The sequence below is a fragment of the Bos mutus genome, chromosome 8 (assembly GCF_027580195.1).
Source record: "Bos mutus isolate GX-2022 chromosome 8, NWIPB_WYAK_1.1, whole genome shotgun sequence".
Lineage (NCBI taxonomy): Eukaryota > Metazoa > Chordata > Mammalia > Artiodactyla > Bovidae > Bos > Bos mutus.
Window position 1 is genome coordinate 2,385,379 of NC_091624.1, and position 144,179 is coordinate 2,529,557.

The 144,179-nt window shown below is 41.6% G+C and overlaps 2 protein-coding genes across 10 annotated transcripts; one reads left to right on the forward strand and one right to left on the reverse strand.

Moving 5' to 3' along the window:
• The first annotated feature begins 2,321 nt into the window (after positions 1 to 2,321).
• Positions 2,322 to 22,057, forward strand: RAB14 (RAB14, member RAS oncogene family). Its single transcript, XM_070374985.1, has 8 exons — positions 2,322 to 2,607; positions 9,986 to 10,044; positions 11,054 to 11,107; positions 12,408 to 12,585; positions 15,424 to 15,490; positions 18,327 to 18,414; positions 18,767 to 18,797; positions 19,782 to 22,057. The coding sequence occupies exons 2-8, from the start codon at positions 9,993 to 9,995 to the stop codon at positions 19,957 to 19,959; spliced, it is 648 nt and encodes a 215-aa protein (XP_070231086.1). The 5' UTR covers positions 2,322 to 2,607; positions 9,986 to 9,992; the 3' UTR covers positions 19,960 to 22,057.
• Positions 22,058 to 22,366: 309 nt separating this feature from the next.
• Positions 22,367 to 112,151, reverse strand: CNTRL (centriolin). 9 transcript variants are annotated; one of them, XM_070374978.1, is made up of 44 exons: positions 112,025 to 112,151; positions 105,391 to 105,638; positions 104,185 to 104,315; positions 97,840 to 97,970; positions 96,319 to 96,460; positions 94,233 to 94,419; positions 91,113 to 91,306; positions 84,408 to 84,527; positions 83,277 to 83,505; positions 81,919 to 82,028; positions 79,600 to 79,794; positions 75,436 to 75,589; positions 74,206 to 74,426; positions 70,901 to 71,077; positions 67,518 to 67,652; positions 62,604 to 62,749; positions 61,802 to 62,012; positions 60,928 to 61,107; positions 58,208 to 58,387; positions 57,360 to 57,476; positions 56,925 to 57,057; positions 56,354 to 56,502; positions 54,586 to 54,766; positions 52,962 to 53,275; positions 51,223 to 51,428; positions 49,090 to 49,282; positions 46,222 to 46,352; positions 45,944 to 46,084; positions 45,715 to 45,841; positions 44,673 to 44,837; positions 43,680 to 43,839; positions 41,863 to 41,978; positions 41,565 to 41,782; positions 37,959 to 38,116; positions 36,024 to 36,097; positions 34,813 to 35,001; positions 34,000 to 34,225; positions 32,355 to 32,560; positions 31,174 to 31,314; positions 29,620 to 29,892; positions 29,391 to 29,453; positions 26,516 to 26,722; positions 24,535 to 24,621; positions 22,367 to 23,795 (listed from the first exon to the last, which is right to left on the reverse strand). In XM_070374978.1, exons 2-43 carry the CDS (start codon positions 105,605 to 105,607, stop codon positions 24,562 to 24,564), a joined length of 7,008 nt encoding a protein of 2,335 aa, XP_070231079.1. In that variant the 5' UTR covers positions 105,608 to 105,638; positions 112,025 to 112,151; the 3' UTR covers positions 22,367 to 23,795; positions 24,535 to 24,561. The 9 variants fall into 9 exon arrangements, 8 of the variants coding, with proteins under 8 accessions (XP_070231079.1, XP_070231081.1, XP_070231080.1 ...); XM_070374980.1 differs by lacking the exon at positions 22,367 to 23,795 and adding an exon at positions 23,802 to 24,260 and having other exon boundaries at positions 104,185 to 104,312; XM_070374979.1 differs by lacking the exon at positions 22,367 to 23,795 and adding an exon at positions 23,802 to 24,260 and having other exon boundaries at positions 61,802 to 62,009.
• Between the last annotated feature and the right edge of the window lie 32,028 nt (positions 112,152 to 144,179).

The following is a 144,179-nucleotide window of genomic DNA, read 5'->3' on the forward strand; positions in this document are numbered from 1 at the left end:
AATTTGATTTCAGAGATGTTAAACTGTGACCACAAACAAATTATACTTATTGGAATTAAAGAATATAGTAATAGAAGCATAGACCTACAGGGCTGGAATGGATTTCAATATTACTTTATATTAGATTATCAAGTATAGTGAAATAGAAAAATGGCTCAGTCGTGTCCAGGTCTTTGCGACCCCGTGGACAGTAACCTGCTAAGCTCCTCTGTCCATGGAATTCTCTAGGCAAGAATACTGGAGTAGGTAGCCATTCCCTTCTCTAGGGGATCTTCCTGACACAGGGCTCTCTGGCATCACAGGCAGATTCTTTATTGTCTGAGCCACCAGGAAGCCCCATCATGCAATAACAATCCCACGTATTAAATTCTCATATGCCAAGCATTTTGCATATATTATTTTACTTTTCACAAAGACTCATGTGATATATTATTATTATTATTATTCTTAGTTTTGAGGAGACTGAAGACCTGAGAACTCAAGTAACATGCCCAAAGACATGATATCATTAGTAAGTTGTAGAGCAGAGATTCACTCTCAAGTCTTTCTAGGGAAAAAAAAAGATACTTATAAATTCCAATACATTTTTTTCCAATTAAATCTTGCTTGCCCATGACAGAACTAGCTTATAAAAGGTTTTGAATGCCCAAAGCAAGCTTGAACTTCATTTTGGTGGACTGAGGCAGGGCCCTCTTATCCACAGTGAATAGGGTCCACCATATTTTTAGGGGGTCTACAAAATCTTTTAAATTCTTTCAAAATCAGAAGAGAAAAACTAACTTTTAGGTTGAAGAAAGTGACTTGCTATATAACAATTTATTCATCTGTATATCAATGCAGTTATAAAGTATGAACTATATATTAAACAAATATTACATATTACATAAATACATACGTCCACAGTTCAGTTCAGTCAGTCAGTCATGTCCGACTCTTTGCGACCCCATGGACTGCAGCACGCCAGGCCTCCCTGTCCATCACCAACTCCAGGAGTTTACTCAAACTCATGTCCATTGAGTTGGTGATGCTGTCCAACCATCTCATCCTCTGTTGTTCCCTTCTCCTCCCACCTTCAATCTTTCCCTGCATCAGGGTCTTTTCAAATGAATCAGTTCTTCGCATCAGGTGGCCAAAGTATTGGAGTTTCACCTTCACCATCAGTCCTTCCATGAATATTCAGGACTGCTTTCCTTTAAGATGGACTGGTTGGATCTCCTTGCAGTCCAAGGGACTCTCAAAAGTCTTCTCCAACACCACAGTTCAAAAGCATCAATTCTTTGGCGCTCAGCTTTATAGTCCAATTCTCACATCCATACATGAGCACTGGAAAAACCATAGGTTTGAGCAGACAGACTTTTGTTGGCAAAGTAATGTCTCTGCTTTTAAATATGCTGTCTAGGTTGGTCATAACTTTTCTTCCAAGGAGGAAGCGCCCTTTAATTTCATGGCTGCAGTCACCATCTGCAGTGATTTTGGAGCCCCCCAAAATAAAGTCTGACACTTTTCCCATTGTTTCCCTATTTGCCATGAAGTGATGGGACCAGATGCCATTATCTTAGTTTTCTGAATGTTGAGTTTTAAGCCAACATATATCCACAAGCACAAAGCAAAAGTGTCCAGGGCCCACGAAAGTCAGAATGCGGTCTTGCACGGGTGTGCACTGAACTTTCGAGTGAGGTGATACAGAAGACTAAGCTGGAAGAGGGTAGGTGGTGGACAAATTCTGAAAAATATCACAAGTTCTCTTTCATTAAAAGTACCCCTCAAAGGGAGGCTGTAAGGGACAGAGGTGAAACTGAGCACAAAGTGTAATTTCCTAGCTGCATGATCTTGGACAAGCGACTTGCTCAGTCTGAGCCTCAGTTTTACCATCAGTAAAATCGGGATATGCACATCCTGGGGCTGTTGGACAGGTACCTAGCGTGTTCACCGTTAGGTACGAATCGCTCAATACATACATGTTGAATGAGTGCAGTAAATGTGTGCTTAGCATAGTGGCCGGTGTACGGCAAGCGTCCATTAAGTGACAGTAAAAATAGTAAAAAGTCCCCAGCACAACAATCCTAGACACGCAAGAACCAGAGGTACTTCAGCAGGTCCTACGCGAACCTGCGCAGTAGCTCCCCCAAGAGGGGAGGACACGAGACTGCGCTTGCGCGTGAGTGCTTTCCTCCGCCCCTTTTGGCGCGAGGACCAGTGGGGCGGGCTCGGCGGCGTCGCGACGAGTGCAGAGGGCAGGACTGAGGAAGGGGCGTGGCCAACAGCCCGGGCCCCGGCTACCCTCTTCCGGGCTCCCCCAGCTGCGCGCGCATCCTCCTCCCCCCCTTCTTTTGTGGTCCGACCCATCGCGAGGGTGACAGGAAACCCTGTGCAGGGAGCGCCGCCATCTTGGACCAGCCCGAGGAAGATCCTGAGGGAGCCGCGGGAGCAGTCGCCGCTGCCACCGCCACTGCCGCCGGCGCGTCTGCAGCTCCTCGGCCTGCCCGCTGCCTGCCCGGGCCCCGGCCGGCCGCCCCCGCCCCTGTCCCGCTGCGCCCGCCCTCCTCTTCCTCGTCCTGACGCCCCCCTCCCGCCCGGAAAGCTGCCCAGCCACCAGCAACCCCCCAGGTAACCCCGGCCTTCCGCAGGGGCCGGCCGGCCGGTCTCCTCGCCGGGCTCTCCCGGGGTCAGCGGTGGGGGCGACGGCGGGCTGGGGGCGCGGGCGCGAGGCGCCGCGGGGCGGGCGGTGTCGGGCCGCAGCGAGCCCGGGGTCGGCTGTGGGCTCCGCGGCGCAGGGCCTGACAGGCGTCCGTGCGGGGGCGAGGGTGTCCCCGCGCGGCGCCCGCCGGAGCCCCGGGCCTGCCCGCCCAGCGGCGGGCTCCGGGCGCGGCGTGGGGAAGGGTGGGTGCGGCGTCGCCTTCCCCGCCTCTCCGGCCGGCCTGGGCCGACTGCACCTCCCGCGGGCCCCGTCTCCTTGCCGCCGCCGCATCTGTCCGCTCGAGCCGCGCCGCCCCGCAGCCCGCGAGCCCCGGACGTGGCGGCCCCGGGCCCGTAGGCCACTCTGGCCCCGGGCACAAAAGCCGGCCGCCCGGAGCCCCGCCGGCGTCCTGGCCCGCCTCCGGCGTCCTTGCCGGTGGGGGTAGACCGGCGTGGCCTCGGGCTGGGCGGGGGTCTGGGGGTCCGTGCGGCGAGGTTCTGGTTTGGGGGAAGCTCTGTAATGTCTGTGCGGCCTCGTCCGTCGGTAGCGTGTGGAAATAACGAGGACAAAAAGTTTTTGGCCTTTCTAGAATGTAAGCAAAGAAGGCGGAGCCAAGTGGTTTCGGTGGTTTGCTCTTTGCCGCGTGCTAGACGCGGATTTCAGGTGTTTAGACCCGCAGGTTTAGCTTGCTTCACGTTGCTCTGGGTGGTGAGTACAGGATCTTCGTCTTCCAGGTGAGGAAGCTTAGGTGTGGAAGTGCGATGTGGCCGATTAACGATGTTACATGCACACTCAGGTTAGGCCAGGGGTACACACATGACCATTGAACATGTAGCTACAGTCTAATTCCTTTTTTCCTATGTTTGCGTTTGGATAACAGCTGACTTCTCCTTTAGGACCCAGTCTGTCTGCCACTACACTGCTGGTTCACATTCTTACAACCCCAGAGGATAGATGACAAGATTTCCGTTTTCAGTTTGAAGAAGAAACGAGTTCCCAGAGAGCACATGCTTTCCTGGTGGTCCCACAGCAATTCTCGAGAGTCCAGATTTGAAGTCTTGCGAAGTCCTGCTCGCTTCGTTACTGTCCGAACTGCCTAGTATTTCGGTGTGGTGGTCGAGGACAAATTTGACCTTGCAGTAACCCAGCTCCCACCCCACCATTCCTCAAGACGTTGCAGAGTTTTTCTTCAGGTTTTTGCTTACACCCATTTACTTGGTCATGCCTTTGAGGCTTGTAGTGGTTAGGAGTTTTGCAGGGTTCCTGCCCCAGTGGTGCACTTCCTAGTGACTTCAAGCAAATTCTTCACCCCTTCAGACTAAGGGTCCTTATCCATTCAAGGGATAACTGTACCTCCATTTTAGAGTTGTTGTGAAGATTTAAGTGGGGTTTAAAACCCTTAGCACATTGCTTAAAGTTTGGTCAGCTTCCATTGTCTCTGACAGTGCCAGGCTAGTAGGGAGTGTCTAAGGTTTGTTGAGTGAGTGAGAGGAACATGGCTTTGGAGAGCTATAGAGTTAGATCTGAGCCTTAATCTTAGCTTTCCCTTTAGTGGTATATGACCATGGGTGTATCTCCTCTCTTGAGCTGGCTTCCTTATTTGTAAAGTGAGTTTTTAGAATTAGAGATTGCTTATAAAGTAGCTGACATATATTAGGCACTCAGTAAATGGCAGTTACTGTAAAGATGTAAAACTTTTAGAATTTTAATAACCTAACAAATTCCCTTGGAATTAAAGCTACACTTAAAAACTTTTTTTTTTACATTTCATGGTAAACTTCATTGTTGTGCATACTGCAACCTTACAACAGAATGTGGAGTGTTTTTACAACTGATTTTTATCAGTATTAAAAATCTTTGCGTAATTTTAGTAAAATATTATACAATTAGAGGAAACTTTGTGTAAGGCAAATAAGTTACTTTAAAACTAGGTCTACTGAGATATGTTTCATTTTTTTAAAACTTGAAACATTTTTTTGTGATTAAGGATGCTGTGCATTACCGGAGACAGCAGTGTACATACAAGTCGAAGTATCAAAGATACTATACTTTTAAGAAACTTTTTCTCCTAGATAGTTTTAAACGTATGCAGAATAGAGTAGTATATTGAGCTTTCATATACCCATTATCCAGTGTCGGCAGTGCTCAGTCTTATTTCATCTATATATACTTGTACCCTCTCCACCAAATTGTTATTTTTAAAAAACTTTTCATTGGAGGATAGTTGGTTTACAATGTTGTATTAGTTTCTGCTGTACAGAAAAGTGAATCTGTTATACATACACATATATCCACTCTCTTATTTTTATTTTTTATTTACTTTTAAAAATTGTATTTATTTTTATTTTTGACTGAGTGGGTGTTCGTTGGCGTGCACAGACTTCTCATGGCAGTGGCTTCTCTTGTTGTGAGGCGCAGTCTCTGGGGCACTCGGGCTTCAGTAGTTGTGTGTGGGCTTAGTTGCTCCCAAGTATGTGGGATCATCCCGGAACAGGGATCGAACCAATGTCCCCTGCGTTGGCAGGTGGATTCTTATCCATTGCGCCACGGGGAAAGTCCTTCCACTCGACTTTAGATTCTTTTCCATCTACCAAATTATTTTGAAGCAAATCTCAGACATCCTTTCCTCAGTAAATTTTTCACTGTTTCTGATCCTTTTAATTCTAAGTGCAGGGTTTTAGTTTTGTTTTTTCTCGTGAATACTTTCCTTCTGTGGACAGAGGTACAGTATTACTTTATTTCCTATTCACAGCGTGCCATCATAATTAGCAGAAAAATTTTGTCTTTCTCTTGACACATGGAGAAATCAACTCTTTTCTTACCACATTAATTTATAAAAAAGTGTGACATTAAATATCTTGTCAAAACTGAGGTGATTTTTAGGTGGGTCTCGGAAATGAGTGGGTTATTTTCAGAGGTTGCTTTAAGGTTGAGGACAGGAAATTGACCACAGATTTTGATTAGTTTAATAGCTTACCTCCCAAAGTTCTGTGTCCACTCGACTGACAGATCAAGTAGAGACCTGCAGTGGTTTCAGAAGCACACCAAAGCGCTTCTCTTCTTGAGTTGTATGAAGTGAGGGCCCATGCTATGCTAAGTCACTTCAGTCGTGTCTGACTCTGTGCGACCCCATAGACGGCAGCCCACCAGGCTCTCCCCCATCCCTGGGATTCTATATGTGTATTTTTTGATCATTACTGTATTGTCAAAACCTAACATAATTTAAAAATTTTTATATTGGAATCACAAAAGCAGTTTATCTTGGTTCAGGTGTTTTTAACAGCATTTTTCATGTATAAAAAAGCCTCACTTAAACTATAAGGGTCAGAATTTAAGTCACCCAGAATATATTTATTTAGGGGTTGCTTTTTTCCTTTGTTGTCTTGAATCGGTTACATAGAAATTACACAGTAACACCTTATGTCCTAAGAGTGGAATAAAATAGCTGTGTAACAGCTGTGAAAGGATTAGACAAGCCTGTAAGTTAATACAGCAAGGAGTCAAACCATAAGAAAATGAGAAAATGGACTCCATTATTGGGAATTAGAGCTGTTTCTAGTTTTTATGTATTTTGTTGTTTTTTGCTTTGTTTTTATTTTTGGCAGCACCAGGGGGCTTCTAGGGTCTCAGTTCCCCGACCAGGGACTGACCCTGGGCCCTCAGCAGTGAAAGCAGAGTCATGGCCGCCGACGGCCGGGGGGACCCCCCCCTTTTATTTGTTTTGACTCTGATCACGAGACACTTCATATGCTGTTCCCCATGTTATTGGTAAATGTGGAAGTAATGTTGGAAATATGGCTGGGGTTTTTTTGTTCTTGTTTCACATTAGAATTATATGTAAAATGCTTAAAATATTTTAACAGTCCTTTTTTTTTTACTTTTAATATTTTAGAGTATATAGTAGATGCTTATAGTGTTCTCCCAGTGATATGTAAGGGCTTCCCTGGTGGCTCAGGGGGTCTGCCTGCAGTGCGGGAGACCCAGGTTCGATCCCTGGGTTGGGAAGATCCCCTGGAGAAGGAAATGGCAACCCACTCCAGTATTCTTGCCTGGAGAGTCCCATGGACAGAGGAGCCTGGAAGGCTACAGTCCATAGGGTTGCAAAGAGTCGGACACGACTGAGCGACTTCACTTTCTTTCTTTCTTAGTGATATGTAAAAAAAAGTTAATAGTTTTCCCCTTCCTTTTTTCTCTTTGATTCCATGTGTTAATTTTTTAGTTTGGTGTGTATCCTTCTATATTGTATCCATGTAGGATTGAGTGTGTGTATGTCTTTAAAAATGGGTATATGTTATCTCATGGAACTCTGCAGCATGGTTTTTTTTTTTTTTCACTTAAAATCATGAACATGCTTCCAGGTTAATGCATGTATCTAAATGGTTTTTCAATTAGATGTGTATCATTTCATAGGACTGACGTACTTTATTTAATCAAAATATTTTGGCACTTCAGATTCCCACAAGCGCAGTATTTGAAAGTACCTACCTTCCTCTCTATTTGTACATTTCAGAACTAGTCATTTATATGTATAGTTCTATTTGGAACACTGTCTGATTCAGTAGATGGAGACAATGTGATTCTGTTTTGGCACAACAGTGATTAGTGTTTAACATGCGTTTAGTAACCATTAGGTCTATACGTATTGGCCTGGAGATTGATCCGTGCTGTTATGAAGTGAAAAAAACAAAGCACCCGTTGTAGAGTTTCATTCAGTAGCATACTCCATTTAAATATATTTCTTACCTTAATAGTGGTATATGTTTCATGTTCACAAGATGAGGTTGAGAAGTCCTTTGCTAAAACAGTATTAATAAGGGCAAGTGTTCAGTCCTGTCCAGCTCTTTGCGACCCCATGGACTGTAGCCCCCCAGGCTCCTCTGTCCATGGAATTCTCCAGGCAAGAAGACTAGAGTGGGTTGCCATGCCCTTCTCCAGGGCATCTTCCCAACCCAGGGATGGAACCCAGGGGTCCTGCATTGCGGGCAGATTGTTTACCACCTTAGCCACCAGGGAAGCCCCAAGCATAGTTACAGGGGGCCCCTTGAACATGGTTGTTGCAAATACGAAATTCTGAGTGACCTCTGTCAGTTAACTCTGGGAACCTTTTTAAACCTTCTGTTGGTGGCTACAGTGCTTGGTAGTTTTTGCCTGCCTGTCTACTGCAATTAGTTTGACTAGTTCTCCTTTAACTCTGCTTTTTAGGATTTTTATTGTAATTTTTAAGAAACTTAACCAGAAAATTGGGTGAGGAGGTGGAGAACAGGGTGCTGGCTTTCAGTCTGAAATAGTGATAATTCTCTTTTATTGGTAAATAGCTTACTAATTAATGGTTGGAAATAAAATTTCAAAATCAGTCATCTCAAATATTAACAAATGCTTGTATGATTAATTAGCAAGTACACAAATTAGTACAACTAGAACTGGTTTATAATTTCATGATTAGCCTTTAGAGCCTTTCAAATAGAAACTGGGATTGTTAAGAGTCCACAGTTTTAACATAATAAAATGAAAGGAAGCATACTATGTACAGCTATAACTAAGTTAGAAGAAAGAAAAGATACAGCAACATCAGAGGAGACCCACGAGAGTAGCAGTCATTTAAAGATGACTACTTACTTTCCCCCAAGTTTGAATGGGGAAAAAGAAGTTTAAAAGAGAAGTTAAAAATGAGTTAGAAGAGAGGAACCTGAAGGGAATGCAGCCCAAGAAGAAATTAATAACCTTTAAATATCATTCTTATTGTGAGAGATGATTCCTTTCCTTGTCTTCAAAATTTGGTGAATAATACAGACCAGTTTGAACCTCGGGACCAAGGTCATTCTTGTTTCTGGAAAAAGGGAATCAATCATACTCATGTATGATGTTCAGAATCACAGTTACTTTAACTAGAAACACTTTCTTTTCTAAATGAACTGGTCAAGGGAGTTTTCTGTGATGTGACTGATGACAAATGTGTTACAGCATGTCCCAGTTCTGTTAAATGTATTTCATACAGCTAAGCAGGAAGACTATATTGTGTGACATGATTGTCTGGTAATTTACTATAATTAACAGCTTTCTCTTCCCTAATAACAATAATTCACTTATTTTAAATATGTACTCTTTCTGCAAGTTAAATTTTATTAGTTACTTAGAAATTTTATTTGAAATATAACATATAGTAAGCTGTTAATTACAGTAAATGAGTTTCCCCAATCCTGTTAAGTATCTGGCTTGCGTATGTGACAGTTGGCTAGAACAGTAAAAACCAGATTAAAAAAAATATTGGAAAATCAGTTTTTGTAAAAATGAGGTTAAACCTTCATATTTATAAAGAATTTTCATCTTCAGCTGAAAACTGCTTTGAGAATAAATTTTTTTTTCTTTCAGTTTTATTGGGGAATAAAGTTTATTGTAAGTTATTACCAGTATTAGAATTCACCTCTTATTTCTCTAGGACCTAGCACAGTGTCAGACACAGTCAAGGCATTCATTTGAATAAATTGGAGAGGTTTTTTTAAAGTTATTAAAAGTAGGAGAGAAATTAGATTTCTTTAGGTTAAAGTCTTCTGTGGGGGTGAGAAATGAGCTGTGATCTTCAAACATATCTTGTAATACATAAACTTTCAAATTTTACAACTACAATATGTCATTATTTCTCTTAACTCCTGGAAAAATATATAGCAGACATATTGTTAACCTTCAAATGCTGTATTAGGAACTGTATGAAATGATCAATAATTGACTTAAAAAAATCTACAACAAAAACAGTTTCATGTGGTTCTATTTCTGACATTTCACTTAGAAATAATATAATTACTTTTTCTTTGGATGCTATGATTATTTCAAGTAGAGTGAAAAGGTTTTTTGTGTTTATAAGTTGGTGGTTACTTTTTATGACATTCTATTGTAAAATCAAAGTGTTCCAAACAAATAGATCATTAGACTTGAGTTAACGGCTGCAACGGAGACCTTAACAGGGGAGGAGGACTATTTATAATGATACTATTTAAACTTAAATTTATAAAGATTTCCTTGATTGAAATTTTCCAGAGTAGCATTTCTTATCTGGTATTTCCTAAAGTGAAATATTGGAATTGTTTTGATATATGTTCTATTTCTGTGGATAATACATGAGAGTGTTGAAAGTGTTCATTCAAGAGAATTTGTGTATTTGATTAATTTGGGAAATGCAATTTTTTCTGCTATTGTAACCTACATTTTGTTTATAATCACTGTGGTTAATTTTATATATCTTTACAGGATACACGGCTTGGATAACTTGAGCATACTTTTTCCCTGAAGTAACTCAGTTTTCTTTGTTTCTAGTGCCACCATGGCAACTGCCCCGTACAACTACTCCTACATCTTTAAATATATTATTATTGGTAAGTTTGTTTAACTTATACTCTTGTTTGTTCTCCAAAGGTTAAAATGCAAAATGTTTATATGCTAATACTTAACATAGTACCCCAGAGGAAGTGAATACTTGTCTTTTTCACTGCAAAGTTAAAACTCCTTTGGTAGGATTTATTTTTTATCAGTGACCTGTTACTTTGTGACCCTGGGTACAAAGCTGGCTACCTTTGAAGTGACTTGAGGGCTACCTGAAAGTTAATACTGGGAATGAGATTAATTTCCTAGGAGTGTTGATACATTCCAAAAATATCATGAAATTTCTCAGAGCCCCCTGGATTCCAAAAATTGATAAAAATTCAGAATAATTGTGTAAGATACATGAAATAAATCGTAGTTTTTCTCTTGCTGTTTATCCATATGTAAGAGTAAGTTGAAATATATGTATTTTTCTTTTAATTCTTCCTGTTAGTTTGGTTTAATATTGAGCTTATGTGACTATATTGTAATGCTTCCTTCACCAAAGGTTAAATTGCTGTCAGTACAGTCAGAGATGATACCTGTTCCATTCGGATTTTCATGTGATGCACATTCTTTTGTGGAATTCTATAAGAAATATGAGATAAAATGGGATCTAGTGAATCAGATTTCCAAAGCTTATTATTTCTACTTGTTCTGTGCTGCCCTTTTGGTCACTCCCAGGAGTTTTTGGCTTTTATGCATGGGTTAAGGGAAAAAACAAAAAGTTGTAATAGTTTAAAGTAGAAAACACTGTTCAGTTTTTCTGTTAAAAAGCTTTTCCCAGCTGGTGTCTATTTATTGACATAATTCATAACCAGATTCTACCACCAGTGAAGGTTGGGAATAGTCAATTTATATATCACAGTGAAAACCTACCTTTAGGATCTTTTGAACTCATTATAAATGATGAAAATGAAAATTTTTAAGTGCCCAGAGGTTTGTGATGTAATATGGTAAAAGAGGTATAGCAATCATTGCATGTAATTATAAGAGGATAAAATTGGAACTTTTTTTTAACAGGGGACATGGGAGTAGGAAAGTCCTGCTTGCTTCACCAGTTTACAGAGAAAAAGTGTAAGTTCAGTGTGTAAGACAAAACATTGGTGGATTCTTACTGTCACTTTCCTGCCTTTTAAAAAGTGTTCTTTTCAGTACACTCTATGCAATAGAATATAACTTTTCCCTATGTATATGTACTTTTGTCTTTAGGAAGTGATTTTTTTTTTAAATAGGTACAAATGAAATATACTTGTATGTATGGTGGTGTTTTTTATGCCATATATAGTTTGATTGACTAGATTTTTGATAATACAAACTTTGGTTTTAAATATATATGCTATTAAAAATAAAAATATATAATTTCAAATTTAAATTATCTTTTTCTTGTTCTCTGACTTTCCATTGTAGAAATTATCTTATTAGGGGGAATGTGCTTATATATCATTTGCTAATAAATAATAATAGATTGGAAATATTTAAAATGGAATTCTTTCTGCATTCATGACTGGTCATTTTAGATTCAAAGTGCTACTCTGTCTTGTGTGGTAGGAGAAGGGGCCATTTTATTTTATGTAACCGATAGGCTAAATATAGTTGAAATTGTTTCCAATAGTTAAGATTATTTCTGTGGCATTTTTTAGCTTAATGTAACGTTTTATGAAGTGTTTAGCAGTCTGTGTACTGTAGAGGAGTAATGGTGGATATAGGTTTTCAGTGGCCTAGTTATAAAGAAAGGATTAGTAGACTTGTCCTATTGGATTAGACTTGCAAATATATAATTATAAATACTAAATTTCATGACAGTCTTTGAAGTATTGATAACATTTTACAGAATAAATACTTGTTTGATTGAAAACTCCTAGAGTCTTAAAACTGTTAATTTGTTATTAGGTAAGAATTGTCAGAAGGCTAAATAGTATAATGTTGTTATGAAGAGTTTATTAAAATCCTTATTTTTAATTAGCAGGTAGCCCAGAGGTCAGTAAATAGTAACCTGTGGGCCAGGTCCTGGCACTGCTTGTTTTTAGAAGTAAGGTTTTACTGGAATGCTGTCATGCCTATGTTATGTATTGTCTGTGGCTGCTCTTGTGCTTTAGCAGCGTGGAGTCCTTGGAACAGAGGTCTTTTGGCCTGCAAAATGTGACATATTTATTATTTGGTTCCTTGCAGAAATTTCTAAGCCTTGTTCCAGTCACATCCCTGTGACTCCTTAAGGGTTTTTGCTAATTTTTTTCTTTTCATGCAGGCTTTAACCTGTTTATAGCCTATAAGCATTAATGAGTCTTTTGGTTGTCTAGTACATCATTTTCCCATTGATCTTAATTTGAAGCTTTCTGCAAGTTGGAATATTGTTATTTCTTTTCTTCCCTAACAGTTATGGCTGACTGTCCTCACACAATTGGTGTTGAATTTGGTACAAGAATAATTGAAGTTAGTGGCCAAAAAATCAAACTGCAGATCTGGGATACGGCAGGACAGGAGAGGTTCAGAGCTGTCACCCGAAGCTACTACAGAGGCGCGGCGGGAGCACTGATGGTGTACGACATCACCAGGTGAGGGGCCCGTGGTTCCCAGCCTTCATACTCGAGCAAGGAAATCTACTGCAGGCAGTGGGTTTTTTTTAAAGTTGTTAGGCATTCTATAGTTTGTAATTGTGTATCTGTTAAATGACTTATTATTCGGGTTTTATGGTTTTTTTTTTTCTCTAAATTGCTATGTGTGAGATTTTCAGATATATTATCTGAAAGTGGGTAAGACTAAAGAAAACTTTAGGAGATGCTGGTGGAGCTAGTGAAAGAATACTCTTCTGAAAAGCAGTATCAGTTGAATTCTTTGAGGTGAAATATTTCACACCAAATATTTTTACTTCAGTAGAAAGCAAGCAAATCTTTAAGAGTTACTCTGTTCAGCCTCTTGCCTGTGGACGGAGGAGCCTGGTGGGCTGCTGTCCATAGGGTCACAGAGTCGGACACGACTGAAGCGACTTTGCATGCATGCATGCATTGGAGAAGGAAATGGCAACCCACTCCAGTGTTCTTGCCTGGAGAATCCCAGGGATGGAGGATCCTGGTGGGCTGCTGTCTATGGGGTCGCACAGAGTCAGATACGACTGAAGCGACTTAGCAGCAGCAGCAGCAGCAGTGTTAAAGTTCATGTCTTTTCAAAATAAGGCCAAGCAAAGGAATTAAGTAGTTTTGCTAATCCAACGTGGTAGATTATAAAAAATTCTCATACTTGAATCTGAAATATTAAAATTTTTTGTGTCCTAAAATGGATTGAAGTAGCTCATGATACTTCATGCTGCAAGATTAAATTTATTTCAACTCTGCTATTTATGGAAACTCAAAAGTAATTGATACAGAATAACAAAACTGGACCTTAAATGTTTGATTTGGGAAAATTGAGCCACTTTATTAAACGCTGTGCTGTTTGTCTGCTCTAAGCTAGAAAATGAACTAGACCACCTTTCATATTAATGCAGAGTGTCTAAAGCAGAGTGACTCTTGTCTCACCTTCGAGCGGGTAGGAATCAGTAAGTGGGACCAAGTGATAGACTTTCACGTGTATTTCCTTTTGGATAATGCTTTGCCCTGCTTTTGAAGAGTCACAGTGAGAAGTTCTGTAGTAAAGGGACTCTGCTGCTGCTACTGCTGCTGCTAAGTCGCTTCAGTCGTAAGTTTGTTTAATTTAGTGTTTCCTAAGGTTATTCTCGGAGAAGGCAATGGCACCCCACTTCAGTACTCCTGTCTGGAAAATCCCACGGATGGAGGAGCCTGATAGGCTGCAGTCCATGGGGTCGTGAAGAGTCGGACATGACTAAATGACTTCACTTTCACTTTTCACTTTCATGCATTGGAAAAGGAAATGGCAACCCACTCCAGTGTTCTTGCCTGGAGAATCCCAGGGACGGGGGAGCCTGGTGGGTTGCCATCTATGGGGTTGCACAGAGTCGGACATGACTGAAGCGACTTAGCAGCAGCAGCAGCAGCAGCAACAAGATTATTTTATTTATTTAGAATAAAGATAGTGGATGGTTATGATTATAGTCTTGTAGTTTTACTAAATTTTCGAATTGGGTGGTCTCAGGGCAAAACAGAGGGAACAGCCTTAAGGCTCTTCACTGGAGCCAGGCAACTGGTAAATAGTTTTGTGGGAAGACAGGTAAAGAACCTGGCCATTTGTACGGACATCCTTTTATGTGGGATGCATTCCTGAAGGCTCTGCATAGTTGAAGACTGCATTCATTATTAAAATCTAACTATGGTGATGTGTACTTAAGTGTATCTATAGATTGTAGATTGTTTTGCTTTTCTTTGTGTGTTCTTTAATTCCAGCCTATTGAGATATGAGTGATAAGGCTTGTGCTTTTTAAAATTTATATTTGATCACTGTTTACTTGGACAAGTTGAAAACACTGGGAAAAAAATTTTTATGTGACTTTTTTGACATGTAGGTGGTGGTTTGTGTATAACATGATATAGTACAGTAAAAAGAAATTCTGAGTAAGGAATTCTTTTCAGTTCTCTCTGGGAAAGGAATATATCAGATTCTGTTTGGTATATCAGATTTTATATGAACACTGGCAGCTGGAGATGATGGAATATATTCACTAGACTGAACTCGAAACACTTCAAGGACACAGTGTCTGTAAAAGGTCCTGCACCTGGCTCTGAAATCATTTCTGCCTCTTTATGGGCCTCTGTTGCCTCACCTAATAGATTAATGTTCTATGAGTCTGTATAAATTAGAAATATTTTTAACCATCAAAATTTTAAAAATGTTTTGACCTTTTTGGTAAAGTCTAATAGTGGTAGTATATTCTGTATTATTTTAAAGTATTTGGATTTGTTTGCTGTCTTAGGTCCTACTTGGCTAATGCAAAGGAGCCAGGAGTTTTTAAATTCTCAGATTGGAGAAAATGAAGAAATAAGGCATGAATCCTCAAATGATTTAGCTGCTGGTAAATGAGAGTGTACAGTTAGGATAAACTCACCCTCTGATATACCTGGGGACTTCAGTTTCCAGTCAAATGTATTAATCTTCTTAAAGCCGATTTTTAAAATTCAGAGTTCAGAATTATTTTCCATTAATTTTTTATCTTGTTCTTGCTTGCTTATTGGTCTGTTTATGTTTTTAAATGTAAATAATTTACTCCTGATGTATAAGTCATTAGCAAAGTTGTTGACTATTGAGTTATTTAAAACAAAAGGTTTGGCTAGATATTTGAAAAGTGTGTGTTTACATTCCACAATTCTCTAGGGCAGCAGTCTAGTCAAATCAAAAATATTTTTTAAGTATATATTTAAAATATATTTGATGAAGTTTCTTTTTTTCCTATTGAAATGGCAACTGTATGTGGCAGTCACAAAAATAAACTTTAATTTTTGCAGAAGAAGTACATATAATCACTTAAGCAGCTGGTTGACAGATGCAAGGAATCTCACCAATCCAAATACTGTAAGTTAAATGATGTCTATTGTACAAAAAGCTTAAGATCTAAGTTGACCCAGAAAGGAAAGCCATTTGCTAAGTGGACTTTTTGTATTTGGGTACTAAGAATGAGAGAGTCTTTATTCTTAAATTGAAGAAAATGTAAAACCTTTTTTCGAATATGGACTATGCCAGGTTTCACACTTACAGTTGGTTTTTGTTCATGTTTGTGGTTTAAGAAAAATGAAAGTTACTAGTGGGGTGGTGATCTCATGTCACATGGAGACTATGAAATCTGAAACTTTCACTTTAATCTGCATTAATTTCATAAAACGTTACCATTAGAGGAAACTGGGCAAAGTGTACTGGGATCTATTATTTCTCACTACATGAGTCTCCATAATTTTATTAATGTCAATTAAAAATAAAAACTGTTCTGCGTATTATAAAAAATTAGCCAGTCTGAAAAGATTTATTTGAGATTTTAAAGACTAGCTACTATGGTAGGCTCTGCAGTATACAAAAAAGAATGTGGGTCTTTGGCCAATACAAGGTCATCGTCCAGCAGGGAGATCACCTGTGGGGATACAGATAACTACTGGGAAGCAGAGTGAAACAGGCTGGACACAGCGTGGCCGGGGTAGCGCTTGCTAGTGGTGTGTTTGGGGGCAGCCAGTGTGAACAGTGCCGTCTGGAGAAAGCAGGTTGACAAAGGAGGTGTTGTTTGATCTGGGACTTAGGAGTAGAAGGTTTTGGTAGATTCTGCGGAGGGTATTCCAGGAACAAGTGAGGGAAGGCCCTGAGCAGGAACAGACTGAGCTTTGTGAGAGTAAGGCCTGGGTCTCACTTAGCTTTGTGCCCCAGAGCCTGGCAGTGGCCTGGTTTAGTAAATATGTAATCAGTGCTAAGATTGGCTTTCATCAGGGAACAGCAACTTAATTATTTTTAAGAGTCAGTTAACATGGTTTGCCTTTTATGCCAGGGACTGTGTCTGGGACTTTCCTATCCATTTATCACAGTAAACCCACTGTAGGTATACATGCAAATCTATAGGTGAATGTTCATACAGCTTTGTTTGCAGTAGTCAAAAAAGCAACCTAGATGGCTGTCAGTAGGTAAACGGTGAAACAATTTGGTGCATCTGTTCTTGGGAATACTCTCCAGCCATACAAGGGAATCACCTGTAGATAAATAGATCTCATGGGCGTTGTGCTGAATGAAAAAAGTCAGTCTCGAAAGATTACATTCTGTATGATTCCGTTTATATAAAACATTCTCAAAAAGAAAAGTTCTGAGTTGGAGAGCAGATTTGTGGTTGCCAGGGGTTAGTGACGGGGGTGAAAGGTGTGAGCTGACTGTAAAGAGGGCAGCACAGTCCAGTTCCTTTGTAGTGAAGAAGCTGATCGTGGGGACACAGATCTATACCTGCAGTAAAACTGCATAGAGCTATACACAGTAAAACTGAACTCTCAGTGAGGACTATAGATTGTGCCAGTGTCAGTTCCCTGGTGTTGAGAGTGTGTTAAGATCCTAGTATTGGGGACGCTTGGTGAAAGGGATATAAGAGCTCTACTCTTCTGTAAACTTTTGTGATTCTTTTGTTATGTAAGTAAAATACTAAAAACATCAAGAAAACAACTTATTGTAGAGAGTCATTAGAGGAGCATAATAAAAAAAAATTAGCCATGTCCTTCTTGTTTCATTTATGCCTCTTAAAATCTTACCAGATCTCATTATAGAAGAAAGAAAAAAAATCTGTTACATTTTCTGTAACTTTGCCTTTGATTTCTATGTGCAAGTTGCATACTTTCTACTTTTGTTGATAGTGCTGTTGTACCTGTCTTGTTAGCATGCCACCTTGTGCCTCCCCTCTCACGAAGATGGGAAGTGTGGTTTGGAAATGCTTAAGGAATGGAGAGCAGGCAGTGTTGTCTCCATTAAGCAAACATTTCTTAAACTGAGTGCCTGTGTTATAAGGCCCTGTACTACTTAGCCATTGTGACTTTACCAACTTTGACTTTTTAAAAAACTTGATTTCATTTTTTAAGTGTAATTGCCTTACTCTTTACTGGATAGGGGGACTGACCGTATGTGAAAATGTTTTCCCATCCTCAGTTGGCACCTGTCCACACTGATTGAAGAACGCTAAAGGTGGACATTTGGGTCAAAATAGTTACAGTTCATGGACACCATGTTTTGAAAGGACAGCCAGGGGCTGAAATTTCACGTGAAAAAAAGTTAGTGATGGACAACCCTTTTAGTTGAAACCATCCATTTCTAAAGTATCTGGATTTACCACATCAGTTTTGAAGGGGAACATAATTTGCTTTGAATATGAAGTCGCTGTACAGACGTTCTCCCACCCCCGCTGTCCCCTCTCCTGGATGCAGTCATTGTTATCAGCTGCTACAGACCTCGTCTAACTGAGGGATAGTGTAGGGGAGGACAGGATTGGAAGGTCACAGTTCGGGTTTTCTGCCTGAATTCTGATGTCCGCCTACCACGGACTCTTGAGTGATCTTTTAACAAGTCCTTGTTTGCTTTGAGTATCAGTTTCCTTACTTGTAGCCTCAGAAGTTGAACTAGTAGTTTTAAAGCTTTCTGTGGATTCCAGGAACTTAGGAAAATCTAATGAAAGGCAGAACCCTTCTCTTCCAGGCAGTGTCCTGGAGACACCCTCTGTGCCTCTTCATAGTTACACCTTCACGATTCTGTGGTCATCGTCCGATGGGTAATTGGTAGTATTTAGTTTCCTTTGTAGACCTGCATGTTTTTTTTCTCCAGATTTTTGGATTTTAGAGTTTTCATGTCTGATTTAAAGGTTGCTTTTGTGTAAGACGTCTCTCTTTCGGTTACAATCCAGGTGATAATCCTCATAGGGAATAAAGCAGATCTGGAGGCTCAGCGGGATGTGACGTATGAGGAAGCCAAACAGTTTGCTGAAGAAAACGGTGGGTTTCTTGTGAGGTTTAATGGCGTTCGGTCACACATGCGAGATTTCTAAGGAGAAGTGGGGTTTTGACAATGCAGATGATTTGACAGGTTTTTCTTTTCTTAAGTGCAAATTGCTCAAATCGAAGAATGAGGAAATACAAAATGCGTTTGTATTTGGGATTCATTTTGAGGGCAATAGAATTATTTAATGACATAAAGATTCCTTCCATTTCAGACTCATAGTCTTTCATAAAATACTGTGGTGGTAGTACTGAAAGCTGATGGGAACGTTTTACTCAGAAGTCACTTAAGAGAATGTCCTTGTGAGTTAATTTGAAATGTCTTTCATAGTCTGAATTTTATTTTTAGGTTTATTGTTCCTTGAAGCAAGTGCAAAAACGTAAGTATGACTAAAATCAGTAGATCATTTAAAATTATATTCAAATTTCTCAAAGCAGAACCACATATATATATAAATGTATAATGTATATGTACATATAGTGTATAATATGTAAATGTGTAATGCTTATGGCAGGGAAAACAGCAAAAATCCCTTTGCTTGTTTCACATTTCAAAATAATGTTTTTTGTTACTTTCCCTAAAATATTATACCTTGATTATACTCATTGGTAATACAGGTTAATAAATGAAATTGTGTTAACACAAATTGTGTAAAGGCTAAAAGTGACCTTTACAACCAAGGCTGAATTGGGCATCTTGGACTCAAGGTTGTTCAACCTGTTGATTTAATACTTGTCATTTTAGTAAAAGCATGACTTTAGGAAATATTCAATGTCTTAAGAGTAATTAGAAGCATAAGTAACATTTCTAATTGTTATTCCACGTTCATTATTGAACCCCAGCACTCCTGTCATAGTTCTTCATTTATTAAGCCAAATACTCCTTGTAGTGCTGAGAAGCTGGCCCCTTTTTGTTTAGCCTCATCTGTACTGTTGGTCCTAAAAGGGCCAATATCAAACGTGAACATGGCTAAGCATGATAAGAACAGTACAGTTTATGCTTGGCTAATGAGACCATACAAATCCTGGAATACTGATTGGAGATAATTTTATTTCGGTTTAGAACACCCCCTACTATGGCCTGCTTAATTATTGTTATATATTACTATATAGCATTTTAATGATTAGAGCACGTACAGTTTCACATTGGGTTTGTAGAAAGAGCTCTTAGTATTGTTGATATGCTTTCCAAAGAAAATATTTTCCCATGTTGTTCTTTAGCTCAGTCTTCTGGTAATCCCTTATTAGATGACAGTGGCTAAGTTGAAGACATCATGGCAAAGGTTAGCAAAAGGTCAGTGTGTAATGTCTTATGTTTTGTAGAAAGCTATGGTTTGCCAATAAAGTTGTTGATTGCCTCTTAGGGGAGAGAACGTAGAAGATGCTTTCCTTGAGGCTGCCAAGAAGATCTATCAGAACATTCAGGATGGAAGCTTGGATCTGAACGCTGCCGAGTCGGGTGTACAGCACAAACCTTCAGCCCCACAGGGGGGCCGGCTAACCAGCGAGCCCCAGCCCCAGAGGGAAGGCTGCGGCTGCTAGTGACCTCCTCGCCGTGGCTCTCACTCGACCTTTCACCTCTGTCTGTTGGAAGCAGTACTTTTTACTGCCTCACTGTCTTCTGTACATCTTACTGGGTTTAATTAAAAAGAAAAAAACAACTCTGTTGTAAAAACAGTTTAACACAATACTAAACTGCTAAACAACTAGATGTAATCAGGTTATCAAAGGCAAGTAGAGTAATCCGTCTCTCCTGCATGGCAAATCGAGACTTTCCCCCCGATTGTCCTCGTGATAGGTGTGTCACCAGTCCACGATTTAGACTGAGCACTGATGCTGGACTTGATTTTTTTGCCCCTCCCTCTTTTGGCAAGGCTTTGTCTCATTGTACGGTTTAATTTGATGGTATCTTAAGCTTTCTTCCCATCTTTAACTGTTCAGGTATGTCTGTTGTAACCCATACATTTATTGCTGTGAAATGACTTCTGATGATAGAGAAAGGGTTCTTCAAAGCCTTTTGTTTTTGTCGGATAAATTCCCTGTTGTGTGGGTGGCATTTTTCTTAAGGCGGTTTGCTTCTGTCTTAGCCTTGCGCAGGGAAAATATCCATTTATCTTTTTTCTTATGCTTAATTAATAGCTTTATCCTTTTTTTTTACACCATTTTATCTTTTTCTCTTTAGCAGAAAGTAAATATGTATAAAATTTGAAGGAACCGAACTAACAATACATTCTGTGTATATTATTTTAATGAAGAAAATAAATTGATTACTGGCCTTGGAACAGTATAAAATACCAGTTTGTACAGTAGGACCTGTATGTGACCATGTTACTCCCTTCCATTTCACACGAGGAAACAGACACAGCTTCTGTGCACACGATGTACTGGCTCCGCCCTTTGGTGCTGGCAGGGTTTGGGGACATCACGCTGGAGAGCGTTCCCGGCGCGAGACGATTCACACTAGCAGATTCTGTTCCGTCTCTGCGCTGTGGCTTACCTGCTGGTTTTCTTAACTATTCTCGTGCAATCAGCAATGTGCTAACCTGCTTTTCTCTTTTTGTAAACATTTTGCATTACAGGCTGCATTTCTTGCCTTACTGTATAGAAGAAGAAAAAAGGCTGGTTTCTTATTGCACATTTTAAGCTTTTATACCTGTATCTCAGAATGGTAAGATTCTGAACCAGACAGCCAGAACCGCAGGTCTGCTGTTAAGGGATTTTAAATAGTGCATTTTTAACACTACAGTGAAATAATTTAAGATACCGCTTGTATTCTTAGTGTATTTATGTCATGTTGGCATAAGTTGTTCTGTGAAGGGGAAGGTGTTTCTCACCCTGTTTCAGTGTTTGTACTGATAGAAAGTAAGTTACTACTTTGCACTAGGCGGTGTGGCCACTGAAGAATACTGTACTGCAAGGAAACGATCTCATTTCTGTAGACAGCAAACTTACGTTTTACCAAGTTCTTTACTTCTGTTGATTGATTCCTAATTGAGTTTATGGTTCAGGCTGGGAATTGAGAAGTTATTTGAAGTAGGATAGGTAAAACCTCAGTATATTATATAAAATGCACCCTCAGCTCAACTGCTGTGTTTAAAATACACATTTTAAATCCCTATTTACAGACACTAAAGTAAGAAATACTGCTTTCTGGGTTGTAAACGCGTGGTAGTACCAGAGTCTTGTACAGTCAATGTTAAATAAAAGCCACAACTGGAATGTGCAGAAAACAGGATTTGGTTAATTTGTGGACTCATCTTTATTTTTGTCTTTAACTTTTTTAAAGAGCAAGATACCTGGAGTGTATCGGGTATGTTCTGGTAAGGACGCACAGTGATCTGTTCTGCTTACACTGTTGCATCACGAGGGACTCACCCAGGGACCATGACCTGCTGGCGTGTGTGTGTATATTTACAAAATCAAAACAAACGAACCACCCCCCGGGTACAAGGCAGCCATCCCAGACCGAAGTCTGTGGCTTGTGTAGGTGCAGTACCCTGGTTCCGAGAGTCAGCTACAGTGGGTCTTAATTGTTCTGTGACAGATTTACTCAGACTGCTGTACTCTTCATTTGATGTAACAAAATGCTATTAATCTAAATATTTGTAAATAAAGTACCTGTATCTAGATTAAAGTAAAATTGTTTGCCTTATTTTCTAAATTATAACAGGATTTCATATTTTCTTCAGGCAAATAGCTATTTGGCATTAAGTTGCCAGTTTTTACTGCAGAACTGCCCTTAATTGTTGTTTAAAAAGAGACGTCTGCGTAAATAGTATATAAATCCACAGCACTCGGTAATGGAGCTCCGGTCTGACCCGTGCATTCAGATCCCACTCGCGGTGTTCTTTGGCCTTTTTCAGTGTGAGGTCAGCACGCCTGGTGGCTGACACTTCTCCCTTGACTCTGCTCAGGACCAGATTCTGGTATTTGCATGTGTGATCCCCTGTAATAAACCTGGGTGCTCAGAGAGAGGCAGACTGTTGTAAACATCTGTGTGCCAGACATTGGGCAAGTACCTTGGGAGAATGTGAAATTCTTTTAATTTTTAATGCACAGAGAGCTTATTACTTGTGTGGTCACCTGCTTTTCTGGGTTCCTCGTTGCCCTTGCACCTACGAGGCCCTCCTGAGTAGTACTTGGTGCTCGGTTCTCTGTGCGTTAGACATTCCGGGATGATGTTCAAGTATTTTTCATGGACAATAAAGTGTTTGATGCAGTGATTTTGATTTTTTTGGGGGCGGGGGGGTGGGTGGCTGGTGATTTTTACATAATCCTAGTTGGAGGGAGTAGAGTTTCTTTGGAAAGACGTCTTTTGAGACCAGGTGTTTGGCTTCATACACGAATCACCTTCTAGGTCAATAAGACTGTAGTTTCGGGAACTTCTCCACATCTGTTGTTTTAAGTGTGCTCTTTTCTTATAAACATGTGGCTCAGTTCACAGCCTTAACAGAAGACCAAATGATTCCTGTTCACGTGGCAGTTTAGGAAGAAAATATTTTACTCTCATTCAGCACATGGACAGACCAGGAAACTGTCCTTGAAGGATTTCAATAATTGTTGAATTAGGCCAGGCTTCTAAGCATTTTGCCAAGACTTGTGAAAATGAAACAAAGAATGTAAGTAAAAAAGACACCATCAAATCAAGTTTACATCGGAAGTAGATGTTTTCTAGAACTTACTGGCTGTTAGTTTTATGACATTTTCACTGTCTTATATTCATCCCATGTCAGTCCCTAGCCCAGATCTTAATGGTCCAGCTCTAGGCAAACAACTTCTTAGGAATATAAACCTCAGCAGGTGGTCAGAGGATAGTGCTGTACTATATATAGTATAACATGGTATATAATACCTGTTTTGGTTCAAAAGCTGTCTAGGAACCTAGAAAATAGGATTGTTTTAAAATATTCCCAAGTCTGAACACAGTTTGAATTTACCACTGGGTCAGATTCTCCAAGGGCTTCCCAGGTGGCTCAGTGGTAAGGAATCTAGCTGCCAGTGCAAGAGACACGGGTTCGATCCCTGGGTTAGGAAGATCCCCAGGAAGAGGAAATGGCAACCCACTCCAGTATTCTTGTCTGAATAATCCCATAGACAGAAGAGCCTGGTGGGTTGCAGTCCATGGGGGTCGCAAAGAGTCAGACGTGACTGAACGACTAAAAATGCGTGTGGATTTTCCAGAGTTCTATTTTTCCACCAAAGAAATGTTTCTCGTTGAAGAAAGGCTTCTGAAGTATATACTACAGTTTTATGACAAGTATTTTCAAAGCATTGACAGATACAACATACTTCAACCTGCAGACAGAGACGGAAAGCCATCTGAAAGACTTGACGTTCTCTTGAAATTAGGGTAAAAAATTTATGGCTTTACTGTAGATCTGTGAAATGTAAAGTCAGATGTCAGACCCACATTTATTTTATCTTTTATTTTCATATGAAAATAGATTTTAAACAAAATCCAAAAATAACTTTTGGCACTATAAATAAAGAGGAGCCTAAGCATGTTGTTTTTAACCTAACTATAGATTTTACCAGTTTATAGATTCAGATCAGCACTGGTCTTATAATAATGCATTTCAAAGGTTAAAAAAAGAAAACCCTCAGCCATGTAAGACCCTGGTTTAAATAGTATACGATATTCCCATATGTACAGGTGACTTAACAAAAATGCTGAGAGCCGCTGTAGAAGTGGAATAAGCTACAGTGGAGTTTTCAGCATCTGAACTGACTGGATCTTGATAAAAACCAAGTGGCATTCTAATGAAGTTAGTGAGGTAGTGGAGAAAGTTATTTCCTCATATTTAGGCAAGACAGTCTTCCTCCATCTGGCTGAGCCACTCGTCCTACAACAGGATGAGAAAGGACTAAGGGTGAATTTCTGCAACAGTAAAAACAGGTTTTAGCTAAATTCACAGAACTAGATGATAGCATCATGGCTAACAGGTAATATTTGAGTACTTCTTGGGAAAAATGTTTTAAGATGAACCACCATACAAAATTACCCAGGATAAAAGTTAGATGGTTACTTTGATTAAGACTATGATAAGCTACAACTCAACATCTGCCAATTGAAAGTGCTAGTTATTTATAAATAAAAGAACTTTTTGTAACATGTACCCTGTGAGCAGGAAGCTGAGGACAGCATCAGTGTCGGTAACTGTCTGCTGATGGTGATGGACCTTGTGGAACTTGATGGAAGGAGCTCTGGAAAGAAGGAAGATAAAACGTTAGGCTCAGAAGCCAGCCCCCTAACTCCAACCTAGTTCAGATTTTCATCCCACACACCCCTAGATTAAGACTCAGGGACCCAACGTACTTCTAACAAACCCCTCTCTACGCGCTGTGCCTCTCGCGCCACCTCTGTTCCCTTCCTGGACCCGGGGCGCCTCAGGTCTCCGGCTGCCACTGGAGCTGAAGAACTCAGCGGGCGCCCACACCCCTGCGCACCCGTCGCCCGCTCTTCCGGGCTCACCTCCAAAGTCATCTCTACAGAGCTCTCTGCCTCTGACCTTCTTCCTGCCCTGAGGCCCATGACGGTTTTGGCCTGTATCTGACGGGTCCTACCGTGGAAGATTTAAGGTGATCATATTCACATCTTGGCTCTGCTGCTAATGAGCAGGCTATGGTCTATTAAAGATGCAGACTGGCCTTGGATGTTCTTGGGCTCACAGACAATACACTGCTCTGTGGTAGAGAGAGATCAGCCTCTAAATCCTGGTTTTGTGTTTCGCTGTGACCTTGACATTTCTTGTTTTCTACAGTTTCTTCATATAGAAGGATGAATGCTAGTTCCCAGGAGTAAGTGAGGCAGTACACGTAGAGTCTGGTGCACACACAGGCGTGCAGAGGCACTTCGTCTGACTCTGCGGCCGTACGCACTGCAGCCTGCCCAGGTGCCTGTCCGTGGGACTCTCCAGGCAAGAATACTGGACTGGGTTGCCATGCTTTCCTCCAGGGAATCTTCCCAACCCGGGGATTGAACCCACATCGCAGGCAGATTCTTTACCGCTGAGCCACCACACCCACACACTAGGCATGCAAAATGGTAGCTATTATCTGTCTGACAGGAATATTGTCTTACTATTTAGGGACTCCATGAATATATTTTACGTTCCTCCTAAATAATTACTAACCTCATCTAGGTCTCACACAGAAAACCTGTGAAATCTTGTGTTGTGCTTTTTTTTTTATAGACTCTGAATTCAGAGTTCAAACTTCGCTTAAGACTAACAATTGGCACAGTCACCTTTCCCAAGTGGACAGACTAAACTGGGACACAAGTTGGCTTCAGAGGTCCAAACTCTTCTATTTTTTACTGTGCCACATGGCTTATGGTATTTTAGCTCCCCAATGAGAGGCTGAACCCGGGCCCTCGGTGGTGAAAACACAGAATCCTTAACCACTGGACCACCAGGGAATTCCCTAAACTTGTTGTATTTACCAAATAGACAAAAAGGAAATCCAAAGTGGAGAGCCTTCATGGGAGAGTTAACTATGTCCCTGTTTCCTAGTTGATTTCCTAAATCAGCAGCTTGTCCTCTTTATGCATTTACTACCAACCAGTTGATTCCAGTTTCCCATGGACAACTTTTGCGAGTCTTCCCTAAGACAAGTTTCCCTGAGATTTGAAGGTGACAGTCGTGTCCTTCCACCTTCAAATCTTGGGGAAACTCATGCCCTTTGGGCTTCCCTAGTAGCTCAGCTGGTAAAGAATCTGCCTGCAATGCAGGAGACCCTGGTTTGATTCCTGGGTTAGGAAGATCTGCTGGAGAAAGGATAGGCTACCCACTCCAGTATTCTTGGGCTTCCTTGGTGGCTGAGCTGGTAAAGAATCCGCCTGCAATGTGGGAGACCTGGCTTCAGTCCCTTGGTTGGGAAGATCCCCTGGAGAAAGGAACAGCTACCTACTCCAGTATTCTGGCCTGGAGAAAAACCATGGACTGTGTGGTCAACAGCACCACAGAGCTGCACAGGACTGAGCGACTTTCACTTTTCACTTTTTCGTGTCCTTCTGAGTCTAACTCTAGGCTGTGGGCCTCAAAGCTTTCAGGGACTTTCCATGTACAAGCCAGACCACTTGTGAAGAGCCTCCTCCTACCTGACTTGGTCCAAGATGGGAGTCCTCTGCAAGGGAAGATTCGAGCTGAGACAGAGTGGCTGACGACGTGGACTCCACAGACGTGCTGGTGACCAGCTCCCCTAAGGCGTCGACCTGCCTCCTCAGGCTGTGTAACGTGCCCTCGGTCTGCCGCTTCCCTTTGCTTAACACCTCTGCCTGCTTGGACATACAGTGTCGGAGCTGGGCCTGGAAGCGTTACGGGAGGACTTAGGGCTTTACAGGGGGAATGTGCCAGAACTAGTGCTGAGTAGCTTCCTCACGTTTAACATTTGAAAGGCAAATCTGTCAGAACACAGAAGTGGCTGCTGAAAACCCTTGTCTTCAAAAGTTAAAAAGGCGGAGCAGGCGGGCAGGTGCCGGACGGCTCTTCCGCGCGTCACTGCACCTTAAACTCAGCCTGTGCGCTCCACTGTCACAACACGCGGGGTTTCCGCACCCTCCTCGCTGGACGCCTGCTCAGACTCAGACGATGGGTTTACACTGCTATCGTCAGTGTCTCCCAGTGCTTGGAATCCTCAACCCCACACTGCTTCCTGGCTTCCCCACGGCACCTCTGAAATGATCCTCTAATTAACGCTGCCAGCAAGCACTGTCCCACAGAACGCTCTGTGACAGGAATGTTCCATGTTCTACATCTGCTGCCTTCTATGGTAACCACTAATCGTGTGGCTGCCAAGCACGTGAAATGTGGTAACTGAATTTTTAACCTGGTTTAATGACAGTGAATTTCCATTTAAACAGCCACGTGTGGCCAGAGGCTATCTGATGTAAAGCGCCTTCTCTCACTCGGGACTGCACGTGGCTCCCTCTCAGCCCTCGAGGCGAGTGGCTGCTCCCCAGCGATGCACGCTGTCCTCTCTGGTTCTAACCGCCTCATTCATTCCCAGCTCTCCACTATACTCTTCACTCCTACATTTTAAGTCAGGCCTCAGGAAGCATCACTACGAACAAAGCTAGTGGAGGTGATGGGATTCCAGTTGAGCTATTTCAAATCCTGAAAGATGATGCTGTGAAAGCGCTGCACTCAATATGCCAGCAAATGTGGAAAACTCAGCAGTGGCCACAGGACTGGAAAAGGTCAGTTTTCATTCCAATCCTAAAGAAAGGCAATGCCAAAGAATGCTCAAACTACCCCACAATTGCACTCATCTCACACGCTAGTAAAGTAATGCTTAAAATTCTCCAAGCCAGGCTTCAGCAATACATGAACCACTGAACTTCCAGATGTTCAAGCTGGTTTTAGAAAAGGCAGAGGAACCAGAGATCAAATTGCCAACATCTGATGGATCCTCAAAAAAGCAAGAGTGTTCCAGAAAAAACATCTATTTCTGCTTTATTGACTATGCCAAAGCCTTTGACTGCGTGGATCACAATAAACTGTGGAAAATTCTGAAAGAGATGGGAATACCAGACCACCTGACCTGCCTCTTGAGAAATTTGTATGCAGGTCAGGAAGCAACAATTAGAACTGGACATGGAACAACAGACTGGTTCCAAATAGGAAGAGGAGGAAGTCAAGGCTGTATATTGTCACCCTGCTTATTTAACTTATATGCAGAGTACATCATGAGAAACACTGGGCTGGAGGAATCACAAGCTGGAATCAAGATTGCCGGGAGAAATATCAATAACCTCAGATATGCAGATGACACCACCCTTATGGCAGAAAGGGAAGAGGAACTAAAGAGCCTCTTGATGAAGGTGAAAGTGGAGAGTGAAAAAGTTGGCTTAAAGCTCAACATTCAGAAAATTAAGATCATGGCATCCGGTCCCATCACTTCATGGGAAATAGATGGGGAAACAGTGGCTGACTTTATTTTTCTGGGCTCCAAAATCACTGAGGATGGTGATTGCAGCCATGAAATTAAAAGACGCTTGCTCCTTGGAAGGAAAGTTATGACCAACCTAGACAGCATATTAAAAAGCAGAGCCATTATTTTGCCAACAAAGGTCTATCTAGTCAAGGCTATGGTTTTTCCAGTGGTCATGTATGGATGTGAGAGTTGGACTATAAAGAAAGCTGAGTACAGAAGAATTGATGCTTTTGAACTATGGTGTTGGAGAAGACTCTTGAGAGTCCCTTGGACTGCAAGGAGATCCAACCAGTCCATCCTAAAGGAGATCAGTCCTGGGTGTTCATTGGAGGGACTGATGCTGAAGCTGAAACTCCAATACTTTGGCCACCTGATGCAGAGAGTGGAGTCATTTGAAAAGACCCTGATGCTGGGAAAGATTGAGGGCAGGAGGAGAAGAGGACGACAGAGGATGAGATGGTTGGATGGGATCACTGACTCGATGGACATGGGTTTGGGTGGACTCCAGGAGCTGGTGATGGACAGGGAGGCCTGGTGTGCTGCGGTGCATGGGGTTGCAAAGAGTCGGACGACTGAGCGAGTGAACTGAACTGAACTCACAACTAAATCCTAGACACCTATTTTCAGCTGCCTACAGACAGACACCCTTCCCTGTGTCTCATGAAGCCTTCAAGCTCAACATATCCTGAGCCAAACAGCTTCTCATTTGACACCCAAGCCTACTTTTCTGGTTTCCCCAATCCCTCCCCCGATCACTGGCCTGTGAGCTGTGTTTTGATCAGCGCATCTGTATTTTCTGTCTGCAGGTCCTGTCAGTTTCAACTGAGGCAAAGCAGCGTTACCCAGGGTTAGGAACCCTGCGCTGAGCACCAGAGCTCGTGGGTCTGAACCCTGACCTTGGTGCTGACTAACTGTGATGCCAACCTCTCTGAGCTTCGAACATGTAACCTATAAATCTGTTGTGACGGCTGCGACAGAGCACTTTCCCCGCTCTCAACAGGCCAAGTGTCTTATACTTTTTTTTCTTTTAAAAGGGCCACCTTGAGTCGGTCCTCACGGTGCCGCAGCTTCTCCCGGAGCGCTTCTCCACGCCAGTGCTCATCCTTTTCAGAGGAAAAGGGAGCCATCAGAGAGTGAGCAGCACCGTCACAACCAGCCCGCCTTTCCCTCCTCCCACCCTCCAGTCCATGTCAGAACTCATCTGGGGCGGTGGGGACCAAAGGGCCATTTTAGGAAGTCCAGGGAACAGCAGGATAAACAAGCCCTTACCATTATGTGAACGCGAGAAAAATGTAGTTTCTCTTCAAAAGGTGATGGCTTCTCACTCAGGGCGAATGGAAAGTTCTCCTTCAAGCTTTCCAGCCCTCCATCTAGGTGTTCGCTCCTTTCCAGAATGGCCTCCAGGTCTGCTGGCAGCTCCGGTAGAAACTGGTTGAGGTTCTTCAGGCTGGCTCTGATCTCGTCTTTCACTTCAGACTTAAGTGTCCTCATCGCTTCACTGATTTCTACTTGTCTTCTTTCCAGGTCTTTCTGGTTTACCATCTACAGAGCGAGTGAGAGTCAAATACCACCAAGTACTACAACTGAAGCATTATTATTTAATGATTTAATATTTTAAATACAGGTATAAAACACCGAAAGACCTACAAATGTTACTTATTATGATTAGAACCGTAAAAATTTGTGATTTTTCCAGCTACCCAAGTATGTCTAAGCTACCGAGTCAAGGATTTCCTGGCCTTCCAACTGGAGCCATGCCTGTTCGGAGAAGCCCAGGGCAGCGCTGCTTGCAGATGGCCCACACTACTGCGGTCCACCTCGCTGCAGCGGGACAGCGCTGGGCTCCAGACTCACTTCCAACAGTCATTACCAGCACGAGTTAGGGCAAGCTAGCTAACTTCTAAACCTCCTGTATCCTGCAACGTGAGAGCTACGTGAGAATTTATATGAGGCACCTTAGCGGTCCTCAAAGGAGAAAAGGGGCGTTTACTGAAACAAGTTTTAAGTGGTCTAGGTTATAAATGTTAGCACTTAAAGGGGCTTAGAAAAGGTCTGCTTGAATGTTTTTATTTTACACATGAAGAATCTGGTGGTGTGGGAGAGATCACTCTATATGGCTCTGTCCATAAAGAGCTCAGTGAAGATACCACAGTCATACTCACTGCTAACTGCCCTCCCAAATTTACAGAGGCCAGGGGGCCTTTAGAAGTAATTTTTTCTTGAGCCAAAGGGGTGTGTGTGTGTGCGCGCGTGTGTGTGTGTGTGTTGGGGGCGTGGTTATAGGAACAGATGAGACTAAATGGCCACGTGGGGTCATCCAAAGGACAGAGTGTAGCAGGGTCACTCGAGGGGTCTGAGCAGCCTGACGAGACAGCTCTGGAGTGGGCCAGCCCCTGACACGGGCTGAGGGACACGGCGGGGTCTAGGGTGAGACCCTCTGTCGAGGACGAACCGTTCTCCTCTCCTCGGCCCGGCTACACAACAGGCGATCAGAGGTTTCCTTGGGAGTTTGTCTCTTACAGACTTGTTTCTGGCATAAAATCTAGTATTTCAACACAGCACTTTGGGACTTGATAAAATTTTATGCTGAAGAAGTGTCATTTTTCTTTCAAAAACTAACAAGTTTGGTGAACTTAACGCATTTCAAAAGTGTATCTTGGGGGCATTTTAAAAGTGTATCTTGAACAAATACTTTCTTCTTGTGGAAAGTTCTAAATTTCAAGACTAGAAGAACAATCTGATCACTAGTCTGACAGTTTTCACAGAGCCGTGCTCCTTGCACGAGCGTGGCTGAGACGCGCCCGCGCCGGGCTGCGGGCGCACCTGCTTCTTGAGCTCCGCGTACTCCTGCTGCATCTGGCTGAGCTCCCGCATCAGGCGCCGGGCCCGCTCGTGGTTGTCCTGCGCCACCTGCTCGATAGTCGCCATCTCCTTCTGCATGGAGCTGTTCTCCTGCTTCTGCTCCTAGCAAGGGAGGAGGAGAACGACTCTGGAGGTGCGCGCTGCTGCCTGGCACTCGCCATCTCTGAGCCTTCGTTTCCTGTCTGGCCTCCAGCTATAAAGGGATGATCGGCCGGCCTCCTGCAGCAGCGGCGGCAGAGCTGGAGCAGAAAGCCTGAACCCTGGGTGTGCCGTGTCAGCACAGATCAGGTGACCCTCCCCTGTCTGGGAGACGTGAACAACAGCCACCATCACAGGGTTCCTGGGAGGGTTAAAACCTAGACATCTGCCCACTCCCGTCACAGTCCTGTTGCACGTCACTGGCTGTGCGTGGTATCGCCCTCTGGGAGATACATCCGGATGCAAAGCCATATTCACACTGCAGGGCGACATGAACCCCTCCAAAGGGGGTTAGAAAATCCTCTTCTGGGACAGTACCTGTCGCTGCCTGTTGGTCTGGAGGCATCTGAGTGCCACCACCCACAATTCATCTCAGGGATAAGAGCATGACAGATTGAACCTCCTAGTTTTAGGATAATGATTAATTAAAGCTGATGCTGACCAAAAAGGGCATGATGAGAAAACCTGTGAGCACAGACTGCAGCTGGGGAAGAGGCTCTTCAGAAGCTCTCCCGCCCCCAAACCCCTGCACCCCCGCTGGAGAGGTGCGCAGAGGCTGGCTCGCCGAGGGTGCTGTCTGAGCCTGTGATCAGCGTTCCAGCCAGACAGCCAACTCCGCTAGGGCTGAGCCCAGACGCAGGCAAAATCTCCCATTAGCTTCAGGCACAAACTATGCACAAATGTACCCAAAACAACAGTTGGGTTAGGGACTGGGTTGCCCGGTCATTTATTTTCTCTACATGGAAGGCGTCATGGCACAAGCCACCGGGGTGGGGCAGGGGGCACAAGCCGCCAGGGCGGGGCGGGGGCACTCACGAGAAGGGTCTTCTCATGGAAGGCGTCAAGGCACAAGCCGCCGGGGCGGGGCAGGGGGTACGTCACCGCACAAGCCACCGGGGCAGGGTGGGGGGCACAAGCCGGCGGGGTGGGGCGGGGGCACTCACGAGAAGGGTCTTCTCCAGCTGGCTGCGCTGGGTCTTGAGCGCTTCCCTGAGGCTGGCTACCTGCTTCTCAGCTTTCTTCCTCTCCGTCAAGAACTGGTTTCGCAAGAGGCTGAAGTCTGCCCTCATCGAGTCCGCCTCTTTCTGAAGAGCCAGCAGCTCAGCTGACTTTTCCAACAACTGCTGCTCCCGTTCTGAGAGCTGTTGTTCTGAAACAGCATTTCAGGCAGTTTAGCCCGAGGCCCTGGGCTGGCTAAGGGCAGACTGCACAAGGACGAGACGCTCACTCAGGCACTTTCTTCCACCAGCCAGTTGTCTAACTCTCCCCTGACCCACAGCGGCGGCCCAGAAAAAGGTTCAGAGAAGGGTGCCTTTTGATGTAGTTTGTTATTGAAGGACCTGATTCCAAAGTGACAGGCGGCCACCATTTTCTCTTTTGAGTCTTTGAGACTGGAGAGCACCAATTCTGTGAGGTGCAAGGAACACGGAGGAGACTACTGAGATGCTATTTATTTATTCACTTGCTTATTTAAACATCTATTCAAGTCCTTCCTCCACTTTTAAAATTTTTGGCTGCTCCATGAGGCACGTGGGATCTTAGTTCCCCAACCAGGGATTGAACCCGTGCCCCCTGCATTGGAGGTGCAGAGTCTTGATCACTGCACAGCTAAGGAAGTCCCTGGAACGCTTTTTTATAAACCTACTTTTAAATAAAGGGAGGTACATAGTATTTCTTCCTCCATGGGAGGCCGTGCAGGAAAAGAACAGAGGATTTGGAATGGCATGAGTCTTATTTTCTATAGAGGAACCCATTTCCTGGTATTCAATGGGAATTGTGCATGCAGACACCCAGTGCATGGTGAGTACACTCAATAAACGATGCTCATACACAACAGTGATATTTAACACAGATTTTTCTAATCAACCTGTGTAAAGCAACACCCTGCCCAGATATCACTTCTCACGCCTCTGGCACGGTCAGACTCAGCATATTTAGGTTTGTTTCAAAATGAAAAGGGTTGGGTCTGAATCAAGAGTTCTCAGGGAAAAAGGAGTAATAATCCTTTCAAAACCCAAGTCCTCAAAGTTTCCGCAGGGGAGAACAACATTTTCTGAGCATTATTAAAACCTGAAGTCTAAGGGAAAAAAATTCATTTACTGACGTAAGAACCATCTTTTGCCCTTGAGTCAAGTTCATTTATATATGGCTCAAAAGAATAAACAGACCGAATGGCCAACAACTGTATCACAGAACTGTTAATATTGCTTTTTGTAACAGGTTGACATGAAATGGATCACTGTTCCAAAGCTCGGAATTAAAGCACTTCTATAGAAAGCCTTTAGGGCGCCTTGTGGCACTTCTTTGCCTTAATATTCCACTTCCTTGAAAAAGCATTCTCAAAGAAAGCGACACAGTCAAGGACAAACACCTGACTGTGTCGAGATCGAATTCCATCTCCATAAAGAGAGTCTGCTCCCTCTGGGCCCGCCTCCTCGGCTTTCGCAGGACCCGGAGGACCGAGTGAGGGCGGCCCCCATGCCGCTCCTGCCTGGGCCACGGCCGAGGCCGGGCCTCCTCTACGCGCTTCCTTTGACAGTCAGCGGGTCCCCCCGCGCCCCACCCCTGGCAGCGCTCCGGGATACATACGGGTCTGGGACAGCGTCTTCTCCAGGGTCTCACCCCATCTCTCCTCCTGCTGCAGAGTCCTGGCGCGCTCCTCGGCCCCCAGCACCTGGCTGAGCACCTGGTCCAGGGCGTTCTTCTGGTCTGCTATTTCCTTTTCCAGCTGCTGCTGCTGCTCCTGCAGGGTCGCTCGACTGGCTTCTAACTTTTTTTCTTCACTTTCTCTCTCTTTCTGAAGTCTCTGAAACGTCTTATTAGAGAACAACCTGTTAGTCATCAACTAACTGTGTCCCGCAGGAATCTTCATGGGCACTAGTCGGATTCCAGTTCAAACAGAAAGTAGCGAGCAGCCCACGGTGATAGAGAGGGAGTTCTCTTGGGGTCAGGTGGGGACGGAAAATGATTTGGCTAGCATGTGAGGAGGGGATATGCAGGAACCAACACGTGGCCACCACGGTTCTTTACGGGGCCTGTTCTACAGTCTTAATGGTCCATAATATTAATACCAAGGGAGTCAGAGAGTTGGTGTGAAATGCCCCTCAGGTCACACAGGGCAGGTTCGGGTGAGCAAGACCCCAAGCGGGAGCTTCTCAGCAGCGCCGCGCCAGGGGAAGAGCGCTCCGCGCGTGGCAGTGCCCCCCTTGCCTGCCGCGCGGGTGCGGTACCGTCTCCTGCTGGGCCAGCTCGGTCTCGTCTGCCTCCACCTCGGACCCCAGGGGAAGAGCGCTCCGCGCGTGGCCAGCTCGGCCTCGTTCGCCTCCACCTCAGACCTCAGACCCCAGGGGAAGAGCGCTCCGCACGCGGCAGCGCCCCCTTGCGTGCCCGCGGGTGCGGTACCGAGTCCTGCCGGGCCAGCTCGGCCTCCTTCGCCTCCACCTCCGTCTGAAGCGCTTGCAGGTGCTGCCGCTTTGTTGCCTCTTCTCTTTGGCAGACTTCCAACTTCTTTCTGCGTTCCTGGAGGTCCTCCTGCAGCCTGGTCTGCTCGCCAAGCAGGACATCCTGGCGCTTGGTGGTGTGGAGCAGGTCCTTCAGGTCAAAGAACAAGCTCCAGCCAGGGACAGAGCCACCCTCTCTACCGGGCTAGTGGCACGGCCGCACCGCCTGAGCCCGGCGGACACAGCCTGAGAGCTCCACAGCCTCCATCATCGCAGTAAACAGGCGAAGGCGCCCGGAGCTCAGTGTGACCACTGATCCCTCTGCCTAGTACCTAAGATGGCAGACCCTCAGCAAGAGACTCAGTTCCTCCGAAATTTAGCCATCTTGTCACTGAGGTGGGAATAAACAGCACCCACCTCAAAGGATTGCCAAGATTAAGAAAAGCTGTGAACAAGCCTTAACTCGGACTGAAAATGAGCCTAAAGTCATGGTTTTGTTACCATCTGAAATATTTATACAGGTTAAAAAATTCACAAAACAATAAATACTTCCTTCTTCAAAGAACCCTAATTAAACACTTTTGGAAAAGTTACCATATTTCTAGTAACATAGAAAATGTTCATAAGAACCCGTGTAAGACTTTTTAGAGGACAGAATAAGCTTTATACATCTTAGAAACAGAATCTTCAAGGTAGAAGGAAGAGAATTTAGATGTCTAACCCGTAACGTACAGAGTAGAACTAAGGTCTAAAACTTGCTTGAGGTTCTTTGGAACTCAGCTCACAGCAGTACTTTCACAGGACAACACTGAATCACTGCAGGAAGACGCTGAGAAGCATCAAGGCCTCATTTGTGCCATGGGGAACAGAGGTCCGTCTGGTCCCTGAAGCCCTCAGAGTGGCGGCTGACCAACTATGGGGCTCTTCTAGCCAACACCCCTGACTTACTAGCTTTGAGCAGAACACTGTTTGAATGGAGAATTCTAGGGCTAAAATAAACTAGACAATTACTGCTCTGCATCAAAGGTTTTGTATATATTACATTTGTGTTAGATAAATGGCTCTAGAGGACCTGCTCATATGAGAAGGAACCAGCCTCTTTGATTTGTTACTTCAAGCAGCTATCTGCACACCTGCAGGACACTACGGGAAGATGACATCTGTTAGGCTTACCTGTTTCGCTAGGTTCAAATGGTCTTGGACATCAGCTAGTTCCTCCTGTAATGAGTTTACTGCTTCTCGTTTTTCTACAGAAATAACATTTACATAGACTAAGAAATACATATGTATACATTTTCCAGTTTCCCATCAGTCCCCTTAAAAATGTAGACTGAAAGTGAATTTATACTTCCTTCTGTTAGGGTATAACAGGTGACTATGCCACCCTACCTTATTCAAGGCCAAGAGAGAGGTACATGCGCAAGCCAGATCTGGGCTTGGAGCCTTATGTTTTTTAAAGACTTAACATATTAAAAAAAAAAAAAGATTAACATGTTCAAAACCTCATGATAAAAAAAAACTCACACACAATACCTACTGTTGATGAGGTGTGTGGTTTAAAAACAGGTACCTTCCACACTGCTGATAAAAATGTAAATTTGGTACAACGTTTCAGGAAGACAATTTGAAAATAAATTTTATTATCTGTACTGGTTTTGTCACTTACTAACTGGGTGAGACCGAGCAAGTCACTTCTCACTTAAGCAAGTCCCAAGGAAACTAGGCTTACGTTGGCTTCTTTAAATGGGTAAAACAATAGTTTCTACCTCATAAAAATGTTATAAGAATTAAACGATAAAATGCATATGAAACATCTACAATCATGCCCAGTACACAGGAAGTGTTCAACAAGTATACTGTTGGCTGGAATTACTTAGTAACTTATAAGTAAACAGTCACGCAGATTCATAAAGATTTGGTCATAAATACGTCACTTAGTAACTTATAAGTAAACAGTCACGCAGATTCATAAAGATTTGGTCATAAATACGTCACTTAGTAACTTGTAAGTAAACAGTCACGCAGATTCATAAAGATTTGGTCATAAATACGTCACTTAGTAACTTGTAAGTAAACAGTCACGCAGATTCATAAAGATTTGGTCATAAATACGTCACTTAGTAACTTGTAAGTAAACACTTAGTAACTTATAAGTAAACAGTCACGCAGATTCATAAAGATTTGGTCATAAATACGTCACTTAGTAACTTATAAGTAAACAGTCACGCAGATTCATAAAGATTTGGTCATAAATACGTCACTTAGTAACTTATAAGTAAACAGTCACGCAGATTCATAAAGATTTGGTCATAAATACGTCACTTAGTAACTTATAAGTAAACAGTCACGCAGATTCATAAAGATTTGGTCATAAATACGTCACTTAGTAACTTATAAGTAAACAGTCACGCAGATTCATAAAGATTTGGTAGTAACTTATAAGTAAACATCACGATTCATCACTTAGTAACTTATAAGTAAACAGTCACGCAGATTCATAAAGATTTGGTCATAAATACGTCACTTAGTAACTTGTAAGTAAACAGTCACGCAGATTCATAAAGAGTAGTAACTTATAAGTAAACAGTCATTCATAAAGATTCATAAAAGATTTGGTCATAAAATCAAAGAGATTCATAAAGATTTGGTCTTAGTAACTTATAAGTAAACAGTCACGCAGATTCATAAAGATTTGGTCATAAATACGTCACTTCCATTTTTGTTTCTAAATCTACACACACACCACCCCTCAGGAAAAATCTGGAAGGATATTTACCACATTGCTAGTAGAAATTATCTCTGAAGAGTGTGGTCAATAGTGATTTTTGTCACTTTGCTATGTTTTTAAAATTGTTCTCTAAGGAATATGAATTCATTTTTTTTTAAAAAAAAGCCAGCTTTACTGAGATATAATTCACATATAATGCATTTCACCCATTTAAAGTATGCAATTTCATGGCTTTTGGTAAATTCAGAGTTGTTCAACCATCACCATACCTAATATTAGGACAATTTCTCACTTCTGTTTCTGTAATAAGAAAGCAAACCATTAAACAAAGACTCCAGCAGAAGGAAGACGGCCGCCTCCCCCGCCGCGCCCTCTCTTACCTTGGAGCTGCTGCTGCATGGCCGTGATGTCTCTGTGCAGGGAGAGTTTGCTTCTGTTTAGCTGGTCTAGCTCCTGTTCCAGTTTTCTGATATCCAATTCCAACTTTTCTAAGTCTGACTGCTTTGCTTTGCTATTCTCTTCTGTGGCTGCTAAGACCCTACGATACAAGTGAGACCATCAAACACAAAATGTCCAAGCACAAATACCAGACAACTAACAAGTAGTGTTATGTGTCACAGCACAGCTGTGGAGTCTGGATGACATTAATAAGTTAATAATATTAATAATTTACTAAAATAACAAACATTAATAAGTATTAACAAACTGTAAGGCTCTTCAACTCATTCTCAAAAAAACCCCTTATTTTCAGCTTTCCAAATAGAACATTTGGAAATGTTTGTCATTTCAAAAAGTGACTTGCTAAAATTGAAGTTTTATAAAAATCAGGGATAACATGGATAGCACTTATAATTCCAAACGTGATTAAAATGGACTTAACTGTAAGTGAAAAAGCAAAAAATACAATTTTATGTATAATGCTGCTAAGCTGCTACGTCACTTCAGTCGTGTCCAACTCTCTGTGACCCCACAGATGGCAGCCCACCAGGCTCCCCCGTCCCTGGGATTCTCCAGGCAAGAACACTGGAGTGGGTTGCCATTGTCTTCTCCAATACATGAAAGTAAAAAGTGAAAGTGAAGTCACTCAGTCGTATCTGACTCTTAGTGACCCCATGGACTGCAGCCTACCAGGCTCCTCCATCCATGGGATTTTCCAGGCAAGAGTACTGGAGTGGGGTGCCACTGCCTTCTCTGTTTAAGATTTGTCAAAAAAAAAAAAATGTATGTATGAGCATGTGCTCCTTTACGTGAACAGGAATCACACACTATGGACTGGCTTTGGTCTGGCTTCTCTCACTGAGCAGTCACTTTGAGACACACCCACGGAGTTGCGTGTTGTTAATACCCATTGCTTTTTATTGCCCTGTAGTACTCTATGGCATGTTGCTACTGTACAGTCCCTAAGTCATGTCCAACTCTTTTGTGACCCCAGGGACTGTAGCCCGCCAGGCTCCTCTGTCCATGGGTTTCCTAAGCAAGGATACTGGAGTGGGCTGCCCTTTCCTTCTCCAGGGCATCTTCCCAACCCGGAGATCAAACCCACGTCTCCTGCATCGGCAGGCAGATTCTTTACCATTGAGCCACCAGGGAAGCCCATTCTATGGTATGCCTGTGTGTGTGTTCTGTCATGTCCAACTCTTTGTGACCTCATGGACTGCAGCCTGCGAGCCTCCTCTGTCCACGGAATCTTCCAGGCATAATACTGGAGGGGATTGCCATTTCCTACTCCAGGCAATCTTTTCAACCCAGGGATTGAACCCTGGGTGTCTCCTGCATTGGTAGGTGGGTTCTATACCACTGTGCCACCTGAAAGTCCATTCGATGGTATGGATACACTACAATCTGCCGACCCATTCATCAGCTGATGGGCATTTAGCGTGTTTCCAGTTTATGGCCACTGCGAGTCAAGCTGCTATGAGCGTCAGTGCACAGTTTTGTATGGACGTCGGCTTTAACCTCTGGGCTTCCCAGGCGGCGCCAGTGGTAAAGAACCCACCTGCCAACGCAGGAGACACAAGAGACGTGGGTTTGATCCGTGGGTTGGGAACATCCCCTGGGAGAGGGCATGCCAACCCACTCTAGTCTTCTTGTCCGGAGAATCCCATGGACAGAGGAGCCTGGTGGGCTACAGTCCACAGGGTCGTGAAGAGTGGGACACAACTGAAGCAATTTAGCGTGCTTGCGTGCGCGCACACACACACACACTACTCGTTTGCACCTCTAGGTGTGGGAAAGCTAGATCTTCTGGTAGGTGTATGTTTGCATTTTTAAGTCTAACTGCCAAACTATTTTCCAAAGTGGTGGTCTGACATTTTATACTCCCACCAATTGTGTATGAAAGTTCCTTGACAGAATTTGGTATGGTCAGTGTTTAATCTATTGATGTAATGATATTTAGTTGTGGTTTTAATTTGCATTTCCTTAATTATTAATGACACTGAGCATCTTTTCATGTGCTTATCTGCCATTTATCTATTTTCTTAAATAAAATGTTCAAATTTTTGCCTATTTGAAAATTGGTTTCTTCATTTTCTAATTACTGAGTTTTGAGAGTTTGTTATACATGTACATACCTCCTGGGTACAAGTCCTGCATCAGACACACAGTCGCAAAGATTTCTCTCCCAGTCTGAGATGTCTTCTTATTGTCTCAACAAGTGTCTTTTGAGAAACAAGTTTTTTTTCTTCCAGCCACACTGTACAGCCTGTGGGATCTTACTTCTACAATAAGGGATTGAACTTGCCCTCTTGGCAGTGAAAACATGGAATCCTAACCACTGGATCACCAGGGAATTCTCAAGAAACAGAAATTTTAAACTTTGATGAAGTTCAATTTTATCAATTTACTTTTTTACGGATCATGCTTTCAGTGTCTTATCTAAGGAATTTTTGCCTACTCCAAGGCCACGAAGATTTTTTTACCTATGTTTTTTCTCTTACAAGTTTTACATTTATGTTAATGATCCATTTTGAGTTAATTTTTATACTTAGTGTGAGTATAGACAAAGTTCATTTTTTTGCAGTGCTTTTAGCAACATATTTTGAAAAACCATCTCTTCTCTGTTTTGCATCTTTGTCAGCATCAGTTGTACATGTATTTGTGAGTTCACCTGCAGACTTTCTGTTCCATTGTGTTGACCTACCTACATATCTTTTGGAGAACGCAATGGCACCCCACTCCAGTACTCTTGCCTGGAAAATTCCATGGACGGAGGTGCCTGGTGGGCTGCAGTCCATGGGGTCACTAAGAGTCGGACACGACTGAGGCGACTTCATTTTCACTTTTCACTTTCATGCATTGGAGAAGGAAATGGCAACCCACTCCAGTGTTCTTGCCTGGAGAATCCCAGGGACGGGGGAGCCTGGTGGGCTGCCGTCTATGGGGTTGAACAGAGTCGGACTTGACTGAAGTGATGTATCAGCACCTACCTATCTTTACACCAACACCACAGTGTTTTGATCATCACGGTTGTATACTGTGTTAACATCACATAGTATTAGCTCTGAACTTTTATTCTTTGTTAAAGTTGCTTTGGTGTCATATCTAAAAAGTTTTATATTCTAGGTCCTCTGCATTTCAATATGAATTTCAGAATCAGATGGCCACTTTCTATTTAAAAAGTCTGTTGGGATTTTAATTGTGATTGTTTTGAATCTACAGATCAATCTGAGGAGAACTGAATCTTAACAATGGGTTAATACTGGGCCTTCCTACCCGCAACAAGGTATATTTCTCTACTGACTTACATATTCCAAGCATACATTATTTTACTTAAATCACAAGTTATTAAAAAAAAGTGCTTTAAGGGAGGGAAAAAAAGCCTAAAAGGAAAATTCATCCCAAAATGCTACTGGTGAATCGTACTGTGATACTGAGTCTGTGGTGTATTTTGTATTTTTTTGTCTTTTCCAATTTCTAAAACAGTGTGTTTATAGCGCTTTAGCCTTCCGGAGGGGCCTTGCAAGCCCACGTGCCCCCGCCCTCACCGTCCGGCCTGTGCCAGCCCCCTCTCCCAGCTGTCGCGTTCCTCCTCGAGGTCTTCCTTTTGTTTGCGCAAAGCTTCAACACGCAGCCGCGACGCTCGGGCCTCGGCGGTTACCCGCTCAGCCTCGCGCCTGTCCCTCTCTAAGACCTGCTTCTGCCACTCCACCTCCCCTTTCTGTCGCAGGGCTGTCTGCTGCAGATTCTCCAACTCCAGTTTCTCCTAAAGAAGAGAAAAGAGGACTCAGCTGTACAAATGGAGACCGCGTGGTTTGCTCCCAGTAAAATGCCTTTGTGTATTACCTCCAGCACGTCAACCTGAGTCTTCTCTAACTCAGACATCTTTTGCTCATGCCGTAGCTTCAAAGCTTGCAGCTCATTGTTTTCAAGTTGCAACATGTCCAGAATATTCTTAAGTTCTAAGAGAAACAAAGCATGGTCCAGGCTATTAATTGAATGCGGAAACATTTACAAAATAAACAGAAAATAATGCTATTGGCTGATATAAAAATAGGTAATAAAATACATATTTGTTGTGCTGAATTAATGGAACTAATTAATTGCATTTTGAACGAAAAAAATCCTTTAAAAGTACTGCTAAACATTAATTTGCTGGAAAAATTTAAACACATATTCAAAAAAGATCTAGTTCTAAAAGAACTTACCCTACCTAAAAGAATTTAAATCAAACAAAAACTTCAAACTGTATCAGCTGAAATTTACATATCAATTCTTTTGTCCTTTGAAATATAGATTTCTAAATATTAACTATTTTTCTGATTATAAGAATATTTGTTCATTACAGAAATTTTGAAAAAAGTATAAAAGAAAAAAATTAAAACCCATCATTATCCTACCATCCAAAGATGATCACTACTGCAATAGCACTTTGATAATTTCCTTCCAGAAGCTTATGTGCGGGCATATACACACCCCACACACATACTTTAATTTTTTAATATTTTGGTGGCTCAGACTGTAAAAAAATCTGCCTGCACTGTGGGAGACCTAGGCTCAATCCCTGGGTCAGGAAGATCCCCTGGAGAAGGGAATGGCAACCCACTCTAATATTCTTGCTTGGAGAGTTCCATCAACAGAGGAAACTGGCAGGCTACACAGTGTATGGGGTCGCAGAGTCGGACGCGACTGAGTGACTTTCAGTTCACTTGAGACTTCAACAGCCTTCTTTTTTTAAGTTTTTTTTGATGTGGACCATTTTTAAAGTCTTTATTGAATTTGCTGCAACATTGCTTCTAGTTTATATTTTGGTTTTTCAGCTGTGAGGCACCTTAGCTCCCCGACCAGGACCAAACGTGCAGCCTCTGCACTGGGAGGGAGGCTTAGTCACTGACTGCCAGGGGTCCCCACACGCACATATTTTAGAACAGATTAAGACGACATTCAATGCTTAGTTTTTATCTATTTTTTTCACTCTTCTTTTATCAGTATTTTTCCATGCCATTAAATGTTAAACTATGGTTTTTAAATTGGTCATTTGTTTCCAAATTTTGTCATTATAAATTCTACTGTAAGTAACTCAGCTTAATTTGTAAAACAAGGAAATTAAGGCTTATTTCTTAATAAAATTGAAAAAGAGAAATAAATATTGCTGTGATGTGCATAAATGCTTGCCCTCTCTGCTGCTGCTAAGTCGCTTCAGTTGTGTCTGACTCTGTGCGACCCCATAGACAGAAGCCCACCAGGCTCCCCCGTCCCTGGGATTCTCCAGGCAAGAACACTGGAGTGGGTTGCCATTTCCTTCTCCCATGCATGAAAGTGAAAAGTGAAAGTGAATTTGCTCAGTGGTGTCCGACTCTTAGCGACCCCATGGACTGCAGCCTACCAGGCTCCTCCATCCATGGGATTTTCCAGGCAAGAGTACTGGAGCTTGCCCTCTCTAGATAAATAGAAATAGCTACCTAGTAAGTTTAACAGCTGTGTATTTTAAGAGTTTAAGACACTGGGAGGTTGTTTCATTTTATAATTCAATCAATAGCCTATAAGTGGTCTTCTTTCATCACACTCTGGTAGCAATGAAAATTCTGCTTTCAGTCAATTTAAATATTTCATTTATAATCTGTTTTTCTTTGATTAGAAATAAGGTTAAACTTTAAACTTACCAGTTTTATGTTTAGACATCTGCCCTAAAACTACCTGAAGATTTTCTTCCTCTTTTTCAATTTCTTGCTTTAAAAGTGAAAGTTGATTTTTTTTCTCACTAATCTGGACATTCAGTTCTCCTTTCTGAAAACTCAGTTCTTCCAGAAGACCTTTTAGTTCCTATGCAAAGAAAAAAAAAAAAACAGAAAAAAGTCAACCCACCTCTACCAAGTTATGAATAGAAAATACTTTAAAATCAATTCTGTTATTAACTGTCCCACATATAAATTATCATTTGAAAACAAGCTCATCTTTGTGTTTTACATTAAGAATAGCACTGTATTTACACTAACATATTCTAGTATAATACAAGTAAAGAAGTAATATAATATCTACATTTAAAACGTATATGCAGTTATTACTATGGGCAAGGCTGTATGTTACAGAGAGAAAAGGCTGATTCAGATCCATCTCCTGCCCTCAAGGGGCTGTTAGCACCTTTTGGGGAAGTAAGGCCGGGAACAGAAACATGATCAAGAAAGGCTAAGGTTCTGTAGGAAAAGTGCAGAGCGTCACCAAACTCAGAAGCAAGATAAATCACTTCCAGGAAAAGCTGGGGAAGCCCCTTAGTGGCGTGAAGCTGAACTATGCAACTAGATCAGATCCGGGCATTCCCAGAAAGGGATTCCTGAAGAAACAGCACGGGAAACACAGAGGCAGAAAACAGAAAACCTCGGCACGTCCAGAAAACATGGAAGGCCAGCTGCACACAGCAGCCCCAACGCGGCTAGAGACCACCAAGCTGAGAGGCAGAAAACTTCGGCACGTCCAGAAAACATGGACCAGGGCCAGCTGCACACAGCAGCCCTAACGCGGCTAGAGACCACCAAGCTGATGGGACAGGGGCGGCGAGATTCGGGGATTCATATCTGCATCTTGGGGGGAACCAACGAAAATATCTCGAAATAAAGCTACAGAACTACAGGACTCTTAAACACTACTGCGAGACATACCCTGATGTGGTTGCACTTCTCAGTTACTTCAGTTTCTCCCAGCCTCAGCGCTTCCTGGAGGTCAGCTCTGGCCTGGACCATGCTTCCCTGGAGTAGATGCAGCTCCTCCTTCTTATGCCCCAGCTGTCTGTCCAAGACAGCCATCTCCTGCTGCTGACCCGTTACCTGCATTAAAGAGAGGGAAGGAATACGTAGCTTGACAAAAGTGCTGAGATGGAGAACATTTCGTCCAGCCGAATGCTGTGCGGAGGTGGTACTCTAACTTTAGTTATCTTAGCTGCAAGAGTCAGGGGGCCGGGCTGGGGAACGCAGGCATGAAACGCCTGATAAAGGCCCTGAGCTCACTCAAATCACAGCAAAACAGGAACATGAGAACCGTCCCTCGACCATCCCTCGAGTTACGGTTTTCAAAGAACCTCCCTACCTGTCCTTCATTCCAACTGACACCACCCTGGCACTGCCCTACATGTACTTCATTCCAACTGACACCACCCTGGCACTGCCCTACATGTACTTCATTCCAACTGACAGCACCCTGGCACTGCCCTACGTGTACTCCATTCCAACTGACACCATCCTGGCAATGAGAGTTAGGCAGGGATGTAAGAAATTTACTCGTTTTGTAAATTTAAAACTTACAATTTTAAGGGCAATACATATTCAGTTACAGAAAAGCAGAAAATGCAGACACGTGAAAGGAAGAAAACAGACAACATTCACTACCCTCCTTCATCAGATGACCATGTTTGTACCTTGGCAGAGACTAAAAATTCAAACACAAATATTTATACACACATTTAACATAAATGATCTCAGAACAGATCATGTTTTGAGACTCACTCATTCAATAAGATATTGTATTGAGGAGATTCAAATTCGGGTTGGGCTCTATTCTTATCCGCTAGGATATATGGCCTCATTTGTACTTTACTATGTATTTGCCAGTCTCTTCTACAATCAGACACATATCATTTTTATAATCGCAACACGAATGGAGGCTTCCCAGCAGCATGAACTGGTTTTCAAGGCGGCTGCTGCATACCTGGCTCCTCAGCTTGTCCAGCTCCGCTCTCTTGGCATGCAGGAGGGCCTCCGACTCTCTCAGGACCTGCAGGTGGTGATCCTCAGTGCGCACTGCCGTCTCGATGTCTTTCTGCAGCTTCTGCAGCCTACAAAGCGCCAGCAGTACCAGAGCAAATCGGCAGGGAGACCGAGCCCCAGGAGCCCCCACCCAGCGCAAGCCTGCGAAGCCGGGCAGAGGCCGTACTTACTCTTCTGTTAGTTTTTCCTTCTTCGTGTTTAAACACTGGAAGTCTGAGTCTTTTGCTGCAACAACTTTGTTTATCTCTTTCAAGATTTCTTCTTGCTCGGTTCTGTGCTGCTCCAAATCCTTTGTGTCCGCCTGCAACAATCTGAAACACATCGCTTTATTTCCCCCAGACTCCTTAGACTTGACGTGTTATTTCTCCTAAAGCAATTACCATCCTCTTAGACTCAAGCCTCCCATTCATCTCACTGGGTATATCGGTGGCCGAGCGCGTCTGCCTACCTGAGCTGCTGATCAGCCTTGACGAGGCTAACAGCTGTTTCCTGAGCTCTCCTTTCTAACTCCTCAGCATCTTTCTCAGTTTGCAACAAATTCCTCTTGGCATCAGTGAACTTTTCAACAGCATTTTTTGTCTAGAAAAGAAACTGTCATTAAAAGCAAGTCAGCTGCAATATTCTCTGGTACTGTAAATTGGCACAGCTCTTGGAAAGCAACAGTACCGAAAGAGTGATAAAAACGTTCATTCACTTGGACCCGCCAGTTCTCAGAAAAGAATTCAGAAGAACTGCTATATAAAACTGCTCACTGCATACTGAGATAATGTAAGACTTGACAAATAACTGAATTAACTGATAATGCATCAACACAATACTGTGTAGTCTTTAAAATAAGACGACAAGGTAGTAACATGGAAGAATGTTAATGATAAAATGTTAGCTAAAAAAAATAAATTTAAAGGGGTACAAGCACTATAAGAGTGACTATACAAAACTGTATCTTGTCAACAAAGAGAAAGGCTTTGCAAAATTAAAAATTGTAATTTGAGGGTGGTGAGATGGTAGATGATCTTCTATTTAAAAATAATCAGTAGTATTGTTATTTTTTTCAATTAAAAATTATCTAAACCAAAACAACCACCCCCCCAAAACAAAAAACATTAAAAAAGAGAAGAAAAAAGTGAACAAATAGCTACCCATTTAAGTGGCAAAGACGTTATTTTACCAAGATTCCCTCCACAGAGATTTTTCTTTCAATACATTTACTAGTTTATTTCTGGCTGAGCTGGTCTTCCCTGCTGCACGTGAGCTTTCTCTAGTCACGGTGAGGGGGGCTGCTCTCCAGTCGCAGCTGCAGGCTTCTCACTGCAGTGGCTTCTCTTGTCTCGAAGCACGGGCACCGGAGCTCGGGCTCAGCAGCTGTGGCGCACGGGCTGGTCGCTTTGCGGCACGTGGAAGCCTCCCGGGCCAGGGACTGCGCCGGAGTCTCACACACTGGCAGGTGGATTCTTAACCACCAGACCATGGGAGTCCCTAGAGACTCTGCCTTTGCTCTCGATATTATCTTAAGTAAAATTCCATTACTCTAAGGATAATTTAATTATGACCGGGAATCAAATATTTAATACTTCTGAAGTATTTCAAAACCTTCCTATACAAGATTTGGCAAAAATAGCATTTTTTTTTCCCTATCAGCTTGGTTTCTTTTTCTGTCTAAAATAAGAGGCTTAAAAACAATGTCATGAGAAATCCAAAAGCAGAGTATCGTTAGAACTTGGTTGAGCAGTGACTCACTGTTGAGCGGAAACACTCTGTATTGCCGTTGCACTCAAGTCAGAGATGTCTGTATGTGAGGCTCATCCGGTAGACACTCTGTGCACTCAAGTCAGAGATGTCTGTATGTGAGGCTCATCTAGTAGACACTCTGTGTGGACGCAGAGGGTCTGGCTGCCCCTGAGGTGCTAATATTTCACCACACTTCTTTCCACTCTGGACGGCCAGTCTCGACCAGATTCATCAGCAAACCACTGGACAAAACTCGTGACCCACTACGGAAAGCCAGCATGTCTCCAGCAGTTTTTTATCTCCGTGTATGTCAGGTTTTAACAAGTCTGGCACATTCCTTGCAGCACTTTCTCCTTCCTCTTCCTCTGGAGCAAGCTGCCTCCCTGAGTCATTTCGGGAGGATGAAGGAGGAGAAGCTTATTAGCCTGAACCTAGGTTCACTTCCTCTCTCTGCCAACTACCGGTCTCAGTAATCTTTTATACACCACCAACAGATTTTTCTCTGGTCCTGCTCACACCTATTTGCTCTCCCAGTGATCTACCATATGACAGAAGAATGGAAAAATGTCCCCCAAGAAGATGGGGACATTTTTCCATTCTTATAAAGCCACCACTCAGAATTACTTACATAAATCCTTCGTTTCAGCTCCTGGGTAACAGATTTCTATTCATTCAAATTGGTCCATGTTGAAACAACAATATAAAAATAGTAGTTCCTGAGGTGCTCCATATGGAAAAGGGACTTTTTTTTTTAATCCTGGAATTCCCATCTAGCTAAAAAGCTCTTTTGGTGAGGCAGGACTTCAGCTGTGTGACCACAGGCTAGACCAGGCTCTGTGAGTTACATCTGTGACCATCTAACAGGGTTGCCAGGAAAGTTAAACGAAGAGGTATTTATAAAACAGGCAACATGTGGCCTAACGGGCTCAGTAAGAGGCAGTTCCTTTCCCTCCCCAAATTACTCTGTATTTAAGTCTCAAGAATATTACTTCAGGCCAAAAAATACTTGATTTTGTATCAACTATCAACTTGGAGAATAAACTAAGAGTCTGACTGTGAGGTGCACTGTTATTTTATAAGACTATAAGAGTAACCCGTTTAATAAACATTACAGCCCAAGTAACTTTTAAAACACACAGGATAAGGAGGTGGGGTGTGTTAGGAACTAAACGACTTTCAGGAGCTTTAAGTATCCTACTTCATCTCACTCACACTGGACGGCCTAGGCTGGCTGTTTTTGCTGTGCTGGGTCTTCAGAGGTTCAGCAGTCGCAGCGTGCGGGCTTAGTTGCCACGCAGCATGTTGGATCTTAGTTCCCTGATCAGGATCGAACCCGTGTTCCCTGCCCTGGAAGGCGGATTCTTAACCAACGGACCACCAGGGAAGCTCCCCAGCTTAGATTTTCTTAGCCTGAATTTACAGTTGAGGAAAGCAAAGCTCGGAGACGTAAGTGACTTGCCCAAATCCTCGAAGCTCCTTAACCAGCAGAGTGCAGCCTGACTCTGAAGACTGCGCTCTTACACGTTCTCTTTCTAACCCATCCTGCTGATGACAGTAAGCCACCTCCATCCAAGCACACAGCACATACTTTCTCTGTTGTGCATGAAAGTTCACTCTCGGCTTCCGCCAGCAGTCGGTCAGCCTCCCTGAGCTCTGCTCGACGTTTCAGGAGAGTCTTCTCGATGCACTCAATTTCATCTACAATATCTTCATGGTGCTTGAGTGATTTTTCTATTTCTAGCTCATTCATAAGACTCTCAACATTTCCATCAATGAAGTCTCTAAAAAAATTCACATACACACACATAGAGAGATTTTAAATGTAACCATATTAATACCTATAGCCTAGTGATAAAAAGATGCATGGTGACTTTCTAATACGAGAAGGGATGGGACAGACAGCTACATCTGATTAAGCTCAAGCTCTTTGTTTACCTTGGTTCAAGGTCTAAGTATACCTAAGTTTAAGGTTATGTTACCATATTTTTACTCGACGTGGCATATTGCTGACAATCAGTGAATAATATGTATAATGTATGATGCTGCTGTTTTGTCCTTTTAAATATAAAGATTTTTTTTTTAATCAGCACTTAGTCAAGACAATGCTGATAACTTCACCTCTTCTGTGGTATAAAAATAAAGCAAGCCACTCCCAAGACAACCATCCATTTCCCTCAAAATTATTCTACATTTCTGCCAGAGTAAAATTATGGTGATGATATCTGACAAATCAAAAAGCATAACACAGGACTTAGTAACACAAGGCTAAAGTCAAAATTGCTTGAAAATGGGACTATCTATACAGAAAAACATGAAAATAAACTTAACATGTTAACAGTTTGTCTTTAAATGAATACAGACAATTCTTACTTTTTTCTTTGACCATTTTTGTGTTATCCAAATTCCCCCAAATGATAATTTATTTTTATAACTAGGAAAAGAAGTGGCTGTCCCACTGGCCTACATCCCCCTCAAAAACTTCACCCCCTCATGTACACCTACAAAAATGAAACAACCATCCTGTAAGCCCTCAAACACCTAGGCCCACCCTTCTCTCGGCAGCCCTCGCTTTTTCCGGCCAGGTCTCTAAGTCACTCTTGCATTTGCTCCTAGAAGGCAGAGACCGTATCTTACCCACCTCAAGGTCCTCCACAGGTCTTCCTCCATCCCTGGCACACGGGCCAGTCTGGCTAAATGGACAAAAACTGAGGAACTGTCGTAATTCATGGTCTAGTGCAGAAGATGGGCTTCTGTGTAACTGACCCGTGCAGCAGATACTGCATTGGCTAATGAGCGCTATGCCAGACACTGGGGCACAGAGAGGGAGGCCCTGTGCCTGCCCGCCTGCCCGCCTGGGTACCTTACAACACAGTATGAGCAGCACTACGCCCCATGCTGCCAACTCTTAATTGTGGGAGCCTGAGATGAGAAGCCTCTTATATCAGAGGGGATCCCTGACCTTCACCTGGAGAGACACACTGGAGTTGTGTGGGGCAGGTTGGGAAGCCACTGCAGGCAAAGAACAGTGCATGCAAAGCTGGGGAGGAGGAGAAAAGGTGGTGCTCAGGGAAACTGCAACCAAGTACGCAGGGCGCAGGGCCAGAACAAACACTGTGTGGGGAGAGAAAGATGAGAGAGAGGCAGGGTTCAGGCCCTGGAGAGCAGCATGTCCGCTGGTGGGAGCACGCACGGCCAGGTGTGCAGCCACGTCGAGGGAGGGGCAGAGCGGAAGAGACTAGACCTGGAGAACCTGACAGAGGATAAGAGTGCCTCAAGGCCAGGGCAGCGAAGATGAAGGAAGGGCGCCAGCGGAACAGCCCTTTGTGCACAGCGTCAGCGGGCTGGGAGAGCAGCTGGACGCCTAGGGGAGTGGAGGGAAAGGGGAGTGGTGAGGACACCAGCAAGCCTGCAGCCAGGATAACGGGGAGGGATGGCCATTCTCCAAGAGCGACCACAGGAGACGCTGATGTGGATTATCGGCCACGAGAACTTAGAAATCACCATGTGGCTATTAAATTAATTTAAATTCAGTTCTGTTTCCCAGTTTCATCAGCCACATTTCAAGTGCTCAATAACCACACATGGCTAAGGCTACTGTTCCGGACGGGACAGATCTAGAACATTCCCAAGAACACAGAAAGTGCTACGGGACAACACTGATTTTGGTTACCTTAATGAACTAATTCATCTGAATCATAAAAATAAAATGGCTAATAATTACTTTCGCTGTTGATGTTTCTGGATGGTTCTATGTAATTCTTCTACTTCATGCTCTAAGCCTTTCTTCTCTTGCAAAAGTTCATCAATATTATGATGCAGTTCTTCTATTTCTTTCTCAGACTGCCGCTTGGATACTCTCATCCTCTGTTCCTGCTTCTTTGATTTTAAATGCTGTATTATGTCTTCCAATCTAGAAACCTCATTCTCCTAATAAAGAAAAAAACGCAATACTGAAATATCACGAGGTCATTTCCCCTTTTTCCTGCTCCAAACTGAAATGAGCTGTGGTTAAAGTGATATCTATGCCCTGAAAATAGTGGCAGCTTCCTAAGACTTCAGTTTGAAAAGAAAAATTAAGTCAAGCCAATGTCTTCACAAACCATAGATGAAATGGATGGACCACCAGATTCTACGACTCCTCCACCAGTCCAGCTACGGCTGCCAGATACACAGTCAGCAGGCACCTCCTGCGGGTACTGTCTGGTCCCAGAGTTCAGCATCTGACAGAGACACAGACGTACACGTCGCCCCCTCCTCTGGACACATGGGAGGGGAGTGGGCTGAGAAGGCTACTTAGAGGAAGGGGTACTCTGCTTGGTTTTGAAGAACAAATGAAATAGGAAAAATCTAAGCCGAAGAAGTAATGTACAAACACAGGAGATATAAAGGCACACCTGGGAGCCATATGACAGCTGGGTACTAGCTGAGGGTAGAAGAGCCAGTTACGAGATCAACAGATGCTGAGCCAACAGAACTGTTACAAAGCCAGCGTGCGCTGAGGCACCGCAGGCTAACAGGAGTAACGACCATTTGTAACCATGTAAATAGCTACAGCTCTGAAACTAGGTTGACCGATTAAAATTGGACTGGTGGCTTCACACCCAGGTACTAGAATCCTTTACCTTCCTCTCAGTTTGCTGAGAGGAAAAGGAAAAAAATCAAGAGCTCGGAAAACATCAGGATCCAGGTATCCTGAGTTAGAAGGAGGTACTTGTAATGCATTTTATTTCTTTAGTGCCAAAAGCTTGAAAAGTAAGCTAGGGACTAGGAAGGATTCATTTCTAGAATTTAGCCTAGAGGAAAAATATGAAATACGGTAAAATTTATACTAAGTTAAATGAACTACACTGCCTGCAAATAAAGAAGTGTTATGCAGTCATTAAAATACTGCTTAAAAATGTCTATGAAAACCATGGGAAAAATGCTTGTAACATTAAGTAGGAAAAACAGAACACAAAATTATGGGCACAAGAAGAAGAGAACTGTGAAAAGAAAGAAAGAATCATCATTAATCTCACCACCAAGGGGTTATCCCCAGCAAAGCCTCACTGTGTGCTGCTGTTACACGTGTTTACACGTGAACACACGTCTACACGTGTGTGCCCACGTACAGGCAGGTATGTACACAACCACGGTGACTGAGCAAGCACACGCCTACACACACACTCACACAAGCACATGCCTACACACACACTCACACAGTGCTTGTCAACAAAAACAGGCATAAGAAGCCTTCTTTAAAAATGGCTAATTTCTGGGCTGAAAGCATTTTTGTTATAAAATGGTTAAATTAGGTCCACAAAGTGATCTGGCACCTAACTTCTGACCAGAACAGTATTTTAACAAGAGAACGTTCGCTGGGTTCTGACCATCCGCCTTACAAGCACACTTCTGGGACGCGGGCTCTGGGGTGGCCCCAGGGAGGCCGTGTGGACCGGGTTCGCGCACCTCCCCACTTACTAAGGCATGGTGCTCCGGGACGTTGCAGTGCAGCACGCCCACTGGGATGAGGGGGACGGAGAAGCTGGGCGGTGGGGGCCCGTACACAATGGGGGCACCAGCAGGGGGCGGGCCATACACAACAGTGCCAGGGCTGAGAGGTCGGCTATTGTTGGGCAAGGGAGGCGGCGGTGCGTAGAGGGCCATGCCCTGTGGCACAGGAGAGCCGTCAGGGAACACGGTGTACATCATGTATCCAGGAGGAGGGACAAATGGGCGGTCATCGTGGTCATCCAGCTCGCTCTCCTCCCGGCTCTCTCCTCCACTGTCTGCATCTTCAAACAGAAACACAGGAGCGTGTGTTATTCCCGTGGCTTACTAGGTAAACACACTTAGCAGAGAACAGCAGCATTCAGGCCGAGATATCAGAGATGCAAAAATAAAATTTTGTAAAAAACATCAAAAGCAGTTTTGAAAAGTGGATCAAGACAGAGATTCCAATTCTTTCCACCAGGTGAACCCAAGTTTCTCCAACACCTATCCATTGGTTTGCTTTTTTCCCGTCTTCATTCACTCATCACTCAGCAACACTTGGGTGCCTGCTCCGTGTTACATGGAGGCCAGCAGAGAAGCGCTACGAGACCCACAGCTCCACCATCCGGGCACAGCCTCTCTCGGGCTTTGCTCACTCATCTCTCCAGGAAGCAAGAACTAGCTGTGTGTGCCACTGATGACCGAGCACACAGCCGGCACTCCACTTCCTGAATGAACAAATTCGCAGAATGCAATATTCCCATTTCACAGATTAACACTCTGCTGCTGCTGCTACTGCTGCCAAGTCGCTTCAGTCGTGTCTGACTCTGTGCGACCCCATAGACGGCAGCCCACCAGGCCCCGCCGTCCCTGGGATTCTCCAGGCAAGAACACTGGAGTGGGTTGCCATTTCCTTCTCCAATGCATGAAAGTGAAAAGCGAAAGTGAAGTCGCTCAGTCATGTTCGACCCTCAGCGACCCCATGGACTGCAGCCCACCAGGCTCCTCCGTCCATGGGATTTCCCAGGCAAGAGTTCTGGAGTGGGGTGCCATTGCCTTCTCCGAGAGCAGCTAAATAATTTGCCTAGAATGACACAGCTACTTAGTGAAAGAGCCGGGATTTACCCCAGGTCAGACTCTTTCCTCTGGGGCTCTGGAAGACAGACTCGCAACACTTCACTTCAGTTGGTAATTAACGCCCCGAGACGAGGGTGTAAACCGCCACGCTCCAGGAGCACAGGTGAGCTGCTCAGCGCCTGGGTAAGGCAGTGAGGACGAAGGTCCAGCAGAAGAGTGCTGCTCGAGGACCTGCGTCTTGCTGAAGTCACGGGGTGTCAGTGGGCACAGAGGAACAGTTTGGGAGAGAAAGGAAGTAGAATGTTCCGAACAGAGGGCTTCAAACATGGAGGTGTGAGAAACACAGCATGCAGCTGGGTGTGGCTGACAGGCAGGAGAGGGACAGGAAGGGAGGCAAGGGGCCACTGGCCACGGCCAGGTCACAGAGGGCTCCCGAGCAGGCTGAGAGACTGGACTGGACTTTATGGATTTCAGGGGACCAAAAGTCATTAACCAGGCAGGAGAAATGCAACTTCCGGGATGTGACCTGACTTACCTTTATTTGAAAACGATTTATGTAAGCCGCTCCTGATGGGAGAATACACCCAGTACCCGGAGGCAGCTTGAGGGGCGCCGTCTTCCCTCCGGTCCTGCTGTGGTTTTCTAATAGGAGTCGAGGCTGCGTACTTCAGCCCGACACCAGAGTCCTTCGTGGCCTGGGAGCTGTGGCTGGAAACCTAGACAAATAACAGAGGGGCACAGCGTCTCTTAGGAATACAGGCTGATGTGGAGAAAGATCAGAGTCTACAGCAAGGCCGACAAAGAGCTGGTTTCTCTTCCCACATCATAATTCTCGTTCTCACACGGAAAAGTGAGACGTGGTCACATGGTCATATAACCCGCATGTGTGCCAGCCTCCTGGCTCCTGTACTCATGCTTCCTAGTGGTCTCTCTTCCTTTGGTAAGATCACGGAAAGCAGGTGCCTTCCAGGCTGCCTGTGCTCCGTCTCCTGTGGTGCTGGGGGCCAGGCCTGGCCTTAGAGCTCTACCGTTGCGCTCCTTCTCCTTCCCAGTTGCAGGTCGGCCCTCCAAGCCCTCAGCCGACTCGGGCTCTGCTCTAACTTGCGCTGCTTCCCCCTGTGGCCCTGGCTGTGCCAAGATGTCTGGCTTCCTCAGAGGTCTGGGAGGAGGATCTTAGATTCCGCTCTTGGGGTTTTGAGGAAGTCCACACGGCCCTGGGATCCCAGCGGGTGAGGGCTGCTTCTCCTGACTGTGGCTGTCAGCAGATTCCAGCAGGATGTCGCTCTCAGCTCTGGAGGAGAGCCTCTCCTTCCTTCCCACATTCAGGCCAAACCTTCACTCTGTGCCCACTGACACCCCTTAACCCTCCTCTCCTCCAGCTCCTCTGCTCTAGCCTCCTCCATCCTGCACCCGAATGAGTTCAAACAGCCCCACCAGAGCAGCTCACGCACTGCAAGTCTAGCCTTCACACTCTGCCAGACTACTCCTCCGAAACTAGAGCTCTGATCATAGCACACACAGCCGCAGTTTCCCAAGGCCTACATAATTAAGGGTAAGGGATTTTGAAGTCCCTTTAAAAAAAAATTCATGGCCCCAATCTACTTTGCCTTTCACTGTTCCCATCCCACCCTCAAGCCCCGCAAGGCTACCTGCCATGGCTGACCCAACGCTCCTCGTCCTCGTGGGCTGTCCCCTCACTCCTGAGAGCACATCCCGTGAGGGCTGCTTAGCGCTCACTTCACGCCCCTGCTTGTGAAGGCGTCTTTCCTAGACGTCCCCATGAGATGAATCTGTAACTCTCTGCGACGTGCCTGTCACTGCTTCGTAACTGCATGGGTGTAACTGCTCCTCCCCAGCTCATCAACTCTTGGAGGGCAGGGGCTCTATTGCTCATCACGGCTTCCCACCAAGTCCTGCACTTGACCTAGACCTCATAAGCGCTGAGTGAATGTCCGTTAAACGGAAATGAAATCCAGGTGCCTGTGTTTCTGTCTCAGCCTCTGTGTAATTCTACTGCCATTTTCAACAGTTTCAACAGGCTCTCTGGGCTCAAGTCACTTTATCTCCCTTACAGGATCCTTATTCCAGGACCCCACCACATACACCTGAGCACGAGTGGGCAAGTGCCACGTTTCCTGGGAATGCCCCATTTCCATCTCAGTATAAACACTTAAGAACCTCAACGCATGGCTTAGCCTAGATACGTTGTTCTTGACACCTGATCACAGATTTATGGAAGGCAACTTTGTTACATTTTCTTAAAGAAAACTTAGTATATATTCCCAACAACACAGACTTCCTACTTTTGATGATGATGGTGGTGGCATAAAGTACCAATAGCCTCGTCTTTTGAAAGGATCTGCCATGCTGCTGATGTAATCATTCTGGTAAGAAACTTCACATCGGAGTTCAGCAATTTCTTCCAAAATATTTTCAATGCCTCCTCTGTTATCTGTAAAGGAAAGTTATTCCATGAGTTGGGCATGAAATCATCTACTTCCTTTCGCTCTCAAATGTGATTCCATGAGAGCCAATGATTCTTAGTTCCTCACAGCTGTCCTTTGGTAATAAGTGTTTGCTGACACTTAAAGAGGACAGACATATCCTGCTGCTATTCATTTAGAAAGCGAGCCAGAGAAAGAAACAGATTTGTAAACATTCCTTTTTTTGAAAATACAAAAATGAATCTCTTCTCCTCTGTAATCAAGTCCCTGGATATTGCACTTACATACATTGGAAAAAGTTCTTTATTTATTAAGCTAATTATCACAGCTCTATAAATCAAGCATGGGCTTGACTGGTAACAAATAAATCTGCTAAAGGGAAAAAACCAACAGAATGATCTGATTTTAAAACCAAAGCCCAGTACTTTACCCGCCCCGGTGCGGTCTAGTGAGTCCCGCAGCCTTGCGATCTCTCTCCTCTGTCTCTCCATGGTCTCATTCCACCTCTCGATTTCCAGCGCCTGTGAGCTTGCTCCTTGGGTGCCTGCCTCTACTTTCTCCATCTCAATTCGAAGATATTAAAAAAATCACATATGAGAAGTTGCCAGTGAATGTTCTTTTCCAGATGCATTTCTCCTTGCAGTATGATTTATAATCCCCTGATTTTTTACTTCTACTTTACTAATGAGGAACCCCATTACTCCAGACATTTAAACCCTGCAATGCCTGGCACCCAGCAGAGGATCGAGTACTGACTGCCGACGGGACCTCAGAACCCTTGGAGAGGGCCCCTACCGCAATTCAGTTGCTTAGGAACTGAGATGGACCCAAGAAGGAGGTGGTCTCGTGGGGAGCCGGCACTGACCTGCTCCTCTCTCTCCCTGAGGAGGTTCTGCAGGAGTTCGATCTCCGCTTCCGCTCGGGTCAGATCCCTTGCGGCCTGTGCTGCCTTTCTGCTGAACCGCTCTGCTTCCTGCAGGTCCTGCTGGGACGGAGGCGCGGGGAAGGCAGCACGGCACTGTGGGCTGTGCTCTTCTTCTCTCTCCCTCCCAGACTCAGTCTCTGGTCTCATCAGCTCGCACGCCTGGCTACCCCCTGCACAGGAGGCGCCCGGCCCCACCTCGCCTACCCATCAGTTGGCAGCTCCCACAACCCCTCTGTGGGGTCCAAGTAGGCAGGGTGCTACATCAGAAAAGCACAGACCAGCTTTTCCTCCCCTGTCCCACAGTCTCCCATGACTGGGGGGGACTCTGGGCTCCCTTGGTGAGGCTTCTCCCTCCTACGACCTGTGGTCTTAATCGCATCAGCATTTACGTCCTATACAGGCTGTGACAGACTTATCTCGGGCAGGACTCATAATAACACTGTGAAGAGATATACAATCCTCTATACATGATGAAAGGGCTGAGGTTCAGAAGGATGACACCACAGGCTGAAGACTTCTGCTTAGCTGTGCGTTGACAGCTGCCTCCCTCAGCGGACCCCTGCACTCTGAGGTGAAGACGGTACGCTTCATTTATGGTTCTTTGGGGACTCCCTAGAGCACCACACCCATGGCAGGGCTGTGATGGGGAACTGCACCCATCAGGTCTGAAGAGAAGCGGACAACTTTATGCAAGAGCCAGAGTCTCTAATGAGAGCTCAAAAACTCAAGTGGCTAGGTGTCTCGGCAGGGCAGCCTTGGTGGGCACTTGCTCTGTGCATGGGACTCACCTCTGCACGCTCCTGGTTAATTTTCATAACAGTTCCATGAAGGGACTTGAGCTGGTCTTTGGCGATGGTGAGCTCAGCCGTGGCTATCTTATCAGAGGCGGCCACAGCCTTCTTTAGTTTCTTCAATTCTTTATCTAAACCCAGAACCTGCGCCTGAGATTTGGCATCTTCAAGTTTCTTCTGAGATAAAAAAAAAAAGACAGAGAGATGACTCATTTGGTAGCAATGAACTAAGATGCAAGCCCCACGCGAGCAGGGACTCTGTTCCCAAGCCCCACGCGAGCAGGGACTCTGTTCCCAAGCCCCACGCGAGCAGGGACTCTGTTCCCAAGCCCCACGCGAGCAGGGACTCTGTTCACAAGCCCCACGCGAGCACGGACTCTGTTCACAAGCCCCACGCGAGCAGGGACTCTGTTCACAAGCCCCACGCCTAGAACAATGCCAGGTACACAGCAGGGGCTCCGAGTGAAAAATAGAAACGCCTCCACACTGTACAGTAACTAAGAATGAAATCAGTACACTTAGTCTGGAGGCTTTGTGCTCCTAAACCCATTCATCTGTTGGAAAAACATTTCTTGGCACCACTGCCAAGCGATGGACCAGCCCCTGTGATCACTGGGGCATGTGGTGGTAAACCAAACAGACTTGCCTGCTGCCCTCGAGGGGCTTATGAGACGCACATATTCAACAAATGCTGAGCAATCGTGTAACTGAAACTGTGACTGCTGCTCTCAAGGGAGAGAACAAGGCACCCACCTCTGTGAGAGGCTGGCAGGAGAGATCTAGACTGGTGGGAGAGGGAGTCAGGGAGGAGAGAGGGGGGGACACGGTGCAGGGGAAGCCAGAACAGGGAGGAGAGAGGGGGAGACACGGTGCAGGGGCAAGCCAGAACTCAGGGTCTCGGGAACTGCAAGCAGCAGCACGGTGAGAAGAGGAGAGCGCTAACGGAGGCCAACCGCACAGCGCCTCAGAGGCGAAAGCGCTTTTGTCTTTATCCTAGAAACAACAGAGGCTGCTGGAGAGAAGGGAAGATGGCAGGGACCGACAGGGGTCTATTTGTGTTTTGTGCTGGCTGCTCCGAGGAGCCGGTGTAAGTGGAAATGGGGGCTGTCCCGTGGCCGCAGCCGTTGTCCAGAAGAGATGACGCGTCAGGATGGATGAGGGTGGTGGCCCTGGAGAAGGACACCGTGCAGATATTCCAGAGAGATTTTGGAGGCAGACTCGTAAGACTAGGGAACTGGTGTGTTCTCACTGAAGCATGAAGCAGGCCACTCGCTAGGGCTGGGAGAAGGTACAGAACAGTGCAGCCTGAGAGCACGCTTCCAGAGAGCAGTGAAGCGGCTGCCAGCCGAGGCTGCAGACACTCAGTGCCACCACTATGCCCGGATGGGTGGTTTTTAATTCAGGAATAGTCAGCCACGAGTGTAGGGCTAAAGAAAGCAGACAGCTGCTGTTTTGTCACAGAAGATAGGAGAAAGGAGCTAGGAATTTGAGGATATTTGCAAACAATGGTGATAGTGGGAGACCGTGGAACTTAAGTTGGACAAGGAAGAAAGTAAAGACAGGAAGGCCGTACACCAGGAAAGCTGGGGCTCAGGCACTGGGATCGTCCAGCGCGAGGGTGCTGACAGGAGAGGAGGCTGTGGTCAGAGCAGGGTGCTCCAGCTCATGACCTCAGAGACGCTGGCTGCAGCTTCTGGATCGGACACTGTGTGACAAGGGGAGTAGTGGCTGGGGTAGCTTTGGAGAAGCTTAAAAAGAGAGCAGGGAATCAGAAGGAAAAGAGAAGCTTAAAAAGAGAGCAGGGAATCAGAAGGAAAAGAGAAGCTTAAAAAGAGGACAGGGAATCAGAAGGAAAAGAGAAGCTTAAAAAGAGAGCAGGGAATCAGAAGGAAAAGAGAAGCTTAAAAAGAGAGCAGGGAATCAGAAGGAAAAGAGAAGCTTAAAAGAGAGCAGGGAATCAGAAGGAAAAGAGAAGCTTAAAAGAGAGCAGGGAATCAGAAGGAAAAGAGAAGCTTAAAAAGAGAGCAGGGAATCAGAAGGAAAAGAGAAGCTTAAAAAGAGAGCAGGGAATCAGAAGGAAAAGAGAAGCTTAAAAAGAGAGCAGGGAATCAGAAGGAAAAGAGAAGCTTAAAGAGAGAGCAGGGAATCAGAAGGAAGAGAGAAGCTTAAAGAGAGAGCAGGGAATCAGAAGGAAAAGAGAAGCTTAAAGAGAGAGCAGGGAATCAGAAGGAAAAGAGAAGCTTAAAAAGAGAGCAGGGAATCAGAAAGAAAAGAGAAGCTTAAAAAGAGAGCAGGGAATCAGAAGGAAAAGAGAAGCTTAAAAAGAGGACAGGGAATCAGAAAGAAAAGAGAAGCTTAAAAAGAGGACAGGGAATCAGAAGGAAAAGTGAGGACTTGGAAAGTAATGTTCCACAGACATGTCCAGTTTGGAAAGGGGTGTAGAAGGAGGCAAATTATCCCAAAAGCATTTAAGTACCACCCAGCAGACTCTCCACTTGCTCCTTACATCCCAATTCCCTTGTTTCCATCTACCACGCTCCCTCATCTCAGGCTCCAGATCCAGTGATCTGCATCCAACTCTCTCTAGGGCAGGGCCCCCTCTGAGCCACCAGTGCAGCCAGAGGTGACCGTGGACCACAGCCCTCTCAGCTGCCCCCTCGTTGAGAGCAGGACCCTGGCAGCAGGGACTCGTGTGTCTTTTTCCTGGTCTTGCCCACCTTCTTCTCTAACTCCTGGAGTTGGGCTAGAATTCTCTCCTTCTCTTCATCAGCTTCCTGCAGTTGCAGATCTGTAAGCCCTTGGATTTCCTCCATACTTTTCAGATTTTCTTGTAAATAGTGAATCTCATTCTCTAACTGCTGAATTCTTGCTTCATGTTGCCTCTTGTCAAAATTAATCTGTGAGGAAATCAAGTTTCAAAAATGATTTTTAAGCAAAATATTTTTTGAGCAAAATAAACACCTTCTGGAGAATTGTATTTCATTTTACTAAAGAGTATTAATGGCTTACTGGGGATGGGTTAGTCACAACTGCTCTCTAGGATCCACTTTAACATGTGCCTCATCCTTAGAATAATTACATCAAGAACTCAGATTCCTGCACTATACTATGCTCTAGCAATGTGGTGTTACTGAACTGCACATTAAGAAACAGCTCACTTGCTTCCAAAATAAGGAAAACACAGTGTCATGCCAAAGTCTGACTTTGACATCGGTCACCACACTCAGGGCTACATTTCAGTCACACACAGTCTGACTTACTAGAAGTGAAACTTAACAGCAATTACTGTATTTTTTAAAAATTATAGCTTTATTAATTATACCGTAAAGGTATAATCCCCTTTATTAAGGTATAATGAATATAGCAAACACTTTGTGTGTGTGTGTGGCCATGCCATGCTGCTTGTGGAATCTGTTTCCCACCCAGGGATCCAACCCCACTTTCTGGGCCACGAAAGTGAGGAGTCTTAACCCTGGGCCACCAGGGAACGCCCGACTCTGTATTTACACGAAAGGGAAGCGCTGTGACTTGCTGGAAAGCGTGCATGTTTCCTAAACGCTCCCCTCCGGCTGCCTCCTGCCCATCTCTTACCCTAGCTTCTAGTGCTCTCTCACAGGCCTGCCTGAATGCTTCCTGTCCGTCCGCCAGCTTCTCCTGATGCAGAGCCATTTCTTCTTGGAGTTTTCTTTCCCTCCCTTGGGCTTCCTCTTTCTCCCACTGAGAACGTGTCAGCATTTCACTGAATTGTATCTGCAAGTCAGCAAGACTTTTCCCTAAGACATCTGAAGGACTGTGGATTCTGCTAAGGGGGGAGAGGAAAGATGTTATAAATGTGACATTTTATTTTTGACGCTGGGACGAGGCATGCCAGTGACATTAGTACACGAGTAAGAAGGGCTGTGTAGGACGGCAGCTGTTGTCAATCCACGGCAAATCACTGTGCACCTCTGGAGTGCAAAGCTTTGTTTTATCAACTGACTGCTGCCACTCTGAGAGCACAGGCTACCTTCAGGCTAACAATGTGTGTTCAAAGAATAAACGCCTATTTCACATTTTCAAATTAGCCTGTTTTTCTTTAGCTATTTGTTTTCTACTTAAAGTGTATAATGTAACTCTACTTCCTGACCATCTGCAGTAAGCTTGCAAGAATGCATTACTCATAAAACCTTTATGTTTTTTAAATTAAATAATAACAAAACATATAAAAGATTAAAAAAATCAGTGATGGACAACTTGAATTAAGTAATCTGTGTCTCAATCATGGTCATACGATAAGGAGAAAACCTTACAAAAGAAATCAGCCATGCACAGTTGCAGAAAGGGGATTTCATCACTGAAGCCCACATTCACAACTCAGCCCACTCTACACCTGGCGGTCCTGACCTTCCATTACCTCATCTCTCCAGCTCCTGATTTCAATTTTCTCCTTACTTCATCTACACGAGCTGCCACTTCTTCTGGACGAATCAGACCATCAGCTACATGATTAAGGTGATTCTGGAAATCTTTAAGTTGCTGTTTTAACAGGTTATTGTCATCCTATGGAAGGAGGCAAAATGAAGAGGGGTAAAAGTTACCAAAACAAAATTAAAAAATACAGTCACACACACACACACAGCCTATATTATTTACCATATAATAGTTCTCGTCAACTTCTTTTACCAATTTTTTAAAAACCTTTTCCACTATGGCTGACAATATCTGAATCTACTGATTAACCCAAAGTCACAAAAGACACAAACAGGCACGATGATGTGTGTCTCAGTGATGCAAAAGGAAGTGCCTATGGACACTACCTTCTTCTTGCCAAAAACTAAATACTGTGAATCTAAATGAACCTCTGTATAAGAACACGTCAGTCAACGCCACGGGGATGCAGCCAGCAAAATCTAGACTACGGGAAACTCTACAAGACAAAGACCTGGTTTTCTTTAGTATGGAACAAAGGTCAAAAAAGAGCAAAGCCATCGATTACGACTCAAGTCAACTAAATGCACTGTGTACACATCGTTTGGATTCCAAAAAACACTTCTAAAAACTTATGAGACAATTTGAATATTCTTAAGGTATTTGACGATATTAGGGGGTGACTATAATTTTAAGGTATCACAATGGCATCCATGTTTACGCTTTTTTTTTTTTTTCCTGTCCATGCCACGCAGCTTGTGGCATCTCAGCTCCCCAACCAGGAACTAAACCCTGACCACGGCAGTGAAAGCCCAGAAGCCTAACCACAAGGCCTTCAGGGAACTCCTTTATGCTTCTTGCTAAAGCCCTTATTTTTCAGAGGCACATACAGTAGTATGTTATTTACAGATAAAATCAGATGTTTTGGATTTACTTCAAAATAATTCAGTGTGAACAGATGTGGGGGCGGGGTGTGGAGGATGTTCAGTTCAGTCGCTCAGTCGTGTCCGATTCTTTGTGACCCCATGAATCACAGCACGCCAGGCCTCCCTGTCCATCACCAACTCCCAGAGTTCACTCAAACTCATGTCCATCAAGTTGGTGATGCCATCCAGCCATCTCGTCCTCTGTCATCCCCTTCTCCTCCTGCCCTCAGTCCCTCCCAGCATCAGAGTCTTTTCCAATGAGGCAACTCTTCATATGAGGTGGCCAAAGTACTGGAGTTTCAGCTTTAGCATCAGTCCTTCCAATGAACACCCAGGACTGGTCTCCTTTAGGACTGGTTGGATCTCCCTGCAGTCCAAGGGACTCACAACAGTTTTCTCCAGCACCATAGTTCAAAAACATCAATTCTTTGGCGCTCAGCTTTCTTCACAGTCCAACTCTCACATCCATACATGACCACTGGAAAAACCATAGCCTTGACTAGACGGACCTTTGCTGGCAAAGTAATGTCTCTGCTTTTCAATATGCTATTTAGGTTGGTCATAACTTTCCTTCCAAGGAGTAAGCATCTTTTAATTTCATGGCTGCAATCACCATCTTCAGTGATTTTGGAGCCCCCAAAAATAAAGTCTGACACTGTTTCCCCATCTATTTCCCATGAAGTGATGGGACCAGATGCCATGATCTTAGTTTTCTGAATGTTGAGCTTTAAGCCAACTTTTTCACTCTCCTCTTTCACTTTCATCAAGAGGCTTTTTAGTTCCTCTTCACTTTCTGCCATAAGGCGGGTGTCATCTGCATATCTGAGGTTATTGATATTTCTCCTGGCAATCTTGATTCCAGCTTGTGCTTCCTCCAGCCCAGCGTTTCTCATGATGTACTCTGCATAGAAGTTAAATAAGCAGGGTGACAATATACAGCCTTGATGTACTCCTTTTCCTTTTTGGAACCAGTCTGTTGTTCCATGTCCAGTTCTAACTGTTGCTTCCTGACCTGCATATAGGTTTCTCAAGAGGCAGGTCAGGTGGTCTGGTATTCCCATCTCTTTCAGAATTTTCCACAGTTTATTGTGATCCACACAGTCAAAGGCTTTGGCATAGTCAATAAAGCAGAAATAGATGTTTTTCTGGAACTCTCTTGCTTTTTCCATGATCCAGCGGATGTTGGCAATTTGGTCTCTGGTTCCTCTGCCTTTTCTAAAACCAGCTTGAGCAACTGGAATTTCACAGTTCATGTATTGCTAAAGCCTGGCTTGGAAAATTTTGAGCATTACTTTACTAGCGTGTGAGATGAGTGCAATTGTGCGGTAGTTTGAGCATTCTTTGGCATTGCCTTTCTTTGGGATTGGAATGAAAACCGACCTTTTCCAGTCCTGTGGCCACTGCTGAGTTTTCCAAATTTGCTGGCATATTGAGTGCAGCACTTTCACAGCATCATTCTAGAACCTCCAAACAAGCTCTCAAGGTGGAGGACGTTACAGATTAAATAAGACTGGATGTGTGTTACAGATGAAGTAAGATAGGCCACGTGTGGCAACTGTTGAAGATGAGTGATATATGCATTCGGGCTCACTTTGGTACGCTACTTTGGTATACACTGGAGAACACACACAATTCAGAGTTAGAAAAAACAGAAACAGAACCAGCTCCGCGTAACACCGAAGCTTCTCTAGCAGCTTACAATGCTCTGTGGGAGTATTCGTTATCTGCGAGCATACTTTCACGAACAAACTAGTGAACATATCTAGACCCCAGAATTAAATCCACATAATGTCTCTTTCAAATGAAAAAAAAAAAAAAAAACTGATAAAATTTCCCTAAATTAGACAGAAAAATAGTTCTACATCCTAAGTTCCCCCGAATACCTATATGCTATTTCAGTGATTAATTTTCTTTAAACCTGGTATAATACTGGGTTTTTTGTTTCAACACTGTTAACTCAAATGGTGAATTCAGCATTACAATGAACAGGTCTGTCCACCTGGACTCTCTTATCTGTTAACTGTCCCTGCCCTTTGCCCCGAGGCACCCATATTTGCACTACTATCTAATCCTGGTCACAGGTGACCTGACCCAGGGAAAGCCAACCCACTGACTAGACAGAAGACGAGTTCTCACTCCCTCCAGCATTAGAACCAAAATCCAGTCCAGCAAGTCTGCAGGAGAGCTAGTCCTGTAAAGCCTCACTGGCGCAGGGCTGGAGTCGATGCTGGGTCCAGGGAGACAGAGCGGGAGAAGCGAGAGCCACCTGGACGGGAGTTGGCAGCGCAGCCCTGGTCACCGGTGAGCTGCCTGTCTCCTTCCTCGAGCCAGCACTAGGAGGTTTTGGCTCACGGCAGCGAAACCATTTCTGACAAAGATAAATGCAGTGAGTTTAACTTGAACTCCGTATCAGGAGTTTAGAAGGCCAAGCAACCAAACGACCCAGTTCCAACTAAGAGAATCTCATAGCATGGACCAGCATTCTGGAAAGCTGCTCTCAGTTTCTCCTTTGCAGAGAAGGCTCCTGAAGTCCTTTTCTTTAAGAGATATATACTGAAGTACTTAGGGTTGAAATAAAGAGGTATGATATTTTCTTTAAAGTATCCCAGCAATAAAAAAAAAAAAAGTGGACTAACTGAAACAAGAATGGCAGAATGCTGAAGACTGTTTGAGCTGAGTAAACAAAAGGGCATGAGGCTATTTTTTCTCTGATTTTGTAATGATTTGCAAATTTCCATAGTAAAAATAAAAAATAATACAATGAATACCTAACAAACAGAACTCACACAAGAATAGAAAGCATGTATATCTTTTATGATATTCACTTCAGAAGCTGAAATGATAGCAGATTCTAGGTAACTAGATTTCCTTAAACTTCAAGAAAAAAATATTCTATGCACTGGGAGAAAAGAGAGAGAATTCAGGTGAGTTTATATAGTCTTACTTGTCACAAACCCCCTACATGAATTTTTGGAGCCCTCCTCACAAATAAACACAACTCTGCCCCTTGGTTTCTGGTGACGTGGAACAGCTGGCGCCTCAGCTGTGAGGCCCCCGACCTCACAGACCTGGAAACCTGTGTGTTGGACAGACATCTGTCCTCTTTGAGAATGTTTAATTACCTGGAAAATCCTGTCCACCTGCTTCTCCTGCAGTTTATGGGGCAGGTTATTGTGAAAATAGCTGTAAAATTAATTTGCCCAAGAAAACTCCCATAAATGTAAAATGACTGCATTTTTAATGACATCACTTCTGAGAAGGGGACTGTGAAACCTTTACAATTAAGAAGTTCTACTGCAACCCATTCTAGTTATATTCCTGGATAATTACAAAAATATTTCAGTGGAGCAAGAATGCATCCAACTGCTTACTTTAGCCCAGTCTGGTAATAATGGTATTATTAGGGGAAATGCAGGGTATTGCTGTGATCCATCAGTTTACAGTATTCTCCGTTTATGATCAACACAGCCTCCATCTCTTAGCACCATTTGCTGCTGCTAAGTCGCTTCAGTCGTGTCCGACTCTGTGCGACCCCATAGACGGCAGCCCACCAGGCTCCCCCGTCCCTGGGATTCTCCAGGCAAGGACACTGGAGTGGGCTGCCATTTCCTTCTCCAATGCATGAAAGTGAAAAGTGAAAGTGAAGTCGCTCAGTCGTGTCTGACGCTTAGCAACCCCATGGCCTGCAGCCCACCAGGCTCCCCGTCCGTGGAATTTTCCAGGCGAGAGTGCTGGAGTGGGGTGCCATTGCCTTCTCCGCTTAGCACCATCGTAACAACACAAAGGACGTGCACAGCAGTCATCTCAGAACGCTGGGTCACAAGCAACAGAAGCTACGGCGCTATCCTAGCTCAAATTCCTTTTTCCAAATAACTTCCTGCATGTAAGAGCAGGTTGTAGGGTGTCTGACTAATGGATGGCAACATCTGTGGGCGTCCCAAGTCAGAATGTATCTGGAGCCAGCAAGTCCCTACCTGCAGCTGTTTAAGCTGGGTGCGGAGCTCACTGTTTTCTTGTTCTTTTTCTTCCGAGAGCTGGGCTTTTCCCAGGGCGTTCTTGAGGGCTTGTTTTTCTTTCTCAAGTTCTGTTTGTAGAGTTGATTGTTCTAGCTATTGCCATAGGAAGCAATGATACAAAAAAGTAAAATAGCAATGATTTATGATCTAATAAGGCATAAATAAACTGAAGGGACTTAGCACGCATGCATAAACTCACATACACATACAATCCCTTGGGAGCTTTGGTTTTATAATTCAGTTTTATGTTTGTACCTCCAAATTAAAAGGCCCAAGGTAGGTTTTCCACAGGCCTCCTTCAACTATTAATACATAAGGAAGGGTAAGCATCAGAATCTCCAGGAGGGAGCCCAGATACCAGATACAGGAGGGAGCTCTGTGAGGGAGTCAACAATTACCACTCTCCCTTCCCTTAGACCAACATTTCTTACACCGTGGTCCTCAACCACCTGCATCAGAATCACTAGGCACGCTTGTTAAACACGCAGAGGCCTGGTCTCCATCTCAGACTTGATGGGCCAGAGTCTCTAGGACAAGGCCCAGGAACCTGCATTTAACAAGTGACTTCAATAACTAAAAGGTGCCAATCAGAGACCTGTAAAGCCGAGCGAGAAGGTCTGGCACGCCCGTGCTCTCAGCGTACGGCTGGAAGACCAGTGCTGGTAGTCTTGATGCCAAGGAAGGGAATGCCCTTTTAAATGGCACATGAATTTGTGAAAAGGCCTATTTTTGTCAAGACTTATAAGAAAAATTAAAGAAGGACAAGGGAAGTACAAAAGATTTTTAAGTTAGTAAGGGCTGGCTTAAACATTTAAATTTTATTTCAAAGGAGATACCATCTAGAAATTGTATTTACTATTAGTTACAAAATATATTAATATTTACTGCTATTTTAATTGTTTTTCTTCCCAATCTCCTCTTTTCCACACTCTGATCAGGTCAACTACAGTTTTATAAAACTTGGTACTCTTAAGAAATATAATGCTGTCAACCGGTAAATGGTCATTTAGTATTTAATAAGTAAACGAGTGGAAAGTAACACAATTACTATAATAAGCCAACCTATTTTTATTTCCTTTTCTAATCGTATGAAAGCAATTTTACATGAATTCCTGGGATTCAAACTACTTCATTTTTTAACTAACTACCTTATTTTTAACTGACATATAACTGATTTATGTTTCAGCGTACACCTGTTCTTTTCAGATTCTTCTCCATTACAGGTTATTGTAAGACACTGCACACAGTTCCCTGTGCTACAAGGTGGGTCCTTGCTTGCCTATTTTAAATGCAGTAGCATGTACATATTAATACCTAATTCCCAATTTAGCTCTCCTCTTCCCTTTCCCCTTTGGTAGACATAAATTTGTCTTCTATGTCTATGAGTCTATTTCTGTTTCGTAAATAAGTTCATTTGTATCATTTTTTTTAGATTCTTCATGTAAGTGATATATGCTAATTGCTTTTCTCTGATTTACTTCACTTAGTATGATCATCTCTCGGCCTCTCCACTTGACTGCAAATGGTATTTCATTCCCTTTTATGACTAAGTAATACTACACACACACACTGCATCTTCTTTATCCATTCATCTATTTACAGACATTTAAGTCGCTCCCAAGTCTTGGTTACTGTACCAATAAATAGTGCTGCTGTGAACATTGGCACGCATGTATCTTTTCAAATAGTTTTCCTCTTTTCCAGATATAGATCCAGGAGTGGGACTGCTGGATCATATAGTAACTGTTTTCAGGTTTTTAAGAAACCTCCATACTGTTCTCCACAGTGGCTGCACCAACTTACACTCCCCACAGCAGTGTAGGAGGGCTCCCTTTTCTCCACACCCTCTCCAGCATTTACTGTTTGTAGATGATGGGCATTCTGACTAGTGTGACGTGGTACCTCACTGTAGTTTTGATTCATATTTCTCTAATAATTAGCAGTGTTGAGCATCTCTTCCTGTGCCCGTTTCCAACTATCTTCCCTAACTCTCACCCAGTGAGAAGCTATCAGCCTGCTCGGGTGCGGGTGCTGGACAGGCACCTACAGTCTGGGCATTCACTGTGCTGAGTCTAGCAGGAGAGACGGACGGTCTAAACAGATGCTTTCACACGCAGGATAAAATGCTTTGAGCACAAGTTAAAGGAAAATCAGAGTCCTGAACCCAGATTTTCAGCAGATACAGTGGAAGGTCTGAGTGGGCCTCCTGGTGGAAAATGCAACCCATTTGTCTAAAAGCTAAACAAAACTGTATTTTAATGAGATCAAGAATATACTATAACTGGTCACCGTCTGCCTCTCTGCCCTGATTTCTCACTCTCACTCCCTACTCGTCTCCTCGTCCCTGGCATACTGGAGGCATACTTTCAGCGTTTCAAATGCACTATGCCCTCTCTCCTCGCCTCTCTGCCGAGAGCACACCCCTAACCTCTGCTCATCTCACCCCTGCACTCTCTGCAGGGCCAAACCCAGTCACCTTCCAAGTCTCGGCTGAAACGCCATCACCACGGGCAGTTTCCCTGACCACCGCTCCCCTAGCACAGGGCCCTGCCCCTTTCCCCCTCTAACACCTGTTTCACCTACCGGACTGTCAGCTTCACAAGGACAGTGTAACCACGGCTGTGCTGCTCTCTGCAGCAACCAGGGCATCTGGTCTTTAATGGCCAATCAATAAGTGTTTATTGGATGAATAAATATTTATCTAATTTTCAAGGTATAATTTAAACTAGCAGATGTTTCACCCAAACAAAACAGAAAGCAGCACAGTAAAATGTAATATCAACTTAAAAGAGGTCTCTTGGAGCTGGTTTGAGAAAGAAAAACTAGAATTTACTGATCACCAACTGTCAGTGCTTCCTGTCCATTGTCTCACTTATCCTCACCATAATCCACATGACAGAAGAGGTCAGTATTTGTCAGAAGCGCAGAGCCATGAAGTGACTTGCCCATGTTCACACAGGGGTCATACATAGGCTTGGACCGTCTGACTCCAAACATGTGCTCTTCTCATCACTTCACACTGTTGTTCAGTTGCTAACTTGTGTTTGACTCTTCTGCGACCCCATGGACTGTAGCCTGCCAGGGTCCTCTGTCTATAGGATTTCTCAGGCAAGAACACTGGAGTGGGTTGCCACTTCCATCTCCAGGGGATCTTCTCAACCCAGGGCTTGATCAAACCTGCATCTCCTGCATTGTGGGTGGATACTTTACCACTGAGCCACTGGGGAAGCCCATCAGTCCACATGGGCTTAAAAAGTGTTTAATATTAGAGTAAATGAAAGGAAAGCTGTTATGTTAGGCCCAGGCTACTTGGTTTCTACACGGCTTCTGCTCTTACTCACCTGGCTGAGCCTTGCTAGTTCTCCCAGCTCTTTTTTGAGCTGGCTGGCTTCGGCATCCCTCATCCTCAGCTGCGCCTCTAACTCAGCCTCGTAGGCACTGAGGTCTCCGTGGGTCTGCTGCAGGGACGCGTTCACCTCATGCTGCTCTGCAAGGGCGCTTTCTAGCTCTGCAAGCTCCTGCAAAGATTCAGTGTATGTTTAAGTACAGAACCCTCATTGTGCTGCTGAAGCATCTGCAAGTCATTATAAGTAACCCGAGCACTTAAACCAAATGCTGGCCAGCCACTGCTGCCCAGGCACAGAGAGCATTCACCAGCCATATGAGGAGGCCGCAGGCTGTGTGAATCCAGGTTGGAAAACAAAACCCTGACTGTCATCAGAAAAATCAGCAAGCTACAACGTGTTTTTCAGAGTAACCAGATGTGTGATCCTTTAAACGAGTCTTATGTATTCATAAGAAGAAAAAAAAAAGAGGATAAAATTTAAGGCCTATTTTCCTTCAGACACGGGAATAAACATTTTCACATTCGTTATTTCACTATACCCTCAGAGTAACTATGTAAGGCAAAGTATTATCCCCGATTTACAGATGAGGAAGTGGAGAATGAACATCGAGGTAAACAGCACCGGGCTGTGCAGCTAAAAAAACGATGAGTCAGAATATGCACTGGGATTCTGACTCCAAAGCCCAGACTTTCTATTAAACCATAGTATGTTCACTGACCAGAGGGCGAAATGGGACGAGCACGCTCTAATATTAAGGATGATGGAGAAATGTAAACGCATGTCGACACGTGTAGTACACACTGATTAGCACGCCACAGTTCTGACCACTTTAGGCCATTTTTTTATGATTAAACATTATAATTTTCATCTATTTATTTGGGATCTTGAAGAATTAGACCAAACTACTCTGGATTACAAAGGAGAACCTTGTGATGAGAACTTCTTAGAAGAGTTTCTCAGCGGGTGATTAAAGACCACCCTGCATCTGAATCACCGGGGTCGCTTGTCTGGGATGCAGACGCTACACACAACCAACAGAGAATTCATATCCAGAATATATAAAGAGTTTCTACAAATCATTAAGAAAAAGACAGACAATCCAACAGAAAAAAATGGGCAAGGAATATGAAGAGGGAATTCACTGAAGACAAAAACTGAACGGCAAATAAACAGATGAAAAGTACTTAACTTCTGCAGTAATTCGGGGGAAGTGTAGTTAAAACAAGACAGTATTTTGCACAGAACATAGAGGAACAAGCTGAACCACGCGTGAGGAAACAATCAGACGAATCTAGACGCTGGGGTGCCATTCAGAACCACTAGCTGGATTCTACACACACACACACAAGCTATAAACAACAGAAAAAATGGCTCAGATATTAAACAGTATTAAGGAACTGCTGCTGATTTTCTAGGTGTAATAATGGTATCATAGTGATGGAAGAAAATAGCCTCGTTTTAAAGAGATGTGGACTAAAGGGATGATGTCTTAACACCTGCAACTTTCAAATGACCCAGCAAAATATATATATATATATATGGTAAACTATTTGTTTAATTTAGGAGAACACACAGAAGCTCAATGAACTCTTCTTTCAACTGTCCTGTAAACGTAAAAAAATACAAAGATCATTTCAAACCTAGCAGATTGGCAAACACTAAGTCTGGCAAAATATTATATTTCCTGAATTTGATCCTTATTCTGTGCTTATGTTAGAAAATGTCCTTGTTCTTAGGAAAGACATGCTGAAGTATTTCAAAGCTAAAGACCATGATTGCCTACAACTAATTCTAACATGATTAGGAAAAAAATTAATATAAAAATGTACATAAAATCATGTAAAATTAAATATGAGATAAAGCAAATGTGGTAAAGTATTAATCGGTGACTCTGAATGGAAATTACACTGAGTGATTCTTGCAACTCTCCTGTATGCTTGAAATTATTTCAAAATTAAGGCTTACAAAATAAAAGTTAGATAACTATAAGGTCATGGCAAGGATGTGGTGTAATGGTAGCCTTCACACTGCTGGTGGGAACAGAAGTTCACAGAATGACTACAGACAGTAATATGATAATGTCTAGTGAACTGGGGGAGGCACACACACTTTGACCCACAGCCCCCTGTGAGCACAGTCCCCATGCTCTGGATATATGTAAGAATGTCACTCTCAGTATCATAATAGCGAAAGACTAGAAACCATCTCAATATCCCCCAAGAAGAGGATGAATAAGCAATAAATTCTGCGGTATGCACAGACAATGGGATGTTACATATATCAAAAAAAATAAAGTAGAGCTCTAAATGCATCAATGTGCACAATTCTCAAAAACATAAACATGAAGGAAGACAGGAAGTGGCCAAAGAATACACGATGTGCTTTTTATATAAATCCTAAAACTATGCAAAACAATACTACATATTTTTATAGATGGCCACACATAAAATAAAAGAAGAGATATAGAGGGAAATAATAACCATACTCAGGGTTTCGTTACTTCTAGGAGGCAGTACACAGAGGGCTTCAAGGATGTCTGTATGTTTTATTTTTTAAGCTGAGTTGTTGGTACATGGTGCTAAATATTTTTGATATTCTTATATGCCTGATAAATTTCATAACATTAAAACACATTAATTCAAATTTCCAAAGACATCCCTACTGGGGTGAGGTCTGGGAACCTGGCTTCTCTTGCAGCATGAAGTCTGCCGAACAACTAAGACAAAGCAAACGAAATCTCTGGATGAACGTCAGCAAACCAAGCGTGGAGGGGTTTAATTTACAACGCTGTGCCCGCCTTGTTATCTGTAAAACAACACTAACATTACGAAGCAATAACAAAGCAAACGAAATCTCTGGATGAATGTCAGCAAAGCAAGAGCGGACGGGTTTAATTTACAACGCTGTGCCCGCCTTGTTGTCTGTAAAACAACACTAACATTACGAAGCAATAACAAGGATAAGAAAAATTATGTTGTACTTAATTTTGCTGCACAAATAATAAAATATGAACATCTAATATAGTAATTATAAAAGCTACACTTTCTTATCCTTTCAAGTTATTTGAACACAGTACTTTGCAGGGATAGAAATTCTGCTAAAATAATCTTCCTTTTCTTAGTAAAGTAAAAAAAAAAATGACTCCAAGCATATCACAAGGGGAAAAAAGCCCAAAGCCCTGCACAGCCACTGCCACCTCTGTCACTCACAACTGCAGTGTCGCTAACGCCCTTAACTAACTTCATCTGGACACCGCCTACTTCTGAGGCTAAGAACAGACAAGAAGAAGCGAAGCACACCTTCCTCATATTTTCTGCATCTAAGGCGACTATTTCCAGCTGGTCCCTTTCCTGCTGGACCTCGGCCAACCTCTGCAGCAGCGCCTCTTTCTCATCCTGCAGCCTTCTGCACTCGTTCTGGGCCTGCGCGGCCTGGCCCTTCACAGTCCCCAGGTATTCCTGCAGCCCACTGATGACGCCTTCTAAGTCCTTCTTCAGGGCTTCATTTGCTGCTATCTGGCCTAAGCAAGACAGAGAAAGGGAAGGTGATGATGTACACAAGAAAATGCTTTCAGGATATATTATTACTGCATTTAGACTCCTTAGCTATTTGTTACTAGCTAAGAATGAAATTCTAAGCTTCCAATTATTTCCTACTATCTTAGTTTTCATATTTAAGATACAGTAACAGCTTCCCCCTACTACCCATGGAACAGGACTATCAAGCATGTATACAATAAAAATAGTGTAGTCATTGGCATTGCTTATGAAATGCTTAATTCATGCTGTAAAAAGTTTAAAGTAGTAATTTCCAAATAAAATAATGAAGAATGTGCAACAAAACTGAGATCTTACTACTGGACACATGAAACAAAACCAAGTCAAATCCAAGATGAGCAACATTAACCTATAACCTGAAGACTTCAGAAAACAACCACCAATCACATACTGGGTACCTACTATGTCCAGGCACTTTATGAACACTTTCTCATATAATCCTCTCCAAAACTAATGATCACGACAAAAATAACTTGTCCCAGGTCACACAGCTGATAATGGCAAAACAAGGACTGGGATCTTTTTACACCAAGCCAAGGTTCTTATCACTACGGTCTAGTATCTTCCTCTTCCTCTATTTTGGCAATGTCACAATTTAAATTTGCATTGCAAAAATAGATTCAAAAATTCTTTCTGCACTCTCCTTATAACCAGACACTGAGTGCTTGATAGCAGGGATAAGTGACAAGGATTTTATACCTTAGAAGAAGACAATCACGTGCCAGTGTTTATCATGATCACGTACGGACTTCCTGCCATAGTGACCTGACTCAGGAGGACATCAACCCAAGAAAACCAAAATAAAAATGTTTACCTTTATTAAACATTTTTGAGAACTCTGTAAGTATTTCCCTATTAAATACTAGCACTAACAGCTGAAGCATATTCAGCTAATATGTGGATTAACGCCTGTCATTTGTCTTTTACTAACACTGAAACCGGTACACCTCAAATCATGCTTAGAATTCTCACCTTCAGTAAGCTGTTGTTCAAGGTCCTTAATCTCTTCAGTTTCTTTAGCAATTCTAGAAAGTATCTCGTCCAAACGGCTCTCAAGCTGTTTGTATTGCTTGTTCATAATGTCAAACTGTTGTTCTTTACCCCTTTTCTGAGCCTTCATATGGCACTAAATTGAAAAAAAAAAATCAAAATTCTTTGAATGTTTATAAAGATAATAACCCTTAATAACATTTCTAAGGAAGAATGGAAAAGAAAATGTAACAGTTTGCATCTGTTTTGTGTCAGACACTGTGTTGTTTCCACATGAGCACTTTTCTTTGCGACCCCATGGACTGCAGCACGCCAGGCCTCCCTGTCCATCACCAACCCCTGGAGCTTGCTCAGACTCATGTCCATTGAGTCAGTGATGCCAACCATCTTGTTCTCTGTCGTCCCTTCTCCTCCTGTCTTTAATCTTTCCCAGCATCAAGGTCTTTTCCAACAAATCAGCTCTTTGCATCAGGTGGCCAAAGTACTGGAGCTTCAGCTTCAGCATCAGTCCTTCCAATGAATATTCAGGACTGATTTCCTTTAGGATTGACTGGTTTGATCTCCTTGAAGTTGAAGGGACTCTCAAGAGTCTTCTCCAACTCCATAGTTCAAAAGCATCAATTCTTTGGCACTCAGTGTTCTTTATGGTCCAACTCTCACATCCATACATGACTACAGGAAAAACCATAGCTTTGACCAGATGGATCTTTGTCGGCAAAGTAATGTTTTTATAATATTTTGGGGGAGATAGAGACATGGAATAAATACTTCCTTAGAATTCAATTTTATTTTCAATTCTTTATACAAAGAAACATTTTGCTTTTAAGTTCTATAAACTGGGAGTTGAGAGAGGCCTCAAAGACCATTTAAGCCAGTGATCCTCAAGATGGAGGACCCTATGGAGGCACTCCCTTCTCCTCCATCCACTACATATATTCCTGGTACAAAAAGAGCTTTCACACACCCACATGTACCTTGACAGTCATTGCTTTAGGGAGCTACTGTTAACTGAAAGGATTGGATTGTATTTCTCAGGTGTGCTGGGATAAAAAACTGAGAACCAATGATCTAGTCTAACTCTCTTTCACGCATGAGAACTGAGTCTCAGGTCCACCACATGACTCGCCCAGGTCTCCTCAGGCAACTGTTCATGTGGAGACAAAACAATTCCCCAGAGAACCTGTGTCCTCCCACTCACACCCGCACAGCTCTAGCTTGCCCCCAAAGGACCAGAGGAACAGAACAAAAATAACTCAAGAGAAAGTTATCAGGAGAAAGAACTATATCCATCTGAGTAACAAACTCCATTCTTCTCAAGTCTAAGACTGTAATCTGACTACAAGACAACAGTCCCCAATTTTACACGCTGTTGCCTCCAAAGACAAGAAAGTCCCCTCATTTCTGAAGAACAGATGAGAGCCAGCTTGACTCAGTGGGATTTTCAAAACTCCTCCTACTCTCCCTGAAATCTTTCTCAAAAGGTAACTAAAGATAAAAGCTTAAATTCTAAGTAAATTTAGGATTTTTGTGGCTCAGAGTGAATTTTTAAAATCTTCTGCCCTCATATCTGTATCAACAAATCTTAAAAATTCACCATTAAAACTTCTACTGAAATCTCTACATGCAGGACAAAAAATTAGTTCAATACGTCAATGATCTGCATTAAACACCTGGGAGCAAAAGCATATTCAGCGATTTTCACTATGGTGGAGCTCACAATAGAGGTATTGTAAAAACAGGAACTTACATCTCTGACTCCTCCTCCTAAGTCCTTTGTACAGAGAGAGAGAAAATAATCATACCTTAACTTAGAATGTGTCCTGTTAAAACTGAGCCGTTGAGAACAGAGAAGCTGTGAGCGGAACGCTTTCTAATGTTGCCTTGAAACTCATGTGCACTTCCCTCTCTGACAGCCACATTTTTGTAAGCGCCTCGGAGCCTCTAACCTCCCAGCACTTCAAACCACATTCCTGGCGGAGACTGAGCGGCAACCCAGCCCGTCCAATCGCAAGCAGCCTCTGCAAGCAGGCCCCACCCTCCACGCTTTAAATCACAACACAGGAAGCTGCCCCAGGCCAATCACGAAAACCTCTGCAACAGATTACTACAGGCGGATTCCCTCTAGGGGTACCGGTACCTTTTGCTTCCACAGGGCATAGCTAGATAGTGAACAGGGATACAAATCTCCCCTCATTCCGTTTGTCCCTTGTTCCTCTGATACTTCTGCTTCTAGCTAGCTGTGAAGCGTTTTCTCTAACTAAAAGGGGATTTGATTTTCACATAGTATCTTTTGTTTCTGAAAACTAGTTAAATGCTTACGTTTGTTGAAAACTTGATTAGGCTTGGCACTGAGCTAATTTTAAAAGTAATTAATCTCTTTAGATTTGTAACTCCTTTGTGAGCAGAAAGTCATCTAATAGCATAAGCATGGGCTGCCTCTTCCTAAAAGGGAGACTTGGGAAATCATTTAATCTTTCTAAATCATATTTTTATCTTATTTGTTGTTATTCAGTCACTAAGTTGAGTCTGATTCTTTTGTGACCCCATGGACTGTATGTAGCCTGCCAGACTCCTCTGTCCGTGGAATTTTCCAGGCAAGAATACTGGAGTGGGTTGCCATTTCCTTCTCTAGGGATCTTCCCGACCCAGGCATGGAACCCACATTGCCTGCATTAGCAGGCAGATTTTTTTTTATTCACTGAGCAGCTAGGGAAGTCCCCCCCCCCCTTTTTTTAATCTTATGCAAGTTAAAAAGTCACCAATCTCATTTGGATGCTGTAATAAAATAAAGTTCCTCACAGTATATGCCTAAACCCAAGTCCAATGCAAGACACATCATTGTCACTTAATACATGTTTCTCATCATATCTCACTTACTGCTTTCTGATCTCTCAAGCTTTTACTTTTAAATTCTATTTGCAATTCAGAAAAATACTTCATCTGATTAGATAATAAAAGTTAGTCTATATCTGCAGAAAAATATGCACAATACCATGCTTGATTCTTTCCCTCTTGCTAAAATGTTCACATTCTGCAGCAATAAAATGGGGTGCCAGACACTAGCCAATAAGGTAACTTTGTGCAAACTAGAAAAAAGATGCTCCTTCTGGATAAATGAATTAAAAAGAGACATCCTCTGGTACTCAGACTAAAGCTACAACCCTAGAACTAAACTTCAGGAGTCTTAAAATCCGGCCTGCAGGCTTCATCTCCACTAACACATTGATCTTGACTACCTTCCAAACTTGCATGCCTTTCCTACTTGTCATTTAACCTCTTTCTATATGTAATGCTTTACAGACATCCAGTGTGTATTAGACTCCCTGTATGCCAAGACCATCTCAGGTGTCTGTTGAAAGCAATAGACAATCTAGTGTCTAATTCGGAGAAGGTGATGGCACCCCACTCCAGTGCTCTTGCCTGGAGAATCCCAGAGACGGGGGAGCCTGGTGGGCTGCCGTCTATGGGGTCGCACAGTGTCGGACACGACTGAAGTGACTTAGCAGCAGCAGGGTCTAATTATACTCATAGGTCACAGAAGTCAAACAGGGAGAAAAGGAGCTTTGGGTAGTACCTATACGCCTGTTCGAGGCTATTTTCCTTAATGCAATCATTCTAAACATAGGATTGGCCCCGGGGATACAGTTCCTGTCCTCAGGGGCCTTACATGGGGTGGTCGACTTTTGAGCAAATAAATGTGATAAGGGAAGATATTATAGGCCATATTATATATTATTTAAAGTCTCTAATTTATCATGTGGGCTTCCCAGTGTCTCAGTGGTAAAATATCCGCCTGCAGTGCAGGAGATCAGGTTCGATCTCTGCATTGGGAAGATTCCCCGGAGAAGAAAATGGCAACCCATTCCAGTATTCTTGCCTGGGAAATCCCAGAGGAGCCTGGCAGGTTACAGCTGGGTCGCGCAGCAGTCGGATATGACTTAGTGACTAAATACAAACAACAAACAATATGTATATACACACGTTATATACACAAACACATAAACACGTCGCTCACATTTGTGCACCAAAGCAAGAGGTCTTCAGAAAGGACTCTGAGGCCAAAAATGATGAGACATAATATCTATTAACAGAAAAATGATATTCTCACTCCCACAGAACAAGCCAGAGCTCTCTTCATTTACTTACATGTTTTGGGTCTTTGGAATCCAGACTATCAATAACTCTTTGGAGGTCCTTGATCTCCTCCTGCTTTTCAGCCATTTCTCCTCTTTGCTTTTCCATCTGCACTTCTAGATCAAGAGCTTCCTGGCGTAATTTATTTAGAAGCTGTATCCTGCCACTCAGCTGCTTGAGAAGAAAGTCTTTCTCTGCTTCTGAAATCTAGTTCCCCCCACACCCCAATACATAATTAGCAAAGGACAGAAACGCTGATTTTCAAATTTACGGAAAACAACTAGTACAATTTTAAAAAGTATAATCGTATGCTCTGCCAGATTTTTTTAGTAAAAGTAAAATGTAAGAGTTATCTAGGCAATCCACGATATCGTATACTTTTATCTTTATTACATGTAAAAATGTTTATTTTATAAGAGCATATGAAAAAATAAATGCAGGTAGTAATGAAATTTTTCATTCTAGTACAAATAACATAAATTATTAATAATAATAACCATAGCCTTAATGGTAGTTGACTTTATACAACACTTACCCTTGTATTAGAATATAAAACTAACTGACAGTGTAATGAAAAGCCTTTATTATAAGGCCTTATTATATTTAAAAATATAAATATTTTAAAAATATTTAAATAACTCACAAAATAGCTATTTTTTTCCTAAGTACATTTTATAAGGATCTATTAAATATTTTGTACATTTTTTACTTCTATCAATTTATCTATATAAAGCTTTGGCCAGTGCTGTTTTAAAACATTATTTAATTATTCTTATAAATTGTAAATTCTTATAAACTATTCTTGACAGCTCCGTCCGCCTCATCCCATCATTTCTCCTGCCAGATTTTCACCTAATCTCCTTTCTCTCCATGACTACCATCACCTTTGTAGTCCGAGCCGTTATCGTACCTTGCCTGTACTAGACAACAGCCTCCAAACCAATGTACACACCTCCATTCTTCCCACCTCTCTCAGCCCGCTTCACTTTCATCAAGTAGGAGAGTGACCTTATAAAAATACAAATAAGATCAGCCACTCTACCACCTAAAGTCCCTCACAGGTTTCCTATTCCATTCAGGATAAAACTTGTACCCCTTAAAGTGGTCTATGATGCCTGGCATGAGCTTTAACCTCATCTGCCACTGCACTCTCCCTCACTCTGCAGAGGACTCTTCAGTCTAAAGCCTTTTGCACACTCTGTCACCTCTGCCTGGAAGGCCTCGCTGGCTACCTGTCATCCTTTCTCAGCCTAAGTATCGCCCCCTCAGTGAGGCCTCTGTGGGCTGCCACACTCTACAAACTTTAATCGTTTCTCCTAATTTTCATTTTTCCCTCCCTACAACCTGTGCTGTTTATCTACACATGTCTTCTAAACTCATTTTTACTATCTGTTGCCTACTTCCTGTCCCTGTGGGGGGAACACAGCTGTTCATTACTCAGGGCGCAGCCAGTCAGTAACTGCCACACAAACCCAACTCAGTTTCTGGTTACTCAACAATCTGGAAGTAGCAACAGAGGGCATCTTTTTAAAAGAATATGTAACTTGGACTTCATGTTCTTTTCTACTTACTATGGTGTGAATACAGTTACCATCATAATTTTGAAATACTGATTTTTAGAAGTTGCAAATAATTAAAACCTTTTACATACTTAAAAACTAAAATGTCAGAATACTTCCTTTTTTGAACTTTCTTCCTATTCAACTACGTCACAGGTTTTGAGCTGTTTACTTCTTTATAAACATCATCTTTTTATATACTGCATTTTATATCACTTATATTTTTGCTATCTGTGTTTAATAATGTTATTACAGAGATGTCTTCTGGCTCTTAATCTAGGTCCCAGGATCTTAATGGTGGGGACTGTTTAATTAAATTAAGAAAGATATTAGGAAGCAGCTTCCCTTAATAAATTAGACACTTTCATAATAGAGTAAATGGAATGTATCTTTTTTATGTAAAAGTAATGTAAACCTGTACACTCTATAAAATGTTAATAGGATGTCATCCTGAATGGTAGGAAATGAAACTGGACAATGCTAGAACCATGTCTGACTCGAAATTTGTTATTCCACAATTAAATAGGCAGCACCGATTTAAAGACTGTTTGAAGACAGTCTTCACTTTTGATTTGAAGAGATTTCATTGTTTGAAGACAGTCTTCACACATTATACAGCTTTGGGAACGGCACCCCCATTTCATACAGCTTTGCTTTTACCCACCTTTTGAAGTTGTACGGCACTCCCTCTTAGCGGTACAGCTTTGCTTTTACCCACCTTTTGAAGTTGTACGGCACTCCCTCTTAGCGATACAGCTTTGCTTTTACCCACCTTTTGAAGTTGTGCAGCTTCTTCCCGTTGTTTGAATTCTTCAGTGGCTCTTAAAATTTGTTGTTCTGCCTTTTCTATTTCATCATGCAGTTCTGATAGTCGAGCTTGTGCTACAAATTTAAAAACCACGCACACAGACACACACAAGAAAAATATTTAATTCTCAAATTTCTACCTTTTTCTTAGCAATAACTTCCCCTACCCCAATTCTGTAATTATACATCACATGAATAAAAAAGTAATTGCTTATGATGGTTTTCCTCTCTATTAATCTATAGAATAGTTTCATAATATGACATAGAGCTATAACTGATCCATTTACCTGTAAAATTATTAACATAAAAGGGGCATTACTTGATAGTCCCAAAATTAAGGAACCTTTGAGAGACTAAGGATTTTACTTGAAAATATGCACTTACAAATCAATGATTTTCTACCTCAAATTTCTAATTTATCTCTCGCTTCCTCCTTCCCCATCTCCTGTAAAACTATGAGCCCCTTGAAGCTAGTCAGTACATATATCTGATTTAGTTTTGCTTTTCCCTTCCAGAGCCTTGAATATAGTATATGCAGACATGGACAGCCAGCCCTTTTTTCCTATCTCCAGGTCAACCTCTATAGGCCTTCTGAGTTTTTCCATTTAGCTGCCAACCAAGGGAAGATGGACCACTAATCTCACTGACTGAGATCCCCACAATGGGCCATGATTACCAGTGAGATAGATGCATGAACTCAAGACTGCTTTCTAATTCCTTCATATGCATACAGCTAAGTGGGTAAGTGCATTCAAAGTCTGCCATTTGGAAGGTCTCTAAGTGTCCCCTTGGGTTGATTTCTTTCTCTTTATGACTTGCCAAGAAGTGGTAAGATTCCTTGAATAACATGATTTGGGAGGCAACTGGGGAGGTAGAGTGTGGGACAGGTCAGGAAGAGTGAGAAGTCAGCCTTAGACCCAAGCCTAGGAAGAGTACACTAAGCTGGCTTACCCAAAGCACTGCTTCAGGTTTTAGCAACATGTATAGGAATCAATAACCATACTTGCTTCAGTCATTACTAAATGTGCTTTTGAATGTGCAGGTCCAATGGTAAGAAGAATCTGTTGTCACGACAACCAGATTTAAGCATTCTTGGAGCCCCTGGACATGTTGCCAAATTTTGGTCAGATTATAATTCTCCCTTGTAACAGGAATGATTAAAAAATAACCTGCTCAATGAATCACTACTTTTGTTTTAAACTTCTCATGTAAACGCCATCATAATAAATATCTTCATCATGTTTAACTAGAAGAATTTTAAAAATCAGCATATATATTCAGTCTTTTTACATATTTAAAGTATTCAAAGTAACTTGTTTTAACCTGTACTTATTTTGTTCTCTTTGTCTTCCAGCTCCGTGTCCAGTGGCATATGGGCTTTCAAGCTCACATGCTCGTTTCTAAGTTGCTCCCCTTCCTCTGGCTCCATCCTCTTGATCTCAACTGGCTGGGCATTATCCACAATGTAACTCTCTGTGGCGAACATATTTCTCTTGTATCTGGACTTGCCAATGTAAGGGCTTTCATCTGGGGCTTTATCAACGTCAACATACTAAAAACAAGATGAACAGAGCTTATGCTTTAGTAAGTAACCGCTATGCAGTCAAGTGACATTTTTCGTGTTATTAGTGAAGAATACAGCCCAGGATTGTTTAAATACTAATCTTGCATATACAGAAGTTAAAAAAATACATATAATTATATATAAAATTCTTGTATCGTATTCTTAATACTAAAAAGGAACTAGAACAAAAAAAATGGTCTCAAAAAGATTCCTCTTCCTATCCCTGAAGAGTGAGCTGGATTGATTGATTATGGAAGTACCTACAGATATGTGCTTTTTTAAAGTACTGCTGAATCTCTCAAATCAGAAGTCTAGGTGTTGTATTTTGGTTTCTTGGCTGGCATATAAGTAAAATCTCAGTCTAATAAATTTTAATTACTGAACTTTTACTAAATGATACACGATATTGATTGGAATCACTGGATCTTGGAAGTTAAATGGCTGTCGATTGCAGTGACATTCACGGTATTTGTATAAATAATGACCGATGAATAGTGAACCCAGTGACTCCTGAACAAACAGTACAGGGAGATGACTGTGCCATGGACACCGAAGCAGGCAGTGCAGTTTTCCTGGAAGTTTGGATTTAAGGAAGTGGATCAAACTACACTTTTGAGTGAGGTAACTGAGGATTAGAAGGTTGCTCCAGGTTACAAATATGGATGTGGGCAAATATCCTTTTGGGGCTTTTAAACTCTTATGGACACTGCTCTATCTCACTGAGCTAGATCATTCACAGATTGAACCAAAATACATTTACTCTGCTGATATCCTCATAACAAGAATGTGATTAACAATAAATTTTTTTAAACATCACCACTACCCTGCCCTCCCCTGCCCCCTTCTATCCTGACTTTAATTTGGATTACTACAAAATTAAAATAACTCACCTCTGAGGGATAATAATTCAGTGGCTCAAATTTAGCATCGATTTTATAAAAAGCCAACTCCTGTTCCAGTTCATACTGTTTTTGACACGCTCGCGTTAGTTCCATGGTCTTCTGTCTTAGCTGTTGGCCCAATTTGATAAGAAACAACACACAGATTCAATAAGTTAGTATAAAGGTAGACTGGTGTGGCAAGTTCTGATCATAACTGATTATTTGATTTCAAAAAATCCCACAGCACACAGAACACTAAGAGCATTTTATCTTAATTCTAAAGTATTATAAAAAATGAAATACAAAACTATCATTTCATAAGAGATCACATAAGAGACCTTTGAAGTTCATTATGTTATTTTAGGATACAATGAAAAGTTTTTTAAAAAATCATTTAAATTTGTTTAATCCAAATGTGAAAATAATTCTTATCAATTATTTTTAAGTAACTAGTCTACCAAGGATCTGCTTCCTGATTTTTCCAATAATTGGTACTAATTCACTTAATTTATTTACAATAGCCTCATGGATAGGCGTGATATTAGACATTAATTAAAAAGAAATTAGAAGGACTGAGAAGGATGAAAATAGGAAATTGGTTTTAACTGTTGTGCTGCTCTTGCTGTCATATTTTGGCTAACAACATCTTGGTTTTAAGTGTTCAGAACATTATTTTTGTAATAGAGGATAAGGGATATAAATAAGCTCAATCAGATCCAAATATGTGATATTATTAAATTTTTAATAAAGTAATCCTACTCTACCACAACTTTTTAGTTATTCTTGGAAATTTTAGGAGCTAAAAGAAAACAAATCATCTAATCTTCTGAATTTATAAATAAACTACAAATGCCCAAGTATTGCCTTTTTTTTTTTTTTTTTTTGCCAGAGCTCCAGATTTGTTTCTAATGCCAGCCATGTTTAAAAACAACTGGACTATATGAGGATCTTTTACTTTTATCTAGTTTGTTTCACTCTTTCTATTTCATATTCAGTGTTCCCATTTCATTTAGTTTATGTTTTTCAATTTCTCCATCTTTTTTTTTTTTTTGATGTTCTCAAGACTTTATCAAGGGAGAAGGCAATGGCACCCCACTCCAGTACTCTTGCCTGGCAAATCCCACGGACGGAGGAGCCTAGTGGGCTGCAGTCCATGGGGTCGCTAGGAGTTGGACACGACTGAGCGACTTCACTTTCACTTTTCACTTTCCTGCATTGGAGAAGGAAGTGGCAACCCACTCCAGTGTTCTTGCCTGGAGAATCCCAGGGACGGGGGAGCCTGGTGGGCTGCCGTCTATGGGGTCGCACAGTGTCGGACACGACTGAAGTGACTTAGCAGTAGCAGACTTTATCAAGCATAATAGAAAAGCTTTTGTACATACATATATATAAATATATGAATAATATATATATTTTAGAAAACTTATGAATTCTTGCCTAACTAAAAAATTTATGACATTTTGATTCCACGTTTGACAGTATGAATAGAATGCTATATTTCTAATTTAAAACAATATGCAACAAGCGACAAAGGTTTACTATACAGCACAGGGAACTACAGTAAATACCGTGTAATGACCTAATATGGAAAATAAATTTTAAAATAACACATATATATGTGTGTTACAAAATCACACACACATATATATATAACTGAATCACACACACAAAAAAAGAATTCTACTTTTTGAAATTTAGTAATGCTTATCTTTTTGCCAGTTTTTCTACATGTCCTATGGACATCTAATAACAATGCATGAGATAAAAAATTTTAAATATATTTGTGTAGGATATGATTAATATAGAGTAGTTAAATATAAATCTACTATATTTAAATTATTAATGACATCACTTAAGATGCTCCTATTCTTATTTTTTCTGCACTTGATAAAATATTCTCAGAGAAATCTATCAATATGATTATGTATTTTTTCTTTTCCCTTATATTTCTTCTGACTTTTGCTTTATATATCTTTGTTTCTTTGCTGTTAAGGTGTCCAATGGTTTATGATATCTTCTTTGTGAATTGTACCTTTTATCATTAAAAACACTCATCTTTGTTTCATTTAAAATAAATAAATTTAAAAAAGAAACTGAATCCCAGATTGGTTAACTGACTTGTCAGACGTTAAATAGTGGTAGAAATTAAATATTTTATTAACTACCAGTACCAGCTCCCTTTCTACTACACCAATTCTTGATTTATTTCAAAGGTCCACTAAGTGATTTCTGCTTTTTCATTGCCCCCAGCATCCAATAGTAGACACTAGACAAAAAATATGCATGCAGAAAAATTTCTTTCATACAAAAACGCAAGCTGAAGAGAGTAAAACATAAACAAAACATTTTATAAGGCCCACGAAATCAAAGTCGTGCATGATTTAGCTTTCAGTCATCTCCTGACTATCCACCTGAGGGGAAGAAAGGCTACCGTGGATAACAGGCCATCCTGACTGAGAACTCACGGTATGCGAGACTCTGCGCTAAGCATCTGGCATGTGCTATCTCACTAAATCTTCACCACCACCCTATGAGATGACGGAGCTGCACAGAGAGGTTAAATAAGTTGCCCGGCTGGTAGCGGAAGAGGCAGAGCTCAATTCCAAGTCTCCTGATTTCAAATCTAACTCTGTTATACTACACTGCCTTCCGTGTCCTGCTGTGGGTGCCAAGCACATCACCCACACAGATGCTTTCACCAGTGCTCACGAGTCCCTAGTCTCAAGAAAGCAACTCACAACCCACAGTGTCAACGACTCTTGGGCTCTTCTCCTCAAAGATCAGCGGCAGTGTGCTGAGTTGCCCAGTTGTGTCCGATTCTGCGACCCCATAAACTGTAGCCTGCTAGGCTCCTCTGTTCATGGGATTTTCCAGGCAAGAATACTGCAGTGGGTTGCAATTGCCTTCTTTGGTGGCAGTGGGGAAAAACAAATGTGACTGAACCATGGAGGATACATGAATTGGCCTCTGCAGGCAAATACAGTCTGACCTTTGAACAATGTGGGTTTGACTGAGCAGGTCCACTTACACGTATTTTCCAATAGTATTTACTGTAGGACTAGACAGTTAGTGGTTGGCTGAATCCGCGGATACCAAGAAACTAAGGATACTGAGGGTCAACTAAAAGTTATACGTGGGTTAGCCCCCATGTTGTTCGAGGGCCAACTTTACCAGTAAATACTCTGTGCTCTGTGTCTTTTACAGCAGTAGGCTTAGCATAGAGTAAGCACTCAGTAAATGTCCATTGAAGAAATGCATAAATGAGAACAGCTGGGAGTCTAAGGCCCTGGAAAGTAGGCTAGTCACAGTATCAGTTGTGGATAATCAAGAGTTGACTGAAGTTAACATATTTACCAGTAGGAAAAATAATACAAATTCTTTCCCCCACATTCATACTCACTCTCCTATGTATACATTCATTAAAAAAAAATATGTACAGACACAAGCACATTTCTCAAAAGGCAAGCCAGTTTCAAAACTTAAAATGGACGTAAGTATATTAACACAAGTTATCATGCAAACCATGAAAAACAGTGTACAATTCAGCCCTGAACAAACTACCTTTAAGGAAGAATAAAGAATCGGCAGACAAGGGTCTGCAAGAAACCGAGACAAGGGCTAAAAGGAGGAAGAAGCAGACAGACAGCGTCACCTGGAGAATTCTAGAGAATGAGGCTGTGACAATGTAAGTTGCTCTTTACTGACAGCTTACCTTAGGAAGATATGTTTACTAACACCTGCATTATTTTTATATGGACGCATTTTATCATTATCCTACCTATGAGTTTCAAATTTACTACCATATTACTTAATTTAGTTCCTTTTAAATCATTTTCAGATTCATAACCTCACTTAGTCATAGGGCAGGTAAATAGTCCTCATTTTAAAACTGAGGAAACAACAAGAGTTAAATAACTTAAATAACTTGAAAAAGACAATGAGAAATATTAATATTAAAGTTAATTATTTGTTGGTGGCAGGAGAGAAGGACCATTACAGGTTAAATGACCACCAAGTTTTCCTTCAACGCTATGATGTTTCACTTAGAAGTTAATCTGCATACTACATGAGGAATTACTTTATGAAACTAGAATATTTTACAACTATAGATGATATTACCACCAGACATTCTGCATAAGATAATGGAAACTGTTTTTCAAATGTAGGTTCTTAAAATAAGACACAGAATTCTTTTTTTAAAACATAGAACAGTTCTTTGCAATCATAAAATAACAAGTAAAACAAGATGAATTTAAAGAAGAAATATAAAACAGCTAATAAACATATATGCAGTACTTCAATAACTAAAAACATTGTGAAATTAAAGCAGTGAGATTCTATTTTTTTTCTACCCTATTTACAAGTTCAAAATAATATCAACTGAATTATATCAACTGAATAATATCAACTGATTGGGTTCCTTTACCCATTCCTATAGAAGTGTGAAGCAATTATAAGCTTTTTGAGGGGTGCATTAATATTTATCAAAATTAAAAAATTTTAAACTTACAGAGATTATGCTAAGGAATTACTAGTATGAATGTATAAGGCATAAAGATTTTTTTTTAAATAAGATTTTATCTACAGTTCTGTTCCTAATAACAAAAAAGTGGCAGCAACCTAAATATTCAGTAGACTGAATAAATTACGCAAAATCCACATAACGGAACACAATACAGACTGAACAGAAAGAGAACTTCCGTGTGTGCATGTATGTGAGCACACAAGTACATGTGCATGTAGTTTGGGAGAGCTGACCAATGATATACTCTTATTTTTATAAAAAATAAGAGGCAGAATTTTAAAAAATATACAGTAAGATCCTTTTTAAATCAGAAAACATTCAAAGGTATATATATGTGTATATATATTCAATTACATGTATAATTAATATATATTGCATAAGCATAGAAAACAAAATGGATACATATTCACCTCCAAAGAATGGGATAGGAAAGAATGAAATCTTCATTTTCCACTGTATACATTTGTGTTGTCTGAATTTGTTATAATAAACATATTAACTTTGTGTATAATGTATTTTAAATAGTTAATGATAAAAATAACATAAAGACTTAAAGAACAGCACAGTCTGCCTTCTAACCAAAAACAGTTACAGAAAAGAAACAGCAAAAACTGTTGATGACTTACAAAACATTTATTTACAGCACAAACATAGCAACATTATAAAGAAACAAAAGAGAAAACTAGGTAAGTGCAAGCACTCCTAATTTTGGGATAGCACCAGATACAGAGCACAAACGGGAGGGACGTGGGTAGACCCATGGCTGGGTCATGCTGATGCCTGGCAGAGACCAACACAATATGGAACGCAATTATCCTTCAATTAGAAATAAATAAATAAATACAATACTTTGCCAAGGTTTCCAACAGGTTGACTAACATGCATGGAAAATCTCAGCATATGGAAGTTAAAATCTTCCTTTATCTTAGTAATAAAAGTGAATTTTATATTACCAAAAAAGATCAGTAACTCAGGAAAATTCATTAAATGTTCACCAATGTAATGTGATACCAAAACCTTACCACAGTAAGTACTGTTTTTTGTATTTTAAATACAAACATTAAGTGACGGCACAAAGAGTTCACTGCTAAAATAAAACTGACTGTAATACGTCTTCAACGACTTAATTACTCATCAATCCATTCTATTCTGGAAAGGAGTGCAACAGATGTATGTATAAGACCATTGACAATCACTGAATTATTAACATCATATATAATGTGCCTTCAGAATACGGTAGGCATACCTGAAACTACCTTCGAATAAAAGGCATGTGAAGAAAGCCACAAACGTTATGAATGTTTGGCTAACAGAGCTGGGGAAGCTGTCCTGATTTTTACCATGTCCCCACTGATAAAGAAGCGCTCAAGAAAGAGGTGTGTAGACTTCAAGCAACAGTTTCTCTCTCCACACAGAGAAGGGAATGCTTTTTCCGCCCCCTTGTTTAAAAATACAAGTGTTTAGGCAGAATTCTTGTCAACAAATCAAGTAATTAAGCCAGAATGCCAATTTTGAAAGAGGGATGCCAAAAAAAAAAAAAAATTAACTGTATAAAGGATTCTATTAATTATATGAGAAATATAGTTCTCTAAAGTTATGCTTAGATCAGAGAAAGAATTGTCAAATGAAAAAAAAAGAAAAGAGTACCATCAGCTATTTTTTCCTTCAAGGAAAGTAGCCTAATAATTTTATAGGATCAGATTCTCTAGGTTGAAAAAGTCTTGTAAGGTGATTTTAGTCATCTCCCTAACTTTTTTTTTAATGTTTTTCCTAAACCCTGAGTACATGCCTGTTTCAATGAGAGGAACACAATCCAGAGTCATCACATTTTATCTCAAGACAGCTATTAGATTTCCTCTTCGTTACCAAATGAAAACCTGCTTCCATATAATACTATTTGCCATTTAATTTTATCTCGTGGGAGCTTCATCAGTAACTCCAGCGCCTCTTCCATGAAACAGCCCTTTGACTACCAGGCTCCGGGCACAGTCGCAGACAGCACGCGTCTTCTGGGCAGCCGTGCCATGCAGCGCGCAGCCAACTGCGACGCGTCAGGACTGCAGCACGCTGTTTCCGTGAAACCACATCCTCCCCGTTCTACGGCCAGGAAGTTGTGTTTTCAGCCCTAAGAACAGAGAATTTTCTATTTCAAGAGAATACAGTCACGGCAATGTAAAACACGGACTTACCAGCTCATTTTTCGTGTTAAGGTTACTCTCGAGCTCCTCACAGCTCTGCTTTTGTAGCATAGCCTCCTCTTTTAATGATCTGTTCAATTTATCTTGATTTTTAATTTCTTCAAGGAACTGTGCTTGTTTGCTTTTAAGCTCTTCAGTTTCCATCATCTTCTTCTCCAGGTCTCTTTCCAGTCTTTCTACCTCTTCTACCAGTACAAATTGAATAGTTTATGAATCATTATATTTTCTACTTGAAGAAAGGCAGGACTATTTCTTAAATAACAGCAAAAGAAGTCTTAGAACAGTAAAAATACAATTCTACTTTTTAAATTATTCACTATGGTTTAGGGAAAAAAAGACTATTTTGAGCTAGAAAGTGATTTATACTAAGAGGAAGGAAGGCATAATCATCTGGATAACGATTTTAAAAGATAACATTTTAATTCCTAGCATTTAACTAGTATTGATAAATGAGGCGGCTTTTTCCAAGTCTCTTAGAAAAAAACACGCAAAATTTTATTTGATATTAGTGATTACACTTTAAAGGATGCTGCAAGCATGCTTACAAAATAAAATACCATGTTATCCTTCATGACAGGTGGATTCTTTACCAGCTGAGCTACCAGGGAAGACATCTTAAGAATCCTTCTAAGGCTTCCTGTGATGCTTGGGATAGGATCCAAAAGGTTTACATCAAGAACTGACAAGGCTTTTCATGATTTGGTCCCAAATCCCCTCTCCAGTCCCGTTTTCAAGCACACATTTCTGAAATGATTCCACTTCTTCAGTTTTCTGATGCCTGTTCTCATCTACACCTTCTGCCTGGAAGTGTCTTCCTCCATCTCCTACTGGCCTGTTTTGCATCTTCCAGGTTTGGTTTTTTAAAATAAAACACTATGAGAACCCAGCCCCGACTCTACCCTCCCCAGAGAAGATGCTTCTCAGGAATGCTATGATGCCACCCTGCACCTCTGCCGTGGCCCTCGTCACAGGAGGAGTTGGTGTCTGCCTTGCCCACTATAGTTTTATGAAAGCAGAAACTGCATCTATCTGTGTTACCACTGGATCCCGAGAGCTCAGCATCACTAAAAGCTCCTAATTAACATTCAGAGTTGAGAATGAATCGTAAGTACTTTAAACACTTCCCCCAACATGACTTCCCTTTGCATCATTTATGTTTTTTAATGATTCCAAAACATCACCTTCTGGGAAACAAATGTTGAGTTAGGGGGATCCCAAACTAATGAAAGTTTACCACATTTCTCAAGTGTTGGACCAAACCACATGAAACTGCTGTTTTTTATCAATAAACAAGGACTAATGTCAGTTTCAAATGGTTGAACATATAGGTTCATAGCCTGTAACTATTACATAACTATTGTGTTAGGCTATTTCATACCTCCTCTTCCCTTCAAAACTCCCATACTTCTATTTTCTTTTTTCAGTTGATGATCTCATACTTTAGACAGACCCCACCAGAAGAAACTCCTCATTTTCTTACCACCAAAGCAACAAAACTAACACCTACACACATCTTCTCTTCCTTCTGATGGAGGAAGTGTCCCACTGCACTTATCAAGAGACAGTCTTTATGCTTCTTCTCTGGTCTCATCTCCTTGGCCTCCCAAGGACCAAAGAAACTAAGCCACGATCTCTCTCCACTTCGCTCTCGAATGTTCTGTGTCTTTGATTACCAGCTCTGATGCTTCTGACAATTTCCTGGTGTGGAAGTGATTGGCGAAATTTTTTTTAACTTTTTAAAACTCATTTATTAGGTACTAGGGGAGAGAAACTGTGGGAGGAAATTTCAAATCTTTATCCAAATGTCTTCCTCCCAATTCATTCTTCAATCTATAATCTAGCATTTGTTCCAACCACTACTTAACTGCTTTTGTTGAGCTCATCATTATGTTGCCAGTCTAAAGCCCTTCTCTGCGCTCATCTTTCTTCTTCTGTCTCAGTGACATTCAACATAGTTGACCACTTCCTCTTCTGAAAACTTCAGACTTTTGCAACCCACTACTTCCTGGTTTTGTCCTCCCTTGATGGCCTCTCTTTCTGTTTTCTAAGCTGGCTCCCCTTTTTGCTCTCCCCAACGGCTGCCCTGCCCGAGAGAGCTAGTTGATTCAGATGGAATTAAGTATCATTTTTATGCTGACGACTCCCAAATTTACATCTCTAGGACAGATCTCTTTGAACCCCAGACACACATTTCTGATTCTCTTCTTGACTGCCTCACAGATATTCAAACTCAGAGTTCTAAGTTCTCCCTTTTTCAAAACAATATTACCAGCAAACTACTTACTTAAGCCAGAAGCCTGAGGATTATCTAATCCATTAGAAAGTGTTGCTGACTCCACTTCCAAAGTGGATCTGTCTGTTCCACATCTATCATCTAAATACAGGCCACCAACATTCCTAAGCCAATAGCCTTCCAACATGCCCCTTTATCACCATTTTGCCCTGCTTTAAGTCATTCTCCATCCTGCATCAGAAATAATCTTAACATATAACACCTGCTTAAATGCTGTCAGTACTTTCTGCAGTGCCTGGAACACACCCAAAGCCCAAGCCCTGTGTCATCTCGCCCCTACCTCTCCAAACTTTAACAGCCCAGGCCCCGTGTCATCTCGCCCCCATCTCTCCAAACTTCAACTTGCGCAATCCTCCTGTCAGATTGATCTTCTTTCTGTCTCTTAACTCACCAGCATCTTCCCAACGGCAAAGTACAAGCTTTTCCCTCTCCCTCATCCTCTCCCGCCTTTGCCTTCAGCTTATATGTCATTTCCTCAGACAGCCATTCCTTTACACCACTTTCCATAAAAGGGGTTCAGCTCTGTTACTTTATCTGGGTTTAGTTGTCTTTTGTCTGTCTTCTCCACTGAAACAGAAGCTGCCTGAAGGCCAGTGCCTTACATCTTGCTAGCCCTATCTTTAGTGCCACATACAGAGCCTGGCTCACAGCACACGCCTGATGAGTATTCGCTGAGTTCACTGATCTGTGGTGCCATTTTCTATGCAAATTTTAATAGCATTATAAAGTTAATAACAAATATATCTTTTCTGGATCATTTCTGAAAATAAATTCCTCTCCCATCCAAATTTAGTTTTTTAAAAAATATGTCACTTTACCTAAACTGAATCTCTCAAAAGCTTCTTGCCTGTCCTGAGTGGTTACTGGCCGACCTTCCAAACTTTCCAGTGATCGGAGGTGAAAAATGGTGAACTGAAGGTAATGAGGAAGGGTCACAACTGGATTTTCAGCTAGGATCAGAGAAGTCAAATCTTGAAGTGGTTTCAACTTGCTTACATCTTGGAGCTAAAATGATATTAATAATATTATTGGCATAATTGAATTTAAACATCATAAACATACATAAGGAAAGTAATAAGTCAAGGAAATTGCTATTATCATGACAAGGAACCTATTCATAACACCCATTATCCAATGGTAGTTTGAAGGGAGAACAGAAAGGAATATTTGAGGATCTAGAATGTATCAAGAGCAATATTTGGCATTTTCCACATGCCATGTCATCTGTGACTCCTCACAGAAACCTATGACATAGCATCTGAATTTTATAGATCATGAAACTGAGGTTCAAAGAGTTTAGGTGACTTGCTCAAAGCTCAAAGAGTATATGTGAATGAAATAGGATTTGAATTCAAGACTGGGTAACTCTAATCCTATTATCTTTCATTACACTGAATGAACAAATCAAAAACATAAATGGCTATAAAAAAGAAGTTTTGTAAATCTTCAGATAACTGTTATAGTTGATTTAAAAGAAATAAGGGTACATAGAAACATTCAAAGTTCTGAAGTGAGGTTTTACATTTATCCAGAGAGGGATTTTAAAAGGTTGAGAATACTACTACTAATAGCCCATGCAGACAAATCTCCCTGAACGGAGGCTCTCGTTGAAGCCAATTCAAACACGAACAGACGAGAGAGTGGACAAAACTAGACATAATAATAGATAAGCATTTATTGAATGAGCTTCCTGATAGCTAACAGTACTATCTAGGGATCAACTACTTTAGGAACATGTGTGGCCATGTTAGATGAATTCCTGGCTACCTCCTCCCATCACCCGCTAAACTGCGAGATCTCCACGGTGACGCCGTGTAACGTGGCATGGAGCTCGGGTCTGAGTCTTTTGGGCTGCCACGGTGAAATGGCAGAGTCACCTTATCAGACCTTCATAAAGATGAAACAGGAAAGCAGAGACACTGCACAGCCTTAAACAAAAGTTACTTATTACTACTACCTTATGCCGGTAAAAGTGTAAAATACTAAATAACTCTAAGGCTATATTCCTTAAAGTTTTTATTTTCACATTTTATCATTCCATCTGAGCCCTATACCACTTCCATAAAGAAGGCAGGGGAGAAACTATTTTTTTCCAATTTAAACAGTGAGTTTTAGACAGATGAAAATTTATCCAAAGATCACAGAAGGCAAATCTAGACCCATACTACAAGTCACCTCTTTTATTTTCTGTTCTAAGGCTTAAGTTCTTTAAATTACAGGAGTATTGTTTCCATTTTAATACAGATTTAAATAAATTAATGCTTTCACTTTGCAATGTTTATTGAATATCTAACTATAAATGTTACAAGAAAATTATAAAATATACTCATATATTTTATGACAGAGAAAAATACATGTCACCATCAGCTTATATGAACCATGATAAAGTTGCTTTACTACAAAAAGCTAGTGATTAACAATTCCTGTAACACTTAATACTATAATCAAGGTTAATTCAGATTAACTCATAAATTAAAAAAAAAAAGAACTCTGCTCCAGGCATTCAGTGACATGGATTCTGGCACAAGCTGAAAGACTTTGGGTTAACTTGAGAGTTAACCTCTCCAAGACTTTACTTAAAAATGGGAATTAAAAAATGGTGCCTAATTCACAGAATTATAAAAATAACCCTTGCACTGTCTCTGTAAGAAAAGTACTCAGAGGCTCAAATGAAATGAAAGATGGGAAAATGCTATGGGATCAACTCTCAGTTACCATGTAATCATGCAAAACCAGGTCTGTGTATATTTAATTACCATAGAGAATACTAAGTTATATCTGCATTTGATGTTTGGTCAAGGACATCAGAAGAAGTCCCATTAAAAAAAAAACACTTAGATTTTAATCTTTTTACCTCAACAAGTCCAAAAAATGTAAATATTCTTGCTACTTTGAACAACTTACTGATGATATCTTGTTGGCTTTCAGATTGAGGACTCGCAAACATTTTAACTTCTTCCCTAACCACGCTGGAATATGCTCAATTTCATTTCCTGCAAGGTTCAGCTTTTGTAGATTGTGCAGATTTTCTATGCCTTCAATTTTGCTAGAAACCAAAGGGTAAAATCAAACTTAGTAAGTACAATGATAGTGTCCCTTCATTGTATTTTAAAAATAAACAGGCTTGGTTTTATGTGGAGTTGCTTTTCATAACTATAATTTACAAATGAGAATTTTAAAATACTGGCTAAAAACAAATTTAGCAGAACAGCTCCAGTAAACTCTTCATTACTGTCCGTGCCCAGGAATCCCAACTATCTTACCTATTGGACTTTAGTGTCCCACAACACAGAAAAGAAGAGGCTGCCTGGGAAAGTCTCCCCAAACACTGTGAAGACTGCCAGTGGACAGCAAGGGGAGAGCCAGGAAGCTCAGCAGCACACCCTGCTACGCAGCCTTCTACAGGCTTCCACAGCCCTGCACTCGAGAAGAGGTCCTCAACTACGACCTTAAGTCACCACCAAAGATCAGCTATGCCAGCCATGAGATACGGCTGCCATTGTGAGAGGGTGGAACCCCAGAATGTACTGTATTTATGAATAAAGATGTTTTAGTCAATATTTAAGAAAACATTTATCACCTGCATTGGTGAATTTTCATTGATGAAATATTTTCCTGAGTTGATTGCAATTTAATTCGTTTGTCAATTCTCTATACTGGGCAAACTTACTTACAGTTTTATTTTGTTGAAAATATTTTCATCAGGATCAATTTTTTTTTATACAAACTTGACATTAAGGATTTAATCCATTAATCATATTTTCCCACCATTTCATTTTTTCCATATTAGAGCTTCTGCTACAGTTAGGCTGTTTTGTTCTTTGGCCATTATATATACCAAGTCTTACGTGGAGGGAAAATATACAGACGTAAAGATTTTCAACACTTGATAATTGTATCATTTTGCCTAAAACGAGTTTTCTATGTGTACTTTTAGCCTCTGTCAGTTTTATTATGTTTATTTCTCAGAGTAATATATATTATGAAGTAGAAACAAGACTGAAGGCATATTTACTACAGAAATGAGCAAAGAACATCAGGATAAAATGCACAGGCTCAAAACAGGTCAAAATATCTTTAGGATCAAAATGACAGGGTTAAAACACTCTGCTTCATGCCAACTTTCTTAATGAATAAGGCAGTTCATCACAGACTGCAGCTGGGAAAACTTCCTGTCAAAAATGGAACAAAGATAAAATTTGGTAATCAAAAAGTGTAGCTCCTTCTTTGGTAATACTAGGTATTATTCTGTACTTTAGAAATGCCAAAACATGACAATTATCCTATGTGAAGGGCTAGACTACAAGTGAGTAACCAAAGTGCTGGCTCTTCCAAAGGCTTCTTGCAGTAACACGGGCAGTGTGGACCCACCTCATTACCAAAGACGACGACCGTGCAGTGCCACCCGGAGGAGGCTTTACTCACCAGATTTTGTTATATGATAGGTTGAGTTCACGTAACTTTAACAGCTTGTCCACCTTCTCAATCTTCCCTATTAGATTATGGCTGAGATTCAGTATTTCAAGCTTAGTACATTTTTCCAAATTTTCGATATACTAATTGGAAACAAATGAATAAATGCTTTATACAACAGATGCCTTGACATAAGCTCGACATATAAGCATATGCATCAGGGGCTGTTCTGATCAGTCACCGGAGATTAAGCCGTTACTGCTCCCCTGGACAGTATCCTAGTGTGGCTCTCTTTGGTCAGGAGGGGCCACTCTCCCCAACCTGCCAAACTTTTCTTGCCCTACAGGAGATGACACTTCCTCCATACTAAGAAACTGAAGACTGTTCAGCGAGAAATTTCTCCATCAGTCCTTTCCTCCTTCTCCACTTTTCTATGCCTCTCCCTCTCTCCCTTCCTTTCTTCAAAGTTCAGCTAAGGTACTCATGCTCTGCCATAATGTTCCCCATCTCCTCTCCTTGTGTTCTTGGATCCTCAACCTTTCTCTCTCCTGGGTCTTCCCTCAAGTTTAGAAACAGTCACTATTTGGAACTTCCCTGATGGTCCAGCGGTTAGGACTCCGAGCTGCCAATGCAATGGGCATGGGTTTGATCCCTGGTTGGGGAACTAAGATCCCACATGCCACGTGTGGTATGGCCAAAAGATTAAAAAAAAAATAAAAACAGTCACGATTCAACAGATATTCACTACACACTTGCTACATGCCAGATGTGGCACCAGGCAATGGCAACATACCAGTGCACCAGTTTCCCTGCCACTGGAATCTACGTTCAACACACTCAGTTCAGTTCAGTCGCTCAGTGTGTCCAACTCTTCGCAACCCCATGGACCACAGCACGCCAGGCTTCCCTGTCCATCACCAACTCCCGGAGCTTGCTCAAACTCACGTCCATCAAGTGGGTGATGCCATCCAGCCATCTCATCCTCTGTTGTCACCTTCTCCTCCTGCCCTCAATCTTTCTCAGAATCATGGTCTTTTCAGATGAATCAGTTCTTCACATCAGGTGGCCAAAGTATTGGAGTTTCAGCTTTAGCATCAGTCCTTCCAATGAATATTCAGTGTTGATCTCTTTAGAATGGACTGGCTGGATTTCCTTGCAGTCCAAGGAACTCTCAAGAGTCTTCTTCAACACCACAGTTCAAAAGCATCAATTCTTCAGCGCTCAGCTTTCTTTATAGTCCAACTCTCACAACCATACATGACTACTGGAAAAACCATAGCCTTAACTAGACGGGGCTTTGTCGGCAAGGTGATATCTCTGCTTTTTAATATGCTGTCTAGGTTGATCATAGCTTTTCTTCCAAGGAGCAAGCGTCTTTTAATTTCATGACTCCAGTCACCATCTGCAGTGATTCTGGAACCCAGGAAATTAAAGTTTGTCACTGTTTTCATTGTTTCCATTGGAAACAAGCTCAGTCTCCTTTATATGATACAAATCACCTCACACAACACCTGTTTCCTACTCAGCTTTCACGTTACCACCCTTATTTGCCACTCAGTTCAGTTCAGTCGCTCAGTTGTGTCCAACTCTTTGTAACCCCATGAATCGCAGCACGCCAGGCCTCCCTGTCCATCACCAACTCCCAGAGTTCACCCAAACTCACGTCCATCGAGTCCGTGATGCCATCCAGCCATCTCATCCTCTGTCGTCCCCTTCTCCTCCTGCCCCCAATCCCTCCCAGCATCAGAGTATTTTCCAGTCAGTCAACTCTTTGTATGAGGTGGCCAAAATACTGGAGTTTCAGCTTTAGCATCAGTCCTTCCAAAGAAATCCCAGGGCTGATCTCCTTCAGAATGGACTGGTTGGATCTCCCTGCAGTCCAAGGGACTCTCAAGAATCTTCTCCAACACCACACTTCAAAAGCATCAATTCTTCGGTGCTCAGCTTTCTTCACAGTCCGACTCTCACATCCATACATGACCACAGGAAAAACCATAGCCTTGGCTACATGGACCTTTGTTGGCAAAGTAATGTCTTTGCTTTTCAATATGCTATCTAGGTTGGTCATAACTTTTCTTCCAAGGAGTAAGCATCTTGTAATTTCATGGCTGCAGTCACCATCTGCAGTGATTTTGGAGCCCCAAAAAATAAAGTCTGACACTGTTTCCACTGTTTCCCCATCTATTTCCCATGAAGTGATGGGACCGGATGCCATGATCTTCGATTTCTGAATGTTGAGCTTTAAGCCAACTTTTTCACTCTCCTCTTTCACCTTCATCAAGAGGCTTTTTAGTTCCTCTTCACTTTCTGCCATAGGGTGGTGTCATCTGCATATCTGAGGTTATTGATATTTCTCCTGGCAATCTTGATTCCAGCTTGTGCTTCTTCCAGCCCAGCATTTCTCATAATGCACTCTGCATATAAGTTAAATAAACAGGGTGACAATACACAGCCTTGACGTACTCCTTTTCCTATTTGGAATCAGTCTGTTGTTCCATGTCCAGTTCTAACTGTTGCTTCCTGACCTGCATACAAATTTCTCAAGAGGCAGGTCAGGTGGTCTGGTATTCCCATCTCTTTCAGAATTTTCCACAGTTTATTGTGATCCACATAGTCAAAGGCTTTGGCATAGTCAATAAAGCAGAAATAGATGCTTTTCTGGAACTCTCTTGCTTTTTCCATGATCCAGCGGATGTTGGCAATTTGGTCTCTGGTTCCTCTGCCTTTTCTAAAACCAGCTTGAACATCTGGAAGTTCACGGTTCATGTATTGCTGAAGCCTGGCTTGGAGAATTTTGAGCATTACTTTACTAGTGTGTGAGATGAGTGCAATTGTGCGGTAGTTTGAGCATTCTTTGGCATTGCCTCTCTTTGGAATTGGAATGAAAACTGACCTTTTGCAGTCCTGTGGCCACTGCTGAGTTTTCCAAATTTGCTGGCATATTGAGTGAAGCACTTTCACAGCATCATCTTCCAGGATTTGAAATAGCTCAACTGGAATTCCATCACCTCCACTAGCTTTGTTCATAGTGATGCTTTCTAAGGCCCACTTGACTTCACATTCCAGGACGTCTGGCTCTAGGTGAGTGATCACACCATTGTGATTATCTTGGTCGTGAAGATCTTTTTTGTACAGTTCTTCTGTGCATCCTTGCCACCTCTTGTCAATATCTTCTGCTTCTGTTAGGTCCATACCATTTCTGTCCTTTATCGAGCCCACCTTTGCATGAAAAGTTCCCTTGGTATCTCTAATTTTCTTGAAGAGATCTCTAGCCTTTCCCATTCTGTTGTTTTCCTCTTATTTCTTTGCATTGATCACTGAGGAAGGCTTTCTTATCTCTCCTTGCCATTCTTTGGAATTCTATATTCAGATGCTTATATCTTTCCTTTTCTCCTTTGCTTTTCGCTTCTCTTCTTTCACAGCTATTTGTAAGGCCTCCCCAGAGAGCCATTTTGCTTTTTTGCATTTCTTTTCCATGGGGATGGTCTTGATTCCTGTCTCCTGTACAATATCACGAACCTCCGTCCATAGTTCATCAGGCACTCTATCAGATCTAGTCCCTTAAATCTATTTCTCACTTCCACTGTATAATAAGGAATTTGATTTAGGTCATACCTGAATGGTCTAGTGGTTTTCCCTACTTTCTTCAATTTCAGTCTGAATTTGGCAATAAGGAGTTCATGATCTGAGCCACAGTCAGCTCCTGGTCTTATTTTTGTTGACTGTATAGAGCTCCTCCGTCTTTGGCTGCAAAGAATATAATCAATCTGATTTCTGTGTCGACCATCTGGTGATGTCCATGTGTAGAGTCTTCTCTTAAGACAGAGAATACCAGGCAGAAAAAAAAACAAACAGCAAAGACCCTAAAAGAATGAAGCTGGTGGGCTTCAAGAATGGAGAAGGCTTTTTACACTGCCAAATCAAACAACTTCTTCCAAGTTTTCATGCTGTTAGATGTTGCTCTGACATTTTACAGCACATCTGTTTCTCCTGAAGTTCTTCCTTCTCTGGTCTCCATCCATCACACTCTTGGATCTTCTATTCCAACAGCGCGTTCAGACTTTTTCACTGGGTCTGTCTCTCCCAGACCCACTCACTTCCTTTGACTCCTCCTCAATATTTCTCCTCTTAATTCTAGGCATTTTCCACACTAAGTTCCCAAAATCAGAATAGGCATTTTTCACACTAAGTTCCCAAAATCAGAAACTAAGCTTATTCACTTCTATATTTATTCCTACAGCCTAATGTAATACCTGGCGTATATAGAAACCACACAGTACGGATTTACTAACTTGATATTTTATTTTTACAATCTTTAAACTCCAGGATGTCTCCTTTTTTCCTATTTAATTACATAAAACATAAATATATTCTAATTAAAATTTAAAACAAAACATAAAAAGCTCTCTTCATCAGGTCTCCAGTTCAGCTTCCCCACCAAAAAATCTCACTGCTCAAAGGTAACCCTTGTTAACAGACCGATGTATATACACACACACCTTTCTATTCATTAAAAAAGTATTTTGAGACCTTACTAAAAATACTTCAGAATTTGTTTTTTCCATTAAATATACTGGACCATTCCCCACATTAATACGTAAGAGTTCTGGGAGTTTGTTTCTGTTCTTGTTTTCCAAGACACTTGAAAGGATTTCATGGTGTGCGTGCATGCTAAGTCACTTCAGTTGTATCCAACTCTTTATGACCCTATGGACTGTAGCCCACCAGGCTCCTCTGTCCATGGGATTCTCCAGGCAAGAATACTGGAGTGGGCTGCCATGCCCTCCTTCAGGGGATCTTCCTGACCAGGGATTAAACCTATGTCTCCTGCAACTCCTGCACTGCAGATGGATTCTTAACCACTGAGCCACCAGAGAAGGCCATTTCATGGTATACTGCACTATAATTTTTAAGCAATTCCCTACTGACAGACAACTGGTTATTTTCAATTTTTCTATTTTAAATAATGCCTAATAAACATTACTTTTCAGATACTTTTGGATACATGTGTAAATATTAACAGACATCAAGAAATAGAACTGCTATGTTGGTGAGTATAAACTCAGTAAGTATAAACTTAATTGCTGGATCAAATAAGTACATTTGAAATTTTGATAAATACTATCAAACTGTTTTCCTAAAATCCTGTACCCATCTATACATCCACTAAGACCAAATGAGAAGATCCATTTCTCACATCTTTCTGAATGCTGAAATAATCTTTTTAATTCTTATCTATTAGACATACAAGATGAGAAATGGCATCAAACCATTGTTCTATTTCTCATCTCTTTGACATTAATGAAACTGAATATACTTTCATGTTAACAGCCATTTATAACACTTTTGTGAACAGACTTATCCTCTGCACATTTACCATTTGGTGTCTCTTTCTATTGAATCACAGGTGCTCTTTATATTATGCGGATACTGTTACACATGCTGAAGACACTACCTGCCAGCTTGTTGTTTTTCTTTAACTTTTTAAAAGATAATAATTCGTTAAACACCACTTTTTAATCTTTATGTAAGCTAAATTTGTCAGTATTTTTCTTTGTGGTACTAGGGTTAGTGTTCGATTAGAGGGCCTTCCCAACTCTAAGATTAAAAATACATTCTTTCCTAATACTCTGATAGCGCTTTTGTTGGTTGATTTTTGTTTTGTTTTCATTACGATTGTCAATCTCCTGGAATTAATTTTTGTGACTGGAGGCATCTAAGTTTATATTTTTTCCAACCAAAAATATTAAGTTGTAAATAATAAAAATAATAATAATAAACAAAAATAATAAAATAATAATAAAATAAACAATAAGAAATTATTTTTATTAAAAAATAAAAATTAAATTCCAGTGTACTCATGGTGTATAGTTTATGAATAGAATAAAGTAGTAAACAGTTTGGAGCAGGGATCAGTAATCTTTTTCTGCAAAAGGCCAGGTAGTAAATATTTTTTGGCTTTGTGAGGCATATATAGTTTCTTTGACAATCACTTACTTCTGATATTGTAACACAAAAACAGCCACAGGCAATATGGAAATAAATGAGTGTAGCTGTGCTCCAATAAAGCTTTATTAACAAAAACAAGCAGTAGGCCTAACCTGGCATTTAGACTGTAGTTTGCTGACGCTTTCTAGAGAGAATCACTAACATGTAGAATAACAGGAGGTTATGAATTTGAAGAAGTCACACTTCACACTTCTGATGGAGAACTGTCACTAGAAACAGTAAAAGATCTGCAACAAATCCAGCGACATTAGGATGAAATAGTACTGTAAATCCCAGATATATTTATTTTTTCATTTTAAAGCACAAAAATTAAAATAATGTCTGTATTCAGAAATGTTGGTAACCTACCTTAAATTTCTTGCCACCATCTTTGGAAAGTGAAAGGTTCAGAGATTTTACCAAGGCCAAATTTTCCTGTTTAGTAAGTTTTTTAACAAGGGCTTCTGTAATATATCGAACTCCTGCATGTGAATCAGCTTCTGAAGTTATGCAAACAGATCATTATCAAAAGAGGAAGACATGAATACTTTGAGAAACAAACTGTCTTAATGTTAAACAACAACAACAAAAATTTAGACCATGCAATTGTAAAAACAGCTGGCTAGTTCTAATTGGAATATTTAACTAATATTTTACTTTATGTAGCATTTCATAATGATGACAATAAGTTATACTTCATAAATATTAACTGTGTGTAAGCTTTGTATTAAATGCTTTACATTAAAAAATGCAATTTGTACAACAAACCTTTGGGATAGAAATTACTATTCTCCTTTATAAAAAAAATTAGAAAAATAATTTGTTCAACTCTTACAGCTAAAAATGTGCAAATCTAGGACTTGAACCTAGCAGATGAATCTAAAATTTATACTTTTAAGTATGGGCAGCACTGAGGTTTTTAGCAGTATTTTAATGTTAGTTTTTAAAACTAACAACTTAGCAGCAGCAGCAGCAGTATTCATCAATAGAATTTGATGACCATGATTTCATGACATAGCAAAGAAATCACAAAAAAGTTTTCTTTGTATTTAATCACAGTAAGTAAATTTCTTAAGAAAAGAACCCATTTTTGAAAACAGATTCCTAGACTGACAGAATGCTTTTAAGAAAAACATAAAAACCTTGGTGAACATTCATATGTGTCCCTGATGTGAGAATCAGTCCATTCACAGATTGGTAGCTTGCCGATAAGCAGCCTGGAACAGCCCAGGGGTGGACAACATGTTTATACTGAATTAAGGCACTCCATTCTGAAGTGAGCAGATATGCCTTCCCCTCAACCAAGGACGATGGTAAACTGGCACATGAACTTTAAAGCACTCTCCTGCCACAGGAGATAAAGCTTCCTCTTTCTGGAAACCCTTCTCCTAACCCTTCGCCCTCAACCGGAAGCCTCCATCCTCCACTGTCCTTAGACAATTTCTGTCAAAAACAATGGGTCAAGTTACTAGTAGGATGGATACATGTTATAGTTGGACCAAAAATGTAAGTTCAATATTTTCCATCTGTACTTAGAAGAGTATTTGGTGAAATTTGTAGATTAAAAAGCATTACCTTTCTGGTCATGGTGGTCCAAAAGCATAGTGTTTTCACCCATAATCTCGACTTGCTCATACCACTGTCTTCCAGAATGAAAAGGCAGAGTCTCAGATCCGTTTAAAGGTGAAAGTGACCTAGATCTCATATTGGACGTAAGAGATGATGGACTAGGAGAGTGAGATGATGATGGCATCTTTGTTTTGGAAATTTTTTGCTGAGGACCTTTCTTCATTGCAAGAATAAAGCCAGGTATCCATCAAAACCTGTAAGAGTTTCCAGTATATTTAACAATGTTAATTTTTAGAGCTATCAAAACTATTAGTCTATTTCTAAAATTTTCAAGCCTACAAAATTTTAAATTCAGAAGTTATAGATGCTAGAACTCACACTACTCCAAGCTGATGCAAGCAGACATCATTTCAGACACTGGTGATTACCTTACCAGAGGGAAGAGAGACCTCCAGAAGGTCTTGTACTGACATGTACTCCAGCCAGAAGCCTCATCTGTCACTTTGGTTCTCAGTTTATGGGACCAAACTAGTCACAGTGCCTCTTCTACTTACAAAGAGTTCTAGAGTGCATAAAGCTGGAAATACTTGACAACCAGCAGCATTTCACGCTGATCAGTGCTCTCTCGTTCCTGCAACAGTTTCTTCCTCTGGCTTCTGGGACACCACACTCTCCTCCCGTCTCCCTGGCCACTCCTCAGCCTCCTTTCCTGGCCAAGGCGCATCCATTCACTCTTTAAATGTCAGAGCTCCTCAGGTCTCCTCTGATCTCTCTCTAAACTTAATTGAGACAACCTAATGTACACCCATGATTCCCAATGCCACCTTTTTACTGATGTTTATATTTTCAATCCAACTCTTCTGAGTCCAGACACCTATTCTCAACTGTCTACCTGACATCTCATTGGCATCCTGAATCATGTCCAGATTGAACGTATCATTTCCCTCATCCCGCCCTCATTTTCTTCCCATCCTGTTCCTCCCCCAGCGTTCCCTTACTAGTGGACAATGCTCTTGGGAATAAGCCAGAAACTGGGAGTCACTTCCTTCTTCCCAAAACCAATCAGTCACCAAGTTTTGTCAATTCTACTTCCTAAGTATCCCTCAAATTAGTCCCCTTCTTTCCATCTCCCCTCTCGTCTACTCTAATTCACACACTCATCAGACGACTGTAACAGCTTCTAGCTGATTTGTCTATAAGCTCCCTTCCCTTCCTCTTCCACCACTACATTGCGGCCAGAGTGACCTATTTAAAAGGTTCATCTATGGGTCTGTAATAAATGAAATATTTATCATGATCTATGCGAGCCCGCGGGATGTGGCCCTGTCTCTCTAGCCTCACATCTGTCACTACTTTCCCAGACTCTGTGGGCTGGAGCCGCACCGCCCTCTATATCTAATTTCTGGTGCAAATGCTTGCCTTTGGTCTTTCTTTTTTTTAATCTTTTCAGGAGTTCTCACTATATAGTCTGCATATTAACTTTAGTCAAATAAATCATTTGTAAAAGTTTTCTCCCACCCTGTGGTTTCCTTTCTACTAATTGATACTGTCTTAAAAAATAAAACTGTTTATTTTAGTGTGCTGGGTCTTCCGCTGCTGCCTGGGCTTTTCTCAAGAAGTGCGGGGACTTCTTCTTGTGGCGGCTTCTCTTGTTGCGAAGCATGGGCTCTAGGGTGCGCTGGCTTCACTCACCGGGGCTCCTCTGCTCTAGAGCACAGGCTCAGTAGTTGTGGCACACGGGCTTAGCTGCTCTGTGGCATGTGGGATCTTCCTGGCCTAGGGATCAGACCCGTGTCTCCTGCACTGGCAGGCGATTCTTTACCTCTGAGCCACCAGGGAGGTCCCTGAGATATTGTCATTTGATACTCATTTAAAATTTTTAAAGAAATCCAACTGGTCTATTTTTCCTTTTGCCGCCTGTGCCTTTGATTTCATATCCAAGAAATCACTGCCAAATCCAGTGGTATTAGGTAAAAGTCCAAACTCAGATAGAACGCTAGCTGGAGTAATGATGAGAATCAGTTCTTCTCTCAAATTAACTTGTAAGTCAAATCACACAATTAACCTAGTAGAATTTAAGTTCCATGAAAGTAGCGATATTATTCACTGATGTATTCCAGGCCAAGAACAGAGCTTAGAAGATGGCAGATAATTACTATTTATAGAATGCATTATTCATAAAGAACCTAGAAACAATAAAATGCTATTCAATACTTCAACAAAAGGCTATCTTCATGAGCAGTATCAGTCCTCAATACCAAGAGTCCTAACTTACAAGTCAGGTTTATGCAAAAAAGATTTTCATGATATACAACTGCTCTTATAAGCACACTGCAAAAATTATAAATCTGCCAAACTTTTAGACCAAAAAATGTTATAAGATGTATAGGTCTCGAACAAGCTGCATTAACAATGCTTCTACTTTGCTCAGTATCCATAATCTCCCATACCCTCACTACTGAAAATGCAGTGTGTGTATGTGTAGATGTTAGTCACCCAGTTGGGTCCAACTCTTTGCAATCCCATGGACTGCAGCCCACCAGACTCCTCTGTCCATGGGATTCTCCAGGCAAGAATACCGGAGTGGGTAGCCATTCCCTCGTCCAGAGGGTCTTCCCGACTCAGGGGTTGAACCTGGGTCTCCTGCACTGCAGGCAGACTCTCTACCGAGCCACCAGGGAAGCCCTAAAGTGTGGAGACAAAACACAAACTATTTTTAGAAAAGTAATCTGCAACCCAAAGTTTTTGGATAGCTCAAATCCTAATGCCAGGGACTTTCCCAGCTGTCCAGTGGTTAAGTTTCCATGCTTCCAATTCAGGGGCTGTGGGTTCGATCCCTGGTCAGGGAACTAAGCCCCACAGGCTGTGTGAGGCATGGCCAAAAGAAATAATAAAATAAAAACAGGAAGGAAGGAAAATAAATAAAAATAAATGGTAGCTTTTTAAAACATTTTAATTTTTTTGAAGGAAAAACAGAAAATTTAATACAACAAAAGCACCACTGAACTCACGATCTAGCGTCTTGGAGACTAGTTTGAAGGCAGCAAAAACCTGCTAAATTTTTTTAAAAAGTGATTATTGTTTCACAGGTATATAGTACAACAAGGACAACTGCCTTGTTCTACAATCTAGATCACTTTAAACTGCAAATCTATGTCTTTACTTTCTCTTTAGTTTTTTTCATGTCAAATCATCCACAAAGGTCAGAAAAGCTTCCCTCAATTCACACAACTGCTATTGATGTCTTAACCACAAAGCTTTAGGACCTAATTTCACAAGTGTGGCAAACAATTTCTATCTTAACATTCTGCCAAGGCAAAAAGTCTCTTTGTAATACGCCTCATTCTGTGTTAGATTGTACTGGTGCTCTCTTTCTAAATAATGATATACTCAAGCTTGAAAGAGCTAAGAGGCATGTGCTTTAATAACACAATTTTATTCATTCCTGAGTTAAATACAATTTTCATAAGGGCAAAGGACTTAAAAAATAAAAGAGGAGTGGTACAGGGCCCAGTTCCCACTTCTGTATGTCCTTCTCTATCTCATAGCATGACAGAAAATGATAAGATTAGAATGACAGCATGCTACATGCTCCAGAGATATGCTTTATACACATTTTTAGTTTCTTGGTTTAAAAATGCATGTACATCCTACATTTTTATGCAACACAATTATTTTATACCCTGCACTTTAGTCTTATCTCTAACTTCTTAAAATATTGAACCATCCTGAATTCCTCTCACAACATCCTAATGACCAAGACTCTTTGGGCCTCACTAGAATATCATGAGATCTCTCTTGATTAGAAAAACTCTGCCCTACTCAATAATAGAGTTAAATAAATATATTAGAATGGATTCCAGAAATCAAAATCAACTCCTTCCTTTAATGAATTGTAACCTGAAAGATTAAAGGATGGCTTTGAAGTCACAGTGCATTCCCAGACCTCCTCCCTGGGTCGCCATAGCCCCTGTAAAGCCTGGACATACGATCTCACAGAAGAGCTAACTCAGTAATATGGGCTTAAGGATTTACTGTACTTGAGGAAGGACACCTGGCAGCAGTAAAACCTTGAACCACGAGTTTAAGAGAGAGCGAGCGATGCTGCTTGACCAAGGCTGCGGTCTGCAATTACATAAACAACAGAAAGACCGAGCAATAGAAAAGAGAAGACAGAGACGAGAGGCAGGGCTGGTGTGTGTGAAGGGGAAGGATAAACTGAAATCAAAACAAGTCCAGAGCTGGAGATACATTTTGCAAACCCGGAAGGTAAGTCTGCAGAATAAAAGAAAGCCACTGGAATGATGTGATAATCAAAGTCATATGATTGAGCATCCTGTCCTCAGATTCAGAAACTGGCCTTGATCTAACAATCCCCTCCACCACAGCTTAGTAGAGTCTACACCTTCACCTCTATCCAGCCTTTCTAAGATTCCATCATCTCTTATCTTTTCCAAATTAGGCTGCTGCTGCTGCTAAGTCACTTCAGTGGTGTCCGACTCTGTGCGACCCCAAAGACAGCAGCCTGCCAGGCTCCCCCGTCCCTGGGATTCTCCAGGCAAGAACACTGGAGTGGGTTGCCATTTCCTTCTCCAATGCATGAGAGTGAAAAGTGAAAGTGAAGTTGCTCAGTCATGTCCAACTCTGCAACCCCATGGACTGCAGCCTACCAGGCTCCTCCATCCATGGGATTTTCCAGGCAAGAGTACTGGAGCGGCATACCATTGCCTTCTCCATCCAAATGAAGCAGATCTCTATAATTCCCAAACCTTCCATCTCTCTTCCCAGCTACTCCAATAAGCAAATATCCATCCCCATTTCTTGACCTCCATATCCCTCTCCATGGCACCCCTTAGCCCTTTAATCACATCTCAGTACTTTCCCTATAATTCGACTTCATCCCATACCCTCTGACACATTTAAACACTCTTATTCTCCAACTAGTCCTTTCAAATACCCTGACTCCTATTTCTCACCAAGGGCAACTCTCCCATCCTGTGCTCGTCAACCTTTGCCTCCCACCCTTCATCCCATTCTGACTGCCAAGTTCTCCCACAAAGTCTCTTCCCTAACACTGTACTAGTCTTCTCCATTTCTCTACAATTCTCTTCAGTGCCCTGCCTCCACATTTCTGTATTCATCCCGATTTCCCAAACTGCTCATCACAGCAAATATTCTGACATCCTAATTCATTCAAATACTCTGGCTTCTAATTATCCCCTCTTCAAACAAAACACTCCAGTCTCCACCCATTCCACTTCATCTCAACCCAACTGGCTATCTACGTGCCTCTCTCTTCTAACACCCTGACATCTGTGTCCCTCCGTATCCTATTAACATCCGGAGCTCTCCTCTCACATCTCTCTCCATGCTACTCAAGTATGGGAGAAAAAAAGCTTCCCAAACCTTTTCATTAGTTTATTTTTTTTCAGTCATTCAATTTTATTCCACAACTTTAAGGCACCAAGAACTGTGAGGCTCTAAGAATACAGGGCTGGGAAGGCAGGACTTCCACACTCAAAACACACAAGAGGATCAGGTCTCTGCCCCAAATAGCATCCTTCCCAACACCTTACAAGTAGAATCAAATGATTATTTGTGAAACAACTTGATTATTGCTTGTTTCTCCTTCTTGAGTTTAGGCTACAATACAGTAGAGGCTGTATGATTTGGTGCACAATAAATATTTGTTGAATGAGTGAAGAAAGGCCTGTGCTAAGCACTCTAAAGACATTACCAAACAAATTCTTGCAGATAATGTATATTATGATAATTATTAACCTCATTTATAAGTGACAATGTATCCTTAAGAACTAAGAGCTTGGGTTCTACAATTAAGTCTGAGTTCAAAGGTTAATTTTCCACTTTCTGTGTGACATAGACAAATTATTTAACTTCTCTGATCCAGTTTCATCACTTTTAAGATGGGAATGATAACCTCGTTCAAGTTATTTTAAATTCTAAATCAGTTAATGGGGAGGACTCAAGGATGTAGAACCGAATCTGGCACACAAGGTACACTCAAAAGCAGTCAGCGAGCATTTTCACAAACGAGAAAACATTAGCAAGCCCAAATCTCACAGACGGTCAGTAGCACAGTAGCAGAATCAAGACGTGAAGCCAAGCTTTGACTTGAAAATGCACCTGTCCCTTAACCGTTATACGACAAAGTATTTGCTCTTCCCCTTCTTTTTCTTCCCCATATCCCAACTCTCTTTTTTCCTCCATGTACTGTGTTCCGGTCGATTTCAGGACGCCCGTCAGGGTACCCACACCATCCTGTATCCCAGCCATTCCCCGCAGACACCTGGCACACCTCCACCCCGCTCCGCTCGGCAGCGGGACCCTACCTTTCACTCGCCGAACCCCCGCGTCCACACCTCCCCACACTCCGGCCCTTCATCCCAAAGCCCCCACCTCGTGACCTCCTCACTTCTAATCCAAACCTCCCTCCATCCTCCTCCCCCGCCCCACGCCGGTTCCGGGCCCTCCCTCCTTCCCATCCAATCCCAACTCCCAGGCACACGCCCCCGCCCCGAATCCGTCCCTCGCTGGGTCCAGGCCTTCCCGCCTTCGCCGCTGGTCCCCACCCGCTCCGCCTGGAGGCCGGAGAACGGCCTAGACCAGGCCTGGCACTCACCACGAAAGAGCGAGGCCGAGCAAGCCCGCCGGACGAGGCCGGGCGGAGAGGTGCCGGCAGTTCCCTTCAGGCGCCCAGCGGCGCAGCAGCCATTTTGTTGTGTTGTGCCGGTTGCCGTGGGGCCGTGCGCGCCGCGTGGGCGGAGCCTGCAGCGGTCACGCCCCTCCCCGGAGCTTGGGGGCGGGACCAGGCTTCCCGCCTCTTTGTCGGCCAGGGCCGCGGGCGCGCAAAGGCGCGTGGGAGCCCGCGGGAGCCCGCGCGAGGCGAGATTTCCCGCTGCCAGCGGCGAGAGGCCCTGCTCTTTTCTGTGAGGCGAAGCGGCCGACTCCTCATGCTCAGGCCTTGACACACTCCGCGGGGGCTGGGCCTGAGGACGACCTGAGAGACCCATGTAGCTGTCACCAAGCCCCCGCATTTCCATTGCTGGCCGTCTGGCTTTGAACTAGTGTGCCTCGCACGCTCCTCCTTCGCACGGCCCGTTTCTGAGGCGAATTCTCTTCTTCAGGGGCCAGACAGGTCAGACGTAGATGAACCTCTGAGGGAACGCAGTTTAGGCTTCACATGCACCCGAGGTTACGGGAATGAGAGCAGCCTGGGAGTCCTGGCTGAGAATAGTCCTCAGGTTGTGACAGGAAAGCCAAAGCAGCTGAAGAAACTTCGGCTGTGGCCTGCCTGAAAGGGCTGCATTTCACCACATATTTTTAACACATAGTTTAAGAGAATTTAGCACTTACTGTGCTGAATACTAGGGAAATACAGTGAATTCTTTTTAAAAACATGGTCTCTAAGGACACCGGTCCTCCATTCCAGCTTCCCATTTTCCAGCTGGTACCCTGGACAGTATTAGGCAAAGGTCATTAGGCAAATGACCTTTGCCTAATGACGCCTCATCCTTCCTTAAGTCTTCTAAGAACCAAAGAACTTAGTCAAGGGAGTATGGGAGTGGGGAAAAATCTGCTTGGCAAAGGGAGCAACTTGTGCAAACCCCAGGAGGAATGGGGAGAAGGAGCTTGACAATGAGCTGATGTTAAATAAATCAGGATGGCAGCCAAAAATCTGGAGTGCAGAAGCTAAAGCAAGAAGAGAGGCCTTATTATGAACCATCTTGCTGCTGCTCTGCTGCTAAGTCACTTCAGTCGTGTCCGACTCTGTGCGACCCCAAGATGGCTTCCCACTAGGCTCCCCCGTCCCTGGGATTCTCCGGGCAAGAATACTGGAGTGGGTTGCCATTTCCTTCTCCAATGCATGAAACTGAAGAGTGAAAGTGAAGTCGCTCAGCCGTGTCCGACTCTTCGAAACCCCCTGTACTGCAGCCTACCAGGCTCCTCGGCCCATGGGATTTTCAAGGCAAGAGTACTGGAGTGGGTTGCCCTTGAACCATCTTAAGCACTTGTAATTTTTCTCAGAGGCAGAGATGGATTCAGGAATCAGAAATTCAGGTAGTTTTCAACAGGGGGCGCCTTTCACGTTCACATTTAAGTGAATGCTTCTCTCTCCCCAACTAGTATTTAAGCAACACAGGAGACCCTTTGCGGCGAAGGCAATGTCACCCCACTCCAGTACTGTAGCCTGGAAAATCCCATGGACGGAGGAGCCTGGTGGGCTGCAGTCCATGGGGTCGCTAAGAGTCGGACACGACTGAGCGACTTCTCTTTCACTTTGCACTTTCATGCATTGGAGAAGGAAATGGCAACCCACTCCAGTGTTCTTGCCTGGAGAATCCAAGGGCCGGGGGAGCCTAGTGGGCTGCAGTCTATGGGGTCGCACAGAGTTGGACACGACTGAAGCGACTTAGCAGCAGCACGAGACCCTTTGAGCTCTAGAAAAGTCAAAATTCATGAAAAGCCCCACATTTTAAATTGAAAGGACGATCTATCCTTTCTTAAAAAAAATTCTAAGCTCAGATGATATTTATTAGTTTGGAATGTGTACATTGCTGACTTTCAGTTCTATTATTTTTTGTTGTTTTGTTCTGACACTTGGTTGTTGTTTTTTTTTCTTCTCTTTTCCCACAGAGAATTAGATTTATTGTGTCACCTCACTGCTATATCCCTTAAAGTCTGTAATGATATTCAGGTAGGATCCATTATCAAAACATGGTATGCTGGTATAGTTCATTATCAATCTAGTAAGTAGCTGTCAAAAATATACACAAAATCCAGAGACTGGTCACTCAGTCAATTCAGTTGCTCAGTCATGTCTGACTCTTTGTGACCCCTTGGACTGTAGCACACCATGCCTCCCTGTCCATCACCAACTCCCAGAGTTTACTCAAACTCATGTCCATTGAGTCAGTGATGCCATCCAACCATCTCATTCTCTGTTGTCCCCTTCTCCTCCTGCCTTCAGTCTTTCCCAGCATCAGGGTCTTTTCAAATGAGTCAGTTCTTTGCATCAGGTGGCCAAAATATTGGAGTTTCAGCTTCAACATCAGTCCTTCCAATGAACACCCAGGACTGATCTCCTTTAGGATGGACTGGTTGGATCTCCTTGCAGTCCAAGGGACTGTCAAGAGTCTTCTCCAACACCACAGTTCAAAACTATCAATTCTTCAGCACTCAGCTTTCTTTATAGTCCAACTCTCACATTCGTACATGACTACTGGAAAAACCATAGCCTTGACTAGACGGACCTTTGCTGGCAAAGTAATATCTCTGCTTTTTAATATGCTGTCTAGGTTGGTCATCATCTTTCCTTCCAAGGAGCAAGCGTCTTTTAATTTCATGGCTGCAATCACCATCACTAGATCATTCAAGTATGACCTAAATCAAATCCCAGAGTGACAAATAGATTCAAGGGATTGGATCTGATAAACAGAGTGCCTAAAGAACTATGGGTGGAGGTTCATGACATTGTACAGGAGGCGGTAATCAAGACCATCCCCCCAAAAAAGAAATGCAGAAAGGCAAAATGGTTGTCTGAGGAGGCCTTACAAATAGATGAAAAAAGAAGAGAAACAAAAGGCAAAGGAGAAAAGGAAAGATATACCCATCTGAATGCATAGTTCCAAAGAATCACAAGGAGAGATAAGAAAGCCTTCCTCAGTGATCAGTGCAAAGAAATAAAGGAAAACAATAAAATGGGAAAGACTAAAAATCTCTTCAAGAAAATTAGAGGTACCAAGGGAACATTTTGTACAAAGATGGACACAATGAAGGACAGAAATGGTATGGACCTAACAGAAGCAGAAGATATTAACAAGAGGTAGCAAGAATACACAGAAGAACTATACAAAAAAGATCTTCATGACCCAGATAACCATAGTGGTATGATCACTCACCTAGAGCCAGACATCCTGGAATATGAAGTCAAGTGGGCCTTAGGAAGCATCACTACAAACAAAGCTAGTGGAGATGATAGAATTCCAGTTGAACTATTTCGAATCCTAAAAGATGATGCTGTGAAAGTGTTGCACTCAATATGCCAGCAAATTTGGAAAACTCAGCAGTGGCCACAGGTCTGGAAAAGGTCAGTTTTCATTCCAATCCCAAAGAAAGTTCAAACTATCACACAATTGCACTCATCTCACATGCTGGCAAAGTAATGCTCAAAATTCTCCAAGCCAGGCTTCAACAGTATGTGAACTGAGAACTTCTAGACGTTCAAGCTGGATTTATAAAGTCAGAGGAACCAGAGAACGAATTGCCAACATCCATTGGATCATGGAAAAAGCAAGAGAGTTCCAGAAAAACATCTAATTCTGCTTCATTGGCTATGCTAAAACCCTTGACTGTGTGGATCATTACAAACTGTGGGAAATTCTTCAAGAGACGGGAATACCAGACCATCTTTCCTGCCTCCTGAGAAATCTGTATGCAGGTCAAGAAGCAACAGTTAGAACCAGACATGGACTGGTTCCAAATTGGGAAAGGAGTACATCAAGGCTTTATATTGTCACCCTGCTTGTTTAACTTATATGCAGAGTGCATCATGCAAAATGCCGGGCTGGATGAAGCACAAAATGGAATCAAGATTGCCAGGAGAAATAACAATAACCTCAGATATGCAGATGACACCACCCTTATGGCAAAAAGTAAAGAAGAACTAAAGAGCCTCTTGATGAAAGTGAAAGAGGAGAGTGAACAAGCTGGCTTAAAACTTAACATACAAACAACTAGGATCGTGGCTTCTGGTCCCATCATGGCAAATATATGGAGAAACAATGGAAACAGTGAGAGACTTTATTTTCTTGGGCTCCAAAATCACTGCAGGTGGTGACTGCAGTCATGAAATTAAAAAACACTTGCTCCTTGGAAGAAAAGCTATGACCAACCTAGACAGTATATTAAAAAGCAGAGACATTACTTTGCTGACAAAGGTCTGTCTAGTCAAAGCTATAGTTTTTCTAGTATTCATGTATGGATGTGAGAGTTGGACCATAAAGAAAACTGAGTGCTGAAGAATTGATGCTTTTGAACTGTGGTGTTGGAGAAGACTCTTAAAAGTCCCTTGGACTGCAAGGAGATCAAACCAGTCAATCCTAAAGGAAATCAGTCCTGAATATTCACTGGAAGGACTGAGGCTGAAGCTGAACCTGCAATACTTTGGCCACCTGATTCGAAGAACTGACTCGTTGGAAAAGACCCTGATGTTGGGAAAAGTTGAAGGCAGGAGGAGAAGGGGACGACAGAGGATGAGATGGTTGGATAGCATCACTGACTCAATGGACATGAGTTTGAGCAAGCTCTGGGAGTTTGTGACAGACAGGGAAGCCTCGTGTGCTGCAGTCCATGGGTCACAAAGAGTCAGACATGACTGAGCAACTCTGTAACTCAATGCAGGAGCTTGAATTCCTAATTCTCTCTCATAATGATTTCTGAAGACCTCCTTAGTAATTAGGCCTTTGATGGCCTTCACTTAGAGTGACACTTAGGTTCTGGCTGGTAGGTTTAAGGATAAAGTGAGAGACCAAACTGAATCTTAGGAGATGATCCCTTAGTATTCCCGTCCACTTATTGAATGTTGGAAGTAATGTCTCCTGTTTCATTTGTGATTTTAGCAATTTGAGTCTTCTCTTTTTTGGAAAGAGCTTAACTAAAACTTTGTTAATTTTGTTGCTCTTTTCAAAGAACCAGCTTTGGTTAGGTTGATTTTCTCTATTGTTTTTCTACTCTTTTGTTATAATTCAAGTTGATATGCTGCATGTTCATTTTTATTCAGTTCAATAAATTTTCTTTTCTTTCTTCTTCTTCTTCTTCTTCTTTTTTTTTTTTTTTTTTTTGCCAATTGGCATGCAGGATCTTAGTTCCCTGACCAGGGATCCAATCCACACCCCCTGCAGTGGAAGCATGGAGTATTAACCACTGACTCCAAGGGAGTTGCTCTACTCTTTATTTCATTAATTTCCACGCTAATCCTTATCATTTATTTCCTTCTGCTTGCTTTGTATTGGTTTACTCTTTTCACTGTCTTAAAGTGGAGATTAGGTTTTTGATTTGAGATCTTTTTTCCTTTATAATGTAGGCATTTATAGCAAAAGATTTTCTGCTAAGTGCTGCTTTAGCTGTATCCCTTTTGTTTTGGTGTGTTGTGTGTTTCATTGTCATTCTTCTAAAACTGTTTTCTAATTTCCCTTGTAATTTCTTCTTAGACTCATTGTTTTTTTGTTTTTTGTTTTTTTAATGAATGCTCTGTTTAATTTTCACAGATTTGGAAGTTCCTCAAATTTATTTTGTCATTAATATTTAATTTTGCTCAATTGTGATCAGAAAAATATGTTTTTTCAGTCCTTTTATACTAATTGAGGCTTGTTTTATAGCCTAGCATATGATCTATCCTGGACAATGTTTCATGTGCACTTGAGAAAAATGTATATTCTGTTCTTTCGGAATAAAACGTTTGTCTACCAGGTCTAGTTGATTTGTGGTGTTGTTCTAGTCTTTTTCCTTGTTGATCTTTTACATAGCTTTTCTATCCATAACTGAAACGATTATTGTTGAAATTTTCTGTTTCTCCCTTCAACTGTCCATTTTTGCTTCACATATTTTGGAGCTCTGGTGGCAAGTATATATGTTTATAATTGTTATATCCTCCTGATGGGTTGACTCTTCTGTTCTTATAAAAATCCCTCTTTATCTCTAGCAATTTTTAAAATTTCAAAGTCTGTTTTGTCTAACATAGTATAGCCACTCCTGTTTTCTTATATTAATAGTTGCTGTTTGCATGATATATCTTTTCCTGTCCTTTTACTTTCAACCTATTTTTATCTTTGAACCAAAACTGTATATTCTGTAGATAGCATGTAGTTGAATCTTATTTTTTATTTGCCTGAAAGTTTCTAGCTTTTAATTGTACAATTTAATTTATTCTTTTATTGTTATAATTTATATACCTTGATTTATAGCTGCCATTTTATTTTTTGTTTTTATGTTTCATTTTTTTTTTCTTTATTCCTCCTTCAGCTTTCTTTTACTTTAAATAAATATTTTGACTAAGAATTTTCTAGTTTTAGTATTTTAATTAACTTAAAAAAAACTTCTTTTTTTAATGATTACTCTGTGGCTTACCATATACACCTTAACTTATACAAGTCTCCTTCATATTTGTACTAATCTAATGCCAGTTAAACATAAAAATGCTACTCCACAGAAATAGCTTTATTTCCTCTTTCCCCATTTTTGTGCTATTATTATAGTACTTACAACCTGCATATATGTTACTAACACACCCAGTAATTTGTTATTATTACCTTATATAATTTAACTTTATTAAAGAAGCTGACAAAAGAAAGGAGAGCACATAAATATTTGTAGAATATATTGTGTTTACCTTCCACTTAGGTTTGATTTTTTTGTAAAAAGTACTCATCACTCTTAAAATGTGTTATTTAATCTTTTACATGGCATTTATTATTTATCACATATATAGAAGAGGTTATAAAAATTTAAATACAGCTTAAAGAATAATAACATAATGAATACTTGCATATCTACCACCCACATTAAGAAACAAATGCTCTCTTTGTAACCCTAATGTACCCATCCCCTGTATCATTTCCCACCCTTTTTCCCAAAGGAAAATGACTCTTATATTAAAAATTCTGAATTTTATTTTAATAATCTCCTTGCTTTTCTCTATAGTTTTTTCAAGTATATATTTGTCCTTAATTAATATAATGTTTGGACTTCCCTGGCGGTTGAATGGTAAAGAATCTGCCTGCCAATGCAGGAGATGTGTGTTCAGTCCTTGGGTCAAGAAGATCCCCTGTAGAAGGAAATGGCAATCCACTCCAGTATTCTTGCCTGGGAAATCCCATGGACAGAAGAGCCTGGCTGGCAAGCTGCAGTCCATGGGGTCGCAAAAGAGTCAGACATGACATACTGACTTAACAACAACAACAAATATAATATTTAGCTTTGAATAACTAAGTAGAAAGCCAAAAGTAGAAAGTCTACTTAAGGAAAGGTCAAGATTGCCATTATTAGGATCCCTAAAGTAGATAGGTGATTATTTTCTGGATCACAACCTTGTTTTATCTCTTGAGAGTATACAGGAACTGCTTCTTAGGATGTCAGTGTACATGGTCACATAGTGAGTAAGAACAGAAATCATGGCAACTAGGCTTCTGATAGGAAGTAGTGTGGGTCAGGAGCAAAAAGCAGGAATTTCAACAGAATGTGATTGGTGGTGGTGGTGTAGTTGCTGAGTCATGTCCAACTCTTGCGACCCCTATGGACTGTAGCCCACCAGGCTCCTCTGTCCATGGGATTTTCCAGGCAAGAATACTGGAGTGGGTTGCCATGCCCTTCTCCAGAGAATGTGATTACAACCAGCCAATACAAATAGGAACCTAGATCAGACTCACGTGGGCATTCTTACCTCAAGTTAGAAAAATGATAGAAGAGCAACATAAATCTAGGTCCTTTGAGTCCCAGCTGCTCCAAGTGTTTGGGTTTTCCTGTAAATCTTGCATACTGCTGTCATCAAGGATTTTCCCTTCATTATCCTATTGAGAAATCCTTTTGCCTCCCTCTTGCATTGGATCTTCTATTACATGTATCCCATATCTCTATTCTGTTGGTTTTTTTCTCTACCACTCTTTGGTAGTGACACATTTGCATAGGGTTACAGAAGGAAAAAACTTTTTCTAAATCTTGCATTTAAAAAAATGTCTTTGTTGTTACAGTTGATGGATAATTTGGTTGTATATAGAGTTCTACATTAGAAATAATTTTCCTTTAGAACTTTGAAGATATTACTTCTTCGTCGTCTTCTTCCCATGCTGAAAAGCCCAAATCTTTCTCCATTCTAACTCCTAATCCTTTCAACTCCTACTCCTTTATATGTCACCTCTTTCCTTCTCCCTCTGGAAACTAGTAGGATCTATTTTTCTGTTCTTAGTGTCTCAAAAGTTTCAAATGACATGCTTTGGTATCAATATATATTCATCTTTTTGCTTGGCACTTGGAAGGTTTCTCTAATCTAATAACTATGTCCTTCTGTTGTTAAATTTTTTTCTTATTATTTCATTGATGAAAGTTCCCTCCATTCTTTTCTGTCCCCTCTTTCTGGAGCTCCCATTATTCATGCTGGTCCTCTAATCATCTTATCCTCCATCCCTTTGTCTTTTTGCTTTAATTTTTTCTTTGAAGATTTACTCTACTTTATCTTCCAAAGTTTTCTGCTTATGCTGTCATGTTTTTCATATCCGAGAGCTCATTTTGTTTCTGAATGTTCCTTTTAATAGTATCCTATTCTTGCTGCATGGATGTAATATATCTTTACAAGAATGTTGCGTCTTGTTTGTTTGTTTTGTGGAAAGGGTAATAGTTTTCTTCACTTTGTATAAGCTATATGTCCTCCAAGATTTTCCCCTCCTTAATTTTAGGGGGAAAGTTTATGTTAACAAATTTACGTTAGAGGCTTTTTTCAGACATCTGACAACTTTTCATTGTTTGCTCTGTTGTGGTGGAGGAGATCTTTAGAAGTTCAGTTCAGTTCAGTTCAGTCGCTCAGTCATGTCCGATTCTTTGCGACCCCATGAATCACAGCACACCAGGCCTCCCTGTCCATCACCAACTCCCGTAGTTCACTCAAACGCATGTCCATTGAGTCGGAGTTGGGATGTATTAAATTTAAGATGCTAATTAGATTGCCAAGTAGAGATTTTAAGTGAGGCAGTAGATATTCAAGTGGAGGTTTTGAGTAAGACAGGTAGAAGAGAGCTCCAGGGAGTGAAATTTAGATGTATTGGTATACAGAGATGGTATTGAAATCCATGCCATTAAATGAGATTGCCTGCCAGTAAATGTATGTAGAAAAAGATTTTTAAAAAGACCAGAACCCTGGAGCAAACCAACATTTAGAAGGAGAGTTTCTCACTGGAGATATCAATTTGGAAGTCATCATTGCTGCTGCTGCTGTTGCTGCTAAGTCACTTCAGTCATATCCAACTGTGTGCGATCTCAGAGACGGCAGCCCACCAGGCTCCCCCATCCCTGGTATTCTCCAGGCAAGAACACTGGAGTGGGTTGCCATTTCCTTCTCCAATGCATGAAAGTGAAAAGTGAAAGTGAAGTCGCTCAGTCGTGTCCGACTTCTAGTGACCCCATGTGCCGCAGCCTATCAGGCTCCTCTGTCCATGGGATTTTCCAGGCAAGAGTACTGGAGTGGGATGCCATTGCCTTCTCCGAAGTCATCATTAGAGAGATGGTATTTGAGGTAATAGCTTTATGAGGGAAGTCGAGGGAATTACAGTTTGCAGTGTTAACTTAAAATAGTCAAATAGCTCAAGTGAAGAGCCTGCTAAAGTCTATATCTTTGATAGGAGCCTAAGTAAGTATTTTCCTCATTCTCCCTTTAAATGCTAAACCATACAGCAGCAACCCACTGATTCTCAACCAAGGGTTATTTTGCCCACGGGACATTGGTAATGTCTGGGACATTTTGTTTCATGACTGGGAAGGTTCTACTGACACCTAATGGTATCAGGCATGCTGCTAAATAGCCTGCAATGCACAGGGCAACCACTACAATACGTAATTCAGCCTCAGATGTCAGTAGTGCTGTGATTGAGGAAGTTTGAGATAACCTCAGTTGTTATCATTTTTTTGTTCATTGTTATTATCATAGTTTTGTTTATTTGTCACAAGTGGGGAGGAGGGGAATCTCCCTCCTCAGTATTAGGGAATGACAAATGTTTGTGGCCTATTTCAGTACTGTGTAAATAGAACTGAAAATGGTGTGAAATTTGATCAGAAGCTCTTTTGGCTCCATGTCTGTGTCACTGTCTTTGTTTCTTCTTAGTTATAGTTTAAGTCCATGCATGGGCCTGCATACAAAACAAGAAAAACACATTGTCTTCTTGTGATCAAAGTTTTGAAGCTTGTGTGAGAAGAGTTGGCATATATTAAATATGACCTTGAAATAAAATGTTTTTCCCTTTGCATGGCTTCAGTTACAGAACGAAATGGCCAAAAATTAAAACACAGCTACAGTCACTCTCACCAGAGCTGAGAGTTTTTCTGACTCTCGGTATGAAAATGTTCTGGGCTGAATTGATGCCAGACTTATCAGTTGCACCAGTTGTAATCTAAAAATCTTTTTACATTAAATCTTTTTAGTATACTTTTGCTTAGTAATTGTCTTATCATTGTTCCTGCTTGATATGGTTCAGACCTCAGTGGTTCAAATATTAGCCTACTGGTCGCAGTTTAGAAGATGGTCTTGCAACAGCATACATGTCAGTGGCATCAATTCCATGAGAATGTTCTTTCACTACTCATACAATTCCATTATTATTACAATTACCAACAAAATGAAGTCTCACTTTACAGCAATGAGGTTCCTACTTAACAAACACTATCAAAATCTTATGCTTTTATGGTAGATCATTTTTTAAAGTTGCTGTTGTGAATTAATGTTTGACACCTCACACTTTCAATAGTTTCTGCTTGTGTTTTACCTTAGAGAACAATTTTCTTAATTCTTTGTGTAGCATGTACTACCTGTCTATTCTTTTCATAAAATAAAGAATACTTGAAAGTCCAAGTAAAGTTGCTCAGTCGTGTCCAACTCTCTGCGACACCATGGACTGTAGCCTACCAGGCCCCTCTGTCCATGGGGTTTTCCAGGCCAGAATACTGGAGTGGGTTGCCATTTCCTTCTCCAGGGGATCTTCCCAACCCAGAGATCGAACTTGGGTCTCCCGCATTGCAGGCAGACGCTTTACTGTCTGAGCCACCAAGGAAGCCTATAAAGAATATTAGTACATCAAAAAAAGATGGCTACATCTTCCGTGTCAGAGCAGCAAGTTCAAAATGTGCTTAATTTCCATTCTACCCACCTTACTGTGACATTCATGGCCATATACAATCCGGCCCTCAACTGCCCTTTCAGCATCATCTTCTTTGGACACACCTGATGGTGTGTTTATTTGTTCATTCGTTTAGCAGCAGTTTGTTAAGTGGCTAAGTACCTTTTAGGTGCTGTGAAAAGTTCTGTGTGTATCCCTATTGTATATGTTAGACTCAGTACCTGTCATCATACAGCTGTAATCTAGAAGGGAAAACAGAGAAGTGAAGAAGCAACTACTGAAAACTTGTAGTTCAGGATTAATCTGTATAGGTAATTGAATGCAGCCTTGAGGAAAATAAGACAACAATAGCTTCACAGTTTCCTTGCCCATATCCTGGTCACTGATGGGTCACATCTGACAGAATGTGGTCCACTGGAGAAGGGAATGGCAAACCACTTCAGTATTCTAGCCTTGAGAACCCCATGAACAGTATGAAAAGGCAAAATGATAGGATGCTGAAAGAGGAACTCCCCAGGTCAGTAGGTGCCCAATATGCTACTGGAGATCAGTGGAGAAATAACTCCAGAAAGAATGAAGGGATGGAGCCAAAGCAAAAACAATACCCAGTTGGGATGTGACTGGTGATAGAAACAAGGTTGGATGCTGTAAAGAGCAATATTGCATAGGAACCTGGATTGTTAGGTCCATGAATCAAGGCAAATTGGAAGTGGTCAAACAGGAGATGGCAAGAGTGAACGTCGACATTCTAGGAATCAGTGAACTAAAATAGACTGGAATGGGTGAATTTAACTCGGGTGACCACTATATCTACTACTGTGGGCAGGAATCCCTCAGAAGAAATGGAGTAGTCATCATGGTCAACAAAAGAGTCTGAAATGCAGTACTTGGATACAATATCAAAAATGACAGAATGATCTCTGTTCGTTTCCAAGGCAAACCATTCAATATCACAGTAATCCAAGTCTATGCCCCAACCAGTAACACTGAAGAAGCTGAAGTTGAACAGTTCTATGAAGACCTCCAAGACCTTTTAGAACTAACACCCAAAAAAGATGTCCTTTTCATTATAGGGGACTGGAATGCAAAAGTTGAAGTCAAGAAACACCTGGAGTAACAGGCAAATTTAGCCTTGGAATACAGAATGAAGCAGGGCAAAGGCTAATAGAGTTTTGCCAAGAGAATCCACTGGTCATAGCAAACACCCTCTTCCAACAACACAAGATGTCACATGGACATCACCAGATGGACATCACCAGATGGTCAACACAGAAATCAGATTGATTATATTCTTTGCAGCCAAAGAGGGAGAAGCTCTATACAGTCAGCAAAAACAAGATTGGGAGCTGACTGTGGCTCAGATCATGAACTCCTTATTGCCAAATTCAGACTTAAATTGAAGAAAGTAGGAAAAACCACTAGACCATTCAGGTATGACCTAAATCAAATTCCTTATGATTATACAGTGGAAGTGAGAAATAGATTTAAGGGACTAGATCTGATAGATAGAGTGCCTGATGAACTATGGATGGAGGTTCATGACATTGTACACAGGACAGGGATCAAGACCATCCCCATGGAAAAGAAATGCAAAAAAGCAAAATGGCTGTCTGAGGAGGCCTTACAAATAGCTGTGAAAAGAAGAGAAGTGAAAAGCAAAGGAGAAAAGGAAAGATATAAGCATCTGAATGCAGAGTTCCAAAGAATAGCAAGGAGAGATAAGAAAGCCTTCCTCAGCGATCAATGCAAAGAAATAGAGGAAAACAACAGAATGGGAAAGACTAGAGATCTCTTCAAGAAAATTAGAGATACCAAGGGAACATTTCATGCAAAGATGGGCTCGATAAAGGACAGAAATGGTATGGACCTAACAGAAGCAGAAGATATTAAGAAGAGGTGGCAAGAATACACAGAAGAACTGTACAAAAAAGATCTTCACGACCAAGATAATCACGATGGTGTGATCACTCACCTAGAGCCAGACATCCTGGAATGTGAAGTCAAGTGAGCCTTAGGAAGCATCACTATGAACAAAGCTAGTGGAGGTGATGGAATTCCAGTTGAGCTATTTCAAATCCTGGAAGATGATGCTGTGAAAGTGTTTCACTCAATATGCCAGCAAATTTGGAAAACTCAGCAGTGGCCACAGGACTGGAAAAGGTCAGTTTTCATTCCAATCCCAAAGAGAGGCAATGCCAAAGAATGCTCAAACTACCCCACAATTGCACTCATCTCACATGCTAGTAAAGTAATGCTCAAAATTCTCCAAGCCAGGCTTCAGCAATACGTGAACCATGAACTTCCAGATGTTCAAACTGGTTTTAGAAATAGCAGAGGAACCAGAGATCAAATTGCCAACATCCGCTGGATCATGGAAAAAGCAAGAGAGTTCCAGAAAAACATCAATTTCTGCTTTATTGACTATGCCAAAGCGTTTGACTATGTGGATCACAATAAACTGTGGAAAATTCTGAAAGAGATGGGAATACCAGACCACCTGACCTGCCTCTTGAGAAACCTATATGCAGGTCAGGAAGCAACAGTTAGAACTGGACATGGAACAACAGACTGGTTCCAAGTAGGAAAAGGAGTATGTCAAGGCTGTATATTGTCACCCTGCTTATTTAACTTCTATGCAGAGTACATCATGAGAAACACTGGACTGGAAGAAGCACAAGCTGGAATCAAGATTGCCAGGAGAAATATCAATAACCTCAGATATGCAGATGACACCACCCTTATGGCAGAAAGTGAAGAGGAACTAAAAAGCCTCTTGATGAAAGTGAAAGAGGGGAGTGAAAAAGTTGGCTTAAAGCTCAACATTCAGAAAATGAAGATCATGGCATCTGGTCCCATCACTTCATGGGAAATAGATGGGGAAACAGTGGAAACAGTGTCAGACTTTATTTTTTTGGGCTCCAAAATCACTGCAGATGGTGACTGCAGCCATGAAATTACAAGACGCTTTCTCCTTGGAAGAAAAGTTATGACCAACCTAGATAGCATATTGAAAAGCAGAAACATTACTTTGTCAACAAAGGTCCGTCTAGTCAAGGCTATGGTTTTTCCTGTGATCATGTATGGATGTGAGAGTTGGACTGTGAAGAAAGCTCAGTGCCAAAGAATTGATGCTTTTGAACTATGGTGTTGGAGAAGACTCTTGAGAGTCCCTTGGACTGCAAGGAAATCCAACCAGTCCATTCTAAAGGAGATCAGTCCTGGGTGTTCTTTGGAAGGACTGATGCTAAAGCTGAAACTCCAATACTTTGGCCACCTCATGTGAAGAGTTGACTCATTAGAAAAGACTCTGATGCTGGGAGGGATTGGGGGCAGGAGGAGAAGGGGACGACAGAGGATGAGATGGTTGGATGGCATTGCCAGCTCCATGGACATTAGTTTGGGTGAACTCTGAGAGTTGGTGATGGACAGGGAAGCCTGGTGTGCTGCAATTCATGGGGTTGCAAAGAGTCAGACAGGACTGAGCAACTGAACTGAACTGATGGGTCAATTCTAATCCCAGAGTAGATTAGAGTAATCCCTTGGGAACACCCCAGGACTTGGGAAGACTATCTTGGGATTTCAGATCTGCTCTAAAGTGGATCAGTACAGGTCTTGTGGGCACAATTCAAACCAGACTCACTATAGGGAAACCTCAGAATCATTTCTGTATCTAAGACTTTCTACACAGAGTCCAGGAAGATAGTCCCCTTTCATGTTCATTAAATTTTGAATGGTTTCCTAGAAGCAGAGCCTGAGACTGGGAAACACTCTCTGCAAGTGGTTCATGGCGAGACTTTTCTTAAGAGAAGTTTGTAAGTAGGGAGGGAAGCAAGACAGGGCAGGAGAAAAGATAAGCAAAGGTGTGGTTTCAAGCAGGATCTTGCTTCAACCTGATCCCATGAGAGGCTCTGTAGCATGAGTGGTACTACAAGGTTGTCCCAGCTTGAGTCACGGGAGTCGTCTGTTGTATCCCCAGAACTGGTCAATTTTAACTGTGGGCCAGTCCCAGGAAAAGGATATAACTTCTCAGGCATTTCTGGGCAAGCTGTGTCCAGTGGCTGAAGTGAATTAGTAATCCCTGGAGAAGTGAGCAATTAGAAAAGTTAAGCAACTGATATTCCCAGCATCTGTAGCATGCATATACCAGGCCCAGAAAAGGGGATCTGACCAGGGCATCAACTGCATTTACTATATCAGGAAAGTGTTCAAGACCACAGCAGCCTCCAAATATTATGTCTGTGTCCGTCTTTGAAACATTTTTCCTAGAGACTCCCATTTGGGTATCTTTTCTGTTTTAGTCATCAAAACAAGTTTCTCTGCTTTGAATTCCAAAATTATCTGTGGACATTAAAAGGTTATCATTTAAATTCTTAGGTTTCCTTTTCAGTGATCCCACTATCTGATATTAATAATTAACTTGAGGACTTATTTAACCAAATTCTTCAAACTGAGTTCACACACAAAAAGGGCAGTTTCAAGAAAGGTTTTATCAACCGTTGAATCCTAACCCAGCCATGGACATTTTAAGCATAGTGTTTATTTTTTTCTGCTTGGGAAGAAGTTGGGAACAGGAGCAAACGTAAGTGAAGGGTCCCCTTTTCATTTACAATGTGTTTTGATTATAGTTTTATAGAGAGCAGAATTCAATCAATGCCACATGAAATTGACTTTTTAGTCCTGAGAAATCCAAGTGAATTTCTTTTCTCTGTTGTCTAATGTTATTTCCCTGCTTTTTAATATGAATACTTTGTGAGCTAGCATAACTTGTATTCTAGTACTCTGCATTTTCCCAGACTATTGCCCATGCCCCGAGGAAGAGTAATTTACTGACTGATGTTTGGTTAAAAATTCCAGACAGAAGCATGATCCCTATTTTTACTTCTTATAGAGGACTCTATTAAGTGTTGCCCTGGTTGCAACTGATTAAAATAATTTCCATCTGCCTCTTTGAAATACCATCCTTAGAATGAAATTCTGCTTTTCAGGACACTGTCCTGGCTTTATCCTAGATGATAAAATTTTGAGAAGTAAAACACATATTGTTAAATGTAAGAAAATTTGCTAATTTGAGTTAAGTAAAAAACATTAAAAATTATGTTGTACTAAATAATTTTAACAGTTTCAGCAGATATGTTGTCTCAGCACCTAATGTATTCTATGTTGGAGCCTCTGAAAATGTAGTAATGTAAGTTCATGGATACACAAAATCATTTCCAGTGACCATTGCTGTTAAAAGTTATCCTGACAGAAGTTTTACACATTCTTCTGACCAAGTTAATTTATGTCCAGAAAGTAAATTTCAAAGCTCCGCAAGCCTAACTGTATGTTTTCTTCTTATAGTTTCTTTTTACATGCAAAATGTTTCTTTATAAAACCCATATGTAGATGGCACACTGATCCTTTTTACATATGTGGATAAAGATGTGGATACATTGCACTACTGAGATCACTAGTTACTGAGATAAGTGCCATATGATTTTACATGCAAGTATGTGGGAAATGTTAAATAGAGAATCTGCTTCTGACTTGGGGGCAATGTAGAAAAATGTAAAAGTTGAATGAAGCAGATAAAGGTTATTAGGTGAAAAGATTTGGTGAAATGAGTTGAAAACCAAATCAACCAACACATGTACTTGTTTTAAAATTACACAATAAATACTAAAAAGAGATAATTTAGATACTTGATTTAGATACTTATTTATTAGGAGGAAAACAAATGTTAATATATAGAGGCATAAAAATAGGTTTGACTTGATTTTAAATATTCAGAGAAGTTAATAGAGAACACTTTGAACATTTGTTTTCCTAAACTATATTTAACATTCTAATCCCATGGTATTCTAGAAAAATTATTTTTTTCCCTAACATATGTATCTATCATAGGCTTTTACTACTTTCTGTTTAGACTTGAATCAAGCAAATTTTCTTCCAAACAAATTTGCTAATGATGCTCAAAAAAAAAATGTCAAAATTCTATTTCTATAAAATATACTGATCATATGCAGTGTACTTGAAAAGGGCTACTTACTAATTATATAATGACCAATGGACATGAAAATCATCATGAAAAGAAAGATTTTGATTTTCAATAAAAGTCTAGGTATAACTAAATAAATATGAGATATTTTATTCACTTATACTACCATGTGGTAAGTGATTTAGTCCATTCTCTACCTGATATCTGAATCCTCCCATTCTTCCACTCATCCATTGCTGATTAACTTTTGAGCTTCTTAATGTTTCTTAATGACTTTTGGTTATCTTGTCTATTAAAAATTGAATTCTTTAGTGATTGTCATTTTTAATAGACATTTACCCTGGATCAACTTTTTAAAAGTGATTGTTTCAAATTAAATTTGATAAGAAACTAAAATATAGAGGTGTTTGTGGAAAAATACATTTACTGTTTAATTTTATAAAATTTTTATATGCCACATATAGATAACAACTCATTTTCGTATATACCTAAAAAGACATTTGTTTTATTATCTTAATATATTTATATTTATATAAGTTAGTTAATAACATATGATTAATATAATCATAATAAATTATATTATCTTAATATCTCAATTATATAATATTCATCCATTAATTTTTAACAGATACAACCAAAAAGAGTTATCTGGAGGACCAAATGCAATTTCACATGTATATTTAGAAGCTTTATCTGCTCATTTTTCAAAAGCAGCAAAAATTTCACTACGCTATGACAATGGATTTCTCGTCATTCAGACAGACAAATCTATTTACGATTCAGATCAGTCAGGTATAATAAAAAAAGAATTATAATTTCTGGGAGGAAAGTGAGATGGTTAATGGTTAATACCTGATTAATGGTATTAGGACAAGTGGTTTATTTTGTGGTGGAAAAATGGAGTTAATTTCCAAATTACACCATACACAAAAGTAAAGATCTGACAAACTAAAGGTTAAATTATAAAACAAAGAATCAGCAAAATATGAGTATAATTTAGAGGTAGAAAGACCTTTGTTAGAATGATGCCAAGACTCCTTTCAAAATAGTTTTTTAAAAAAACAAAGTGATGTATTATAGAACTTAATACAGAGGCTGGATTTTAACTTTAAAAAATCTAATTTTTAATTCTCAATATCATCTTCCTCTATAAAAATATTTCAGTTTCATACTAACATTGAAAATTGTGAACTATATTGCAAAGTTCACCTAGCTATGTCTGCCTCCTTGTTTCCAGTTCGAAATGGTTTCAGTCTTCTTTCGGGAAATTTCGTCTACAAGTTATCTCAAGTGTGGGAAGAAAGGTTGATCTAATGGGGATGTACTGAATGCAGCTGCCCTTTATGAATGACCATTGAAGATGGTGTTAATTAGATAAACGTAATAAGATAAGACGGAGATCAGTTCAGTTCAGTCGCTCAGTCGTGTCCGACTCTTTGCTATCCCATGGACTACACCATGCCAGGCTTCCCTGTCCATCACCAACTCCCAGAGCTTACTCAAACTCATGTCCATCGAGTTGGTGATGCCATCCAACTATCTCATCCTCTGTCATCCCCTTCTCCTCCTGCCTTCAATCTTTCCCAGCATTAGGGTCTTTTCCAATGAGTCAGTTCTTCTCATCAGGAGGCCAAAGTATTGGAGCTTCAGCTTCAGCATCAGTCCTTCCAATGAATATTCAGGACTAATTTCCTTTAGGATTGACTGGTTTGATCTCCTTGCAGTCCAAGGGACTCTCAAGAGTCTTCTCCAACACCATAGTTCAAAAGCATTAATTCTTCAGTGCTCAGCTTTCTTTATGGTCCAACTCTCACATCCATACATGACTACTGGAAAAACTATAGTTCTGACTAGACGGACCCAAGATGGAGATCACTGACATAATTTTAGCATCAGGTCCCTGCCAATACACAATTAACCTGGCTTTAGACTGTCAGAACTATTTCTTAGACACATGATCAGAAGTGCCTGTATCTAAGGAAAAGCTTCCATCCTTCTGTCCAAATGTGTGCATGCTCAGTCGCTCAGTCGTGTCTGACTCTTTGCAACCTCATGGATTGTAGCCCGCCAGGCTCCTCTTGTCCATGGAATTTTTCAAGCAAGAGTACTGGAGTGGGTTGCCATTTCCTCCTCCAGGGAACCTTCCCAAACCAGGGATCAAACCTGAGTCTCCTGCATCTCCTGCTTTGGCAGGTAGATTTTTTACCGTTTAAGCCACCTGGGAAGCCCCCCAAATTTTGTTTTCCTCCCTCTTCTTAGATTTTGGCATGGGATGGGGTTGGTCTTGTTCAAATTTGATGCCTGCAGTAGCCTTCCCTGAATGTGTAGGCCTACTTTGTCGTTGTTTAGTCGGTAAGTTGTGTCTAACTCTTTGGCCACCACATGCATATAGCCCAGCAGGCTCCTCTGTCCATGGGGTTTCTCAGGCAAGCACACTGGAGTGGGTTACCATTTCATTCTCTAGGGGGCCTTCCTGACCCAGGGAGTGAACCCGCATCTCCTACATTGCAGGATTCGTTACCGCTGAGCCACTGGGGAAGGCCTCCCTGTACTCCAGTACTTAAACATGCAGATTTTGTATTAGAGAATGCTTCACTAAGTTCTGTCAACACAACTTACTGCTTATGTTCTTTCTCCTCTACTCTATAGTTAATTCAGACACCAGTGAGCTGCAGTCTTTCTTATCTACCAGTGGTTAAAAATACAAAAGTTTGTATAAAACTACTTTTTAATAAATTTAATATTTTAAATGCAAAAAAGAGAAATATTTAAAGGAACCCCATCCAGGAAATTTTTTGTGAAAAGAATATTTTTTTCTATTTTGCAGTTCATGCGCAACATCCTGATTCATCTTTCCCTTGGAACTTGGATTTAATGTTTTTTACTTTCTTAACTTTACTTTCAATTTCATGGCCCTCATATTGTAGGATTATTAATAATGTTGTCAGCTTGTGAGTTGAACAGAGTTTCTAATAATGACCATTTTTTTCTTACAGTAAACGTTAGAGTTTATTCATTGGATGAAAACCTAAAACCATTGCAAAAAGAAATTACCTTAACTTTTATAGTAAGTATGCCACTAATTTACATAAAAATTTAACTATGGCATTTTCATTATATGAATAGCTTTCATTATTATAATACCAGTAAAATATGGCATTAAATTATCCATTATTGAATAGAAGCAAGTATATATTTAGCATCTATTGTGGGTACAATTGGTAATTTTACACTTCCGTTATCCTGACTGACTTTTTGTGTGTAAATTTAATGTTAGTAGAAATACGTTTTGATGGCCCCGTTAAAGAACGCCTTTTCGTGGTGGTCTTTTTACACTCTTAAGTGAGTCATATTAGCTCATACCCTCTCGTTGTTTGTGAAGCGTGGGCAGATGTGCCGAGGGTTGTAGCAGTACAATTGTGGTACCAGTGAGAAGTGCGCAGTGTGCCTTGTATCATCACAACAACCTTATAGCGTCAATATAACCATCTCCTGTTTATAGACGAAAAGACTGAGGCTTAGAGAAATTAAGTAGCCACTCAGGTTATACTCATCATTGTTAGCTGAATCAGGCTTCAAATCCAGGTCTTTCTCCAGAGCTTCCACACTTAGCCTTTCTTGATTTATTTGGGGGATTACGGGATGTGTCCTTCATAAGCGTTTGAGTTCAGAAGGGCTAATAAGCACACATACCACAGTAAGCCGAGTAGGGGATGATGTAGGACCAGTAGCAGATCAGCCCGAAGGAAGGAAGTGCCGGAGATGATTATTAGATTACTCTGGAGGAAATTATGAAAGGATGAAAGCAGGTCCTGAGCTTGGTCTTTAAGACCGAGAGAGGCCTTTAAACCACAGAGAGGGTTTGATAGAGAGACGTTGGACCACGTTTTGGGTCCATGTTAAAGGTGCAGAGGTCTGGAGCCAGGAAGAAGCAAGGTACAGAGATGACCATGGCAGTGAGTGGACTGGTGGCTGCCAGGCCTGGAAACTCCCAGGAGAATCAGTGGCAGCTTTGGTGGATTACTTTACACCGTGGAAGTTCTTGGAGGGGACAGCAGGTTCAGATGAACTTGTCATAGAGGTAAATGGCCCCACGGAACCCATCGTTCCCTTGTTAGAATTCCCCACGGAGAGAAGACATTGAACAGGTCAGAGGCCATTGCTGTGGCACTGTCCAAGGTGATCTTGAAGACAAAGGGAGCCCAGGAAGTCTTTCGGGCATGGCATGACATCATGTAAGCAGTGTTTGAAAATTATCCTGGAGGTCCTGTTCAAGAAGAAGCATGGTGGAGAAGAACTTCACTGGGAGTTTATTTAACATATTCTAGATATCTACTGTGCTTCTTTTGTCTGTTGAAAATGTGCCTTTCTGCCTTAGACATTAGTCTTTGTTAACAAGCCTGACCAGTTGACAGCCATCGCCTCAAATCCACATAAACACCATATGGGCTCAGTTTCAACAAAGTTTCATAGAGCTTAATGAATATTTCTATAAGAACTACCAATTACATATTATGCTCAATGTGTGACCTCTGTACTTAAAGATAGTTTTAAAAAATGAAACTTTTTTTTTTTTCATTCAAAGGATCCAGAAGGGTCAGAAGTTGCTGAGACAACAAAAAAAAATTTTACTGGCATTATGAGTTTTCCTGGCTTCAAGATTCCATCTAATCCTAAGTATTTTAAATGATTTGTTGGTACAGTTGTTTCTCTTAAAAGCAGTGAAGGTAACTGGGTTATTGAACAGTCTGATGGAGCCATCAGCATGTGACTGAAAGATGCTGATGTTCCTTGGCTAATCTGAACATGCCAGTGAATGTCCTTCCTACCTAATGGAGGGTGGCACCTGCTGGGACTCTTCCACACTGAGATGGGGGTACTGATGCAACAACCGCCAGCTCTAAGCACCATGCTAGACCATTCATTCAATTTAGTGGGCACCTTCCACAGCAAAGTCCAGGGACTAGACACTGGCAGATTGACCATACTCCTAAAATGTTGAGCATGAATACAAAAGAGGAAAAAACGTGCAAATGGAAGATGTCTGCTAGCAGTGTTTAATATTACATAGATGCTTTGGAATTTTCTCTGACATTTATTCTTAGAACTTGGAAGATATTCTGAGGCGTGATTTGAGGCTTCTACATTGCGTAATGCCTTGAAAATGTAACACTTCAAAGCAGTGAGGGAAGGGACATTTATGGTTCTCCTGTTATGTGCGGAGCACTTTGCTAAGTCCTATATCATTCCTATTCTCAATATAAGGAAATTTAGGCTCAGAGAAATGTATAAGCTTGTTCAACCACACAGCCTTTGATGGTGGAGCTGAAATGGAAACCCAGATTTCACTAATGACCAGATTCATCCTTACTCTTTCCTTCTATAATATAATGCTGCAGCTCAAAAACTGGCCTTAAATTGTAAAATTTCCAAAGCTATATACTTATATTATTTTGACACGTTTAACCTGACTAAATGGTCCTAGAAATGATGTCTCGATTTTCTAGTATACTATATAGTATATCTATTAGTATGATTAAACTTTAAGATTGCTTCATTAACTGTGTAATCAATGCCACTAAGTGAAAAATATTTTCTAGCTCAATATGTATATATTGTATCCTAGAAAATGAACTAATAACGTAAATTTCAGTATGTATACAACTTTTCTTAAAATAACTTTTTGTTTATGATTTTAAAACATTTTTCAAATATGGTATATTAATTAGATGGAGTGTGGCCAAGAACTTTGGAACTGAAATGACCAAGTTTAAATCCCAGCTCTACCACCTTTTAGCTGTGTGTTCCTGGGCAAGCTATTTTACCTCTCTGGGCCTCATTTTTCTGATAACAAAGTGGAGATAATAATACAAGCTACTCACTAGTATTTTGGTTAGGATGCAATGTGTCAACATATGTAAAGCACATACCAGTGCCTATATGAATATTAGCTACAATCACTGGGTGAATTACAGATATGTTATTTGATGATATCTAAAATTTTAAATGTGTCACTTTCACAGGTATGGCTTATGGACAATTAAAGCTAAATACAAAGAGGACTTTACAACAACAGGAACTGCATATTTTGAGATTAAAAATCATGGTAATCTCTCATAAATTACTGAGATTTCCAATGTATGTTTTCACTAAACCATTCTCAATAACTTTGTTGACCAAGAACTCGTTAAGAAATAAAGGGCTGAGGGGTGGGGACAGGGGTGGCCTGGGAGTCAGAAGACCACAGGCCCGGGACTCACGGCCCGGCTCACCTCAGTTCAGTCACTCGACTCTCTGGACCCTAGTTTCTTATCATCATTCTGCAAAGGTCAAGTCCTATAAGAAGGTAGGATCAGATACTGTTCTTGCAAGATCCATAGTTCTTTGACTCTCTTAAGGATGACCTACTCATCTAAAGATGAGTCCAGGTAAGAAGAATCAGACCCCGGAGAAACGGGGAGACTGATCTAGGTTCTCACAGCCACTTTGTACGGTTGAGAATGAGAATGCAGAATGCCTCCTCTGAATCCCAAGCCAGTGCTCCCTCCTATCAGTCCTAAAAATTGATGATGTGTTTAGACAATTACAAAATATACTTATTTTGGAACTATCTATATTAATTTTACTAGCAGTTTTCTTATATTTCCTTCTGTTCACTTCTCAGAGGCATTTACTAGAATGTTAACGTGTATGCTCTTACATAAATTTGTTAAAGCTATTTAAACGATGATTTCCACCCATCAGATTGAGCGAGGCAGAGAGGTGTTTATAATGAAGAAAGGGCTGCTGCTGCTGCTGCTAAGTCACTTCAGTCGTGTCCAACTCTGTGCAACCCCATAGACGGCAGCCCACCAGGCTCCCCTGTCCCTGGGATTCTCCAGGCAAGAACACTGGAGTGGGTTGCCATTTCCTTCTCCAATGCATGAAAGTGAAAAGTGAAAGTGAAGTCACTCAGTCGTATCCGACTCTTCGTGACCACATGCACTGCCAAGGTCCAGCCCTGGCTGATCCAGGGAGTTCGAAGGGGAGACGGCTTCGGCGATCAGGGTACGATAGCTTTAATTAAATATTAATTAGAGATATAAAGAGTAATAGAATGAGGATAGCTCAGCAGGAAAATTCAGTGGAGAAAAGAGGCTGAGTAGCTTGGTTTACGTGGGAAACCAATAAAACTTCAAGACAAGAAGCTTGCACCACTTAGGTAGGCCACAGGCGTCCTTCCGTTCTCCTGAAGGAGAGACACTGAGGCCTCTCCAGTCAGATCTTAGAAGCCCAGACAAAATTAGTAAGCTTGGCAGGCTCCGTGCTCCAGATGGAAACTCAGCCAGAGTTTGAGAGAGAGAACGACATGGGGAGACCAGTCTTTTGAGGAACTGATCCCATTTTTTATTTTTCCAGAGTCTGTTTTTATACACTGAGATGTTATACAAAAGTCACGTGGGGACAGCAGTCCTGACTTTTATCAAAGTCAGGTGCTTCATACAAATGTATACAGAGGTCTTAGGGGTGTTACATTATCTTCTGGCCAGGGGGGCCTGCTGACAATTTATGACCCTCTCCTTGTGACAGTGGTCAGTCAACCAGAACACTTATTTCTCCAGGGGTGATTATTTTTGAAACAGACGCCACCTTCTGAAGGTACCAGATAAAGTTACATTCCTATAGGGTGAGGGTGTAGTGGGTTTTAATTAAGGAAAGAATTTGCTTAGCCTAAGGTCTAACATAATTAATATCAAAGGTTAATACTTATTTCTTCTATATATTCACTAATGTGTATAAGGGCAGGGGATGTGGAGACTTAGCAGTAAACATTGGCTCAACAAATGAAAAACCCTTCACCGATACAATTTCTAATCAGCCCACTATACTTATAGTTTTCTAACTTCTCTAAGGAACCTGTTTTTAGAAGGTTTAAAGTATCTCGTGCCTCTCATGGTTGGGAGGCTTTGAGCAATCACATGTGACCGGACAAGCCTGTCAGGCAGGCTAGAGACCCTTCAGAGGAGTTTGTAGGTTGAAACACTCCTATCACACCCAGGAATTATTATTAACTGGAGCTCTAAGTTAACTCCTTCTCCGAAAGAGGTGGTGGGGGACAGCCCCCCATAAAGTCAGAAGTGTAGGGGAGAGCACAAAGTAGTAAAGTAGGCAGGCTCTGGTTATGGGGGTAGATGCTCGAGGATTTCCAGGGGGACTCCTGAGGCTCGATCCCGCCTTTGCGTATGTCGAGCCTCCTTCCTCATGACCTTTGCCACGGGTGGAGGTCCTCACGCTGGCCCCCCGGCAATGGACTGCAGCCTACCAGGCTCCTCCGCCCATGGGATTTTCCAGGCAAGAGTACTGGAGTGGGGTGCCATTGCCTTCTCCGGAAGAAAGGGCAAGCATATGTACAAATCTGAAATATTTAACATGCTAAAACCACAGCAACCCAAGGCACTCTGAACCAATTAAACTCAACTTTGGAGTTGTTTAATAGCACTCTTGGATGCGGCTCGTAGTTACCAAGTCCTTGCTCTGTTTTTCGCCAGTGTGCCAGAGGGCACTTTTCTCTGACACAGAAAGGGCAGCCGGAAGAGTGAGACACTCACACTACCCTTGAACAGTCAGCCCCTCACCACCTGCCCTGGTCACCCTTGAGCCAAGGCTCCTTTCTCTCTGAAGGGCAGCCTTCTCCCCTTGGGTAATCAGCCTGCAGAGCAGTGCATGATAAACAGGATTGTGAAACACAGAATCACTTCCAGGACAGGCATAAGGAAAACACCTAGATCTGTAAGTGGTCAGAAGTGTTATTTGTGAATTATAGTATCAAAGAGTTGGAAAGTCTAAAACTCCCCTTTGTTCTAATTCATTTTTGTGAAAAAGTCATTTTCTACAGTTAATAACTAAAAGATGTCTCTCCGATATGCAATTTATGCTCATACTTTGGACACTGAATGGAAGAGAATTGCTAAACACAAGATGCAATTTAATAAATATCTGTCAGACGTTATTAATACGTGAAAGGCTTTATGAAGATAAACAAGATCAAGACATCCTTGTGCAGCTCATAATTTGATAGTAACACACATGCTTTAGTAAGGACATGACTGCTGGAGTAGAGAGATGAGCTTGACCCCTTAGGGAAGGATGAAGAGACCTCCTGGGGTACTGATGACCCTCATGATGAGGAGGGAAATATCTGTTACTGATGCTACTCTAGCTTATTGTGCTAAAGTTTCTTGTTTGAAATACAGTTACAAATATAGTTTAAACTGTATAATTCTTTTTTGCTTAGGTTTACATTCAGTGAAACCACACTTCTTTATCTTAGTAGAACTAGAGAATTTCTTCATTAGCCATAAAATCTTTGAGGACTTCAAGATTACTATAAAACCTAGGTAAGAAAATTATTATTTTCAGATTCATTTAGCCTCTGAATGTCAAGCAGTTTCCATTCAAGAGTTAAAAAAATGACTTATAGTGCTTGCCTGGGGTCTTGTGTTGAGAAAGCCTCTGAGGTTCAATGTCAAAAATACTGTGGTTAATAATATCTGCCATAGCTGTGGGAAGTGGGTTCAAGGAGATTTGCCTGAAGGGCATTTGCTGATTCCAGTCTTACTGTTGTTTAACAATCTTACAAGCAAAGAATCCTAAAGATTGAAATATCATGGTGGCTGTTCAGGTGACTGTAACTGTTTAAGTATTAAAAATATGATATGAAAATATTCACTTATTTGTTAATATTAATTGATCATACAACTTAATTAAGAAAAGTGGTTATGGAATTGATTAAACAGGCCCAGAAATCACACTTGGCAGACAAATTCATGGGAGCACTGGCTTGCCTGTTTAATATTTAAATAAGGAAAGTTAATGTTTTTCTTTGACTCAAAGGAAAAATATGAGGCTAAATTAAAAATAATAGCTCCAGTACACATTAGGAAGATGATGTCACCCCTTTTGCTAAAAGTATCACTCGGGAGACACATCTGCTGTGGTATGGAAGAAGTGTGGCCTCTCACAAATAGGAGACCTGGGTTCTAGTTCATTCTCCACTAACTCGCCATGAACTTAAAAACTGTGCAAAGTTTGAGTAAGCTCTTTTTATACCTCTGGGATTCAATTTCCTCATTTGTCATAGGAATAAAAATACATCTATATCTCATTGCAATAATCGATTTATCAAAAAAGGGGGTAATTCTTTTAAAACAGGTATTCTTACAATAAGAATGTAACTGAAGCTAAAGTTTCTGTTTCTTTTGGGATAAGAGAAAATTTAAATGACAGCAGAAAGGAAATGATGCTTGAAGCAACACAGAAAACAAAGATAAGGAAGAAATCGAGTTACCTTCATAGAAACGGAGAATTGGGGGTCAGTTCATCACTTAATCTCTTAATGTAGAGATTAAAAGTGAGCTTTCACCCCCAGGAGTTCACAGGGCCAAACAGAACATAACAAAACCACTAATGCTTGGGACTTGGGGAAGTTCTGTTAACGAAAGCAGAAAAACTGCAGTGATGTTTGTCTTCCATTTTGAGGCTTGAGTTTGCTAAAACCTACTCCCAGAGGCAGTTTTCTCCCTTTATAGATATGGTATCCTGGACCTGAGGTGAGCTTCCATCAGATAGAGATTGCAAATTATAGTCTCAGTTTCTGAACAGGATGAGACATGGTTTTGAGTCAGAGATTTTCAGCCTCGCCCAGGGTTATTTCTCCATGACCGGAGGCTTCAAGCTTAAAAGAAATGACCTAAATATTAGTCAGTTAAAAATACATGCCATAGGTGTTGGTGTATGGCAGAAACCAAAGCAATGTTGTAAAGCAATTATCCTTCAGCTAAAAATAAATAACTTTAAAAATATGTATGCCATAGAATCAAGCTTATGCTTTGTATTACCCCTAGCTGGAACTATAACGTCATTGTTAAGTGAAGATTTTGCAGGCTGATGAAAGCCAATTTGTTAATCCCTGCTGCTGCTGCTGCTGCTGCTAAGTTGCTTCAGTCATGTCTGACTCTGTGTGGCCCCATGGACGGCCTCCTACCAGGCTCCTCTGTCTCTAGGATTCTCCAGGCAAGAACACTGGAGTGGGTTTGTTAATCCCTAGCAGTGAATTATTCTCTAATACTGTATCTTCTACATTTTTGTCCTCCTTTCAAAAACAGTGGATTGATGGAGTTGCACAAATCATTAACACCTCAGAAGTAATTGAAAAACTGTCATATGAAAGTCTAAAAGATTTAAATAACAAGTATCTTAATATTTTTGTGGAAGTCCAAGAAAGTACAGGTGAGTTCCAAACTGATCTATAAATTCTTTTCTCACATTTCTTTCTTTTTCCAAAGTTCAGATAGAAATCTGAAACTTATTATTGGTGCAATGTTGGGCAAATACAGTTACCAGATATGCTCTACTATCCGTCAGCTCTGTGCAGGGGAAATGCTCATGAACGACATCTTTCTGCAGTGATGACCCCTACTCCCACATGTAAAGGAGAGCCTTTTAAGTCATTGAAAAGAACAGGTAATGCTGGTACCAGACAGTTTTGCTTGCAACAAACAAATGATATATTATAATTATTCACATATGAAAGCATTCCTGAGTCACTTGAGTGTTTGCTTACATATTATTAAATATTTAACATATATTTTCTACCACACTACCTGGTACATTTTTGAATATTGCCTTGGAGATGATAACCAACTATTTCACAAGTGAGTGTCTCTTCTCACAGGATTATTGACATTCTGCTCCGTTACTTGAAAAAAACGGAGGGATGAGGGATGAATGATCTGATAAACAGTCTGGAGCAGGATGTGCTGTGTTTAGCCGCTCAGTTGTGTCCGACTCTTTGCGACATCATGGACCGAAGCACACCAGGCTCCTTTGTCCATGGGGATTCTCCAGGCAAGAATACTGGAGTGGGTTGCCATGCCCTCCTCCAGGGGATCTTCCCAACCCATGGATCAAACCCAGGTCTCCTGAATTGCAGCTGAGCCACCAAGGGAAGCCCAAGAATCCTGTAATGGGTAGCCTATCCCTTCTCCAGAAGAGCTTCCCAACGCAGGAATTGAACTGGGGGCTCCTGCATTGCAGGTAGATTCTTTACCAGCTGAGCCACAAGGGAAGCCCCTGCAGCAGGATACTGTAGTTGAAATTGAGGAATGAGCATCTCACCAACCTCATGCAAATTTAACTTTACTGGTTCATGGAATGGCCAGATTCTTTCAGGGTAACCATGGCAATAATCCGAACTTAGATTCACAATTGCACGTGAAATGACCAAGGGTTTGACGAATGGCATCTCCTTATCCAAATTAAGAAATAGAAAATGAGAGTGGGCTCCTGTGCAGATTAATGGACTACATTGTGCTTGTCAAACTCTCAGATTGATCAACCTATTATTCCATTAGGTAGACTCTTCCAAGAAACCAAACTAACTGATGTCAAATATGTCCTCTCTCCTTACACACTGGATCTGGTTGCTACTTCACTTTTCCTGAAACCTGGGATTCCATATTCCATAAAGGTTGCTGCTGCTGCTGCTGCTGCTAAGTCACTTCAGTCGTGTCCGACTCTGTGCGACCCCATAGATGGCAGCCCACCAGGCTGCCCCGTCCCTGGGATTGTCCAAGCAAGGACACTGGAGTGGGTTGTCATTTCCTTCTCCAGTGCACAAAAGTGAAAAGTGAAAGTGAAGTCACTCAGTCCAACTCTTAGCAACCCCATGGACTGCAGCCTACCAGGCTCCTCTGTCCATGGGATTTTCCAGGCAAGAGTACTTCCATCAAGGTTCAGTTCAGTTCAGTTCAGTCCAGTCACTCAGTCGTGTCCGACTCTTTGCGACCCCCATGAATCACAGCATGCCAGACCTCCCTGTCCATCACCAACTCCCGGAGTTCACTCAGACTCACATCCATCAAGTCGGTGATGCCATCCAGCCATCTTATCCTCTGTCGTCCCCTTCCCTTCATGCCCCCAATCCCTCCCAGCATCAGAGTATTTTCCAATGAGTCAACTCTTCGCATGAGGTCACCAAAGTACTGGAGTTTCAACTTTAGCATCATTCCTTCCAAAGAACACCCAGGGCTGATCTCGAGTTTCAGCTTTAGCATCATTCCTTCCAAAGAACACCCAGGGCTGATCTCCTTTAGAATGGACTGGTTGGATCTCCTTGCAGTCCAAGGGACTCTCAGGAGTCTTCTCCAACACCACAGTTCAAAAGCATCAATTCTTTGGCGCTCAGCCTTCTTCACAGTCCAACTCTCACGTCCATACATGACCACAGGAAAAACCATACTAGACCTTGACTAGACGGACCTTTGTTGGCAAAGTAATGTCTCTGCTTTTCAATATGCTATCTAGGTTAGATGATTATAAAATCTATTATGTTGGACAGACCGTAGGGGTGTTCACCGTGGGGGTGAGGAATAGTACAAGCCAATCACCACGTCTGTGATGAAAAACAGCAGTCTACACACGGTAATCATTTCACCCAATCAGTGGCATGACTGAGCACACAGGTGTGCACGCACGTGCTCACACGCATGCACGCACACACACATGCAGCTTACGTACAAGCACATGGCACAGTGTCAGGTTCTTATTAAAAAAGCAATATCTATACATTGAATTGAATGTAATTCATATTATATATCCCTGAAGTGGTTAAAGCACCAACTTAAGAGATCCACATTTGACTACTGAACTAAATTCTGCCAACGTTTTGCTTGGGGTTTAGTCTAGGTTTTCCTTTTGTAAAAGGTTCAACATTTACCACTGAAATGAATTTGGCCCAATAGGTCCAGGTGAGGGATGTGTTTGCCCATTTCGTGGGACCAGTAACCTTGAAAGCAAGAACAGTGGATAAAACTCAGAAAAAGACAGATCTGGTTCCAAGAAAAAGTACAACAAATTATACTGATGGAGTAGCTTCGTTTATGGTTAATATTCCCTCTGATGTGACAGCTCTGGAGTTTCACGTGAGCCGAGTTCTCATTTGTTGCATTTTCTAACAGCCCTTCAGTCTGTGTGGGAGCTAGAATACAGGAAAGATGAGGGAAATTTTATATGTAAGTCTAGTCAATTTCTCTGAAACTTTTGACTTACGGGCACAAGAAATATAACTTAATGTACTGAGTATCACGTAAAGGGTATGAGTTTGTCAATTTTATATTTTAGAAATAACTTTTTTCTTCTTATGCTAAATAGTGCTATTCAGATCTGGACAATTTAGGGTAAGAATTGCCAGTGGAATACAAGCACACAAATAGAGACTTCTTTCATCCATTATTTCCAGCTATTATCGTTTCTCCTTCAAGTCCCATGCTAACTCTACTAAAGAATAGCCTACATTCTCTTTCAGGGGGCACTGCGTATAACCTGGTGTGGGCCCTTGGACTCCACATTTCCTTGCTTTTTTTGTTTTGTTTTGTTCTTTATAGTCTCCATTTTGAAGCCATAATCCCTAACTTGCCCTCTAAATGAGGGTGATCCTCAGGGTTCTACTCGACTCTCTTCTCTTCCTACATGAGATTTTTCTCTATGGTTCCCATAGCTTATACTGAAGACTCATCCTAAACACTCAAGATTCTTATAGAACTGTCTCTTCATATCTTTTTCTTGCTCTTCTGAAGAAGCATAAACATCGCTTTGTCCAAAATTGAGTACTGCCTGCCAGCCTCAAGCCTGGGTCTCCTCCTCCTGCCTGTTTTAGTGAATGGCCCCACAGCCAGCCAGTTCGTCACCCTCCTCCCAGCCACTGTCCTCACTGTGCAAGGGCATGGAGTGATTTCTCTGACACAAATCTCATCCCAACTGACCCCTTGTTCTCCTCTCCAAACTCATTAGTCACCACTCTTTCTATCACCCTTCAATGCCGAGGACCAGCCCCGGCTGATCCAGGTATTCGAAGGGGAGACAGCGTTGGCGACTATTTATTTATT

Coding starts and splice junctions, on each gene's coding strand:
- RAB14 (XM_070374985.1), top strand. CDS start 9,993: ATGGCAACTGCCCCGTACAACTACTCCTACATCTTTAAATATATTATT. Junction 11,108..12,407: donor CCAGTTTACAGAGAAAAAGT/GTAAGTTCAGTG, acceptor CTTCCCTAACAG/TTATGGCTGACTGTCCTCAC. Junction 15,491..18,326: donor ATCTCACCAATCCAAATACT/GTAAGTTAAATG, acceptor GTTACAATCCAG/GTGATAATCCTCATAGGGAA.
- CNTRL (XM_070374978.1), bottom strand. CDS start 105,607: ATGAAGAAAGGTCCTCAGCAAAAAATTTCCAAAACAAAGATGCCATCA. Junction 91,307..94,232: donor TTTTGAGAGATTCAGTTTAG/GTAAAGTGACAT, acceptor TTGTACTGGTAG/AAGAGGTAGAAAGACTGGAA. Junction 71,078..74,205: donor ATGCAGAAAATATGAGGAAG/GTGTGCTTCGCT, acceptor GAATCTTTGCAG/GAGCTTGCAGAGCTAGAAAG.